This window comes from Somniosus microcephalus, chromosome 1 (genome assembly GCF_052327205.1).
Source record: "Somniosus microcephalus isolate GS21.2 chromosome 1, FLI_Smic_1.0, whole genome shotgun sequence".
NCBI lineage: Eukaryota > Metazoa > Chordata > Chondrichthyes > Squaliformes > Somniosidae > Somniosus > Somniosus microcephalus.
In genome coordinates this window covers 6,042,506-6,186,684 of record NC_140987.1, presented here as the reverse complement: position 1 = coordinate 6,186,684, position 144,179 = coordinate 6,042,506, and the positions used below count along the sequence as shown (strand labels likewise).

Here is a 144,179-nt window from a genome sequence, read left to right as displayed (position 1 = left end):
CCATGATAGGGGAGAGTGTGCATGGGCTGTGGGAGGAGATTAAATGTGTGGGTAGAGTCCATGATAGGGGAGAGTGTACATAGGCTGTGGGAGGAGATTTAATGGGTGGGTAGAGTCCATGATAGGGGAGAGTGTACATGGGCTGTGGGAGGAGATTAAATGGGTGGGTAGAGTCTATGACAGGGGAGAGTGTACATGGGCTGTGGGAGGAGATTAAATGGGTGGGTAGAGTCCATGATAGGGGAGAGTGTACATGGGCTGTGGGAGGAGATTAAATGGGTGTGTAGAGTCCATGATAGGGGAGACTGTACATGGGCTGTGGGAGGAGATTAATTGGGTGGGTAGAGTCCGCGATAGGGGAAGAGTGTACATGGGCTGTGGGAGGAGATTAAATGGGTGGGTAGAGTCCATGATAGGGGAGAGTGTACATGGGCTGTGGGAGGAGATTAAATGGGTGAGTAGAGTCCATGATAGGGGAGAGTGTACATGGGCTGTGGGAGGAGATTAAATGTGTGGGTAGAGTCCATGATAGGGGAGAGTGTACATGGGCTGTGGGAGGAGATTAAATGGGTGGGTAGAGTCCATGATAGGGGAGAGTGTACATGGGCTGTGGGAGGAGATTAAATGGGTGGGTAGAGTCCATGATAGGGGAAAGTGTACATGGGCTGTGGGAGGAGATTCAGTTGGTGGGTAGAGTCCATGATAGGGGAGAGTGCACATGGGCTGTGTGAGATTGAATGGGTGGGTAGATTCCATGATAGGGGAGAGTGTACATGGGCTGTGGGAGGAGATTAAATGGGTGGGTCGAGTCCGTGATAGGGGAGAGTGTACATGGGTGGCGGGAGGAGATTAAATGGGTGGGTAGAGCCCATGATAGGGGACAGTGTACATGGGCTGTGGGAGGTGATTAAATGGGTGGGTAGAGTCCATGATAGGGGAGAGTGTACATGGGCTGTGGGAGGAGATTAAATGGGTGGGTAGAGTCCATGATAGGGGAGAGGGTGCATGGGCTGTGGGAGGAGATTAAATGTGAGGGTAGAGTCCATGATAGGGGAGAGTGTACATAGGCTGTGGGAGGAGATTAAATGGGTGGGTAGAGTCCATGATAGGGGAGAGTGTACATGGGCTGTGGGAGGAGATTAAATGGGTGTGTAGAGTCCATGATAGGGGAGACTGTACATGGGCTGTGGGAGGAGATTAATTGGGTGGGTAGAGTCCGCGATAGGGGAAGAGTGTACATGGGCTGTGGGAGGAGATTAAATGGGTGGGTAGAGTCCATGATAGGGGAGAGTGTACATGGGCTGTGGGAGGATATTAAATGGGTGAGTAGAGTCCATGATAGGGGAGAGTGTACATGGGCTGTGGGAGGAGATTAAATGTGTGGGTAGAGTCCATGATAGGGGAGAGTGTACATGGGCTGTGGGAGGAGATTAAATGGGTGGGTAGAGTCCATGATAGGGGAGAGTGTACATGGGCTGTGGGAGGAGATTAAATGGGTGGGTAGAGTCCATGATAGGGGAAAGTGTACATGGGCTGTGGGAGGAGATTCAATGGGTGGGTAGAGTCCATGATAGGGGAGAGTGCACATGGGCTGTGTGAGATTGAATGGGTGGGTAGATTCCATGATAGGGGAGAGTGTACATGGGCTGTGGGAGGAGATTAAATGGGTGGGTAGAATCCATGATAGGAGAGAGTGTACATGGGCTGTGGAAGGAGATTTAATGGGTGGGTAGAGTCCATGATAGGGGAGAGTATACATGGGCTGTGGTAGGAGATTAAATGGGCGGGTAGAGTCCATGATAGGGGAGAGTGTACATGGGCTGTGGGAGGAGATTAAATGGGTGAGTAGAGTCCATGATAGGGGAGAGTGTACATGGGCTGTGGAAGGAGATTAAATGGTTGGGTAGAGTCCATGATAGGGAGCGTGTACATGGGCTGTGGGAGGAGGTTAAATGGGTGGGTAGAGTCCATGATAGGGGAGAGTGTACATGGGCTGTGGGAGGAGGTTAAATGGGTGGGTAGAGTCCATGATAGGGGAGAGTGTACATGGGCTGTGGGAGGAGATTAAATGGTTGAATAGAGTCCATGATAGGGGAGAGTGTACATCGGCTGTGGGAGGAGATTAAATGGGTGAGTAGAGTCCATGATAGGGGAGAGTGTACATGGGCTGTGGGAGGAGATTAAATGTGTCGGTAGAGTCCATGATAGGGGAGAGTGTACATGGGCTGTGGGAGGAGGTTAAATGGGTGGCTAGAGTCCATGATAGCGGAGAGTGCACATGGGCTGTGGGAGGAGATTAAATGGGTGGGTAGAGTCCATGATAGGGGAGAGTGTACATGGGCTGTGGGAGGAGATTAAATGGGTGGTTAGAGTCCATGATAGGGGAGAGTGTACATGGGCTGTGGGAGGAGATTAAATGGGTGGGTAGAGTCCATGATAGGGGAGAGTGTACATGGGCTGTGGGAGGAGTTTAAATGGGTGGGTGGAGTCCATGATAGGGGAGAGTGTACATGGGCTGTGGGAGGAGATTAAATGTGTGGGTAGAGTCCATGATAGGGGAGAGTGTACATAGGCTGTGGGAGGAGATTAAATGGGTGGGTAGAGTCCATGATAGGGGAGAGTGTACATGGGCTGTGGGAGGAGATTAAATGGGTGGGTAGAGTCCATGATAGGGGAGAGTGTACATGGGCTGTATTTTGGCACCATTCTTTTTGTATACTTTTGTAATTAAAAATTTGCAACATGTTACTATTGGAAAAAATAATAATATAGCAGAGAAAATAGTGTGAGGATGTAATAAATAATGGCCCAGAAATTCCAGAACGGGGCTTGCAGCGCGTGCAAGCCCCGTATTTACACTTACCCCGCGCTACTGCCGATCAACTCCAGGGACGCCTGGAATTGGTGTTTCCAGAAGAAGAATCCCGGGCAGCGTATGACGTCACGCCGCCCAGGAGTGCAGCCAGCGCGAAGCCAGGAGCGTGCAGTGCAAGTGATACACGCCCCTTGAGGTCTCAGTTTCACTGGACACGCCCCCAATGTTTCTGTCAAGCTGCTAACCATTTTTACATGCAAAGCAGCAGTTTAAATAGGTTTTTGGAAGTTTTTTGAAGATTTTGGTAACTTTTATAAACTTTTTAAAATGTTTACATTATTTTGAATAATCTGAAGTAGTTTTAAACAGAATTAAAGCAATTTAAAGACTTTTAGAGCCCTAAAAGAATTTTTTAAATTCCATTTATTTATTTAGCAATGTCGTCGTCATACGTGTCTTCACACTGTTCCCTTTGGGGAACTGTATGAAGTGGTGGAAGGATTTATGGCCATGATTAACGCTCATTCCGTGACCGTAGCCATCTTTGAACCAGGCGTAAGGGCGGTTAGCCCTATGGCGGGACGGTTTTACGGGCTCCCACAAGCTATACAAGGAGGGGGGGCCACCCACACCCACGGACGCAAATATCCCACTGGATGTCAACCCAGAATTTAGAGCCGGAGCTCCGACTCCACTTGCCGGGACTGTCTGGAGCGGGGTTCGAAACCCTACCCTGATCTGGCCCAGCGGCGGGGATCCTACCGCTATGACAAAGGCCCAATCCGATTAGCAACGTGAAATGGCAGCATAGGGCTCCAGTCACGGGGAGGGAAAAGGCGCAGGAAACGTATGGGTGTCACCTTTTGTGTGGAGTGGGCCTTTTGCGTAGCAGTAAGCATCCCCGCCGCTGGGCCAGAAGGGGTAGGGTTTTGAACCCCATTCCAGACAGTCCCGGCAAGTGGAGTCGGAGCTCCAACTTTAAATTCTGGGTGGACATCCAGCGGGATACTTGCGTCCGTGGGTGTTGGTGGCCCCCCCCCCCTCAGATGGGTTGTGGGAGCCCGTAAAACCCTCCCGCCATAGGACTAACCACCCGAATGGCTGGTTCAAAGATGGTTACGGTCACGGAATGAGCGTTAATCACGGCCATAAATCCTTCCACCACTTCATACAGTTCCCCAAAGGGAACAGTGTGAGGATACGTACGATGATGACCTCTTGCACAATGCACCTCCTTGGACCCTCAGTCGCAGATGCGAGGGGGCAAGTCGTGCAATTGTTAAATTTTTCATTTTATTGACATGTAAAATGTTGGCCCAGTAATTCCCTTCCAAATGCGCGAGTACGGTCGGGGTACTTACGCATCTGGCTGGATGAAATGCCGGTTTTCAGCATGCACAGTGCATGTGGGGAAAACCGGCATTTCCTGTCCTCTGAACGAAGGGGTTCAGAGGCAGAACATGTGCGACTGCACAGGCAGCGCGTGCGCAGTATAACTCGCCGCTTTCATTAATGCTTTCAGTGAGGTCAAGTCATTACAACTTACACATGAAAAAAGCATGGGTACAGTTGCTCCAGAGGCTGCGGAGGAAGATATTTCTTATCGTGGAGCTTCTGAAAGTATGTATGTCTGTATATATTCCTTTGCGTGTTATGTATATATTCCTTTACTTATGTGTATGAATGTATTATTTAATTATGACTTTCAGAGAAAGTAACTTATTGGAAAATCATAATTAAAAACATACATTCATACACATTAGTAAAGGAATATAAAACATACATACATATACGTAAAGGAATATATGTGGACATACATACATAACTCATTCTCACATTCCATTCACACAGCCACAATTGCTCCTTCTACCTACCGTTCTGAAAACCCTTTTAAAAAAAAAAAAATTTTGGGCTAGATTTTCAGTATAGACAGTTTTGGGGCGCTAATCTTAGCGCCCGCCCGAAGTTAGCGCCCGCCTCAAAGTAGCGCCCCATTGCCGGAAATTCAGTGGCTTCGCCCTAAGAGAGTGGTGGAGCGCTAAAAGAGGCGTTCCACTCCTACCTTTAGGTGCTAAGCTGGCGGTCCAGAGGGATAGCGCCCAGGCGGGGCGCAGCGCGGGTGCGTTCATTTTTGCACTGACAGCAGACCCCATGGTGCCGACCAGCTGTTAAAGGGGGAAGGGACGAATTCGTCTGCTGCCATGCCCTGCACACTGCAGCCTTGCAAAGAGGCCTCAACACTGCTGCTCAGCCCCAGGGAGTCATGGCAACGCCAGAGAAGGCCCGTCAACGTGCCCTGCGCTTCTCAGAGGGTGATCTGGACATAATGGTCACACCTCTGGAGGTGAGGCGCAAGATCTTGTTTCCAGAGAGTGGGAGGAATCCAACCCACCACGACTACACCAAAGCCTGGAAGCAGATCGCCCAGAGGGTGATGTTCACCGGCGAGGCCCCCAGGATCCACAAACAATGTCGTAAAAAATACAACGATCTGACCAGGATTGTGAAGTTGAGTAGCCTTTCCAGTCTCCTCCTCATTCTTGCATGTACACCTGACATGATGGGCAAAGGGAGCTGAAAGTCCTATTGGCCAGCCCTCAGCCAGCAGCATTGGGACAGTCATGAGCATCAAATGGCCATTCGGCACTCTACACTTTGGCCAAGCTATTCCACCATGGGAGGCAGTGCACACTACATCAGGGCTTCACTCTGTCCAAGCTATTCCACCATGGGAGGCAGTGCAATCTACATCAGGGCTTCACTCTGTCCAAGCTATTCCACCATGGGAGGCAGTGCACTCTACATGAGGGCTTCATTCTGTCCAAGCTATTCCACCATGGGAGGCAGTGAACTCTACATCAGGGCTTCACTCTGTCCAAGCTATTCCACCATGGGAGGCAGTGCAATCTACATCAGGGCTTCACTCTGTCCAAGCTATTCCACCATGGGAGGCAGTGCACACTACATCAGGGCTTCACTGCTCACTTACAGCCCGTTCTTTCTCTTGCAGGCTAAAGTAGCGTTTAATCGCCAGGCCCGTGCCAGGGGTGGCTGCGCCAAGCTGCAGAAGCTCACTCGGCTGGAGGAGCGCGTGTGTGTGCTCATGGGAGCCCGTGTGATTGTCCCCACAGCGTGCGGTGTATCCGACCCTCCACTGCCCAGCAATGGTAAGGACCTCGCCTTTTGGCCCTCTCGCGTCGCACTGGCCCATCCGAGCTACCTCCTTTGCCACTGTCCCACCAATGCGCTGAATCCCACCAGTCCTAACTCCCTCGCTGACGCCGTCTCCTCACTCTGAAGCTAATCTTGTGCATTCCTGCTTTCAGCTGGTGACGACCAGGACCCTGAAGCTGCCAGTGACAGCACCTCCGACCAGGAGGAGGAGGAGGAGCAAGCCGGACCTTCAGGGGAACAGTCACGTCCCGCAGGAGAGGAGGAAATGCTTGACACCTCCTCACTGGACGAGTGCCTGGAGGAACTGTCGCAGGGCAATGCAGCTTCTGGGACCAGTGGCGTCCAGCCACCCAGCAGCCGTGTGCGTGGCCCGCGGTCTTCCCCCCAAAGGGGGGAAGGATCAGAGGGGAGTGCTGCTGCTCGGCACACTCGCCGTCACCAACGCGGCAAGGGTCCCCTAGTTCGGCCCCCTCCTCCCCAGCGGGAGAGTCGCGACTCCAGTCCGGACACCTTCACTTCGGAGGAGGTGCGGAAGCTGGATAAGATGGCCGACGACTCGGACCGGCGCCACACGGAGCTCATGAGCGTTGTGGGGCGCATGCCTGAGGCCATCGAGTCACTGGTGACCAGTGTGCGCGAGTTCGGGGCAGCAACTGCCGCGAGTGGCCGCATGCTGACTGATGCCGTCAAGACCCTGGTGGATGTGATGCGCGCACACACCAGGACCACAGGGGCACTCACTGCTGCCACACGCGCTGTCTCAGGCAGGCATCGCCAGGGCAGCCGCCGCGCTGGACCATCCCAGCAAGCTGCCCCTCGGCTGATTGCTGCGGATCCTGCAGTGCGGGCCAGGCCGAGTGCCACCGTGCCACAGCACCAGCCAGCGCATCCCAGACGCCAGCTGGCCCACATTGCGCCATCCGTCGCCGCCATTCCCCCACTGGGGCGTCAAGGGCAAGCGGCTGCAGCTGATGGTGGCCAGGCTCAGGTGCGCCACTCAGCAGATGGCCCCTCGAGGCCCAAACGCCGTGTAGGCCGCCCCCCAGCGGCATCTGGCGGAGGAGCATCTGAGCCTCAGGCGCCTTCCCCCAGCCTCGCAGCAGCCACTGGGCAGAGCTTGCGAAGGAGCAGCAGGCCGGGCAGGGGAGGCAAAAGGCTGGCCAAGGTCTCGCCCTCACGGGCCACTCAGTGGAGGGTGTGGGCAGCTTTCCTTTAACATGGCGGTGGCCATCTTTATTTTGCCCATGGTTGTGCTTTTGGAGGGCTTATTTTTTGCGTTAGGCCGACGTTGAGGCCCGGTTTGAAGAAAGGTGGAGTGACTCCTCCCCAGTTTGTGGGAGTGAGTCGTTTGTTGGGCTTTTTGTGGGGCCCGTTTATTGTTTTTGGGGATTCATGTGGGAAGGGCTTTTCATTTTTGTGCAATAAAAAATTATCTTTATTCATGCAGTCTCCATGGTTGTTCTTCTTAGTGTTTGTTGGCTTCGCCGGCTGAGGGCTTGCGGAGCGGCTGCATTCATCTTCCCTCATGGCCCCTGGCCATTCCCTGACAGGGAGCTTCGAAGTACCGTGTAATAAGATGGCGTCGTGTGGCCCTTGGCCCTGGTCGCTCCCTCCTGGGAACGTACTCCTGCTCCTCCTCCTCCTCCTCCTCCTCATGCTCCTCCTGCTCCTCCTCCTGAGGTGCTGGTCCAACGTCAGGTGGCAGTGCCTGAGTCCTGCGGATAGCCAGGTTGTGTAGCATGCAGCAAACCACCACAAATTGGGAGACCCGGTCCGGCGAATACTGGAGAGCTCCTCCGGAGCGATCAAGGCAGCGGAACCGCTGCTTGAGGACTCCAATTGTTAGCTCGATGATGTTGCGGGTGGTTTGATGGCTCTCGTTGTAGGGCTCTTCAGCAGCGGTCCTGGGCGCGCGGAGCGGGGTCATGAGCCAGGTGCACAAAGGATAGCCTTTGCCCCCGATGAGCCATCCTCTTGGGGGAGGCTGTGCCTGGAACATGTCATGCACAGTACTCTGCCGCAGGATAAAGGCATCGTGGCTGCTGCCTGGGAAGCTGGCATTGACTGCCATGATGCGCTGCTTGTGGTCACCTACCAGCTGCACATTCAGAGAATGGTAGCCCTTCCTGTTGCGATACTGCTCGCCATGCTGCAGAGGGGCCCGCAAAGCCACATGCGTACAGTCAATGGCGCCCTGCACCAAGGGGAATTCCCCGAGTCTGGCAAATCACAATTCGCGCTGATGCTGGCTCTCGAGGGCCATGGGGAAGGAGATGAATTGGCTTCTCCTTCTGAACAGTGCTTCGGTCATGTGGCGGATGCAGCAAAGCGCGCCATACTGGGAGATGTTTGCTATGTCCCCAGCAGCGTATTGGAAGGAGCCGGTGGCATAGAAGTTCAATGCCACCGTCACCTTCACTTCCACCGACAGAGACGTCCTGCACCTGAGCTTTGGCCGCAGATCTCGGCGAAGCAGGTGGCAGATCTCTGCAATCACCTCCTTTCGGAATCGGAGCCTTCTAACACATCACGCGGCACTCATGTTTAGGTAGGAGCGCTGCTGGCGGTATAGCCTGACTGGGTAAGGCCTACGTGGCCGACGCCTGTAGCCCCCTCTGCCTCTAGCCAGGGCTGCTGCTCTCACAATGCGTCTGCGAGCCCTACAGACATGGCGCTGCAGCTCCGCGTTGGCACCCCATGCAGCCCCCATCAAATCCTGGCAAACAGTCTAATTTCCAAATGGCCACTTGCAGCGCTATGGCCTGAGTCCAAAAATACCTGGCTCTTGCTGCTTGAAACCAGTTAGCTATCCTCCTTGTTGTGTCTCCAGAAATGCGTTGCACAAGACTGTTTTCTGAAAAAAGGCTGGCCTTTATACTGGAGAGGACGTTCCCTTTAATTAGCGCCCCCCGGGGCCCGCGCTGGTTGTGTTGCGTTCCTTTTTCCAAACGCTCCGGCCGCCCGCCGCACAATGGGGCGGTCCGACTGAAGTTTGCAATCGGAGCGGCCAAAGGGCGTTGCACGAGGATGTGACGTCATTTTCTGCGCGCGCATCCGGGCGGGCGCTAAACTTTGCGCCGGCGCTAACGGGCAACTTAATTTGGGGCGGGGCGCAAACTGCGCTGCGCCCGGGCGCTACACGCATAGCGCCCGGAAATCACTTCTCTTAAGGCGCTAACTGCTGGCGCAAGCGACTGAAAATCTAGCCCTTTAACTTTAAAACTTACTTAAAATTTCTTAAAATAACTTCCCTCCCTTTCCCAAACAAAAATATTGCATTTCAGAAGCTCCACGATAAAATGTTTCTTCCTCCGCAGCCAATGAACCACTTTACACTTGCTTTTTTCAAGTGTAAATTCTGAGGACTTACCCTCACGGATTTCATGAATGAAATCTACGAAGTTCACTGCGCAAGCGCTGCCTGTGCAGTCGCACGCGCTCGAGGTCTGGAAATGCCGGCGTTCCCCGCATGCGCTCTTCATGCTGAACGCCGGCATTTCCAACGGCCAGATGCGTGAGTACCCCGAGCGCACTCACGCCTTTGGCCGCGAATTTCTGGCCCAATACTAAATGAGTCAGTTGATGCAATTGGCTGTGGTTATCTGCTTCGCTGCACTGTATACGCAGCAATTTCACAGAACCTGTTTTTAAAATATTTTTGATCTGTTGTAGGGGCAACGACATTTGTCCAGCACGTTTAATGCTGCTGAAAGATTGTGCGAGCGATGAAGCCCATGACCATTTAACAGCAGTGATGAAGAGCTGTTTGCCAGGTAACTGCAAAATCTAAGCAAGGACTGGGAGAAGAGCATTCTTCCCAGCACCCCATCCTGCCATTTACAATCTGTGGGAATGGTATTCACTCCATCAGGAGTCTCTCTTATGGAGAAGTACTTGGAAATAACTATTTCCACTGGCCACTGAGCCGGTCACCAGAGGCCATCAATTTACAATCGTCACCAGAGAACTAAGGAAGAAATTAGGAGAATTTGTTTATTCAGTGGGTTGTTAGGGCATGGAAACATGGAAACATAGGAGCAGGAGTCGGCCATTCGGCCCTTCGAGCCTGCTCCGCCATTCAATATGATCATGGCTGATCCTCTATCTCAATATAGTGCCATATTCCCGCTATGGAATAACCTGACAAGAAACAATGGTGGAAGCAGAATCAATAATAGCTTTTAAAACTGAGGTGGATAATTATTTGAAAAAATAGTATGGGGAAAGGGCAGGAATTGTGACTAACTGGATGTCTCTTTCAGAAATAACAACAGAAAATGCTGCAAAAACTCAGCAGGCCAGGCAACATCCGTAGAGAGAGAAACAGCGTCAACGTTTCAGGTCGAAACTCTTCTACAGAACTGAGAGAAAAGGCAGGAAATGGAACAAAAGGCAGTTTTGGGGCTGGGAAATGGGGGAGGGGATGAAAGAAGAGACATTAAGAGATATTCAAGGTGAGACGAGATGGTAATAGGACAGGTAAAGAAACAGACAATGGCTCTAGATGAAGTGTGAAGTGCGCTGGCAGAGTGAGAGACAGCTGCCGTGTGGGAGAGAGAGAAACAGGGAAAAGGCACAAACCAAAAGTGTGGATAAAAAATATAAAAATATAATGGGGCCGAGGTTATGATCTGAAGTTGTTGAACTCGATATTGAGTCCGGAAGGCTGTAAAGTGCCTAATCGGAAGATGAGGTGCTGTTCCTTGAGTTTACGGTGAGCTTCCGTGGAACAATGCAAGAGGCCGAGGACAGTGAGGTCAGAGTGGGAATGGAGCGGTGAATTAAAGTGACAGGCGACCGGAAGCTCGGGGTCATCCTTACGGACTGAACGGAGGTGTTCCGCAAAGTGGTCACCCAATCTGCGTTTGGTCTCCCCAATGTAGAGGAGACCGCATCGTGAGCAGCGAATACAAATCAAATCAAATCAAATCAACTTTATTGTCATTGTTAGTGCACAAGTGCAGTACAACGAAATGTAGGCTTGCGGCCCCCGAGAGTGTACATTTAGATTAAGACATTTAAACATTCCACATACATTTGGCTTGTAATACATTAACATAAACATAACCATAATAAAGTGCATTGGCAGATGTGCAGGCTTTTGAGTTTATTTGTGGAGTTCAGTAGGATGACAGCCCTGGGAAAGAAGCTGTTCCTAAATCTGGTCGTACGGGTGCGAATGCATCTGTAGCGTCTCCCAGATGGCAGGGGGGGCGAACAGACTGTGGCTGGGGTGGGTAGGGTCTTTGATGATGGACCGTGACCTCCGTAGACAGCGTTTCTGGTATATGTGCTCTATGGTCGGTAGCCGGGTGCCGGTAATGCGTTGGGCAGTTTTGACTACCCGCTGCAGAGCTTTCTGGTCATAGTAGCTACAGCTGCCATACCATACTGTGATACAGTTTGTCAGGATGCTCTCTATTGTGCAGCGGTAAAAGTTAGAGAGGATCAGGGGTGACAGGTTACATCCCTTCAGCCTCCTTAGGAAATATAGGCGCTGCTGGGCCTTCTTCACCAGAGAGGAGGTATTGAGGGACCAGGAGAGGTCTTCCGTGATGTGGACTCCGAGGAACTTAAAGCTGTCCACCCTTTCCACCACAGCCCCATGGATGTGGATTGGGTGTGACTTCCGCCTTTAGACTTCCTGAAGTCCACAATGATTTCTTTGGTTTTCTTGATGTTAAGGGCCAGGTTGTTATCGGTGCACCACTTCACGAGATGCTGGACCTCCTCCCTGTAGGCTGACTCATCGTTGTTGGTGATCTGGCCTACTACCATAGTATCATCCGCAAACTTGATGATGGTGTTGGAACCATGAACAGCCACACAGTCGTGGGTGAAGAGGGAGTAGAGGAGGGGGCTCAGCACACATCCTTGTGGGGCCCCCGTGTTCAGGGTCAGCGGGGGGGAGGTGTGGTTACCTAATTTGACAGACTGGGGTCTGTTTGTTAGGAAGTCCAGGGTCCAGTTGCAGAGGGAAGTGTTCAGGCCAAGAGTTTGGAGTTTGGTGGCCAGCTTGTTGGGGACGATAGTGTTGAATGCTGAGCTGTAGTCTATGAACAGCATTCTGATGTAGGTCTCCTTATCATCTAAGTGATTCAGTGCCGAGTGTAGAGCAGTTGTGATTGCATCCTCCGTTGATCTGTTTGCATGATAGGCAAACTGGTGTTGGTCAAGAGAAGCGGGAACACTGGCTTTGATGTGAGCCAGGACCAGTCTCTCGAAACACTTCATTATGATGGGTGTGAGTGCGACAGGTCGATAGTCGTTCAGGCACGTCACAGCCGTTTGTTTTGGCACAGGAATAATGGTAGTGGTCTTGAAGCATGTAGGGACTACTGCCTGGGCCAATGACAGATTGGAGATGGCGGTGAAGACATCAGCCAGCTGATCAGCACATTCTACAGTATACTAGATTGCAAGAAGTACAAGTAAATCGCTGTTTCACCTGGAAGGGGTGTTTGGGGCCCTGGGCAGTGGGAAGGGGGGAGGTATAAGGGCAGGTGTTGCATCTCCTGTGCTTGCACGGGAAGGTGCCGGGCGAAGGGGAAGGGGTGCCGGGGTGATAGAGGAGTGGACTAGGGTGTCGCGGAGGGAGCGGTCCCTACGGAATGCTGAAAGGGGAGGTGAGGGGAAGATGCATTTGGTGGTGGGATCACGTTTGAGGTGGCGGAAATGGTGGAGGATGATCCATTGAATGTGGAAGCTGGTGGGGTGAAAGGTGAGGACCAGGGGAACCCTATCGTGGTTCCAGGAGGGAGGGGCAGGGGTGAGGGCTGAAGTGCGGGAGATAGAACGGACCCGGTCGAGGGCCGTGTCAACCACGGTAGAAGGGAATCCTCGGTTGAGAGATGGGTAAACCGATCACTTTCTGTGCTGAGAAATGATCTGATCCTGTAAGTAAATACACGGCCCAATCCCCATTCACAGTTGCTTCCCTAAAGAAGGAGTAAATAATCCTTTGTCCATTCAGAATCGCTGTTTTGGGAAAGTATCCACTTGGTTTTCTTACAGGGCTTGACAGGGTAGATGCAGGGAGGATGTTTCCCCTAACTGGGGAGTCTGGAACAAGGGGTCACAGTCTCAGAATAAGGGGTCGGCCATTTAAGACTGAGATGAGGAGAAATTTCTTCACTCAGAGGATTGTGAATCTGTGGAATTCTCTACCCCAGAGGGCTGTGGAGGCTCAGTCGTTGAGTATATTCAAGACAGAGATCGATAGAATTTTGGATATTAAGGGAATCAAGGGATGTTGGGATAGTGGAGGAAAGTGGAGATGAGGTAGAAGATCAGCCATGATCTCATTGAATGGCGGAGCAGGCTCAAGGGGCCGAATGGCCGACTCCTGCTCCTAATTCTTACGATCTTATGTTCTCTCCTTTTAGGAGTTTGATCTGTACAGATTTTAACCTCATCCTGAAGGAAACTGTTGCATTTCCCTAGATAAGCAAGACCACCACTGTTTAGTCCTGGAAGCATTACAGAGGCAGATCCCAAATGTCAGAGGGCTAAATTGCGAGGTCAGGTTAGAAAAACTCGAACCTTTCGGCCTTGAAGGGGCGTCAATAGAAAATACTAACTGGAATACTAAAAGACAAAGGCTCCACTTGTGTAGTTAAGCAACCATGGTCACCAGTGAGGTAAGAGACAGTCTCAAACTAAAAGAAAAGGTTTACACAAACGCAAGGTAAAAGGGACAATCCAGCAGACTGTGGGGAGATAGAAAGAGCAACAAAGGGAGACAAAGAAAGTAAAAAGAGGTGCAAAAATGGAATATAAAAGAAAATGTTCAAGTGATATCAAAGCTAACAGTAAAAGTTTAAAAAATACATTAAGAGAAAGAGAATGGGGAAGAGATATATGAGCCCATTAAAGACAGATTAAGGCAAGACTATAATGGACAATAAGGAAATGGCAGACTTGTTAAATTAGAGTCATAGAGTGAGTTATACAGCACAGAAAGGGGCCCTTCGGCCCATCGTGTCCGTGCCGGCCATCAAGCCCTGTCTATTCTAATCCCATTTTCCAGCACTTGGTCCGTAGCCTTGTATGCTATGGCACTTCAAGTGCTCATCTGAATGCTTCTTGAATGTTGTGAGGGTTCCTGCCTCTACCATCCGTTCAGGCAGTGAGTTCCAGGTTCCAACCACCCTCTGGGTGAAAAAGTTTTTCCTCAAATCCCCACTAAACCTCCTGCCCCTTACCTTGAAACTATGCCCCCTGGCTATTGACCCCTCTAGTAAGGGGAAAAGTTCCTTTCCATCTACCCTATTTATGCCCCTAAAATTAGTATTTTATATCCCTGTTCACAGCCGAGGAAGTGGACAAAATACCAGCTGTAGTGTATGTGCTTTGAAGAAGGAACTATATTCTGCAGCCCTTGTATACTGCAGTACCAGTAGTGACCACCCCTGTATATAAGCCTGTGTAGTAACCTTGTATAGTAGTTCCAGTTTTGTCTCCATTCAGTAAAGACCTGTTATAACCAACTCCTGCAGTCCATGCCTCAATTACACACGGACGTTACACTGGCGACGAACAGATCCGAACTTACCTACAGTTCTGCACCACCTCACGGGGATCCATCCCTGAAGCGAAGTTGTTAGAGGTCGAGGCCAGAAGGAAGAAATCCAAAAAGAAAAAAAAAACAAACAGAAGAAACGGGCGTCGACCGTGGGCAACCGCCTCTGATTCATCGAATTCGAAGATTTGCAGGAGAGGCTGTCGAGAGCTGGGCTTGGTTATCCAGTCTATGGTGTTCCAGCTAATCGGGCTGGTGGCAGGTAGTACACTGATCCTTCCTGGGCTGCGGCGGGCTAGAGCTCGATCGGGTGGCTTTTCAACGGGGCCGAGCAGCGTTGTCGGGAAGAGGAGAGAGAGAGAGAGGGCGGAGCACACAGGGCGCGGCCGGTGCTACGAAGCCGGGCAGCGTACAGACCCGAGAAGAGGGAGGAAAGTGTCCCATAGGGTCTGCTCTGACGACGGGAACAGTAATTAAAATAAAAGAAATTAGAAGCGCAGAAAGCCGCGAGGAGCTGCAGTTTGCCACGGGGACTGCGGAGAGCGGCGTTAGCAGCAGCGCGGGGGGGAGGTGCACGAAGACCATAGGGCATCGCCATCAAGGCATAAAAAAACGCCAGCAACAGCGCTAGCAGCAGCGGAAAAGACAGAAAGCGCGGGAGGCGCCATCTTAATCCAGCGGGGAAGAAGGCAAAGCGCGGGAAGCGCCATTTTCTTCAATCGGGGAAAAAGGCAAAGCGCAGGAGGCGCCATCTTAGATCTCCAAGATGCCGAAGACTGGCAATATCACTGCCTTCGATAATGCAATAGAAGACTGGACCACGTATGTGGAAAGAGTCGAAGTATATTGCAAGGCAAATGAAGTAGCCGATGAGAAAAAGGCATCGGTACGACTAAACTTAATGGGCGCAAGAACGTACGGCCTATTGCGGAACCTGATCACTCCAGTCAAACCGATGGCGAAGAGTTTTAACGAAATTGTTGATATCCTACAGGAACACTTAAATCCTGCACCGCTGCTGATAGCAGAAAGATTTAAATTCCACAAGAGAAATCAGCATAAAGATGAGAGCAACGCTGATTACCTTACGGAACTACGCAAGCTATCAAAGCACTGCCAGTTCAGAGCAGGACTGGCAGATACCCTACGGGACAAATTTGTCTGTGGACTCCTGAGTGAAGGAACCCAGAAGAGGTTACTCTCAGAGAAAGAGCAGACGCTAGATAAGGCTTTCAGCGTGGCAGTATCGTACAAAGCAGCAGCAAGGGGAGCTGCGGAAATACAGCAAAAGCCACAGGAATATGGCACCCATGAAATGACACGGGGATTTGAAAAATGTTATCGCTGCGGCAGAACAACCCATGACCAGAAGGACTGCTGGTCCAAGGACAAAACATGCAGGCAATGCGGAAAGATGGGACACATTGCACGAGTTTGCAGGTCCGGGAAGAAGACTAACGACAAAAAAAAGGCTACTAAGGAACAGTACAGGAAAGTACAAAAGATGACGGACAGTAGTTCCGAAGACCAGAAGAGCGATAGTGAATCCGGGAACAAGAGACTAAGCTGTCTCAAACTACACAACGTAATCGCAAAAGAGGATCACCGAACCATTTGGGTCACCCTCACGATAGCAGGGTCCCAAGTCAAAATGGAATTGGATACAGGATCAGCCCTGACCATCATGAATCGACGAGACTACGAGCGGCTATTCTCACACATACCCTTGAAAGACACATCCATTGTCTTGAAGACGTATACAGGGCAGAAAGTATACCCCAGAGGGAAAATAAGGGTGCCTGTCGAATACAACGGCAACGAAATACAGAAATTGTATCTGTACATACTGCAAGATGGTGGACCACTGTTATTGGGACGTGAATGGATCAGAAAGATAAGTTTAGACTGGCACTCCATTCAGGCACTGACGGTGGCTGGTAAAAAGGATGACGACGTCACACCTGGACGATTGTCAAAAATCTTAGCTAACGCTAAAGAGGTATTTCAACAAGAACTGGGAACTCTTAAAGGCGTAACCGCCTCGATAAAAATAGAAGAGAATGCAATTCCCAAGTTTTTCAAAGCAAGACCGGTACCGTATGCAATTCGCTCAGCCATCGAGGCAGAGCTGGAGAATCTTGAGAATGCAGGCGTGTTATCTAAGGTAGACTGGAGCAAGTGGGCGACACCCATCGTTCCTGTCATGAAGAAAACGTCAAACAATAAGTCTGAGGAGCCAAGGAAAGTTCGCATCTGTGGGGACTTCAAGGTGACTGTGAACCCAGTCCTTCACACAGTACAGTATCCTCTCCCAAGGATAGAAGATATTTTTGCCTCACTATCTGGAGGGAAGCGTTTTACAAAAATTGACCTAGCACAAGCATATTTGCAGATGGAGGTTGAAGAATCCTCTAGGAAATATCTCACGATAAACACTCACAAAGGTCTTTACCAGTATAATCGACTGGTATTCGGAGTAGCATCAGCTCCGGCGATATGGCAAAGAGCGATGGAACAAGTCCTGCAAGGGATTCCGGGGACTCAGTGTTACTTGGAGGACATCCTAGTGACAGGTGAAAATGACAGTGAACACCTTGCCAACCTAGAGCAGGTGCTCACTAGACTAAGAGAACATGGGCTACGAGCCAATCGCCCCAAGTGCGAGTTTTTTAAGAAACAGATATCGTATTGTGGCCACGTGATTGATGAAGAGGGGTTACATAAGTCCCCTGACAAAATTGAAGCAGTAGTTAAGGCTCCAGCGCCTGAAAATGTGTCGCAACTGAGGTCATTCCTCGGATTGATGAATTACTACCGTAAGTTTTTGCCGAATTTGTCCACAATTCTGCACCCACTGAACGCCCTACTACAAATTGGAGTAGCATGGAAATGGAGCGATAAATGTAAGCGGGCTTTTCAGTAGTGTAAAGACCTGATCACTTCAAGAGAAGTATTGGCTCACTACAACCCATCACTACCGATAAGAGTGGCGTGTGATGCGTCTCCCTACGGCATTGGAGCGGTACTGTCACATAAATTCCTTGATGGTTGAGAGAGGCCAATAGCTTTTGCGTCACGCTCGTTAACTTCAGCCGAGCGTAACTACGCCCAGATTGACAGAGAAGCCCTCAGCCTGGTGTGGGGGGTGAAGAAGTTCAATCGCTACCTGCACGGACAGAAATTTATTCTACTAACTGATCATCAACCTCTTGTCTCCATTTTCAACCCTCAGAAGGGCGTCCCGATAATGACAGCACAACGGCTACAGAGGTGGTCCCTTTTCCTAGGGGCACACCAATATGACATCGAGTACAAAGGAACTAAACAGCATGGGAATGCTGATGGATTGTCGCGCCTACCGTTGCCGACGGTGGAAGAAGCACCTGCAGTGGATCCTGTGGAGATATTCCACTCGACCATAGTCGAATGTCTACCTGTGACGAATGCAAACATAGAAAAGGAAACACAAAATGACCCAACACTCTCCAGGGTCTATGATTTAACGGTGAAGGGATGGCCAGCACATGGCGAACCATTGTTGCCAGCATTCTCGCCGAGAAGAGAACAGCTGTCAGTGTGCCGAGGAACCTTGATGTGTGGATCCAGCGTAGTAATTCTGTGGTGTATGTGCCTTTAAGAGCCCCAGGTGTGCTGCAATGCCGGTAATTGCCACTCAGGCTATATAAGCCTGTATGTTGTGTATATCCGTTAGAACCCCCCCCAGACTTTGCTTAGTAAATACCTATGAACCAACTCCTGTCTTCAGTGTCTTTATCAACACACGGACACTACAGTGGCGACGAAGTGGAAATGGACTTACCTGCAATTCGGCAGCACCTCAAGGACATCGATTCCTCGGGCGTCCAGAAGACTCAAGGAAGTGAGAGAAGCTGTGGTTTCACCAGTTGGCCAAGCTGGTGGCAGGTACTGCGCTAATCCTTCCTGGGTGTCAGGCTGGGGCTCCAGCGGCTGGCTCTACAGCTGAGACAGGCAGCGAAATCGGAGGCAAGCAATAACGGACTGGGAGGGAGCACTCGGGAGACGGCTGGCGCGGCAAGCAGGTCAGCGTTCAGACCTCCGGCGGGAACGAGTCTCCAACATTAAATTTAAAAAAAAAAGAGAACGGGAACCGCAGTAAACAGCGTTATCGGCAGCAGCGGCTGGAAAGCATGGGAAGCGCCATATCTTTGCTACAGAAAAGAAAAAAAAAGCGCGGGAAGCGCCATATCTTTTCTGAAATGCCTAAGTCTGGTAATATTGATGCTTTTGATAGCGAAATAGAGGATTGGACCAGATACGCGGAAAGAGTAGAGGTATATTGCACTGCAAATGGAATAGAAGATGAAAAAAAGCTTCAGTACTTCTGAACTTAATGGGCGCAAAGACATACGGGCTGTTACGAAATTTAATCACTCCAGCCAAACCAAAGGACAAGAATTTTAAAGAAATTGTTGATACCCTGCAGGAGCACTTAAACCCAACACTGCTGCTGATAGCGGAACGATTCAAGTTCTTCAAGAGAAATCAACACAAGAATGAAAGTAACGCTGATTACCTAACCGAATTAAGAAAGCTATCAAAGTACTGCCATTTCGGGGCAGGACTATCAGATTATCTCCGAGATAAATTCATTTGCGGTCTCTTAAGTGAAGGAACACAAAAAAGACTGCTTTCTGAAAAAGATTTAACATTGGACAAAGCTTTCAGTATGGCTGTATCATACGAAGCAGCAGCAAAAGGAGCTGCAGAGATACAACAAAAGACACAGGACTTCGGCACCCATGAAATGACACAGGGTTTCGAAAGATGTTATCGCTGTGGCAGATCCACCTATAACCAGAGGGACTGCTGGTTCAAGGACAAAGCATGCAGGCAATGCGGAAAGATTGGACACATTGCACGGGTATGCCGATCTGGACAAAATAAATCCACTGACAGAAAAAAAAAATCAATAAAGAAAAGTACAGGAAGGTACAAATGATGACGGACATTAGCTCCGAAGACCAGAAGAGCGATAGCGACTTCGAAAACAAGAGACTAAGCTGTCTCAAATTACATAATGTACTTGCCAAAGATGATTACCAAACCATTTGGGTTACCCTCACAATAGCAGGGTCCCCAGTTAAAATGGAGCTAGATACAGGATCAGCTCTAACCGTAATAAATCGACGGGATTACGAGAGGCTATTTTCGCATATACCTCTAAAAGACACATCCATTATCTTAAAAACATATACGGGGCAGAAAGTATACCCCAAAGGAAAAATAAGGGTGCCTGTTGTATACAACGGCAAAGAAATACAAAAGTTGTATTTATACATTCTACAAGATGGTGGTCCACCGTTGTTGGGACGTGAATGGATCAGGAAGATACGTTTAGACTGGCACTCCATTCAGGCACTGACGGTGACCAGTAAGGAAAAAAACAATGATGACATCATACCTGAACGATTAAAAGACATCTTGGCCAACGCCAAAGAAGTGTTTCAAGAGAAACTAGGAACCTTGAAAGGCATCACCGCCTCAATAAAATTGGAAGATGCAGCAATTCCCAAATTTTTTAAGGCAAGACCGGTGCCATACGCAATACGTCCAGCAGTCGAGGCAGAGCTGGAGAATTTGGAAAAAGCAGGCGTATTATCCAAAATAGATTGGAGCGAATGGGCAACACCCATCGTTCCAGTCATGAAAAAAGCATTGAATAAAGATAAATCTGAAGAACAGAGAAAAATTCGCATCTGTGGTGACTTCAAGGTGACTGTAAACCCGATCCTTCACACAGTACAGTATCCTCTTCCGAGGATAGAAGATATTTTCGCCTCACTATCCGGAGGGAAACGTTTCACCAAAATTGACTTGGCACAGGCATATCTACAGATGGAGGTTGAGGAGGCCTCTAAAAAGTATCTCACGATAAACACACACAAAGGCCTGTACCAGTACAATCGACTGGTTTTTGGAGTAGCATCAGCTCCAGCTATCTGGCAAAGAGCTATGGAGCAAGTCCTGCAAGGGATTCCAGGGACTCAATGCTACCTAGACGACATCCTTGTAACAGGAGAAAACGACAACGAGCACCTTGCCAATTTGGAGCAGGTGCTCACTAGGCTGAAAGAACGGGGCCTACGAGCAAATCGCCCCAAGTGCGAATTTTTCCAAAATCAGATATCATATTGTGGCCACATAATTAATAATGAAGGGTTGCATAAGTCACCTGAAAAAATTGAAGCGGTTATAAAAGCCCCAGCACCTGAAAATGTTTCACAATTAAGGTTGTTCCTGGGATTAATAAATTACTATCATAAATTTTTACCGAACTTATCAACTCTTCTACACCCTCTTAATGAACTTCTACAAACAGGAGTGATTTGGAAATGGAACGAAGACTGTAAACGTGCCTTCCATAAATGCAAAGACTTAATCACATCCGAAGAAGTTTTGGCTCATTACAACCCATCACTGCCAATCAGACTGGCGTGCGATGCATCCCCTTACGGCATAGGAGCAGTATTATCCCATAAATTCCCTGATGGCTCAGAACGGCCGATAGCTTTTGCGTCACGCTCATTAAACTCAGCTGAGCGTAACTATGCCCAAATCGACAGGGAAGCACTCAGCCTGGTATGGGGAGTGAAGAAATTCAACCATTACCGACACAGACAAAAATTTACCTTGTTGACTGACCATCAACCCCTCATCTCCATATTCAACCCTAAAAAAGGTGTTCCTATTATGACAGCGCAAAGGCTACAGAGGTGGTCCCTTTTTCTAGGGGCACACCAATACAACATAGAGTACAAAGGGTCAAAACAGCGTGGGAATGCTGACGGTTTATCGCGCCTACCATTGCCAACGGTAGAAGAGGCACCTACAGTAGACCCAGTAGAGATGTTCCACTCTACCATAGTGGAATGTCTACCAGTGACAAATTCTGCCATTGAAAGGGAGACGAGAAATGACCCGACTCTCTCACGGGTCTACGATTTAACAGTGAAGGGATGGCCAGCACATGGCGAACCACTGTTGCCAGCATTCTCGCAAAGAAGAGAACAGCTGTCAGTGTGCCGAGGAACCTTGATGTGTGGATCCAGAGTGGTGATTCCACCCAAACTCCAGGATAAAGTGTTAAAGGAGCTTCACGAGGGGCATCTGGGTGGATTGAAAATGAAGAACCTAGCTAGGGCGTTTGTATGGTGGCCAGGTATTGATGGAGACATCGAAGAAATGACCAAGAGCTGCCTAGGATGCCAGAAGGTCCAAAACGCTCCACCACAAGCCCCTCTACATCCATGGGAGTGGCCCTCATCTCCCTGGCAAAGGGTGCACATCGACTTTGCTGGTCCATTTATGGACTCAATGTTCTTAATCGCGGTTGATGCACACTCCAAGTGGCTGGAGGTAATAAAGATGTCCTCCACCACCACGGAAAAAACCATCACAGTATTAAGGACCATATTTGCCAGGAATGGGCTGCCGGAACAGATATGTTCTGATAATGGACCGCAATTTGTGTCCGAAGAATTCAGAAAGTTCTTAAAAAACAATGGGGTTAAGCACTACACGTCTGCCCCATACCATCCCGCCACCAATGGATTGGCTGAAAGGTTTGTCCAGACCTTCAAGAAGGCCATAAAGTCCATGGGTAATGAAGACATAAAACTTCAGCACAAGGTGGATAACTTCTTATTCGCATACAGGAATGCAACAGATATGGTTACCAACCAAACTCCCGCCATGATGTTCTTCAATAGAAACCTAAGATGCCGGCTGGATTTGGTCAAGCCCAACATCAGAAGGGACGTGGAGAACCGGCAGTTTCAAGGCATGAATGAAAGGCCAACTAGAACCTTCCAGATAGGTCAACAAGCTTTGGCCCGGGACTACCGTACCGAGAAATGGCAGCCTGGAACTATCTGCACACGACTAGGACCACTGATGTATACCGTGGACATCGGAGAAAGCATAATAAGGCGCCATGCTGACCAAATCATAAAGTCATTCGAAAAGGGACAACCTACGCCACAACTCTATACATCTAACGATGAAGTAGAGATACCCATATCTGCCTCCGATCCGGTGATACTGGAACCCGATGAACCCGACACTGGCATTCAAGCCGAATCAGCCTTGCCAGAAGAACCTACTACACAACCAGAAACTACTACACCCCCGAGGCGTTATCCGGACCGAGTCAGGAAGCCTCCTGAGAGACTAACTTATAATTAATTAACTACAGCAATGTATATTATTTTGCTTATAACATGTAATCAATAATTACTTAAAATATGATGTACTGGTTAGCTTAAAGGGGAGGAATTGTGGTGTATGTGCCTTTAAGAGCCCCAGGTGTGCTGTAATGCCGGTAATTGCCACTCGGGCTATATAAGCCTGTATATTGTGTATATCCGTTAGAACCCCCCCCAGACTTTGCTCAGTAAATACCTATGAACCAACTCCTGTCTTCAGTGTCTTTATCAACACACGGACACTACAAATTCCACCCAAATTGAAGGATAGAGTGCTCAATGAGCTTCATGAGGGTCATCTGGGAGGGGTAAAAATGAAGAACTTAGCCAGAGCGTTTGTGTGGTGGCCGGGAATCGATAGAGAAATCGAAGAGATGACCAAGAGCTGTACAGGATGTCAGAAGGTCCAAAACGCCCCACCACAAGCCCCTCTACATCCATGGGAGTGGCCCTCATCTCCATGGCAAAGGGTGCACATTGATTTTGCTGGTCCATTTATGGACTCGATGTTTTTAATTGCGGTGGATGCACATTCAAAGTGGCCAGAGGTAATAAAAATGTCCTCAACCACCACGGAAAAAACTATCACAGTCTTATGAACCATATTCGCCAGAAATGGGCTGCCTGAACAGATTTGCTCCGACAATGGACCACAGTTTGTGTCTGAAGAGTTCCGGAGGTTCTTAAAGAACAATGGTGTTAAGCATTACACATCCGCCCCATATCATCCAGCCACCAATGGATTGGCTGAGAGGTTCGTTCAAACATTCAAGAAGGCTATCAAGGCAATGTGTAATGAAGACATACCCCTACAACACAAGGTGGACAACTTCTTGTTTGCCTACCGGAATGCGACACATGCGGTTACCAACCAAACTCCAGCCATGATGTTCTTCAATCGAAGACTAAGATGCCGCTTGGATTTGGTTAAGCCAAACATCAGAAGAGATGTGGAGAACAGGCAGTTTCAGAATATGAATGAAAGGCCAACCAGGAGTTTTAAGATAGGTCAACCAGTTTTGGCCCGGGACTACCGCACAGAGAAATGGCAGCCAGGAACGATCTGCACACGGCAAGGACCTCTAATGTATACCGTGGACGTTGGAGAGAGCATTGTAAGACGCCATGCTGACCAGATTCCAGAGTCACTGGAAAACGTCAAATCCACATCACGATCCGATAGACCTGGTGATGAAACCGAAGTACCAATTGCATGTACCTCAGAATCGGTGATATTGGAAGCAGACGAACCAAACAACGACGTTGATCCCGAATCAACTTTGCCAGAAGAACCTGATACCCCAAAGAGGCATTATCCAGACAGAATCAGGAAGCCTCCTCAAAGACTGAACTTATAATTGCTTAACTTCAGCTAATGTATATAGCCACTGTAATTGTAAATATGTTATTTAATTATTAATCGAATGTTATGTACTGTTTAGCTAAAGGGGGAGGAATTGTAGTGTATGTACCTTGAAGAAGGAACTATATTCTGCAGCCCCTGTATACTGCAGTACCAGTAGTGACCACCCCTGTATATAAGCCTGTGAAGTAACCTTGTATAGTAGTTCCAGTTTTGTCTCCATTCAGTAAACACCTGTTATAACCAACTCCTGCAGTCCGTGTCTCAATTACACACGGACGTTACACCAGCGGCACAAGGGAACCTAAAAATAAGTCAAGGTGGATTTAATTTAAGTAAACAAAAGGTAATGGAGAAAATATTGGAACTTGGGGTTTATGTATAAAAAGTGCTGACGGTGGCAGGACAACTTGTTAAAAATACATCCGGGTTCCATGGCTTTATAAATAGAGGCATGGGGGAAATTCGTGTCCGCCTGTGTCACTGCTGAAAATGGTCGTACAAAGCCCTCCTGGTGGCGTTAATGGAGGCCTCTGACCCGAAGTTCCCGTCCACAGTCGGCATTGCAGCTTCTTACAGCCTCTGGGAGGGGGAGGCGAGGCTGTGGAAATTGCAAGGAATTGTGGGCAATTAAAGGGGCTGTGAGTTAAAGGGGCCATGCATTCAGAACTAATAAATATTACAATGTAGGGTAAAACTGCAGCTTTCAGCCCTTACTACCTTTCAATAAATAATTACCATTGAAAAGCCGTCCCAAATGGGATTCTTCAGCACTTAAAGCTGAATTCCCTTCCGCACCTCAACAAATGGGAAAAGTGCTTCAGCACTAACACAAATGGCCCAGCAAGCCAGGGCAGAGGCAGCCAGGGTCTCACACGCAGCACTCCAGCTTTGTGCAGGGAGGTCAACACTGCAGGAGAGGCCCTCTACCCACAGGGGCCAGGAGGCCCCCCAGAAAGAAGGATGTGGGACCACATCACCGAGGCCGTCACTGCCAGCAGTGTCGCCCCCCCACCACTTGGCTCCAGTGCCCAAAGAAGTTTCATGACCTGAGACCACCGGTCAAGGTCAGTGAATGCATCTTCAAAAGCCATCTCCTACCAACTGCACCACTAACCTCAAACACTGCTCAATGCCAACACCGCCCGCCCCAATCACTCACCTACCAACAATCTGTACCAATCACGAGGCACATCTCCCATTCCCAACCTCACCACACCCCCTTGGAGGAGACGGTGCTGGCCATTCTTGGCAGGGGCATGGCTGAGCCCTTGGCCAGTGGCGGGGCTGAAAGGATACAAGATGCTGATATCCTCATACGTTATCCTCCTTTTCGCAGGCACCTCTTGCTTTCCCGCCCCCCTCTCACCACAACTCCACCCTTGTGCCTTCCTCACCCAAGAAATGCAGCCTGCCCAGCCAGTGGGTGACCAAGAAATGCAGCCTGCCCAGCCAGTGGGTGACCAAGAAATGCAGCCTGCCCAGCCAGTGAGTGACCAAGAAATGCAGCCTGCCCAGCCAGTGGGTGACCAAGAAATGCAGCCTGCCCAGCCAGTGGGTGACCAAGAAATGCAGCCTGCCCAGCCAGTGGGTGACCAAGAAATGCAGCCTGCCCAGCCAGTGGGTGACCAAGAATTGCAGCCTGCCCAGCCAGTGGGTGACCAAGAAATGCAGCCTGCCCAGCCAGTGGGTGACCAAGAAATGCAGCCTGCCCAGCCAGTGGGTGACCAAGAAGAGGGAGAGGAGAGGGAAGAACAAGAAGAAGAAACACCATCACTCGATTTGACACTCCCAGCCACCAGCTCCTCAAGGTCAACCAGCAAGGCCATCTGCAGTGACCCCACTGAAAGTCAGCAGCCTTCCACCAGCCATGCTGCAGCCACTGGGGTAGCACTGCGTGACATCACTAGGATAGGCAAAAACACACACAAGACAGTCGCTAAGGGAATGCATAAGGGTGATGAGTTGATTTCTTGATGTCATATTGGATGGATAGATGTATAAAGTTGGATTGGAAAGTTTGCTTTGTGGTGGCTTTTATTTCAGCTTCATGGCAAAGAGGACGCTGTGATGGTCAGTAACCGAGGGAAGGTAAGGTGTGGGACTAATGTTGAAAGGGGAATTGGGGTTGTGGTCACTGGGACGACAGGCGGATGATTCCATCTCGGCTATCCTGGCCAGAAAGGGGTTGCCTGGGTTTCATCCTTCCTCCTGCTTCCTCCTCTCCTGTGTGTTCCTCTTCCCTCTGCGAGCGGATGCTGTCAATATGAAATGACAGCATAAAATGCTGGAAATACTCAGCAGGTCAGGCAGCATCTTGACGTGAGACGTGAACTCTGTTTCTCTCTCCACGGACCTGCTGAGTATTTGCAGCATTTTCTGATTTCTCAGAGGCCTTCCTTTACCATCCGAGGCCTTGCAAGCATCCAGCAGCACTCCCTACACACTTTTAAAAAACTTTCAACATCTATTGCAGCAAGCCACCACTTCAATAAAATTAAAAAAAAACCAGTCCAAAAGTTTAAATGTAAACTTCCCTGAAAGATGTGTGTGTCCCTTTAAGAGGTGCTGACAGCACCTCTGTCAGTCTGTTTGCACGCTGGGATTCCCTGGCGTGGTTAGGACCCAGCGCTGAACTCAGCACTAGGGTCGAAGTTGGCCGTGGTGACGTTAAGTTGGCGTGACGTCACCAGTCCGCCATTCATTTTTTGCAGGGCGCTAATACTTACCGGCAGCGCTACAGGGAGGTCGAAAATGGAGGACGCAATGGGACCTGCCACCAGCTGGAGAAAGAGCTGTGGCTGCCGCTCTTTCACCATTTTTTGCCGGTAACGGGTGGTGTTAAGCCCCCGAATTTTTAGCCCATTGAGTACAAAAGAAAGAAGTTAGGCTAATCCTTTATAAATCACTGGTTTGACCCCAGCTGGAGTATTGTGTCCAATTCTGGGCTCCACACTTCAAGAAGGATGTTAAGGCCTTGGGGAGGGTGCAGAGGAGATTTACAAGAATGGTTCCAGGGATGAGAGACTTCAGTTACGTGGAGAGACTGGAGAAGCTGGGATTGTTCTCCTTAGAGCAGAGAAGGTTAAGAGGAGATTTGATAGAGGTGTTCAAAATCATGAGGGGTTTTGATAGAGTAAATAAGGCGAAACTCTTTCCAGTGCCAGGAGGGTCGAAACCAGAGGACACAGATTTAAGGTAATTGGCAAAAGAACCAGAGGGGAGATGAGAAGAATTTTTTTTACGCAGCGAGTTGTTGTGATCTGGAATGCGCTGCCTGAAAAGGGCGGTGGGAGCAGATCCAATAGTAACTCTCAAAAGGGAATTGGATAAATACCCTCTCAGGATGTGGGCATCGCCGGCATTGATTGCCCTTTCCTAGGGTCCCTTGACAAGGTGGTTATGGGATTTCTTAATGACCTGCTGCATTGTAGCAGTTCGATGCTCCTGATCGGCTCGCTGGGCCACTTCATGAAACTACCATGAAACTATCAGATTGTCATAACAACCCATCTGGTTCACTAATGTCCTTTAGGGAAGGAAATCTGCCGTCCTTACCCGATCTGGCCGACATGTGACTCCAGACCCACAGCAATGTGGTTGACTCTTAACTGCCCTCTGAAATGGCCCAGCGAGACACTCAGGGCTGGATTTTGTCAATGGGGAGCTTTTGGAGGCGGGACTCCCACTTTTTGGGTTGTAGTCCCGCCTCCATCGACTTGTGGCCAACCCACGCGATTTTCCCTTGATTGACCTTGTTAAGCCCTCCCAGCGGACTCAGCAGGCCAATTAAGGGACACCTGGTTACTGGTGACGTCAGTGATTGACATTTCATCTGTCAAGAGCTTTTGACAGATGAAAAATCAGCGTTTGACAGCTCTGTGAAACCGTCAAACACTGACAATCTGTCTTCTAACTTGAGTCCTTCTACTCAGACTCAGTTAGAGATCTCTCCAGACCAGAAAGCAGAGGCTGCAGCTTTTGAAAGTTCAGCGGCCATTCTGCTTTCTGTGCCGGTGAGCTGAGGGATTCCGAGAACTGAAGGAAGGAAGCCTGCAGGAGAAAGTAAAGGTAAGTAAAACTTATTAAAACACTTTACACTTACCTCACGCACTTACCTCTGCACACATGCACCCATCACTCACCTGCACAACGGCCATATCGACCCCTCCAACCCCTGCAGTCCGACGGTCCGCCTCGCTAACCTGGCGTGGTTCGGAGCCGTCGGGAGGCCCACACTTCTGGGCTAAAAATAGGGATTAGGCAAAAAACTGCCCGTTAACTACCTGTTAACAGGCAGTTAATTGCCACTAATCCCCTTCCCACCTCGGGGAGGCGGCTCCCAGCACAGGTCGGTTACCCGCCTCCTGGGACATTGGCACGGAGGCGGGTTGGGGCGGGATGGGTTCCTGCCCCCCCCGATTCTGCAATTTTTCCACCACTCCCGCCTCCAAACCCGCCTCTTCGGGGCTTGGAAAATTGAACCCTCAGTTGTAACAAACTGCTAGAAAGAAGTATCACGGACTGCTGCGGTTCAAGAAGGTGGCTCACCACCACCTCCTCAAAGGCAACTAGGGATGGGCAGTAAATGCTGGCCTTGCCAACAACGCCCCCATCCCATAAACGAATATAAAAATCAAATACTTGAAGGGGAAAAAGTGCAGGGCTGTGGGGAAAGAGCAGGGGGAGTGGGACTAACTGGAGAGCTCGTTCAAAGAGCCGGCACAGACACGATGGGACGAATGGCCTCCTTCTGGGCTGTGTGACTCTACGAAGGTAGAAGGCCTTTTTTATGATACGTTAATTCCCAGGATGTGGGCATCGCCGGCATTGATTGCCCTTTCCTAGGTTCCCTTTTACAAGGTGGTTGTGGAACTTCTTAATGACCTGCTGCATTGTAGTGGTTCGATGCTCCTGAACGTCTCGCTGGGCCACTTCGGCGGGCAGTTAAGAGTCAACCACATTGGTGTGGGACTGGAGTCACCTATAGGCCCAGACTGGGTAAGGTTCCCTTCCCTAAAGGACATTAGTGAACCAGTTGGGATTGTACGACAATCTGTTAGCTTCACGGTCACTTTTACTGGTACCTGCTATTTTTTTATTTCCAGAAGTTTTTAAAATTGAATTCCAAGTTTCAGTTGTTCATGGTCCATTTGAACTCACATTCTCTGGAGTTCCAGTCCAGTAATCTAACCACTGAGCTGCCTGATAGTTTCAGCCCTAGAGTATTAACGGAAACAGGTGAGGAAATTGTCCGACTCATCATTTTCCAAAGCTCTCGGATTCAGGAATTCTGCCTTTGGATTGGAAACTTGCAAATGTCGCAATTATTTAAGAAGGGAAGGAGGGAGCAACCAAGTAACTACAGAAATAAAAACAGAAAATGCTGGAAACACTCAGCAGGTCAGGCATAGAAACATAGAAATATAGAAGACAGGAGCAGGAGTAGGCCATTCGGCCCCTCGAGCCTGCTCCGCCATTCAATGTGATCATGGCTGATCATCCAAACTCAGTACCCTGTCCCTGCCTTCTCCCCATATCCCTTGATACCTTTAGCTCTAAGAAATATATCTAACTCCTTCTTGAATATATTTAAAGACTTGGCCTCAACCGCCTTCTGTGGTAGAGAATTCCAAAGGTTCACCACTCTCTGGGTGAAGAAATTCTTCCTCATTTCTGTCCTAAATGGCTTACCCCTTATCCTTAGACTGTGACCCCTGGTTCTGGACTCCCCGACCATCGGGAACATCCTTCCTGCATATAGTCAGTCCAGACCTGTCAGAATTTTATAAGTTTCGATGAGATCCCCTCTCATTCTTCTAAACTCCAGCGAGTATAAGCCCAATCGACCCAATCTCTCCTCATACGTCATTCCTGCCATCCCAGGGATCAGCCTTGTGAATCTTCGCTGAACTCCTTCCATGGCAAGAACATCCTTCCTCAGATAAGGTGACCAAAACTGCACACAGTACTCAAGGTGTGGTCTCACCAAGGCCCTGTACAACTGCAGCAGGACATCCTTGTTCCTGTACTCGAACCCTCTTGCTACGAAGGCCAACATACCATTTGCCTTCTTCACCGCCTGCTGCACCTGCATGCTTACCTTCAGCGACTGGTGCACAAGGACACCCAGGTCTCGTTGCACTTCCCCTTCTCCCAATCTATTGCCATTCAGATAATAGTCTGCCTTTCTGTTTTTGACACCAAAGTGGATAACCTCACATTTATCCACGTTATATTGCACCTGCCACGCTTCTGCCCAATCACCCAACCTGTCCAAATCATCCTGGAGTTTCTCGGCATCCTCCTCACAGCACACACGCCCACCCAGCTTTGTGTTGTCTGCAAACTTGGAGATATTACATCTAGTTCCCCGTCTAGATCATTAATGTATATTGTGAATAGCTGGGGTCCTAGCACCGATCCTTGCGGTACCCCACTGGTCACTGCCTGCCACTCGGAAAAAGACCCGTTAATTCCTACTCTCTGCTTTCTGTCCACCAACCAGTTTCAGGTTGACGACCCTTTGTCAGAACTGGAAAAAGTTGGAGATGGGACAGGTTTTAAGCAAGTGTAGGGGCAGGGAGAGGGGGGAGGGGAGGAAAGAACAAAAGGGACGGTCTGTGATAGGATGGAGGGCCGGAGAGATTAAATGACAAAAGGGATGATGGTGCCACTCCCCTTCTAGGAATGCTCATCCTGAAGAAGCCCTGCTCTTCTCTCCGACGGGATTCCCGTTTGTCTCTTTTCCTTGCACCATCATCCCTTTTGTCTCTTAAGGAGAGTCGGGATAAAGGGGACGTTCTCTGATTGGTAGTATGTGGTAAGTGGTGTTCCCTGTCCTGGGACTTGGCTTTTCTCCATGCATATTAATGACCTGGATGAAGGAATAGAGAGTTGTATATCCAAGTCTGCAGACAGCACTCGGGAGGCACAGTCAGTTGTGTAGAAGGGAGAAGGCAGTTGCAAAGGGATATAGACAGACGGCGTGAGTGGGTAAAAGTACGGCAGCTGGAGTTCAATGTGTGCAAACACTCTGGATCCCAGCGAGACAGATTGGAATATTTTCTTCATGGTGGGAGATTAGGAGCAGTGGAGCAGCAAAGGGATTTGGGTATCCGCGTGCACAGGTCACTAAAAGCTAGTGCACGGGTGCAAAAAATGATCAGGAAGGCTAATGGGATGTTGGCCTTTATCTCGAAGGGGGCTGGATTACAAAGGGAGGAAGCGATGGTCCAGTTATACTGAGCCTTGGTCAGACCCCATCTGGACACTGCGTTCAGTTCTGGGCCCCGCCCCTCAGGAAGGATAGATTGGCCTCGGACGGGGAGCAGCGCAGATTCACCAGAATGATACCCGGGCTTAGACAACAACAACAACAACTTGTATTTATATAGCACCTTTAACATAGTAAAACGTCCCAAGGTGCTTCACAGGAGTATTAAAAGACAAAATTTTGACATCGAGCCACATAAGGAGTTATTAGAACAGATGACCAAAAGTTTGGTCAAAGAGGTCGGTTTTAAAGAGCATCTTAAAGGAGGAAAGAGAGGTAGAGAGGCGGAGAGGTTTAGGGAGGGAATTCCAGAGCTTGGGGCCTCGGCAACAGAAGGCACGGCCATCAATGGTGGAGCGATTATAATCAGGGATGCTCAAGAGGGCAGAATTAGAGGATTGCAGATATCTCGGGTGTTGTGGGGCTGGAGGAGATTACAGAGATAGGGAGGGGCGAGGCCATGGAGGGATCAGAAAACAAGGGTTAAATTATGAGGACAGGTTCCATAAACTTGGTTTGAAACCCTTGAGTTTAGAGAGTTGCGAGATGATCTAATCGAGGGTTTAAAATGATAATGGGCTTCGATAGGGTACGTCCAGAGAAACTATTTCTTCTGGTGGGGGAATCTGGAACAAGGGGGCTCAATCTTAACATTAGGGCCAGGCCGTTTTGAAGTGATGTCAGGAAGCACTTCTTCACACAAAGGGTAGCAGAAACCTGGAACTCGCTCCCCCAAAAGGCTGTGGATGCTGGGGGTCAGTTGAAATTTTCAAGACATGGATCGATAGATTCTTGTTAGGTAAGGGGATCAAAGGTGGGTAAATGGAGTTGAGGTGCAGACCGGCCAATGGTCTGATGGAGGATCATCGACCTGAAACGTTAACTCTGTTTCTCTCTCCACAGATGCGGTCTGACCTGCTGAGTGTTTCCAGCATTTTCTGGTTTTATTTCAGATTTCCAGCATCCGCGGGATTTTGCTTTTGTATTTGGCCAATGATCTAATTGAATGACGGACTGGCTGAATGTGCTAAATGGCCTCCTGGTCCTATGTTGCTGATAGAAAAGGTTAATCAGGAACACTATTTTTGGTTAAAATTTGACTGTATGTCACATGGGCATAGGTACAAGCGAGTAAAATGCAAGTTCAGATTACTGTTAAGAAGCACATTATGCAAAGAATATTTAATCCTGGAACAGTCTTCTGGATAGAGCTTGTGATGAAATATGCCATTCATCACTCATCTGTATTCTCTGTGTGATTGTGCCTGTGACTGTGGTTTAGTTTCAGTTTCATTTCCCTTACCTCAGTTCCGTTTCCTCACCTTGTATTGTATTGTATTGTGTGTAGGGCTCCGCCCATACCTGGCCCCTATGTAAGCAGGCTCAGCGTGCCTCACATCCAGTACTGCAGACCTCTGGATGGAAGACACCTCTCCACTGTGTGTTACCTTCTAAGTTAATAAAAGCCTTGTTTTGTTCCGCTAACATTGAGTCTCGGATTTATTGAGGCACATCAATTTTATTAACTTACTTTTCAACACAATGGATCAACTCTTGAAACCCGAACGTTTGGATTTGGACCAGCATGCTTCGGACACATCGGCACGCTTCGGACACTGGTTTATATGTATGGAATTCTTCCTGGACAATTCCGCAGCCGTCACAGGCGCTACGGACGCTGAAAGTATGAAACTCGGAATCCTGTGGAATTGGGTAAGCCACAGGGTTTACCCCCTCATCCAAGACGCCGACACGTACCCGGCCGCCTGCGACATCTTAAAGGCGCATTACCAGCAGCCTGCGAATGAGGTGTATGCTAGGCATCTGCTCGCTACTCGCGCACAGCGGCCTGGGGAATCGCTGGATGAGTTCCTAGTCACCCTGAAAATGCTTGGCAAAGACTGCAAGTGCCAAGATGTAAAAGCTGCAGTGTACACTGACGAGCTTGTTCGCGATGCCTTTATCACAGGCCTCAGCTCCACTTACATCCGGCAGAGACTGCTGGAAAAAACAGGATTGGACTTGAAACAGGCTGTGGACACAGCGCGATCCCTGGATGTGGCCCAGAGAAACTCGGACGCCTACTCTTCAGCCCGCGCCGCCCACGCTGCCACGTGTGCACCAAGGGCGCCGCCATCTTGGAAGGCATCTTCCCCGCCCGGCAGCCCGACACCGTCGGGGCCCCGCTCTCCCCCCAGAAGCCCTACGACAGCCACGACGCGTCAGGGACCCAACTGCTACTTCTGCGGGCAGTCGAAGCACACCAGAAACCTGTGCCCGGCGAAAGGCACCACCTGCTTTAAGTGCGGTAAGAAGGGGCACTTCGGGAAGGTGTGCAGAGGGAACCCCGCCGGAAAACCCGCCACCGCCGCGTGTGCGCCGTGGGAGCGGCCATCTTGGACGCCATCTTGCCCGACCTCGTGGGGTCCGCCATCTTGTGAGCAGACAGCGTGGACGCCATCTTGTCTCGATCAGAGCCCTACAGTGGCATCGGTCACAGTGGACCAGACCAGGCCGCACCCGCTATCCAGATCAATGGTGGACATCGAGGTAAACGGGTGCGGGGTTAAATGTTTAATTGACAGTGGAAGCACGGAGAGTTTTATCCACCCTGAACTAGCACAACAACTCTCCCTAAAGGTGGTCCCTACTCGGGGTACCATCTCTATAGCTGATAAAACCCAGACATCGACCATTATGGGTTACTGCATGGTACAATTGTCCGTTAACGGAACTGTATACAATAATTTTAAAGTACTAATCATGAAGAATCTATGTGCCAGCGTGATCTTGGGCCTGGATTTCCAGTGCCACCACCAAAGCATCACACTCAATTACGGTGGGTCCCAGCCGCCCCTCACTGTGTGCGGTCTGGCTACCCTGAAGGTAAAGCCGCCTTCGCTATTCGCGAACCTCACCCCTAACTGCCGGCCAATAGCGACCAAAAGCAGGAGGTACAGCTGGGAGGACAGACGGTTTATCGCGACCGAGGTAGACAGGCTCCTGAAGGAGCGCATTATTGAACGCAGCAACAGCCCGTGGCGCGCCCAAGTGGTGGTGGTAAGGGGTAGCGAGAAGAAACGGATGGTGATCGACTATAGCCAAACGATCAACAGGTACACCCAACTAGACACCTACCCGCTACCCCGCATATCAGAAATGGTGAACCAAATCGCCCAATACCGGGTGTTCTCCACCATCGACCTCAAGTCAGCGTACCACCAGCTCCCTATCAGACCAGAGGACCGCCCGTACACCGCCTTCGAGGCGAACGGACGCCTCTACCAATTCCTCAGAGTCCCCTTTGGGGTGACGAATGGGGTCTCGGTCTTCCAGAGGGAGATGGACCGCATGGTCGATGACCACCACTTGCAGGCAACCTTCCCCTACCTCGACAACATCACCATCTGCGGTCACAACCAGCAGGATCACAACTCGAACCTCGAGAGGTTCCTGAAAACCGCACAAAAACTCAACCTCACTTACAACGAGGACAAGTGCGTTTACAACACCACGCGCCTCTGCATACTAGGCAGCGTGGTGGAGAATGGGGAAATCGGACCAGACCCCGACCGATTGAGCCCTCTACGGGAGCTGCCCCTGCCCAACACTCCCAAAGCCCTGAAAAGGTGCCTGGGGTTATTCTCGTATTATGCCCAATGGGTCCCCAACTACTCCGATAAAGCCCGCCCCCTCTTGAAAGCATCCTCTTTCCCGCTCTCTGCTGAGGCCCATGCTGCCTTCAAAAGCATTAAGCAGGATATTGAGCGGGCCACGCTACAGGCAGTGGATGAGAACACTCCCTTTCAAGTGGAAAGTGATGCGTCTGACTTTGCCTTGGCGGCCACCCTCAACCAGGCGGGGCGGCCCGTAGCTTTCTTCTCGAGGACCCTCCAAGGGCCCGAGATCAGACACTCCTCCGTGGAAAAGGAGGCCCAAGCCATCGTGGAGGCAGTGCGCCACTGGCGCCACTACCTAGCCGGCAAACGCTTCACCCTACTTACCGACCAGCGGTCGGTAGCGTTTATGTTCAATAATAAACAGAGGGGGAAGATTAAAAATGATAAGATTCTTAGGTGGCGGATCGAGCTCTCCACCTTCGATTATGACATCATTTACCGGCCAGGGGCCCTTAACGAATCCCCCGACGCCCTCTCACGAGGGATGTGTGCCAGCGCCACCGGGGATCGGCTACAGACCCTCCACAACGACCTCTGCCACCCAGGGGTCACGCGGCTGTTCCACTTCATAAAGTCCCGTAACTTACCCTACTCGATTGAGGAAGTTCGGTCTCTGACCAGGAACTGCCGCACTTGCGCTGAGTGCAAGCCTCGGTTCTACCGCCCAGATAGAGCCCACTTAATCAAAGCTACACGGCCCTTTGAGCGGCTCAGCTTAGACTTCAGGGGCCCCCTCCTGTCCGTCGACCGCAATGTTTACTTCCTGAACATTGTGGACGAATACTCCCGTTTCCCATTCGCCTTCCTCTGCCCAGACATGACCAGCGCCACGGTCATTAAATGCCTCAACAGCCTGTTCTGCCTGTTCGGTATGCCGAGCTACATCCATACGGATAGGGGGTCGTCCTTCATGAGTGAAGAGCTACGCCAGTACATGCTGTCCAGGGGGATCTCCACGAGCCGTACCACCAGCTACAACCCCCGGGGTAACGGTCAAGTGGAGCGAGAGAACGGGACAGTATGGAAAGCAGTCACTCTAGCTCTAAGGACCAAGGGCCTCCCTATCTCCCGCTGGCAGGAAGTCCTCTCAGATGTGCTCCATTCGATACGGTCGCTATTGTGTACTGCCACTAATGCCACGCCTCATGAATGAATGTTTGTCTTTCCCCGGAAATCCACCTCAGGCGTATCCATGCCGTCATGGCTCTCCACCCCAGGTCCGGTATTCGTGCGAAGGCATGTGAGGGGCCACAAGACGGACCCTCTCGTGGAGTCAGTGCACCTACTCCACGCCAACCCTCAATACGCGTATGTCCGGCACGCCGACGGAAGGGAGGACACCGTGTCCATAAAAGACGTCGCCCCAGCCGGTAACGACAACAACCACGACAACAGCAGCAACAACGATCACAGCAACTCTTACCCACCCACTACTCTTTCATCACCCCCAGAAGAACATCGACCAACGGTACCCCCACCAACTACCCCTTCAACAACCCTGGCGGCGCCCCCGGCTGAGACCCAGGAGGCCACTGGGGACACCCAGCCGACACCCGCGGCACCACAACAGCCACGTCGGTCACAGAGGACTATCAAACCCCCGAACAGACTAAATCTATAGAAGGGGTGAATGTGATGAAATATGCCATTCATCACTCATCTGTATTCTCTGTGTGATTGTGCCTGTGACTGTGGTTTAGTTTCAGTTTCATTTCCCTTACCTCAGTTCCGTTTCCTCACCTTGTATTGTACTGTGTGTAGGGCCCTATGTAAGCAGGCTCAGCGTGCCTCACATCCAATACTGCAGACCTCTGGATGGAAGACACCTCTCCACTGTGTGTTACCTTCTAAGTTAATAAAAGCCTTGTTTTGTTCCGCTAACACTGAGTCTCGGATTTATTGAGGCACATCAGAGCTAAATGCTGTGAATTGGGGACAACAGGTTCCTGAATGAGGGTGAGCGAGATCAGCTAATGGGCTTCCCTCAGATTTATTTTTCTTGGCGATCTTTGCGATTTTTGGGCTTGCTTTTGTGGACAGGACGAGTGGAAGTTTTAAATCTGTACATGCTTGTTTCTCTGTTCATCTCTTAGATTGCCGTGCCACTTACTACTTCAGTACCAATGCGAGCCTATGCCCCACCACATGTGAAAATTACCAGAACAAGGTGCAGTGCAAGGGGCCAAGACTCTTGGGATGTGTCTGTCCTGACGGTAAGACAAAATATGATTCTATGGAAATATATGGGATAATTTTGCAAGGGCATTTCTGTGGGCTTGGAGCCTCACTCGATGTGAGGGCGAGTTGGCTTTAGAGCTCTAACACTATGGGCTAAATTTTCCAATTTTGCTTTTCCAGCATAATGTCTCACCCGCCGGGAGTGCGTATTGGGGAAATCACACATTTTCCAAGCCCATGATTTTTCAGCCATTAAATATAATCAACAGAAAATCAACAGGTCGTGGGTGTACACCTGTAGTCTCCCAACATGCACTCCCAGCAGGTGAGGCTTCCTGCCTGTAATGCTAAAGTAGCAAATTAATCCTCACAACTGCGATCCTGACCCACGCTTGCTGCTGGTAAAGTCACCACATTAGTCTTTCTGAGACAGATTGGGCTGGAATTTGCCGGGTCCCCTCCAACCCCCGCACGGTGAAGGGGTGGGGGGGGCCCGGGAGAAGCCGGGAAAACCTCCGCAGCATGCTGATTGACAGGCTGGCTTCCAGTACGGGGAACTCGGAGGTCACAGCAACAGATAAGTGCTGGGTCCAGGATGGTGGGGGCTCCGAGCACGGGGTTGGGGTCCGAACCCCAACCCCGGGGTGGGCCAGGCTGCTGGTGGGGGAGCTTGGGGTGGGTGGGGGGGAGTGGGGTGGCAGGAGGAGGCACTCCTGTTTCGCCCGGCCCACAGGCATTGCTCCCTGAGCTTGAGGCCGCCTCGCTGCAGCCACCACGAACCCCGAGCCCCAGGATCCCGGGCCGGATCCTGTAGTAAAACCTGCACAGCGGGTTAAAGTAGAGGCTGCAGGCCGCATTACAATATGTCAATTGCCAACCCGTCTCCTGGCAGCGGGGTGACAGCCCATTCCCCCGGCCCGCCTGAGTGAAAGGTGAAAGTGGGCGATTTGGAGGCGAGTTGGGGTCGGGTTCACATTTTCACTTCCCCCCCCCCGCCCACCTCCAACCCGCCCACTCTTACCTAAGAAAATCCCGGCCATTGTGTTTTGTGCATTTGTGTTGGATTTCTGTGTGTGCGTATATATGTTGGAAATATAAGGGATAATAAGGGGATTGGATAAATACTTGAATGGTGGGGTTTTAATCTATTTAATTCAGCTGGAAGCTGTGAATTGAATATTGGCAGTCTTCACATTCGCTGATCTCCTGTGAGTGAATTTGTAACGTTGTGTCACTTCTTCTCCTTAGGCAGTCCCTCGGGACCGAGGATGACTTGCTTCCACATTAAAAATGAGTTCTCAGGTGACTGATGAGCCCAATGCGGGACCTGCAGTCTCTGTCACAGGTGGGGCAGACGGTGGTTGAAGGGGCGGGTGGGTGGGGTGCTTGGGTTGACGTGCGCTCCTTCCGCTGTTTGCGCTTGGCTTCTGCTTGCTCCCGGCGAAGAGACTCGAGATGTTCGGCACCTTCCCGGATTCTTCTCCGCCACTTTGTGCGGTCTTGGGCCAGGGATTCCCAGGTGTCGGTGGGGATGTTACACTTTTTCAAGGAGGCTTTGAGGGTGTCCTTGAAGCGTTTCCTCTGCCCACCTGGGGCTCTCTTGCTGTGCTGGAGCTCCAAGGAGAGCGCTTGTTTTGGGAGTCTCGTATCGGGCATGCAGACAGTGTGACCCACCCATCGGAGCTGATCGAGCGTGATCAAAGCTTCGATGCTGGGGATGTTGGCCTGAGCGAGAACACTGATGTTGGTGCGCCTATCCTGCCAATGGATTTGCAGGATCTTGTGGAGACAGCATTGGTGGTACCTCTCCAGTGCTTTGAGGTGCCTGGTGTACACGGTCCATGTCTCTTAAGGAATAAAAACTCCATGGGAAAAATGGTCCACCCGTGGCTAACTAGAGCAGTTAAAGATAGTATCAGATTAAAGGAAAAGACTTATAATTTTGCCAAAAAGAGAAGTAAACCTGAGGATTGGGAGGATTTTAGAATTAAGCAAAGAATGACCAAGAAATTGATAAAGAAAGAGAAACTAGAATATGAGAATAAACTAGTAAGAGACATAAAAACAGATTGTAAAAGCTTCTATGTAAAAAAAATTAGCAAAAGTAAACATGGGTCCCTTAGAGGCTGAGACAGGTGAAATTATAATGGGGAATAAGGAAATGGCAGAGACTTTAAACAAATATTTTGTCTCTGCCCTCACAGTAGAATACACAAAAAGCTACCAAAGATAGTGGTGAATCAAGGGGCTAAGACTGAGGAACTTAAGTAATTAATATAAGTAGAGAAAAAGTACTTGAGAAAATAATGGGACTAAAAGGCAACAAATCCCCTGGACCTGACGGCCTACATCCTAGGGCTCTAAAAGAGGTGGCTGCAGAGATAGTGGATGCATTGGTTGTGATCTTCCAGATTTCCCTAGATTCTAGAATGATCCCAGCAGATTGGAAGGTAGCAAATGTAACCCCGCTATTTAAGAAAGGAGGGAGAGAGAAAACAGGGAACTACAGACCAGTTAGACTGACATCAGTAGTAGGGAAAATGCTAGAAACTATTATTAGGAATCTGGTAATAGGGCACTTAGAAATCATAATATGATTAGACAGTCTATATGTATTTATGAAAGGGAAATCTGTTAGAGTGTTTTGAGGTTGTAACTAGCAGGGTAGATAAAGGGGAACCAGTGGCTTGTCCTATGAGGAGAGATTGAGTAGACTAGGCCTATATTCTTTAGAGTTTAGAACAATGAGAGGTGATCTCATTGAAAGATACTAAATTCTTACAGGGCTTGACAGGGTAGATGCAGGGAGGATGTTTCCCCTGGCTGGGGAGTCTAGAACCAGGGGTCACAGTCTCAGAATAAGGGGTTGGCCATCTGCCACCTCATTTGTCACAAGAGTGGAGGGGAGGTGGCACAGTACGGTCTCCATCACTGAGTGAAAAGAAGTAACAGCGTTTTGCAGCTAGTGGAAAGATGCCAAACCATGCTTTAGTGAAAAAAAACAAAAATTAAGGTCTTTCTTGGCAATGCCAACAATGTAACGAGACCTGGGAATCCTTGTGCACCAGTCGCTGAAGGTAAGCATGCAGGTGCAGCAGGCGGTTAAGAAGGCAAATGGTATATGATGGGCCTTCAATAACCACAAAACTAGAAGTTATAGACTTAAACAAGTTGGCTTTTAATCACTAAGATCAGAGCTAACATCTCAACACGCCGACTGGTTCACAGGAATGAGTCATACAGATCCTGGGATCTTTATGTAAGAGAAGTCAGGGGCGGAGCCAAGAGCCAAGACCTGGAACCTCCCAGGTTAGTCGGGAAAGAGGAAGTGAAACTATACACAGTGGGGGAGGGTAATATACATGAGTGCAAAACGAATACAGGATCAAGACGAACAGATTTCATTTCAGTATGTTGGCCTTCGTAGCGAGAGGGTTTGAGTACAGGAACAAGGATGTCTTGCTGCAGTTGTACAGGGCCTTGGTGAGACCGCACCTTGAGTATTGTGTGCAGTTTTGGTCACCTTATCTGAGGAAGGACGTTCTTGCCATGGAGGGAGTGCAGCGAAGATTCACCAGGCTGATACCTGGGATGGCAGGAATGACGTATGAGGAGAGATTGGGTCGATTAGGCTTATACTCGCTAGAGTTTAGAAGAATCAGAGGGGATCTCATTGAAACTTACAAAATTCTAACAGGACTAGACAGACTAGATGCAGGAAGGATGTTCCCGATGGCGGGGGAGTCCAGAACCAGGGGTCACAGTCTAAGGATAAGGGGTAAGCCATTTAGGACTGAGATGAGGAGGAATTTCTTCACCCAGAGAGTGGTGAACCTGTGGAATTCTCTACCACACAAGGCAGTTGAAGCCAATTCATTAAATATATTCAAGAAGGAGTTAGATATTATTTCTTAAAGCTAAAGGGATCAAGGGGTATGGGGAGAAGGCAGGGACAGGGTACTGAATTTAGATGATCAGCCATGATCTCATTGAATGGCGGAGCAGGCTCGAGGGGCCGAATGGCCTACTCCTGCTCCTATCTTCTATGTATCTAGGTTTCTATGGGGGGAAAATTCGGTTGGTTGCGCCACTCATTAGCGCCTAAAGAGGCCGGCAAGTGGGGCGCTAACCAACAAGCACCCGGGCGCAGCGATCCCTGCGCCTCTCCCCATATTGAGCGGACATTTAGCGCCGGCGATAAACCGTAGCGCCCCCTCACCGGCGCACGCAGATCATGACGTCATTTCAGTGTGCAACGCATTTGGGGCGCCCCGGACCGGAAATTCAGTGGCGCCCCCCTCCGTTCCGCCTGGCGCTAATAAGGACAGCTTACCTGGAACGTTTCCCAGTCGCTGTCGAGCTCGGGGGGGGGGCGTTCTTTAAAGGGGACTGGTGTGGAATAAAAGCGGCAGCCATTTTTGGACCACAACTTCTTAGAGAGATACAGAGAATTGCTCAGCTGCACACAGAGAGCCCTTTCTACACTGAACCAGTGCTGGCAGAAGAACTTCAGCCTTCTGACCATCACCTTGCTGCTGGTGAGCATCTCAAATGGCATAACTTTCAGTGCGCACTTAACATGGGGGCTGCATTGGAGGGGAACGTCCTGCTTCTGAATCATCTTGACAGGGCACAGAGACGCAGGGATAGAGGGGCAGGCATGGCCAGACGGAGGACGGCCAACAGACGTCGCCACACGAGACCTTATGCTGCCAGGGTTTTCCGACCGCAATTTTCATACATGAACATGTCGGAGGAGCAGTGTTTCCGAAGGCTGCGCTTTAGTAAGGAGGTGGTGACTGAGCTGTGCCACCTGCTTCAGCCAGATCTGCAGCCTCAGCTAAGATGCAGGACATCTCTGTCGGTGGCTGTGAAGATCACTGTTGCGCTTAACTTCTACGCAAGCGGCTCCTTTCAGGCCACAACTGGGGACATAGCCAACATCTCGCAGCTCGCGGTGCATTGCTGCATCCGTCAAGTGACTAATGCTCTCTTTAAAAGGAGGCGGCAATACATCTCCTTCCCAATGACCCCGGACAAGCAGAGGGAGCGCGCAGAGGGCTTCGCAAGAATAGCGGACTTCCCCATGGTGCAGGGCGCCATTGACTGCACGCATGTGGCTTTGCGGGCGCCTGCAGAGAATGCGGAGGAGTTCCGCAACCGCAAGGGGTTCCATTCCTTGAATGTACAGCTGGTCTGTGACCACCGACAGCTGATCCTCACTGTGAATGCCCAGTTTCCAGGCAGCAGCCACGACGCCTTCATCCTGCGCCAGACTTCAGCTGCAGACCTTTTCGAGGCCCCGGCTCACCCAGGAGGCTGGCTTCTCGGGGACAAGGGCTATCCTCTGTGCCCGTGGCTGATGACCCCGCTCCATTCGCCCAGCACCCTTGCTGAAGAATGCTTCAATGAGAGCCATCAAGCGACCAGGAACATAATTGAGCACACAATCGGCGTGCTGAAGCAACGGTTCCGCTGTCTGGACCATTCCGGAGGAGCCCTTCAGTACTCACCTGAGCGAGTCTCCCACTTCGTGGTTGTGTGTTGCATGCTGCATAACCTGGCAATCCTCAGGACTCAGCCACTGCCACCAGACATTGGAGCACCAGCAGAGGAGGAGGAGGAGGAGGAGGAGGAGGAGGACCAAGATGGGAGGGAGGCACAAACTGGAAGGGCCGTCCGCCAGAGGCTTATCAGAAGTCGCTTCTAGGCCCCTCTCAGGGAATGCTTGCTGCCATTCCAAGAACAGGAATAGAACCGTTCTGATACCCCAAAGCCGGTTAAGGGCAAAATGTATGTAAAGAGCAGACATGGCCATTGTAAATAAAGAAATTTGTTTATTTTACAAAATGCGCTTCCTTCCTGCATGACAAAGCAATGGCAACAAAAAGCAAAACAAACAGACTGCCACATAAGTGACTCGCACACCCGGGAGACTGTCCAAAACATAACTCACATTCAGACCAGCATCCTCGGCCTTGAATTCTACAAATAACAGGTATCAGCAGCACCTTCTACTTTTTCCCCCTCGATGGTGATCTGCTTCGCATGCGAGATTGGCCCCTTCCCTCCCTGCAGCTCCTCCGTAATGGGACCCCAGTGGCTGCAGCAAGGCTGGGGGAGGCCTGCTGACTGTCCAAAAGCACAGATGCCCCTGAGGGACGGCCTGGACGAGCTCTGGGCCTGGAGGGCCCGGCTGCTGACTGCTCCAACTCTGCATGGGTGGAAGCAGTCTGTCCTACAGGTGGTGGCAGCTGCAGTGGAGACGTGCCAGTGGTGGCATCAGGAATGCTGTCATCCTGAGAGCGGACAGCAGCTCCCTGGTCGGCGGACACACTGGCACTCTGGCGGGGCAGCACCGCAGCATGCGCAGCAATCGGCTGGTGCTCAGATAGCTGGCCTGCTGTGGCGCGGCGAGGGCCCCGGGTAATCCTGCCCGATCCAGCGAGGGTGGCAGCACTCAGCACTTGCGTGGCAGGTGCCAGTGCTTCGGTGAAGCCCTGGCCAATCTTTGCCAGTGCTGTCCCGAAGTCCTGCACGCTCCTTGCCTGTGCTGCACCGAAGTCTTGGACACTCCTTGCCTGTGTCTCGATGGATTCAGGCATCCTTGCCACTGCAGCCATGAGCTCAGTGTGTCTCAGCCCAGCCTGGGTGCTCATTTCTGCGAGGGCACGCACCTCTTCTGCGTCCTGTGCAGCAGCACTCGTGGCCCAACTCGCCCTCTGGGGAGACAGCCCCTGAGCTTCCCTACCCCCCTCGCGTTGCTGCAGGCCGCTGGGTCCTGGAGCTGCATTCTCCTCAGAGCATTCCCCCCCGCTCCCCTCCAGGGAAGTAGTCTCCCCAGTCTGCAGATGGCTGGCTCGCCGCCTCCCGAGTCAGTCGCAGTGGCAGCTTGAGGGCCTGGCTCCCGAGCTGATGATGCAGCATCTGAAAGCAGGGAGGTTGAAGAGTGGCTTTAACGAAAGGACAGGGTGGCAGCAAGGGATGCATGAGTGCTGCAATGCTCTGACTTGGGTCCAATGTGAAAAAGCATGCTGGTGGGGGGAACAAGTGAAAGGAGAGAGTTCAAAAAGGTGATGACCTTACCATCGTTGTGCACAATGGGGTCGGCAGCTCCAGAGGCGGCGGGACCACTCATCTGGCTTGCAACGATCTGGTGGACTCGCTCCTCAAGGTCTGTAAGGGTCTGCAGGTGAGGCCGGCCTCCTCCGGTACGAAGCTGCTGCCTGCGGTTCCTCGCCAGCTTGGCCTGCAAGAGAAAGGATGGGGTGTGATGAAACATGCTGCCCTGAGCTGACATCACATGCCTCCCATGGTAGAATAGCCCTTACATTATGCTGCCCTGAGCTGACATCACATGCCTCCCATGGTCAAATAGCCCTTAAATTTGCTGCCCTGACCTGACATCACATGCCTCCCATGGTCAAATAGCCCTTACATCATGCTGCCCTGAGCTGACATCACATGCCTCCCATGGTCAAATAGCCCTTACATCATGCTGCCCTGAGCTGACATCACATGCCTCCCATGGTTGAATAGCCCTTACATTATGCTGCCCTGAGCTGACATCACATGCCCCCCATGGTTGAATAGCCCTTACATTGTGCCCTGAGCTGACATCACATGCCTCCCATGGTTGAATAGCCCTTACATTATGCACTGAGCTGAATGTGCGTGTGTGTTTCCAGAAAGGGCCATGGGTTCTAGATGACAGCTGGCCATTGGGGCTTCGCGCACCCTCTGGCCATAAAGTGAGGTGCAGATGGAGGGATGGAGGTGATTCTGAAAAAGGCACTCACCCTGACGACCCGAGTGAGGTCGTTGAACTTCTTCCTGCATTGCACAGGAGTCCTGGGCACCATGCTGCTGGAGGTGATTCTTTGGGAAACCTCCCTCCAAGCTCTGCGGTATTTGGCCTGATTAGGCCTCCTGCCATTCTCCGGGTACAGCACAGATCGCCGGCGCTCCACCGCGCCAACCAGAGCATCCAATGCCCCCTCGCTGAAGCGCTGCGCTCTCTCCCTGACCCTCTCCATGTCCTTGAAGTTTTGGCTGCCACAGGTAGGTTGCCGCCGATTTTGAGGCCTACAAGGCGCAGAGTGTGGCTGCAGATGAGAATCGATCTGCCGCTTTAAGAGCTGGCCGGCGCCAACGTGTCTGGGTGAAATCGATTATTGACAGCACCTGCGCTGCGCCCGCCCGCGGAGAAATTGCGTTGCGCCGCCGGGTTAGCGCCTTAAGACTACCGTGCAGCGCCTGATTTAGCGCCACAATCACCTTCAGGGGCGCTGCAACCCAATATCGCTCGAGGTGGCGATAATTTACGCCTGGCGCTAAACTTTGCGCACCGCCAATACTAGCGCCCCAAACGGGGCGATACCGAATTTCTCCCCCTATGTTCCTTAAGACAAAGAGTGCCTGAGGCCCAGCTCTGGGATCAGTAGCGCCATCTCTTTCTGGGAGCAATTCTCCCCTGAACTGCACCTGGTGCTATTGGAGGCAATTTGAGTATCGAGGTTTCTGACATTCACTTGGCCGTACCTTCTTCAGGCACAGTCAGGAGCAGACACCAGGAAAGCCAAAGAGGGAGTTCATGGCAAGGCTTTCGGGAGCAGAGAGGGAGCAAAGGATTTTTCAAAGCTATATGTTACGGATGCAAAATGATAAAAAAGAGAGTTTGATGCTTTTGACTGGAACGTGAAACTACCAGACAATTTGTAATTTGTACAAAATTAATGGGGCAGTAATTCCTCCCCAAAGGCGTGAGTACGGAAGGGGTACTCACGCGTCTGGCCGGAGGAAATGCCGGTTTTCAGCAGGCACAGCGCATGCGCTGAAAACCGACATTTCCTCTCCTCTAACCCAAGAGGTGAAGAGGCTAGCGCGTGCGCTGTAGGGGGCAGCGCGTGTGTCTTGGATTTCCTCTGTTTTGGGGGATTTGCGCATGTCTAAAGGCCTCCGGTCTTTATGCTTGTAAAAAGCACACGTAAGTATTTATTTTTACAGGTAAGTGGTGTTTTAGTACAATTTAGAATTTTTTTTCCACAGGTTTATTATTTTAAAGAATCTACAATAAGGTAAGTTTAGTTTTAGACCCTTTTTATTAAAAATTAATTTTTTTCAAAGAAAAAAATTATTGTTTAAATTATTTTTTTAAACTTATTTATACTTAATTTAATGATTGGGATGTTTTTTAAATTTTTATTTAAAGTTTAAATCATGTTTTGGGCCCCCGTAGTTTTCATGAGTTTGACAGTTCTTACTCTCAAACTCATGAATGAACCTTCCCCTCCCCTGATTGGTTGTACAGTGCTCACCTGATCCCAGCCGGCACATCGCACTAACTACGCCGCTGGGTCAGGTTAGCACAGCGCGCCGACATCGGAACCGGGCCTGTGACAGGAAATGCAAGCAGGCCCGGGCTTCAGATGTCAGCGCGCAGGGTGAGTGCAGATCGGGGGCTTGCACGCGCGGCAAGCCCCCGACACCAAGTTCTGGGCCAATGTCTCTTCACTTCTCTTTTGTTCTCTCCCAGCCTGGCCTTCAGTCTTGACAAAGGGTTTGCCCCGAAACGTCGACTCTATTTTCTCTCCACGGGTGTTGCCTGTCCTGCTGAGTTTTTCCAGCACTTTCTGTGGTTATTTGTAATTTGTACTCTTCCCTAACCAAATGTGATGGTTCAGGATTTTTTAAGCATTTTTCACAGAAAGGATTTGAGGGGAAATATTTGGTTGATTAGCGCCTCCCGTTAGCACCTTAAGAGGGCGCTAATGGGGCGCAAAGCAACTAGCGCCCGGGCGCGGCGATGTTTGCGCCGCTCGTGAAATTGACCAGACATTTTATGGCGGCGCTTTACCCTACCGCCACGATCTCCTGCGCCGGCAGATCGTGACATCAGTCGAGCGTGCAACGCCCCGGTAGCGCCCCAGGCCGGATATTGAGTGGCGCCCCCTGCCTTTCCACCTGACGCTAGCAACGACAGGTTGAGGGAGCGTTTTGCAGTCAGGAAGGGACTGGGGGAGCGCTATTTAAAGGCGGCCGCTTCCTGCCTTTTTTTGTTGGTGACATTTTTGCACCATGCATTCTGAGAGAGAGAGAGAGAGACTTCTGGAGAGATTCAACGCTGTGTGAAGGAGTTTTGGGTACTGAGCAGCACTTTGCAGGTTCATTTTGATTTGACCTTCCTTGCATTGATTTAGAAGAGACTGTGGGGGCTGCACTGTTTCGGGGAGTCGTCCTGCACATGCAAAATCGGAGGCATCAGAGACGCAGAGAGAGAGTGGCAATCATGGCCAGAGGGAGGAGGGCCAACAGGCCTCTGCACAGGAGACCTTACTCTCCCAGGGTATTCCGGGAACAATTCTCCTACATTCATTTGTCTGAGGAGCAGTGTTTGCGCAGGCTTCACTTCAGCAAGGAGGTGGTCACTGAGCTCTGCCACCTGCTGCAGCCAGATCTACAGCCTCAACTGAGGACCAGGACGTCTCTGTCGGTGGCAGTGAAGGTGACAGTGGCTCTGAATTTTTATGCCACCAGCTCCTTTCAAGCAGCTACTGGGGACATCGCCAATATCTCCCAGTTCGCGGTCCATTGCTGTATCCGTCAGGTCACAAATGCCCTGTATAAAAGGAGACGCCAGTACATCCCTTTCCCCATGACCGGGGCCAAACAGCATGAACGCGCATGTGGCTTTGCGAGGATAGCGGGCTTCCCCATGGTGCAGGGCACCATTGACTGCACGCATGTAGCATTGCGGGCACCACATGAGAATACAGAGGTTTTCCGAAACTGCAAGGGGGTTCCACTCTTTATGTCCAGTTGGTCTGTGACCACACACAGCTGATACTCGCTGTCAATGCCCGCTATCCTGGCAGCAGCCACGATGCTTTCATCCTGCGCCAGACTGGTGTGCCAGACCTTTTCCAGGCACCGCATCAGCCAAGTGGTTGGCTCCTCGGGGACAAGGGTTATCCACTCTGCACCTGGCTGGTGACACCGCTCCATAACCACAACACCCCTGCTGAGCTGCAGTATAATGAGAGCCATATCACCACCAGGAACATAATTGAGCAGACGATCGGTGTGCTCAAGCAACGGTTCTGCTGTCTGGACCACTCAGGAGGAGCCCTGCTGTACTCTCCTGAGTGAGTCTCCCTCTTCATAGTTGTATGCTACATGCTGCATAACCTGGCAATCCTGAGGACCCAGCCAATGCCACCAGGGATTGGTGCACCACCAGAGGAGGAGGAGGAAGAGGAGGAGGAGGATGAAGCGGATGATCAGCAGCAGCACCAAGGCGGGAGGGAGGCCCACAATGTTGCCACTGCAAGGGCCGTCCGTCAACGGCTGATAAGAAGCCGCTTCTAGGCCCCTACTCAGAAGATGGCTTCTGGCATGGAGAACAATAGCACGGAAAGCAACCTGCAACCCCTACAGCCGACCAAGGCTGCAATGATTCCAAAGGCCAAAAATGTAAATTTTGAATACAACTACTTTTTTATTTTACAAACTCTGTGTGTGTCATTTATTCAGGACAAACAATTAGAAACAAACACAATGGGCTTGATTTTGCCAGCGTTAGCGGGCTGGGGCGTGTCAGGTGGGATTCGTGTCAGGACCCCGACACTGAAGTGTTGAAAAATTGCAATTTTCCCCTAATTGGGCACTTGATTTCCAGCGTGTGGGAACCCCTGGCCCAATGAGACTTTTCATACAGACAGTCGCCTCTGATGACGTCATTAATGCTGCTGGATTTAAGGCCTGCAAGCAGCCTCGCTTCTTCTGGAGACTGGAAACGCTTTGGACATTGTATGAAGGACTTCATTTACCGACCATGTCCACCAGCAAGCAAAAGAGTGCACCTCACTTTGATGAGCCCTCCCTCTAAGCTCTGGTGCAGGGAGCAAGATCTAATAAGGAGGTGCTCTTCCCTTCCTCAGGGAGAAAAAAGCCACCACAACAGATTAAAGCTGTGTGGCTGCAAGTGACCCAGGAGGACAACTCCATATCAATGAGCCGCAGAACCTGGCTGCAGTGCAGGAAGAGGTTTCGTGACCTTCTCCGCACAGGAAAAGTGAGTATGACTTTCCCATCACCCTCACTCTGATTCCCATCGCCTCCTCACCAGCACTCTGCTTTGCCAACCTCTTCCTCCACATCCCACTTGACACTTACACCCCTGCACCCTTACCCATTCCCTCTCTCTCTATGGTCACATTCACTTAACTATTCGACCATGCAGCCCTCACACTCCCTATCACTGTGATGCAACAACAACAACTTACAACACACAGGGAGGGCCCTTTGTCTCCTTCTAAGCATCTATGCTATGGATTCTCTACACTCACTCCTTCATTCTCACTCAAACTCCACTTGTGTCCCTCATTGCAGGAAAAGAGAGCCCACAATAAGAGGGAGAGGGCGAGGAGAGGAGGCGGGCCACCCTCAGTAGCCCAGCTCACCGCCTGGGAGGAGGCGGCCCTGGAAATCGCCGGGATCGAGGAGGATTCCCAAGTGGGGGATGGACAGACGGGCGCATCACAGCAAGCTGGTGACAGAATAGTTTGGCATCTCTCATTGACATTGCATGAGTCACTGATAATGAATCTGATGCTCTAACAGATTGACTTATGATCATCTGCACTATTCAATGTGCATGTAACCTTGACCTCACATTTCTAACTCTTTCCTTTATTCCCCCACAGGACCAGCGACAGCCCCCGTCCCCACTGTCCAGGAGGAAGAGCCTGAGCTTCCAGACTCCTCAGAGGAAACTGCAACCTCTGAGGGAGTTCCGTCAGCAGAATTCAGCGCACCCAGCAGCAGCGCAGACGCTCACACCTCGGTGGGACCTTCGCGAGATATTGTAGTGTTGGCACCTGGTGTATCACAGCTCACAAGTGAGCATCAGCAGATGGTGGAGACAGGGACAGCAGTGGAGAGTCTCATCGGAGGGTGCAGGAATCTGCCAGCTCAGCTCAGCTGCATGTCGACCCTCTGCCTCCGGGTCCATCCAGAAGGACAGCGGTGCTGGAACTCCAGGAACAGGTGCAGGAGTCTCTGGCAGGTTTTGTCTCCAGGGTTGCTGCGAGTGTGGAGCGAATTGGGGAGTCCATCGCGAACATGAGCAGAGCCTTTGTGGAGGCATTGGCGCATGAACGCATCACCGTGGAAAGGATGGAAACCGCCTTGGAAAGGAAGGCAACCTCCGTGGAAAGGATGGCAACCTCCGTGGAAAGGAAGGCAACCTCCATGGAAAGGATGGTTAACTCCGTGGTAAGGCTGGCTACCATATAGGAGAGGATGGCTACGGTAGAGGAGAGGATGGCTACCGTAGAGGAGAGGATGGCTACGGCCATGGAGGAGCTAAGTCGCCAGGGTCGTGAAAACATGGTAATTGTTCAGAATAGATTGACATCTCTTGAGGAGCGATGGTCAGCTATTGAGCAGAGAAACCAGAGCTTCATGGAAGTCCTCTGGAGTACGACTGCCAGTGCAGAAATGGGTCCTCATGGCCCCCCTGAAGTGCAGCAAAGTGCTGTCAAGCCTCTTGCTACTCTGAAGTGGGGATGACCCATGGGAGGGATGTTGGTGGCAGACAACAAGGAAGTGGGGGCTCCTCTCCAGGCGCTCACACGACCATGCCACTGCAGAGCCCTCGGTCAGAGCCCCACCAGAGTCCTCACCCAACTGAGATGGGCGTCTCAACTCCTGCACAGCCGCAGGAGCAGCAGACTGCTGATGAGCCCTCACAGGTTCGCCACCCCAGAGGATGGCCGCCAAAGGCATCGAGAAAGGAGCAGCAAGAAAGTGAGCAAGGGGCCTCCACATCTGCTGAAGCCACAGGGGAAGCACCACGTAGGAGCATGCGTAAGAGGAAGGTAAAGCACAAGTAGTCACAAGGGTAGTCACTCCGGTGCTGTGATGTTTTGTATTTGGACCAGCCATCATTGTCATTGTATTATAAACAGATTTGATGGCAAACTGTTGAAGTTGTGGCCTGTTCATTTCGCAAATGGGTCTTCCACATTGAGGACTTAGAGCAACTTGCAATTGTCAGTATGGTGGTCAGAGTGATAGGAATCCGCAGGTTCTTATCCATTGTGGATGCTCTGGTAAGAAGGTGCGAGACAAAAGTGTTTGATTGTGCAGGCTAAACAAATCTGGCCAAGATGAGTGCGTCCCTTGCATTCTGGGCAGCAACGTTGTCATGCTCTGGCGCCTTCTGGCCTGTGCAGCTTCAGGTGAGTGACTAGCAGCTTGGAGCTCCTGTTGATGCTCCTGCTGTTGGTGCTGCTGTTGTTCAGGGTTCTGCTGCTGCTGCGGCTGGTCTTCGTCCGAATCTGATGTCCAGGAGGAAAGGAATTAAATGGTCGCCATGCTTCTGGTATATGCCTCAGTTGAGGAAGCGCTCAGTCAAGTTGGCGAGAGGGGTTTCCCAAGAGGTCACACTGGAGATGGGTGTCAGGCTCCAAACTTCCACAACAATGAGTAGGCCTGCTAAAAGTTCCCCCAGACCTGAGACAACAAAGTTCTGCTCCCTGCAAATGATCATCGGTGAAAACTCCCTTTGTAATGGTGGAGCTGCAGCTGTTATTAAGCAATCCAATTGTGAGGCCGCCAGGATTCACTGGCATGTTCCAGAGGAGGCGTGTAGGATGGGGGAATGTCTAAAAATCGGAAAGGCCTCTCAAAATGGGATAATAGAGGCAATTAAGTGGTTGTTAAGGGCCTTAAGGGCCTATCCTGCCTCTTGGAGGCGGGATGGAAACGGGGTCAGAAAACACGCATGTGGGAAAATTGCTCGGAGGCGGGATGGAGGTGGGATCGGGCCCACCCGCCATTTTTTGTGATTTTACCACCTCACACGCCTCCAACCCCGCCTCCTCGGGCCTGGCAAAATCGAACCTAACAAATGATGAATTTACAGAACTGGTTCTCACAAGCTGGAGAAAAACGCCAAAACACTAAACAAATGTTATCTGAGGAACCTCGACCTTTACTACAAATATTCCCACCATTTATTTAGACCTCCTACTGTTTGCCCTTCGAGGGTGATTTCCATCCCTTGCGCACTTCCCCCCTTCCCACCCTACTGCTCCTCCATAATGGGACCCCAGTGGCTGCAGCAAGACTGGTGGGAGGCTGGTGATTGTCAGATCCTGAGACTACAGATGCCCTTGAAGGACGGGCTCGACCAGCTCTGGGCCTGGAGGGCCCGGCTGCAGACTGCACCAACTCTGCATGGGCGGCAGCAGTCTGGGCTACAGGCGGTGGCAAGTGCAGTGGAGAAGTGACAGTAGTGGGAGCAGGAATACTGTCATCCTGAGAGAGGACAGCAACTCCCTGCTCGACCGAGACACTGGCACTCCCACGGGGCAGCACTTCAGCATCTGGAGCAATCTACTGGAGCACAGATTGCTGGCCTGCTGCGGCGCGGTGGGAGCCCCGGGGCAATGTGGCCGGACCAGCGACGATGGCAGCAGTCAGTGCTTGCGTTACATGAGAGCAGACTGAGATTGGATCATGGCAGCCAGTGACTGAATTGCAGCACTAAACCGTTGCGTTGCATCGGCCTGTGCTGCAGCGGAGTGCTCCACACTCCTTGCCAGTCCATCAATGCTTTCGGGCACCCTTCCCACTGCACCCATGAGCTCAGTGTGCATGTCCACCGCCTGGGTGTTCATTTCAGCGATGAGCCGCTCCTCCTCTGCATCCAGTGCAGCAGGACTCGCTGGCCCACTCATCCTCCGGGGAGAAGGCCCCCGAGCTTCCCTACCCCCATCGTGTTGCTGCAGCCCGCTGGGTCCCGGAGCTTCACCCTCATCAGACCCTTCCCCCCTGCTCCCCTCCAGGGAAGGCGTGGTCCCAGTGTGGGCATGGGCTTCCTCGGGAGAGGGTGGCACTGAGGCTCCGGCTTCATCTTCCTCCTCGCCTGTGGCTTCACTCCCACTGGCAGCTTGAGGGACAGGCTGCTCAGCTGGTGGTTCACTATCTGAAAGCAGGGAGGTACAAGAGTGGCTTTAGCGTCAGGACAGGGGGGCAGGAAGGGAGCAAGGACTGGAGAGATTTAGTAAGTTGGATTGAAAGTGTAACACGCTGGTGTTGTGAGGGGCAAGTGGAATGAAAGAGGAGAGAAAGCTGATGAACTTACCATTGCTGTACCCAAGGGGGTCGACCTCTCCAGCGGCCACGGGACCTATGACCTGGCTGGCAACGATCCTGTGCACGCTCTGAGGGTCTGTAGCTGAGGCGGCCCTCCACCCGTCCATTGCTGCTGCCGCCTGTTGTGAGATAGCTTGGCCTGCAAAAAAAGGACTGCATCTGAGTAAATGTGCAGCCATGTGCTTGCCTGATGTGCCTCCCATAGTTGAATAGCCCTTAATGTATGCAAGGTGTGGAATGTGCGTGTGTGTTTTATGAGATGGCCGTAGGCCTTGGATGAGTGTTGGGCATTTGGGGTTTTTAAACCCTCTGGGCACAGAGTGAGGTTGAGATGGAGGGATGTAGAGGAATTGAAAAGCAGCCACTCACCCTGACCACCCGAGTGAGGTTGTTGAACTTCTTCCGACATTGGGTGTGGGTCCTGGGCACCAGGTTCCTGGAGGAGACTTGCTGAGCCACCTCCCTCCACACTCTTCTATAATCATGTGGCAATGGCCTCCTGCCAACCTGTGGGTAGAGTACTGACCTTCGGCGCTCCACTGCACCAACCAGAGCCACCAAGGCCCGGTCATTGAAGTGCTGAGCTCGTTCCCTGGGTCTCTCCATTCTTCTTTCCAGCAGAATTCAAGTTGAGGTCTCTCCAGGCCGAGATTCAAGGCTGCAATGAGCAGGGTGTGGCTGGAGAGCAAGATCGACCCTCCCCTTTAAGAACTGGCCGGTGCCAGTGTGTCTGTGTTCCATTGCTGACTGACATCACCTGAGCTTCGCCAGCGCTCTGAGGTAGCGCCTTGCTCCTCGGCGTTAGCGCCTTAAGACAAGTGTGAAGTGCCTGATTTAGCGCTCCAATCACCTCCAGGGGCGATAGAAGCCAAATTTGCAGTCGGAGGCGGTAATTAGCGCCAGGCACTAAACTTTGCGCGCGTCGATAATTGCGCCCCAAATGGGGCGATACCGAATTTCTCCCCTTTGGAATATCTTTTAATTTTTTTTTTAAGTGAAATGTATTTCCATAAGTTTATAAAGAAAGGCACATAGACGAAAAGTGGTTAATAACCAAAATGGAAATTATTTTTCTCAGAGATTAAACAATAAGCAATATGTTAGCTTGTCTGAGTAATTGAGAAACACCCCACATATATTATGTTGAAAATCCTTTGATCCCTGTCTATCAGTGAAGTGGGAGCTAGAAAGAGCGACACAAGTCCAGGCGTTTTGAAAGAGGAAGGCTCTGAGGACATTCAGGTTGTTAACTGGAAAGCTGTGAGGGTTTTCACTGAGGTGACAAGGTTAGAAAACTGGAAGATAGTTCGAAGACATCTTGTTAAAGTCAAAGAAGATGACCCTGTGAATTGAGGAGGCATAGTGTGGTTATTATTTTGTTTCGGTATGTGAAGATAAGTTGTGCTGTTTGAACTAAATGGCGATTACGTTTGGTCACGTAGCGCCTATTTTTCAGGCGCTATGCGGCCTCCGAAGGCCCCAAGATGGCGGGCACGCACTTTCGACCAGAAGTGCCACCGCCTGCCATATCGGGTAAGGATGAACACGAGGCGTCTTCCGCTCGTGCCTGGTGCTGGCGTTAGGCTCTGCAGTAAACAGCCTCTCGCCCGCTTTAGGTCCCTGCTGGTTTGACTGGAGGCAGCCAGCGCGGCCACGATCCGACGCAACAGCCATTATATCTGTCACATTGCCGTCGTTTTTCCCAGTCTGAGTCCCAGGCTCCTGTGCGTATAAAGGCCTCGCCTGCCTGGAGCACGGGTTTTTGGAGGTTGTGGTGTGTCTCCACAGGGTTTCTGGAGGTTGTGGTGTGTCTCCACAGGGTTTCTGGAGGTTGTGGTGTGTCTCCATAGGTTTCTGGAGGTTGTGGTGTGTCTCCACAGGTTTCTGGAGGTTGTGGTGTGTCTCCACAGGTTTCTGGAGGTTGTGGTGTGTCTCCACAGGGTTTTGGAGGTTGTGGTGTGTCTCCACAGGGTTTCTGGAGGTTGTGGTGTGTCTCCACAGGTTTCTGGAGGTTGTGGTGTGTCTCCACAGGTTTCTGGAGGTTGTGGTGTGTCTCCACAGGGTTTCTGGAGGTTGTGGTGTGTCTCCATAGGTTTCTGGAGGTTGTGGTGTGTCTCCACAGGTTTCTGGAGGTTGTGGTGTGTCTCCACAGGTTTCTGGAGGTTGTGGTGTGTCTCCACAGGGTTTTGGAGGTTGTGGTGTGTCTCCACAGGGTTTCTGGAGGTTGTGGTGTGTCTCCACAGGTTTCTGGAGGTTGTGGCGTGTCTCCACAGGTTTCTGGAGGTTGTGGTGTGTCTCCACAGGTTTCTGGAGGTTGTGGTGTATCTCCACAGGTTTCTGGAGGTTGTGGTGTGTCTCCACAGGTTTCTGGAGGTTGTGGTGTGTCTCCACAGGTTTCTGGAGGTTGTGGTGTGTCTCCACAGGGTTTTGGAGGTTGTGGTGTGTCTCCACAGGGTTTTGGAGGTTGTGGTGTGTCTCCACAGTTTTTGGAGGTTGTGGTGTGTCTCCACAGGGTTTTGGAGGTTGTGGTGTGTCTCCACAGTTTTTGGAGGTTGTGGTGTGTCTCCACAGTTTTTTGTCCATTCATTTAAATGGATCGGCATCTGCAGGGAGCATTCCCCGATTTCCCAACAGACCTTTCTGGTAAGCAGGGCTAGACCAGGAGCAAGTCTTTGTAAACTCAGCCTGATAGAGGACAGATCAAACTCAGCCTGAGAGAGGATACATCACTCATGCCGGATGTTGTGACTGAATAACCAGTGTTCCGGACCACAGCAGATTAGCTTGTTGATCAGATTATACTGTCAGGCTGATGTCTTCCATTTATGACTCTTTGTGTTCAGGTCTTGTCTCTTACCATGGGATGTGTATCCTACCTCAGCACTGTCCGTGTTCGTACAATGGAGAAGTGTTTAAAAGTGGACAAAGCGTCAAGATGTTTTGCCTTAAATGGTAAGAATGTCATCCACATAATGCCAATCCTTCTCCAGTCTAAGGAATGGTTCTATTGAATCAGCTGCTTCTGCCACTTCCCTTCCTTCCCCTAGCCCACCGGGCCAAACTTCCTCTAAGGTTCCCCCTGCCCTAGCCCTGAACTCACATCTTTCTCCAGTTTCTCTCCGATCTCCCCTCATCCCCTCTCCGCGCACATCTTGTCCATAAGATCCACTTCCTGCTCCCTCGACCCTATTCCCACCAAACTGCTGACCACCCAACTTCCCTTCCTGGCTCCCATGTTAGCTGACATTGTTAATGGTTCTCCTCAGGTACTGTCCCCCTCTCCCTCAAATCTACCGTCATCACCCCTCTCCTCAAAAAACAAATCTTGACCCCCTCCGTCCTTGCAAGCTACCGCCCCATCTCCAACCTCCATTTCTTCTCCAAAGTCCTTGAACGTGTTGTTACCTCCCAAATCCGTGCATTTTTTTCCCCAGAATTCCATGTTTGAATCCCTCCAATCAGGATTCCGCCCCTGCCACAGCAGCAAAACGGCTCTTATCAAAGTCACAAATGACATCCTTTGTGACTGTGACCGTGGTAGACTATCCCTCCTCGTCCTTCTTGACCTGTCTGCAGCCTTTGAGATGGTTGACCACTCCATCCTCCTCCAACGCCTCTCCACCGTCGTCCAGCTGGGTGGGACTGCACTCGCCTGGTTCCATTCTTATCTATCTAATCGTAGCCAGAGAATCACCTGTAACGGCTTCTCTTCTCGCTCCCACATCGTTACCTCTGGTGTCCCCCAAGGATCTATCCTTGGCCCCTCCTATTTCTCATCTACATGTTGCCCCTTGGTGACATCATCCGAAAACACAGCGTCAGTTTCCACATGTACGCTGACGACACCCAGCTCTACCTCACCACCACTTCTCTCGACCCTGCCACGGTCTCTAAATTGTCAGACTGCTTGTCCAACATCCAGTACTGAATGAGCAGAAATTTCCTCCAACTAAATAATGGGAAGACCGAAGCCACTGTTTTCAGTTCCCGCCACAAACTCCATTCCCTAGCCACCGACTCCATCCCTCTCCCTGGCAACTGGCTGAGGCTGAACCACACTGTTCACAACCTTGATGTCATACTTGACCCCGAGATGAGCTTCCGACCACATATCCACTCCATCACCAAGACCGCCTATTTCCACCTCCGTAACATCGCCCGTCTCCGCCCCTGTCCCAGCTCATCCGCTGCTGAAACCCTCATCCATGCCTTAGTAACCTCTAGACTTGACTATTCCAACACACTCCTGGCTGGCCTCCCACATTCTACTCGCCATAAACTGGAGGTCATCCAAAACTCGGCTGCCCTTGTCCTAACTCGCACCAAGTCCCGTTCACCCATCACCCCTGTGCTCGCTGACCTATAATGGTTCCCGGTTAAGTAACTCCTCGATTTTAAAATTCTTATCCTTGCCCTTCCCTATCTCTGTAATCTCCTTCAACCCCCCCACCCCTCGAGATATCTGCGCTCCTCTAATTCTGCCCTCTTGAGCATCCCTGATTATAATTGCTCAACCATTGGCGGCCGTGCCTTCAGCTGCCGAGGCCCCAAGCTCTGGAATTCCCTCCCTAAACCTCTCCGCCTCTCTCTCCTCCTTTAAGACGCTCCTTAAATCCTACCTCTTTGGCCAGGCTTTTGCTCACCTGTTCTAATAGCTCCTTGTGAGGCTCGGTGTCAAATTCTGTTTGATAATCGCTCCTGTGAAGCACCTTGGGACGTTTTACAATGTTAAAGTAGCTATATAAATACAAGTTGTTGTTGTAATGAACAAAGAGAGGACATGGTCATCCCATCAGCCTCTGCTGGATACAAATCCGGGTACCAGACCTCAGGGCTGTGTACAAACTCTTGAAACACCCCTTCCTCTTCAAATGGACCCGCTTGAGCAGAAGTTGCCTCTAAATGTGTGCAGCAACTTTCCACCGACAGAAAGAAAGAAAGACTTGCATTTCTATAGCGCCTTTCACGACCATCGGATGTCTCAAAGTGCTTTACAGCCAATGAAGTACTTTTTGAAGAGTGGTCACTGTTGTAATGTGGGAAACGAAGCAGCCAAAATACGCACAGCAAGCTCCCACAAACAGCTATGTGATAATGACCAGATAATCTGTTTTAGTGATGTTGATTGAGGGATAAATATTGGCCCCAGGACACCGGCGATAACTCCCCTGCTCTTCTTCGAAATAGTGGCGCGGGATCTTTACATCCAACCGAGAGAGCAGACGGGGACTCGGTTTAACATCTCATCCAAAAGGCGGCACCTCCGACAGTGCGGCTCTCCCTCAGTACTGCCCCTGAGAGAGTGCGGCTCTCCCTCAGTACTGACCCTCCGACAGTGCGGCACTCCCTCAGTACTGCCCCTCCGACAGTGCGGCTCTCCCTCAGTACTGCCCCTCCGACAGTGCGGCTCTCCCTCACTACTGCCCCTCCGACAGTGCGGCTCCCCCTCACTACTGCCCCTCCGACAGTGCGGCTCTCCCTCAGTACTGCCCCTCCGACAGTGCGGCGCTCCCTCAGCACTGCCCCTCCGACAGTGCAGCACTCCCTCAGTACTGCCCCTCCGACAGTGCGGCTCTCCCTCAGTACTGCCCCTCCGACAGTGCGGCGCGCCCTCAGTACTGCCCCTCCGACAGTGCAGCACTCCCTCAGTACTGACCCTCCGACAGTGCGACGCTCCCTCAGTACTGGCCCTCCGACAGTGCAGCACTCCCTCAGTACTGCCCCTCCGACAGTGCAGCTCTCCCTCAGTACTGCCCCTCCGACAGTGCGGCTCTCCCTCAGTACTGCCCCTCCGACAGTGCAGCACTCCCTCAGTACTGCCCCTCCGACAGTGCAGCACTCCCTCAGTACTGCCCCTCCGACAGTGCGGCTCTCCCTCAGTACTGCCCCTCCGACAGTGCGGCGCGCCCTCAGTACTGCCCCTCCGACAGTGCAGCACTCCCTCAGTACTGACCCTCCGACAGTGCGACGCTCCCTCAGTACTGGCCCTCCGACAGTGCAGCACTCCCTCAGTACTGCCCCTCCGACAGTGCAGCTCTCCCTCAGTACTGCCCCTCCGACAGTGTGGCTCTCCCTCAGTACTGCCCCTCCGACAGTGCAGCACTCCCTCAGTACTGCCCCTCCGACAGTGCAGCACTCCCTCAGTACTGCCCCTCCGACAGTGCAGCACTCCCTCAGTACTGCCCCTCCGACAGTGCAGCGCTCCCTCAGTACTGCCCCTCCGACAGTGCAACACTCCCTCAGTACTGCCCCTCCGACAGTGCGGCTCTCCCTCAGTACTGCCCCTCCGACAGTGCAGCACTCCCTCAGTACTGCCCCTCTGACAGTGCGGCTCTCCCTCAGTACTGACCCTCCGACAGTGAAGCACTCCCTCAGTACTGACCCTCCGACAGTGCAGTGCTCCCTCAGTACTGACCCTCCGACAGTGCAGCACTCCCTCAGTACTGACCCTCCGACAGTGCAGCACTCCCTCAGTACTGACCCTCCGACAGTGCAGCGCTCCCTCAGTACTGCCCCTCCGACAGTGCGGCGCTCCCTCAGTACTGCCCCTCTGACAGTGCGGCTCTCCCTCAGTACTGCCCCTCCGACAGTGCGGCTCTCCCTCACGACTGACCCTCCGACAGCGCAGCGCTCCCTCAGTACTGCCCCTCCGACAGTGCGGCGCTCCCTCAGTACTGCCCCTCCGACAGTGCGGCGCTCCCTCAGTACTGCCCCTCCGACAGTGCGGCTCTCCCTCAGTACTGCCCCTCCGACAGTGCGGCGCTCCCTCAGTACTGCCCCTCCGACAGTGCCGCACTCCCTCAGTACTGACCCTCCGACAGTGCGGCGCTCCCTCAGTACTGCCCCTCCGACAGTGCGGCTCTCCCTCAGTACTGCCCCTCCGACAGTGCCGCACTCCCTCAGTACTGACCCTCCGACAGTGTGGCGCTCCCTCAGTACTGCCCCTCCGACAGTGCGGCTCTCCCTCAGTACTGCCCCTCCGACAGTGCGGCTCTCCCTCAGTACTGCCCCTCCGACAGTGCGGCGCTCCCTCAGTACTGCCCCTCCGACAGTGCGGCGCTCCCTCAGTACTGCCCCTCCGACAGTGCAGCACTCCCTCAGTACTGCCTCCCCGACAGTGCAGCGCTCCCTCAGTACTGACCCTCCGACAGTGCGGCTCTCCCTCAGTACAGCCCCTCCGACAGTGCGGCTCTCCCTCAGTACTGCCCCTCCGACAGTGCAGCACTCCCTCAGTGCTGCCCCTCCGACAGTGCAGCGCTCCCTCAGTACTGCCCCTCCGACAGTGCGGCGCTCCCTCAGTACTGCCCCTCCGACAGTGCGGCGCTCCCTCAGTACTGCTCCTCCGACAGTGCGGCTCTCCCTCAGTACTGCCCCTCCGACAGTGCAGCACTCCCTCAGTGCTGCCCCTCCGACAGTGCAGCGCTCCCTCAGTACTGCCCCTCCGACAGTGCGGCGCTCCCTCAGTACTGCCCCTCCGACAGTGCGACGCTCCCTCAGTACTGCCCCTCCGACAGTGCGGCGCTCCCTCAGTACTGCCCCTCCGACAGTGCGGCTCTCCCTCAGTACTGCCCCTCCGACAGTGCAGCGCTCCCTCAGTACTGACCCTCCGACAGTGCAGCGCTCCCTCAGTACTGCCCCTCCGACAGTGCAGCGCTCCCTCAGTACTGCCCCTCCGACAGTGCAGCGCTCCCTCAGTACTGCCTCTCCGACAGTGCAGCGCTCCCTCAGTACTGCCCCTCCGACAGTGCAGCGCTCCCTCAGTACTGACCCTCTGACAGTGCAGCGCTCCCTCAGTACTGCCCCTCCGACAGTGCAGCGCTCCCTCAGTACTGATCCACCGACAGCGCAGCGCTCCCTCAGTACTGCCCCTCCGACAGTGCAGCGCTCCCTCAGTACTGCCTCTCCGACAGTGCAGCACTCCGTATGTTATGAAGATACTTTCAGTAGAACGGGGAGTTCTTTAAACACAAAAGCCGAGCGAGCATTCTACCCCCCGGGACAGAGCCGAGCGAGCATTCTACCCCCAGAGACAGAACTGAGCGAGCATTCTACCCCCAGAGACAGAGCTGAGCGAGCATTCTACCCCCAGAGACAGAGCCGAGCGAGCATTCTACCCCCAGAGACAGAACTGAGCGAGCATTCTACCCCCAGAGACAGAACTGAGCGAGCATTCTACCCCCAGAGACAGAACTGAGCGAGCATTCTACCCCCAGAGACAGAGCTGAGCGAGCATTCTACCCCCCGGGACAGTGGTGTGTCCCTGCCACCGTAGCTGCTGGTTGATGAGCTCCCCATTCCACAAAAGCCGTTTCTTTCAGCCAACTCTTTGCCCGCTCTCACTGCCCGGCGTGCTCTGCCCACACGGGAATTCGGGGGCTGAAAGGCGGCAAGCTGCAGGGGGAAGTGCCAGTGACCCCGACTCGGTGAAAGTTCCCAATCCAGCAGCTTTGCGACAGACCATTGTAAGTTCTAACAGCTGCGGTGACGGCTGTCCAGAGATTGTAATTTGCGAGAGTCCACGGTTTCAGAGGGCCGCTCGTATATTTTACCCTGTGAGTTATTTGGCTCCCTCGCTAAGTGCCCGCTCTTTGCAGGTGCCCATTTTTGGGGAGTGTCAGTTCATACAGGCTTCGCTGTACTAAGATCATAGCCAGGGAGTTCATGGATAGAACCACCGGCAAACACTTGTTTATCTTTTAGTTTCCTTTCTGATGGAGGAAAAACGCCCGAAACAGTAACTTGTCTTTACACTTTGCAACTGCAGCTTGACATAGAAACATAGAAGATAGGAGCAGGAGTAGGCCATTCGGCCCCTCGAGTCTGTTCCACCATTCAATGAGATCATGGCTGATCATCCAAATTCAGTACCCTGTCCCTGCCTTCTCCCCATATCCCTTTGTCATAAATCTCATCATCAAACTACCTATGAAATAACACTGGACAGCCAGCTGGTGGCGCCGTCCAAGGAGTATAAATACTTGGGCGTTGGCCCCAGCTGGCAGGGACATTTTGTAAGACAAGGAACTAGTGAAGTACAACTAGACCTCCATGTTCTGAAACAAGTTGATTAAAGCCTTGCTTTATACTCAAACCAAGTGTGTAGTGAGTTTTATTACGTCACCCTTGATCCCTTTAGCCTTAAGAAATATATCTAACTCCTTCTTGAATATATTTAATGAATTGGCCTCAACTGCCTTCTGTGGTAGAGAATTCCAGAGGTTCACCACTCTCTGGGTGAAGAAATTCCTCCTCATCTCAGCCCTAAATGGCTTACCCCTTATCCTTTGACTGTGACCCCTGGTTCTGGACTCCCCGACCATCAGGAACATCCTCCCTGCATCTAGTCTGTCCAGTCCTGTTAGAATTTTATAAGTTTCAATGAGATCCCCTCTCATTCTTCTAAACTCCAGCGATATAAGCCTATGCTTTGTGTTGCCAGAGGTTGCATAGTCCTTCCTTGGCCTGGTGATCCGATCTGATTTGGAGAAAACTGTGATAGCCCACAATTAAAAATCACGTTTTTTTAAGGCTTTCATTTGTGCATTTGACTGGCCCCTGACGCTGGGTAATGGAGGGGCAGGACGGCAGTTCAAGGAGCTGGACTGCGACTCAGTGCCCTGTGATGTAAGAAAACTACTGGGTGCTTGGTTTGAGTATAAAACAAGGCTTTAATCAACTGTTTCAAAACCATGAGATTTCTAGTTACATCACTAGTTCCTGCTTTCAGAAACATCCTGAGCAAGCTGGGCCCACGCCCGAGTATTTATACTCCTTGGACAGCGCCACCAGCTGGCCGCCCAGTGTTACTTCATGAGTCATGATAAGATTCATGACTCCATGTTCAGGGCGGAGACTAGAGAGGAAACAAAACAGCAAAGTGTTGAAACACCAAGACTGATAGAATATCGATCCAGAGGTTTGACATGAAACAATGCAACATATTGGCTGCCAGAGGCAGACTGGTCATTTATCCTGCTGACGTGACCCTCTCACATTTATTTATGCAGCAATTGCCAAGGTGGACAGATGGACTGCAGTGACTTGGAGTGCCCAGGTAGGACTGATGTCGCCGACAGACTCTGTGATGCACAAAGGACGATGTGATTTAGAGCCTTTGAAAGTAGTGACAGATTGGGAACATCGAGGGAACGCCGTGGTGGATTTTCAGAAGATGTTCGATAGGGTGGCTCCAGAATTCCTCAGGCCGGAGAGTTTGGAAAGGGAGATTACTGCCCGTGTGGAGTCCGGGAAATGGGGCAGACCCAAGTTATACTGGAATTCCAGGCTCTTCAATTTCCCCCTTTTACTTCTGGGGGGTGGGGGTGGTCCTGGGCGGCTCCTCCTCCCACCCCGCCAATGGAATGGGGCCGGGATCTGCTGCTAGCAGCCCAGACCATCTCTGCGCCTTAAGTATCCCGCCGCAGCGCCCCTTCGCCCCATCCCCCGCCACCTGCCGCTGCAGCACCCCTTCGCCCCAGGACATCACCCCTCCCTCACCCCCCATCCCCACCCCCCTCCCCATCCCCATCCCCTATCACCCCACCCCCCATCCCCCCACCCCCATCTTCCATCCCCACACCCCATCCCCCCCAAACCCCCATCCCCACATCCCCCCACCTCATCCCCCCAAACCCCTCCCCCATCCCCCCACCCCCATCCCCATCCCCACATCCCCCATCCACCCTCCCCATCCCCCCTCCCCCATCCCCCCACCCCCATCCCCATCCCCACATCCCCCATCCACCCTCCCCATCCCCCCTCCCCTATCCCCCCACCCCCCCACCCCCAGCTCCCATCCCCACACCTCATCCCCCCAAACCCCCATCCCCCCACCCCCACCCCCCCATCCCCCCACCCCATCTCCCATCCCCACCCCCCATCCCCCCCCACCTCTACCCACCCCCCATCCCCCATTCCCCGCCACTCGCCGCTGCAGAGAGCCGGTGTCCTGGGAATGACTGGAAGTCAGCAGCCAGGAGTCGGGATAGTGTGCGGGAGTCAGTGGGGGTGCTGTGGGGTGAGAATGATGGAGATTGGGAAATGGGAGTTATGGGATGGCGGGTCAGGCGGAGCGAGGATGATTGGGGCTCGAGCGAAGAGGGGGCAATAGAGCGGAGGTGAGCTGTGCGTGGGGCCCATCATTTCCTGCAGAGCCAGGTGTAGGAGCAGCAAGTGGTGACCGGGAGCGGCCCCGCGAGAGGAGCAGCTAGTAACGGGGGGTGAGTGAAATCTGAGGACTTTACTGTGGGTAAACAGTGAAAGATTGTTTCCACGGTGGGCGAGTGGGGAAACAAGCGAGAAAGACCGAGGATTCTCACAGGCAGAAACAATGGGGAAGGGAGAAGGAAGGTTCTTGAACTGAGGCCCGTTAGAGCGCGAGATCTTCACCGCAAGCAGTTACTGAGGTCAAGATTAGAACATCTATTAAAAGGGAATGGGAAAAAATATTTGAAAAGAAGAAATAACAACAGAAAGTGCTGGAAAAACTCAGCAGGCCAGGCAACATCCGTGGAGAGAAATTAGAGTCGACATTTCAGGTCAAACCCTTTTTCAAAACTGGAAAGGATATGAAATAGATCGAAAGGCAGGGCTGGGAGAGAACAAAAGAAGTGAAGAGACATTAAGAGGTATTCAAAACCAGACGAGATGGTGATAGGACTAGTGGAGACAAAAGACGGCTCTAGATTAGGTGTGAAATGCGCTGGCAGAATGGGAGACAGCTGCCATGTGGGAGAGAGAATAAAAAGGAAATGGGGGGGAGGGAGAAACCACAAAGGTGTGGATAAAAAATATAAGTAAAAATGTAATAGGGGCCGAGGTTATGATCTGAAATTGTTGAACTTGATATTGAGTCCGGAGGGCTGCAGAGTGCCTAATCAGAAGATGAGGTGCTGTTCCTCGAGTTTACGTTGAGCTTCTGTGGAACAATGCAAGAGGCCGAGGACAGTGAGGTCCGAGTGGGAATGGAGCGGTGAATTAAAGTGACAGGCGACCGGAAGCTCGGGGTCACCCTTACGGACTGAACGGAGGTGTTCCACAAAGCGGTCACCCAATCTGCGTTTGGTCTCCCCAATGTAGAGGAGACCGCATCGTGAGCAGCGAATACAGTATACTAGATTGCAAGAAGTACAAGTAAATCGCTGTTTCACCTGGAAGGGGTGTTTGGGGCCCTGGACAGTGGGAAGGGGGGAGGTATAGGGGCAGGTGTTACATCTCCTGCGCTTGCACGGGAAGGTGCCGGGCGAAGGGGAAGGGGTGCTGGGGGTGATAGAGGAGCTTGGGGAATGGGATTGCAGGAGAGAGGACCAAGTGGCCTCCTCCTGTACCGCAGTTTCTATCATTCTTTAAAAGCTCACTTTTATTGAGTCCGAGCCCAGGGAGTGGGTTAGAAATATTGGTGCTGGGCTGGGTTTCAGGACAAGTTGCTCTGTGATAAGTGCTCCAAACCCTGCCCTTTGTGCGACCTCTCGGTTTGGTTCAGGTCTGTCTGTGCCGACTGGTTTTGACAAACAAAGTTCACGTACAGATCAGCCCTGGCTGAAGCTCCCGGTTCAGATTTTTCGTCATCACACAGAAGCTGAATCCAAACCAGAGTCCAAGGAGAGAGGGAACAATAAAGTGGCATCGACAGGGGAGCCCGGCCACCACTTGTGCAGTGCAGGTTATAGATTACTACTGGTTAAAGGTGGGATATCAGGGAGTTACAGCTTTACTGCCAGTTTCATATAGATTATCAGTGAGTTATTGTGGTGCTGTTTGTTATGTATTATGTATTACTATTAGTTATCGATGCAATTTCAGTGAGTTATTATTAGTTACTGGTGGAATCAAAGTTTCTTCCACCTCTGACCTCCCCCTGCAAATCACTCCCTTACCTTCAGTTTCCCCTCTTTCCCTCAAGTCCGCGTACACAAGCAATGGCTCCCACTGGCAGAGCTGGGGGAGGGGAGCATACATGTGCCCCCGATCGCTCCCTCGGCCCCTCCCCCGATCGCCCCTTCCTCTCCCGATTGCTCCCTCAGCTCCTGATCACTCCCTCAGCCCCTATCCGGGTCGCCCCCCCTTCCTCCCCCGATCGCCCCCTTCCCCCCCCGATCGCCCCCCTTCCCACCCGATCGCCCCCCATCTCCCCCGATCACCCCCTTCCCCCCCGATCGCCCCCCATCTCCCCCGATCGCCCCCTCCTCCCCCGATAGCCCCCTCCTCCCCTGATCACCCCCTCCTCCCCCGATCACTCCCCTTCCCCCCCGATCGCCCCCCTCCTCCCCCGATCATTCCCCTTCCCCCCCGATCGCCCCCCTCCGCCCCCGATCACTCCCCTTCCCCCCCCGATCGCCCCCTTCCCGCCCGATCGCCCCCTTCCTCCCCGGATCGCCCCCTCCTCCCCCGATCACTCCCCTTCCCCCCCCGATCGCCTCCCTCCTCCCCTGATCGCCCCCTCCTCCCCCGATCACTCCCCTTCCCCTCCAATTGCCCCCTTCCCGTCCGATCGCCCCCATCTCCCCCGATCGCCCCCCTCCTCCCCCGATCCCCCCCTCCTCCCCCGATCGCCCCCTTCCTCCCCCGATCGCCCCCCTCCTCCCCCGATCACTCCCCTTCCCCCCCGATCGCCCCTTCCCGTCCGATCGCCCCCCATCTCCCCCGATCGCCCCCTCCTCCCCCGATCCCCCCATCTCCCCCGATCGCCCCCCTCCTCCCCCGATCACTCCCCTTCCCCCCCTGATCGCCCCCCTCCTCCCCCGATCACTCCCCTTCCCCCCCGATCGCCCCTCTCCTCCCCCGATCACTCCCCTTCCCCCCCCGATCACCCCCTTCCCGCCCGATCGCCCCCTTCCTCCCTGGATCGCCCCCCTCCTCCCCCGATCACTCCCCTTCCCCCCCCGATCGCCCCCCTCCTCCCCCGATCACTCCCCTTCCCCCCCCGATCGCCTCCCTCCTCCCCCGATCGCCCCCCTCCTCCCCCGATCGCCCCCTCCTCCCCCGATCACTCCTCTTCCCCTAATCGCCCCTTCCCGTCCGATCGCCCCCTCCTCCCCCGATCGCCCCCTCCTCCTCCGATCGCCCCCCTCCTCCCCCGATCGCCCCTTCCTCCCCCGATCGCCCCCTTCCCCCCCGCCGATCGCCCCACCCCCCCGATCGCTCTCCTTCCCCCCGATCCCCCACTTCCTCCCCTGATCGCCCCCTTCCTCCCCTGATCGCCCCCTCCTCCCCCGATCGCCCCCTCCTCCCCCAATTGCCCCCCTCCTCCCCCGATCGCCCCCTTCCCCCCCGCCGATTGCCCCCACCCCCCCAATCGCTCTCCTTCCCCCTGATCCCCCCTTCCTCCCCAGATCCCCCCCTTCCTCCCCTGATCGCCCCCTTCCTCCCCAGATCGCCCCCTTCCTCCCCAGATCCCCCCCTTCCTCCCCTCTTGTTATGGGTGGGCCGGACTCCCTACACCAGTAACTCATGGTCCAGCAGCTCAGTCGAGACCCTGTGTATCTGTGGAGGCCGGTACGCTCAGTGAGGGGACACGGAGGGGACCTCACATGGGTAGAGGTAAGCCCCATCGGTGGCTGCGAGGTGAGGGAAGTGACCCGGACCCCCAAAGAAATGTCAGGTAATCCCTAAAAGGCTGTGGATACTGGGGTCAATTGAAGTTTTCCGGATTGAGATGGCGAGGTTTTTATTAGGTAAGGGTACCGGGATAGCGAGTGATATTTCCATCATCTATGTTTTCCACTGGGAAACGATTTTGCGGTTGCAAAAAAACTCTATCGGGTTAAAAAGCTGCTTATTTGAATCATTAAAATTTAGAGATCCCAATGGCTTGGTTGGTAAGTTATGTGACCGCTCCTGAGATTATTACCTCAAACTTGAATGGCCAGTTTGGTGAGGTACCAGAAGATTGCTCTTAGAGATGCAGTTGTATCCAAGTACCAGACATACACGTCAGATGCAGAGCAGAGGGATAAAGTCAGTCATATTTAAAACAATATTATTGGCCCAGATTTAGCAGGAGCAGACCGTCTCACGACGTGCCCGGTTAGTCCGACTTTTTCACTCACCCATCAACTGAAGTTGTTTTGCCCTGTAAGTTGCTGGGAGTGCGAGCTGACACCGCGGTGGGCAAGGGGGCATCTGGGACCCCGGGGAACGACGGGACCAAGAGTCTGTCTCTTCAACCAATCAGATTAAAGGATTGAGAAAGAAACAGCGGAACGACGGAGAAGGAAATCGGGTGAATTGGAGTCAAATCACAGAAAGGGAAATAAAGAGAGGGAAAGAAAGATTGGATTGAGAGAGAGAGAGAGAGAGAGAGAAAGGAGACAGAAAGGAAAAGCACGAAAAAAAAATTTAAATGTAAAATTTTAAAAATCTCTCACGACAATGAGGAATGAGACTCCACAGTTATAATTGTTTGTTTTCTGGCATCGCAAGAACATAAATGTCCTCATTAAAAAGGTGCTTATGCTGTTAAGTAGCAGCCCTGACTTTCTGGCAGTTAATGCACAATTGCAGCAATTTCCTGAAAGTGACGGGGAGGAGGAGGAGGGCGAGTTGCCCTTTTGGCGAGGCTAATGCTGGAGCAAATTGCCCAGTAACTTGTACAACAAGTTGTTGGCTGATTTACTCATTAATAACGCCCAGCGATTCAAACTTGCCCTTATTTTTGCTGCCGAATCTGGGCCGATATCTGCAAGATCCAGAACTGGCTTAGTGGCAGGAGGCAGAGGGTGATGGTCGAAGGTTGTTTTTGTGACTGGAAGCCTGTGGCCAGTGGGGTACCGCAGGGATCGGTGCTGGGTCCTTTGCTGTTTGTAGGGTACATCAATGATTTAGATATGAATGTAGGAGGTATGATCAGTAAGTTCGCAGATGATACGATAATTGGTGGAGTGGTAAATAGTGAGGAGGGAAGCCTCAGGCTACAGGACGATATAGACGGGATGGTTAGATGGGCAGAACAGTGGCAAATGGAATTTAACCCTGAAAAGTGTGAGGTGATGCATTTTGGGAGGACTAACAAGGCAAGGGAATACACAATGAATGGTAGGACCCTAGGAAGGACAGAGGATCAGAGGGACCTTGGTGTGCATGTACATAGATCCCTGAAGGCAGCAGGACAGGTAGATAAGGTGGTTAAAAAGGCATATGGGATACTTGCCTTCATTAGCCGAGGCATAGAATATAAGAACAGGGAGGTTATGGTGGAGCTGTACAAAACGCTGGTTAGGCCACAGCTGGAATACTGTGTGCAGTTCTGGTCGCCACACTATAGGAGGGATGTGATTGCATTGGAGAGGGTGCAGAGGAGATTCACCAGGATGTTACCTGGGCTGGAGCGCTTCAGCTATGAAGAGAGACCAAGTGCTGGAAAATGGCATTAGAATAGACAGGGCTTGATGGCCGGCGCGGACACGATGGGCCGAAGGGCATCTTTCTGTGTTGTATAAATCTATGACTCTATGACTAAGTTAGCAGATGACACGAAGATGCTGAGAGGGGAGATAAAGAAGGCCATAAAAAGATTCCGAGGAGGGTCAATGCCTTGATAGTTAGTTTAAGGGCCCTCAGTTAGGCTTAGAGAGCTTGGGCTTTTTATTTTAGAAAAGCGTAGACTTGTGGCAATATGATTCAGGTCTTTAAAATAATGAAAGGATTCGAGTCAGCCCATGTGGACAGGCTATTCTTGCCTGATAGGTTAGGAAGGACAGGGGCTATAAGTATAAGTTACGTGACCATAGAATGAGGCAGACACTAGGAGGTACTTCTTTTTGTGGAATGTTGCCAACCTCTGCAATGAGTTGCTGGCGGTGCGGTGAGTGCAGATTGTCTGCGAGCATTCAGAAGGAAGCTGGCTGAGTTCCTGAGAGGGGCCAACATCTTTTCAAATAGTAAATGGGTGGGTGGGTGATTGGGGGCTGTCGCTCAGTTACTGCAGTCTGCTACAGCTAGTCTGATTGCCTTCAAGGGTCGGAGAGGAAATGTCCATTTTTTCCCAAAATTGAAGGTTTTCCCAGGAGTTTGTGTTGGGGGAAGGGGGGAATGAGGGTGAGGTGTAGAAGGTACGCCACCCTGGGATGGGAGATGTTCAGTGAACCTATCGTTTTGCACATGTTTATATGTTCGACGTGTAGCCGGACTGAGGGTCAGCTGTCTCCGGGCATGTGGCTGCCATGAGTGGATTTCTCTTGTTGATTTCTGATGTCAAGGTAGTTTGGCCATGTGAAATATAACCAGAAAATGCTGGAAACACTCAGCAGGTCAGGCAGCATCTGTGGAGAGAGAAACAGAGTTAACCTTTCAGGTCGGTGACATTTATCGAGCTGAAACGTTAACTCTGTTTCTCTCTTCTGAGATGCTGCCTGACCTGCTGAGTATTTCCAGCATTTTCTGTTTTTATTTCAGATTCCCAGCATTGTAGGCAGTGTAGGTGGAAGCATAAAATTACAAAGGGATATCGACAGAGTAAGTGAATGGGCAAAACTGTGGCAAATGGATTTCAATGTAGGCAAATGTGAGGTCATCCACTTTGGACCTAAAAAGGATAGAACAGGGGACTTTCTAAATGGTGAAAGGCTAAAAACAGTGGAGGCCCAAAGAGACTTGGGGGTCCAGGTACACAGATCATTAAAATGTCATGAACAGGTACAGAAAATAATCAAAAAGGCCAATGGAATGCTGGCCTTTCTATCTCGAGGACTAGAATCCAAGGGGGTAGAAGTTATGCTGCAGCTGTACAAAACCCTGGTTAGACCACACCTGGAGCACTGGGAGCAGTTCTGGGCACCACACCTTAGGAAGGATATATTGGCCTTGGAGGGAGTGAAGCGCAGGTTTACCAGGGGGCAAGCAACCTTAGATCTGGTCCTGTGCAACGAGACAGGATTAATTAAAAATGTCCCAGTAAAGGATCCCCTTGGAATGAGTGACCATAACATGGTTGAATTCCATATTCAATTAGAGGGTGAGAAGGTTGGATCTCAAACAAGCGTGCTAAGCTTGAATAAAGGAGACTATGAAGGTATGAGAGCGGAATTGAGTAGAGTGGATTGGGAAAATAGATTAAAGGGTAAGACGATACATGATCAGTGGTGTACATTTAAGGAGTTACTTTACAACTTCCAAAAAATATATATTATACTGAGAAGAAAAGGGTGTAAAAGAAAAGACAGCCATCCGTGGCTAAGTAAAGAAATTAAGGATGGTATTCGACTAAAAACAAGGGCATATAAGGTAGCCAAATCTAGTGGGAGGATAGAGGATTGGGAAAACTTTAAAAGACAGCAAAAAATAACAAAAAGATTGATTAAGAAAGGGAAGATAGATTATGAAAGTAAATTAGCAAAAAATATAAAAACAGATAGTAAGAGTTTTTATAGTTATATAAAAAGAAAAAGGGTGGCTAAAGTAAATGTTGGTCCCTTAGAGGATGAGACCGGGAAATTAATGGTGGGAAATATGGAGATGGCAAAAACACTGAATGAATATTTTGTATCAGTCTTTACAGTAGAAGACACTAAGAATATCCCAACACTGGATAAACAGGGGGCTAAAGGGCGGGAGGAGCTAAACATGATCAAAATCACTAAGGAAGTGGTACTCGGTAAAATAATGGGACTCAAGGCGGATAAATCACCTGGACTTGATGGCTTACATCCTAGGGTCTTGAGGGAAGTGGCAGTAGGGATTGTGGGCGCATTGGTAATAATTTTCCAAAACTCCCTGGACTCGGCAAAGGTCCCGGCAGACTGGAAAACTGCTAATGTAACACCCTTATTTAAAAAGGGCAGTAGACAGAAGGCTGGAAACTATAGACCAGTTAGCCTAACATCTGTGGTAGGTAAGATTTTGGAGTCCATTATTAAGGAGACAGTAACAGGACATTTGGATAATCATAATTTAATAGGACAAAGTCAGCATGGTTTTATGAAGGGGAAGTCATGTTTGACAAATTTGCTGGAGTTCTTTGAGGAAGTAACATATAGGGTGGATAAAGGGGAACCAGTGGACGTAGTGTATTTAGACTTCCAAAAGGCATTTGACAAGGTGCCACACAAAAGATTATTGCTTAAGATAAAAAATCACGGGATTGGGGGTAATATTCTGGCATGGATAGAGGATTGGCTATCTAACAGAAGGCAGAGAGTTGGGATAAATGGTTCATTCTCAGACTGGCAATCAGTAACTAGTGGTGTTCTGCAGGGGTCAGTGCTGGGTCCCCAACTCTTTACAATCTATATTAACGATTTGGAGGAGGGGACCGAGTGTAACATATCAAAGTTTACAGATGATACTAAGATGGGAGGGAAAGTAGTGAGTGAGGAGGACATAAAAAACCTGCAAGGGGACATAGACAGGCTAAGTAAGTGGGCAGAGATTTGGCAAATGGAATACAATACTGGAAAGTGTGAGGTTATGCACTTTGGCAGGAAAAATCGTAGAGCAAGTTATTATCTTAATGGCAAGAAACTGGAAAGTACTGAAGTACAAAGGGATCTGGGGGTCCTGGTGCACGAAACTCAAAAGGTTAGTATGCAGGTGCAGCAAGTGATTAAGAAGGCCAATGGAATGTTGGCTTTCATTGCTAAGGGGATAGAATATAAAAATAGGGAGGTATTGCTTCAGTTGTACAAGGTATTGGTGAGACCGCACCTGGAATACTGCATACAGTTTTGGTGTCCATACTTAAGAAAGGACATACTTGCTCTCGAGTCAGTACAAAGAAGGTTCACTCGGTTAATCCCGGGGATGAGGGAATGGACATATGAGGAGAGGTTGAGTAGATTGGGACTCTACTCATTGGAGTTCAGAAGAATGAGAGGCGATCTTATTGAAACATATAAGATTGTGAAGGGGTTGGATCGGGTGGATGCGGGGAGGATGTTCCCAATGATGGGTGAAACTAGAACTAGGGGGCATAGTCTTAGAATAAGGGGCTGCTCTTTCAAAACTGAGATGAGGAGGAACTACTTCACTCAGAGGGTGGTAGGTCCATGGAATATGCTGCCCCAAAAAGCTGTAGAAGCTACATCATTACATAAATTTAAAACAGAAATAGACAGTTTCCTAGAAGTAAAGGGAATTAAGGGTTACGGGGAGCGGGCAGGAATTTGGACATGAGTCTAGGTTCGGATCGGTCATGGCCCTGTGGGTAGCGGAGCGGGCCCAGGGGCCGTGTAGCCTGATCCTGCTCCTATTTTGTGTGTCTAATTCTGTTAGATTCAGGAGATGGTTCTGTGATAGTGCATTGGCGGTTAGGATCAGATCAGCCATGATCTTATTGAATGGTGAGCAGGCTCGAGGGGCCGATTGGCCTACTCCTGCTCCTATTTCTTATGTTCTTATGTAATGATGCCCAGACTTCAAGTGTTAAATTACGAGGAGAGATTACACAGATTAGGGTTGTATTCCCTAGAAATTAGAAGGTTAAGGGGTGATCTGGTCGAAGTTTTCAAGATTTTAAGGGGAACAGATAGGGTAGAGAGAGAAACTATTTCCGCTGGTTGGGGATTCTAGGACTAGGGGGCAGAGTCTAAAAATTAGAGCCAGACCTTTCAGGAGTGAAATTAGGAAACACTTCAGCTTTCTGTTAACCAAAGGTATTGAGGGATATGGGCCAAAGGCGGGTGGATGGAGTTGGATCGCAGATCAGCCATGATCTCATTGAATGGCGGAACAGGCTCGAGGGGCTGAATGGCCTCCTCCTGTTCCTGTGTAACAGGCTTGAGGGGGCTGAATGACCTCCTCCTGTTCCGATGTTCCTATCTGCAGTATTTTCCTTTTGTGTAGTTTGTGCATTGATATAACTTAAAAACAAAAAGTGTTGGGAATATATGGTGGGAGTATGATCCGATAAATGGCCTCTACCCAAAATGTCAGTCTGAATTTTCTCTTCTAGATGATTTCCGTTTTACTTCAGATTATAAACATTTGCAGTTTTCTAACTGCTTCATAAAAGGAGTTAATTTGATATTAGTCACAATGTTTTTGTTGTCCCTCCACCCAGTGATTTGTTCGGTCAGTGGAAGTCAGTACATCTCGACCTTTGACAGGACTCGTTATTATTTCACTGGAGGATGCGTTCATATCTTAGTGACAACTGACATGTTCACGATCTACCTTGGCACAAACACGTGTCAAGAGGTAAGAAGAGTCACTTTGTTAATAATGTCATTCTGCAGGGATAAAGCAATAGAAGAATGTTGTGTTGATCCCTGTTTCATTAGTTGGATCTTTCTCCAGTTTCTCTCCCATCTCCCCTCATCCCCTTTCCGAGCTCATCTTGTCCATGAGACCCACTTCCTGCTTCCCTGATCCTATTCCCACTAAACTGCTGACCACCCAACTTCCCTTCCTGGCTCCCATGTTAGCTGATATTGTTAACGGTTCTCTCTCCTCAGATATTGTCCCCCTCTCCCTCAAATCTGCCGTCATCACCCTTCTCCTCAAAAAAACATCCTTTGGGACTGTGACAAAGATAAACTGTCCCTCCTCATCCTTCTCGACATGTCTGCAGCCTTTGTCATGGGTGACCACACCAACCTCCTCCAACACCTCCACCGTTATCCAGCTGGGTGGGACTGCACTCGCCTTGTTCCACTCTAATCGTAGCAAGAGATCCACTTGCAACGGCTTCTCTTCCCGCTCCCGCATCGTTACCTCTGGTGTCCCCCAAGGATCTATCCTTGGCCCCTCCTATTTCTCATCTACATGTTGCTGCTCGGCGACATCATCCGAAAACACAGCCTCAGTTTCCACATGTACGCTGATGACACCCAGCTCTACCTCACCACCACTTCTCTCGACCCCTCCACTGTCTCTAAATTGTCAGACTGCTTGTCCGACATCCAGTTCTGGATGAGCAGAAATTTCCTCCAATTAAATATTGGGAAGACTGAAGCCATTGTTTTCAGTCCCTGCCACAAACTCCGTTCCCTAGTACGCCCAACAGAGCTCCCCTAATGGCTAAGGGAGTTTATCCAAGGAATAGCAGAGCCAAGGTGTCCAGGCTTGCTAATTGGTCTGTGAAACTTCTTCCCAGCAACAGTCATTGGGGCATATTTTCTTAACTTCCTTTCTACCCCACTGCTCCTGTCCAAGAGTGCCAGTATTTGATGTCCGGGCCATTTACATGGCCCAAGGGCATCTCAGGCACAAGTCTGTCCCTTGTTCGGGCCTAGCGTTGGCAGAATGGGGCGGACATTTGAAATAGACTCAGAAAGAGCAGCCTTGGTTGTCTCCAGGTATCCTTGGGGGAGCGGGTTAGGTGGAGAGAATTAAAATGAGCTTCCTACCTTTGGCCTGCCCCCAGAACCCCTGCAGATCCTCCAGTCAGCAGAGACTGGGAGAAGGCCATAGTGCCATGTTTCACTGGGTATCCCCACATTGGGGCATGCTCCACCCCCTCATGTCATTAGCACGCCTAAGATGGGCCTGTACTTACAGTGAGCACAGGCACAAAGCCACCCAGTGCCTGTCCCCCCACCCCACTGAACGACCCAGGGCAGACCCTTTTACATGACCGTTGCATTTTGGATGGGTGTTCCCTCGGGGCAAAGGTCGGGAAAAGTCATCCCAATATGTTTGAGGGAAGGGAGAAAATTGGCAAGAAATGAGCTCGCCTGTATCACCTCAGGTGTCACTTGTTTGCTCTTCTTCCTCCATCGCACTTGCCTGCATTGCTTCATTATGCGAGCTCAGTGTTGGGCTAATCTAAAATGTTTGAAAAGTAAAGGATATCAGCTGATACTTTGGCCAGTGCTTTTTTCCACTGTTTGCAATATCCTAACCTTGCAAGTCTGCACCTGGCGGAATGCTGGTTCTGGTACCATGTGGTTTGGTCTGGAATGAAAGTATATTGCACCTGGATGTTGTTATTGATTTAAAGTAATTGGTCGGAGGATTAGAGGGGATTTGAGGAGAAATGTTTTCACCCAGAGGGTGGTGGGGGCCTGGAACTCACTGCCTGAAAGGGTGGGAGAGGCAGAAACCCTCATCACATTTAAAAAGTACTTGGATATGCACTTGAAGTGCCGTAACCTACAGGGCTACGGACCTAGAGCCGGGAAGTGGGATTAGGCTGGATCGCTGTTTGTCAGCCGGCGCGGACACGATGGGCCGAATGGCCTCCTTCTGTGCTGTAACTTTCTATGATTCTATGATTGGGAAACCAAGGTGAACGGCCAAAGCCACAGTGGAGGAGGGCGCCGAGGGTGAAAAAAGTAAAAGAAAAAATGGTCAGTCAGGTCCAGTGATTAGGTGTCACCGCGCTGAGCTTTGAAAAGCCTCTGGCTGGGGGAAGGAAAGGTTGGGGGAGGTTTTGAAGTCCTTGGAGAGAATGGCAGGATGGACATGTTGTAATGAGTCATCAGTTGGCACATTGAAAAACAGGAACAGGAGTGTGTAGGGTGGCTTATTGGTAGCTTCTGAAGAACAAGACAAGAAGGTTAAGAAGAGCGCAGAGTCCAGGGAACGCTGTAGATTTCCGGCCACAGATCAGTAGCTGAGTCTGGATAACAAGTTACTGATCTGGTTTTCTGTTTTCCATAGGCTGACGATGGTAACTGTATCGAATATCTCATTCTGACAATCGAGGCTACTGGAATATCGATTAAACTTACCAAAGCTGGCCTTGTCTTTCTTGGACAAAAGGAAATTCAGCTTCCCTATGTCTACGGGTCAGGTAAATCCCACCATTCCGCAGCTCAGGCTGTGTGTCGTTGTGTTTCCTTGTTTGTCTGAACCTATTTATCTGTCTCAGTATTTCTGTATCTGTTTCAATAGCCCCAATTTTAACTCGGAGCGGGAATTGGGCTGTCTGGGGTGGGGGGAGGGGGGCCAGGGGCTGGGGGGGCGTGAGGGGGGGATGAGTGTGGGGGTGGGGGGGATGGGGGTGGGGGGGTGGCAGGACGAGCGACAAAGCCTCCTGACGTCGCTAGCGTGAGGCTCGAGGGATTTTTACCTCCTGAGCCTCACTTGGATAAGACTGACGGACTACCCAACCCGATGGTGCCAAGATTGGGAAAAGGGGAAGTGTCCTTGTGCACCAGTCGCTGAAGGTAAGCATGCAGGTGCAGCAGGCGGTGAAGAAGGCAAATGGTATGTTGGCCTTCGTAGCGAGAGGGTTTGAGTACAGGAACAAGGATGTCTTGCTGCAGTTGTACAGGGCCTTGGTGAGACCACATCTTGAGTATTGTGTGCAGGTTTGGTCGCCTTATCTGAGGAAGGATGTTCTTGCCATGGAGGGAGTGCAGCGAAGATTCACTAGACTGATACCTGGGATGGCAGGAATGACGTATGAGGAGAGATTGGGTCGATTAGGCTTATACTCGCTGGAGTTTAGAAGAATGAGAGGGGATCTCATTGAAACTTATAAAATTCTAACAGGATTAGACAGACTAGATGCAGGAAGGATGTTCCCAATGGCGGGGGAGTCCAGAACCAGGGGTCACAGTCTAAGGATAAGGGGTAAGCCAGTTAGGACAGAGATGAGGAGGAATTTCTTCACCCAGAGAGTGGTGAACCTGTGGAATTCTCTACCACAGAAGGCAGTTGAGGCCAATTCATTAAATATATTCAAGAAGGAGTTAGATATATTTCTTAAGGCTAAAGGGATCAAGGGATATGGGGAGAAAGCAGGGACAGGGTACTGAATTTGGATGATCAGCCATGATCTCATTAAATGGCGGAGCAGGCTCGAGGGGCCGAATGGCCTACTCCTGCTCCTATCTTCTATGTTTCTATGTTTTGGAGCAGGGAGTCTTGGAGATTAATGGCCCGGCTAAAGCTCTGAGCAGGAAAGATGAGGGTGGCGGCTTCACTGACAGTTAATTAAACTGTTTGGCCTGGAAATTTGGGAGATTTGTGAGACCCGTTACCGCCATGAAAAGATGGCGGCCGGCGCTCTTCCGCCAGCTGGTGGCGGCTCCCGCGGCGGCTGCCATTTTCGGCAGGTCGGCCGCACTGCCGGTGTCTGCGATCGGCGAAAGTTATTGAATGAGTTGGAGCGAGACGTCAATGGCGTGCAACGCCGAGCTGACGCCAGCTCATCCATTTTGGAGTTCACCGCTCCCATTGCTGCCCGCACTAAAGCACGCCAGTGCGCGCCGCCGCCAACAGGTGTTTCAGCAGCGTTGATGGCCATGAGGAGTCTGGCAGTACTGGCCAGGGCGGAGGTTAGAACTTCACACGCCTCCGTTGCCGAGGTTCTTCTTTTAAACTTTCATTTTTTGCCCATCAGTGACGGGGCGGGACGGGTGTCCGACGGTGTTTGTTGGCCAGTGAATCAATGGGTGACTCCACTGCAACGATTGAAGATGATCTGTGCTAAGATCTCTTTTATCTCGATGATGATGATAGTGTCACCAGAGCATCACCCCTGACTAATCTGGACTCAACTGCTTAAGATTTTAAAGAATTATAAATTATAATTTATTCAAAATTCCATCATTTGTTTTTATCCATCATGGGAGGTGGGCGTCGCCGGCAAGGCCGACATTTATTGCCGGTATTGTGTCGAGTCTGCGAGACCCACTAAAAGCTGCCACAACGACGACACATTTAAACACTTTCCACTGGGAAACGATTAGTGTTACGGAGACGCAGATTCATTCATTTCATAAACTATTCAAAAATCCACAAACATCAGGTGGCAGCTACTTTTTTTTGGGAGCAAATACGGCAATTGCTGGGGTCGCTCCGTTCTTCCCCCGTCCCCCACACGCTGCGCGGGAGACGGAGGCGACCTTTGGCCTCCTTGTGAGATTAGCGCTGCAGAAAACGCCTTAGACTAAAACATCAACGGCGTGCTGATGTTACTGAGCCAAAATGGCGGCACTGCCTGCGTTCCCTCCTTGTCCTCCGCCGCTACCGGCCGGATTCCAGCGTTCTCCAATTTCTCGGCCTTTGGTCATTACTTGTAACCCTTCATTCAGCAACAGCTTGCATTTAAACACCTCTGTTAACGTCGGTAAACATCCCAAGACCTTTCACAGGAGCGTAATTAGACTAAGACTGACACCGAGCCGAAGCAGCAGATAGCAGCCTAGTGGGGTACCGCAGGGATCGGTCCTAGGACCCCAGCTGTTCACAATATATATTAATGATCTGGACGAGGGAATTGGATGTAATATCTCCAAATTTGCAGACGACACAAAGCTGGGTGGGAGGGTAAGCTGTGAGGAGGATGTCGTGAAACTCCAGTACCATTTGGACAGGTTGGGTGATTGGGCAGAAACATGGCAAATGCACTCTAATGTGGATAAATGTGAGGTTATCCACTTTGGTGGCAAAAACAGGAAGGCAGATTATTATTTGAATGGCAATAGATTGGGAGAAGGGGAAGTGCAAAGAGACCTGGATGTCCTTGTGCACCAGTCGCTGAAAGTAAGCATGCCGGTGCAGCAGGTGGTTAAGAAGGCAAATGGTATGTTGGCCTTCGTAGCAAGAGGGTTCGAGTACAGGAACAAGGATGTCTTGCTACAGTTGTACAGGGCCTTGGTGAGACCGCACCTTGAGTATTGTGTGCAGTTTTGGTCGCCTTACCTGAGGAAGGACGTTCTTGCCATGGAAGGAGTGCAGCAAAGATTCACCAGGCTGATACCTGGGATGGCAGGAATGACGTATGAGGAGAGATTGTGTCGATTGGGCTTATACTCACTGGAGTTTAGAAGATTGAGAGGGGATCTCATCGAAACCTATAAAATTCTGTCAGGTCTGGACAGACTAGATGCAGGAAGGATGTTTATGATGGCCGGGGAGTCCAGATCCAGGGGTCACAGTCTAAGGATAAGGGGTAAGCCATTTAGGACTGAAATGAGGAGGAATTTCTTCACCCAGAGAGTGGTGAACCTGTGGAATTCTCTGCCACAGAGGGCGGTGGAGGTCAGTTCATTAAATATATTCAAAAAAGAGTTGGATATATTTCTTAAGGCTAAAGGGATCAAGGGATATGGGGAGAAAGCAGGGACCGGGTACTGAAATTGGATGATCAGCCATGATCTCATTGAATGGCGGAGCAGGCTCTAAGGGCCGAATGGCCTACTCCTGCTCCTATCTTCTATGTTTCTATGTTTCTATGTGCCTTAAAGCTTGGCCATGGAGGAGGGGTTTAAGGAGGTCTTATTGGATGGCAGCCAGTTAGAGAGGTGGAGAGGTTTAGGGAGGGAATTTCAGAGATCAGGGCCTAGATGGCTGAAGGCATGGCCGCCAATGGTGGGTCAAAGGAAGGCGGGTGGCTGCATAAGAGGCTAAAGTTGGAGGAACGCCGAGTTCTTGGAGGGTTGTGGGGCTGGAGTAGGTTCCAGAGATAGGGAGGGGTGAGGCCATGGAGCGATTTGGACATCAGGATGAGAATTCCAAATTTGAGGTGCTGGTTGACTGGGCGCCAGTGTAGGTCAGCGAGCACAGGGGCGATGTGTCAGCGGGACGGTGCGGGTTAGGACAGAGGCAGCAGCGTTTAGCATGAGCTCAAGTTTATAGAGGGTGGAAGATAGGAGACCGGGCAGGAGTGCGTTAGAATAGTCGAGTCTGGAGGTCACAAAATCACGCAAGATGGGCTGCGGGACGGGTGGAGACAGACAATATTAGGGAGGTGGAAGTAGGTGGTCTTTGTGACAGAGAGGGTATGAGGTCAGAAGCTCAGCTCAGGGTCCAATAGGGCGTCGAGGCTGCAAACAGCCTGGTTCAGCTGGAGATAATGGCCAGGGACGGGGATGGAATCGGTGGCGAGGGAACGGTTGGTGGAACAGGCTCGAGGGGCTGAATGACGTACCCGCGTTTCCATGTTCCTAACTGTCTGTAATCTCAGCTAGCGTGGGGGCCAGGAAGAGGAGTTAGCTGGTCAGCAGTTCAGTGGGAATGGGGTCAGAGAGCAGAAGGTCCTGAGCTCTCTGCTGTTGACATCAAAGGGGGAAGTGATGTAAAAGAAAGAAAGCAAGACTTGCATTTCTATAGCGCCTTTCACGACCACCGGACGTCCCAAAGCGTTTTACAGTCAATGAAGTACTTTTTGAAGTGTAGTCACTGTTGTAATGTGGGAAACGCAGCAGCCAATTTTCGCATAGCAAGATCTCACAAACAGCAGTGTGATAATGACCAGATAATCTGATTTAGTGAGGTTGATCGAGGAATAAATATTGGCCCCAGGATACCGGGGATAACTCCCCCCTGCTCTTCTTCACGTCCACCTGAGAGAATAGACGGGGCCTCGGTTTAACATCTCATCCGAAAGACGAATGAACTGGTCTGCTCGGGCAAGGAGGGCAATGGTGAGCTGGTAAACTCTGCTTTGCGTTGGTGACGGGGATGCGCGGGAGATATTCCCTGTAGCAGCCTGGAATGAGCCGGCGGCAAAGGAGTTAAAGGCTGTGGTGACTTTTATTATGTCCGTGTATAATTGAGACATGGACTGCAGGAGTTGATTATAACAAGTCTTTACTGAATGGAGACAACCTGGAAACTGAAACTACAGAAGCCTGCTAGGGCCTTTTATACAGGGGTGGTCACTGCCGGTACTGCAGTCTGAGACCAGTTATTCCCTTAAAGGTACATACACAACAATTCCTCCCCTTTTAGATAAACAGTACATAACATTCATTTAACAACTAAATAATAACTAATTACAATTACAATTACGGTTGCTAGATACATTGGTTGAAGTTAAGCAATTATAAGTTCAGTCTTTGAGGAGGCTTCCTGATTCTGTCTGGATAACGCCTCTTTGGGATATCAGGTTCTTCTGGCAAGGTGGAGTCAGGATCAATGTCGTTGTTTGGTTCGTCTGCTTCCAATATCACGGATTCTGCGGTAGATGCAATTGGTACTTCGGTTTCATCGCCAGGTGTATCAGATCGTGGTGTGGAGTTGACGTTTTCCAGTGACTCTAGAATCTGGTCAGCATGGCGTCTTACAATGCTCTCTCCAACATCCACGGTATACATTAGAGGTCCTTGCCGTGTACAGATCGTTCCTGGCTGCCATTTCTCTGTGCGGTAGTCCCGGGCCAAAACTGGTTGATCTATCTTAAAACTCCTGGTCGGCCTTTCATTCATATTCTGAAACTGCCTGTTCTCCACATCTCTTCTGACGTTTGGCTTAACCAAATCCAAGCGGCATCGTAGTCTTCGATTGAAGAACATCATGGCTGGAGTTTGGTTGGTAACCGCATGTGTCGCATTCCGGTAGGCAAACAAGAAGTTATCCACCTTGTGTTGTCGGGGTATATCTTCATTACACATTGCCTTGATAGCCTTCTTGAATGTTTGAACAAACCTCTCGGCCAATCCATTAGTGGCTGGATGATATGGGGCGGATGTGTAATGCTTAACACCATTGTTCTTTAAGAACCTCCGGAACTCTTCAGACACAAACTGTGGTCCATTGTCAGAGCAAATCTGTTCAGGCAGCCCATTCCTGGCGAATATGGTTCGTAAGACTGATAGTTTTTTCTGTGGTGGTTGAGGACATTTTTATTACCTCTGGCCACTTTGTGCATCCACCACAATTAAAAACATCGAGTCCATAAAGGGACCAGCAAAATCAATGTGTACCCTTTGCCATGGAGATGAGGGCCACTTCCCATGGATGTAGAGGGGCTTGTGGCGGGGCGTTTTGGACCTTCTGGCGTACTGTACAGCTCTTGGTCATCTCTTTGATTTCTCTATCGATTCCCGGCCACCACACAAACGCTCTGGCTAAGTTCTTCATTTTTACCCCTCCCAGATGACCCTCATGAAGCTCATTGAGCACTCTATCCTTCAATTTGGGTGGAATTACTACTCTGGATCCACACATCAAGGTTCCTCTGCTCACTGACAGCTGTTCTCTTCTCGGCGAGAATGCTGGCAGCAGTGGTTCGCCATGTGCTGGCCATCCCTTCACCGTTAAATCATAGACCCAGGAGAGTGTCGGGTCATTTCGTGTTTCCTTTTCGATGTTTGCATTCGTCACAGGGGGACATTCGACTATAATCGAGTGGAATAACTCCACTGGATCCACTGCCAGTTCTTCTTCCACCGTCGGCAACGGTAGGCGCGACAATCCATCAGCATTCCCATGCTGTTTAGTTCCTTTGTACTCGATGTCATATTGGTGTGCCCCTAGGAAAAGGGACCACCTCTGTAGCCGTTGTGCCGTCATTATTGGTACGCCCTTCTGAGGGTTGAAAATGGAGACGAGAGGTTAATGATCAGTTAGTAGAGTAAATTTCTGACCGTGCAGGTAGTGATTGAACTTCTTCACCCCCCACATAGGCTGAGGGCCTCTCTGTCAATCTGGGTGTAGTTACGCTCGGCTGAAGTTAACGAGCGTGACGCAAAAGCTATCAGCCTCTCTGAACCATCAAGGAATTTACGTGACAGTACTGCCCCAATGCCGTAGGGAGACGCATCACACGCCAGTCTTATCGGTAGTGATGGGTTGTAGTGAGCCAATACTTCTCTTGAAGTGATTCGGTCTTTACTCTTCTGAAAGGCCCGCTTACATTCATCGCTCCATTTCCATGCTACTCCCGTTCGTAGTAGGGCGTTCAGTGGATGCAGAATTGTGGACAAATTCGGTAAAAACTTATGGTAGTAATTCACCAATCCGAGGAATGACCTCAGTTGCGACACATTTTCAGGCGCTGGAGCCTTAACTACCGCTTCAATTTTGTCAGGGGACTTATGCAACCCCTCTTCATCAATCACGTGGCCACAATACGATATCTGTTTCTTAAAAAACTCGCACTTGGGGCGGTTGGCTCGCAGCCCATGTTCCCGTAGTCTAGTGAGCACCTGTTCTAGGTTGTTAAGGTGTTCACTGTCATCTTCACCTGTCACAAGGATGTCGTCCAAGTAACACTGAGTCCCCGGAATCCCTTGCAGGACTTGTTCCATCGCTCTTTGCCATATCGCCGGAGCTGATGCTACTCCGAATACCAGTCGATTATACTGGTAAAGACCTTTGTGAGTGTTTATCGTGAGATACTTCCTAAAGGATTCTTCAACCTCCATCTGCAAATATGCTTGTGCTAGGTCAGTTTTTGTAAAACGCTTCCCTCCAGATAGTGAGGCGAAGATATCTTCTATCCTTGGAAGAGGATATTGTACTGTGTGAAGGACTGGGTTCACCGTCACCTTGAAGTCCCCACAGATGCGAACCTTCCTTGGCTCCTCAGACTTATTGTTTAACGTTTTCTTCATGACAGGAACGATGGGTGTTGCCCACTCGCTCCATTCTACCTTAGATAACACGCCTGCATTCTTCAGATTCTCCAGCTCTGCCTCGACGGCTGGGCGAATTGCATATGGTACCTTTTCTGCCCTCGCAGCACGTTCCTATGCAGAGCTAGACAGATAGCTAACAACTTGATATCTTCCCATAAAAATCACAAGGCTTGACTTTTCTTGTAGAGCTTTACTGAAAGATTCTTATTGTAAAACTGAAATACAACACAGAAATGGAAGCACACATTAGTATACAAGCGCATAACTGATATGCATACACAAATTTAGGTACGCCTGAGCAACACAGTACATTTGGCATGTAAATTACCAAACACGTGGAAACACAGCTTACTGTGAATATACATTTAGCAAACTGGAAGGCATTCTCTTTAAATTAGTCCCGTACATAGTGCATCAAAATACAGCTACTAGTTAACCAGCTAGACAGAGAGCGAGCACTTCACGGCTAGCTGTGTAAGTTTACTTACAGAGAAAAGTTACAAACTAAACATTTTCTGCAACATACAGTGTACACTAATAAACTATAACATTCTCAAGTACTTACAGACAATTAATATCCAAGACTCAGGCATGGGAACAATACAACTTCCCAGAGCATGTGCCGCTGTAGGTCTGTAGTTTACTTTACTGCACTTACTGTGCTTTACAGCACTTTACTGCACTTTTACTGCAGTTGCTAGGTACCAAATAGCCACTAGATGGCAGCACACAATGGGAATCGACCCAACTTACTCAAACCCCTGAATTAACTGGAAAACTAACATAAATTGCTACCGAGAGACAGCACACTCCCCGCTTGGTACAATTCCCTTGTACCACTACAGATACAAAATAAACCTAAAGAAAACGTCCTTTGGCTGCAAACATACTCAGAATCCGTTCTCTAGGTTTCTTCAGAAAGGAGGACTACAATCTCTGAGACTGGCCTCAGAAACACTTTGACAGTACCCTCCTTGACAATCTTCACCTCCACCTTGCGGACCCTCTTGTCCCTGCTCGGCAGAGTTTTGACAACCAGTCTCACTGGCCATTCATTTCTGTGTGCTTGGCTGTCTTTCAGCAAGACAACATCTCTCACTTTGACATTTGGCTTGTCTTCTGTCCATTTCCTACGGCTCTGTAGGGTGGACAAATACTCTCCTCTCCATCTCTTCCAAAAAGTGTCTGCAAGACACTGGACTCGCTTCCACTGCTTCCCGTGCAGCTCAGCCATGTCAAAGTTTCCAGAGGGGGCTGAAACAGCACTCATCTTTTGAGTCAGGAGCATCGCTGGGGTGAGGACTGCAGGCATGTCTGGGTCGGTGGACACCGGCACCAGGGTTCTCCTGAGCGAGCAGAGGCGCTTCATAGCTTGTTCCCTGTTACTCGGAAGACGGCGTCTAGGAGAGTGAAATGGTAAGGGTGCCACCCAGCTGTGTCCATCGTCCTGGTAAACCTCCTCATCCATGATGGTTAGGAAAGCTTTGTCGTCCATGGATAGTGCTGGCTTGTCATCATCCTTGGACCTTTCAAACACTGAGCATCCTAGGCTGTCTGTGCTCACAGTGGGGCCTGCCTCTTCCTCACAGGCAGAGGAGGTTGACCTATGATGCTGCATCATGTCATCGTAGTCTTCCTTTACCTGGATCCTGTTTGGGCATGGGCTGAGACAGGATGTGCGACCGTTGTGCAACACGTTTGCTTTATAGACGCTGACATCAGCTGGTTTGTGGACTGTTCCCAGGCAAACTCCACCCACGAGGACCCATCCCAGGTCAAGCCGCTGCGCATAAGGAGCATTGTGGGGCCCGTTGATTTGCTCACGCACCTTGTGCACCCTTAAGATGTCTCTTCCCAAGAGCAGGAGGATTGGAGCGTCCGGGTCCACAGCTGGAATCTTGTTGGCAACTGACTGTAGGTGGGGCTGATGGCGTGCGACCTCTAGGGAGGGAATTTCCGTCCTATCATCTGGCATCATGTCACACTCAATTAAGGTGGGGAGGGGAAGCTGTAGTTTCCCATCCATGGACTCGATCATGAAGTTGCCAACTCTCCTACCCGTAGTCTCTGTTGTCCCTGAACAGGTTTTTAGCATGTACGGAGCTGCGCTGGCCTTGACTTCAAAGAGATTGAAGAATTCTGTCTTCGCTAGAGACTTGTTACTTTGCTCATCAAGCACTGCGTACATCTTGATTGCCTTCTCCTTTCTCCCTGCAGGATATGCTTTAACCAAACAGATTTTGGAGCATGAGCGTGGGCTGCTTGCATTTCCACAAACCTCTGTACACTTGGAGGTGACTGAAGAAGATGTGCTTTCGCTTTGCTCCCCGCTATCCTCTTTGTCAACCGCAGCACTCTCGGTGGTTGAAGGAGGAGGACCTGGATGCAGGGCTGCGATGCGTTTTTCACTGTTGCACTCGAAGCACTTGATTGTCGCCTTGCAGTCTTTTGCCATGTGCATAGTCGACCCACAACACCTGAAGCAGATGCGATTCTCTTTCAGGTATGATTTGCGCTCATCAATAGGCTTGTCTCTAAAGCTTCGACACTTTTTGAGTGGGTGGGGCTTCTTGTGTATTGGACACTGGCGATCTGGGTCATCCACTTTATTCCCAGCAGAACTGGATTGGTTGGCTGAGGGTTCGGCTGGAACGTCTGTTTTGTGCACGCTCACAGAGGCTTTATTGCTGTACTTTGTGGGTTTCTCTGTTCTCGAAGGAGCGTAACTGCTGGAGGTGGGGAAGTGATAATGTAGATAGAGAGGGATGGGTGGAGGTGCAAGGTAAGTTGGTGTGAGTAAGGATGTGCAGGAGTAGGGTGGGGAAGGCATAGTGATGGGGATGTGATGAGAGGCACAGCAGGATGAGGTTGTGTGTGGCTTGGCAGTAACGCTTCGTGATCTACTGAGATCATTGAAAGGTTTGCGCCACTGCAGCCTGGTCCTCCTGACCACATCCCTGCTTGTGTCCTCCTCTACAATGTGCAACCAGGCTGCGTTGGTCTCCTGGGGAGGTCTCTTCTGCCCGTTGGAAGTGAAGAGAACCTCCCTGTGTGCTGTGACTCCCTCCGAGGGAGGCATGGGAGAGCCAGGGTGCAGCCGTGCACCTCTGTGCAGTGCTCGTCAGTGTTTGCAGCACCTCAATGCTGTAGAACACTGACAGCAGAACTGTCAAAATCAAATTGGACATGGCCCCTTTAAGGAAACCGGCTGATGTCATCAGATCCGCTTCCTTCAATTGGCCGGGAAACATGCTGGGCGGGCTTAACAAGCCCAATCAGCATAAAATCATTTCACAGAGCGGGATGGAGCCAGCAGTGGGGTCGCACCCCGCCACCAACCCCAGCCACACCGGACCCACCTCGGTAGGTGAAATCACAGCCAACAGCTCAAAGTCTGGATAAGTTCCTGAATGGATATCATTGAGACATGTACGTATAATTAGTACATCTGTGGCTGGTTCCTGTTGAAGAAAGGGGGGGTTAACACGTGAATGTCTTTTGTGTTTATGGTTGTTGTTGTCACGTTGAGCAATGTCCCTGACATCAGTAGTAGGGAAAATGCTGGAATCTATTATTCAGGACGTGGTAACAGGGCACTTAGAAAATAATAATAGGATTGGGCAGAGTCAACACGGATTTATGAAAGGGAAATCATGTTTGACAAATCTGTTTTTTGAGGTTGTAACTAGCAGAATGGATAAGGGGGGCCCAGTGGATGTGGTGTATTTGGTTTTTCAGAAGACATTCGATAAGGTGCCACAGAAGAAGTTATTAAACAAAATTAGGGCTCATGGGATTGGGGGTAATATACTAGCATGGATTGAGGATTGGTTAACGGACAGAAAACAGAGAGTCGGAATAAACGGGTTATTTTCGGGTTGGCAGGCTGTGACTAGTGAGGTTCCACAAGGATCAGAGCTTGGGCCTCGGCTATTCACAATCTACATCAATGATTTGGATGAGGGGACCGAGTGTAATGTATCCAAGTTTGCTGATAATACAAAGTTAGTTGGGACAGTAAGCTGTGAGGAGGACGTGAGGAGTCTGCAAAGGGATATAGACAGACTAAGCGAGTGGGCAATAAGGTGGCAGATGGAGTATAATGTGGGGAAATAGAAAAACAGAATCTTTTTAAATGGTGAGAAGCTATTAAATGTTGGTGTTCAGAGAGATTTCGGCCCTCGTCCAGGAAACCCAGAGAGGGTGAAACTGGGTCTCGCCCCGATTGGGGTGCTAACTTTTGACATTTTGAAAATTTAGCGCCAGGCGCTAAGGATTCTGAACTTCTACTAAATTGGGTGTTAGTGCCCCAGGAAGGAAGTGGGCACTAAATCAGGCGCTAATGACCTCAGTGGGCCACTGCAGGGGATCGACCGGCAGAGCGCTCATGAATTTCAGGGGCAATGCATTCAGCAATGATCCTTCACACTGGTTCCTTCCAGCTCTTAAAGGGGAGGTTGCATCATTGTGCAGATGCTCATTTTCAGCATTGCTGGCTTCGAGGTGACCTGCAAGCGAGTGAATCCCCTGCTGGCTCTGGCTGTTCCCACTCCCAGGGAGAGAGCTCGTCGGTTCACAGACATGGAATTGGAGGCATTAGTGGCTGGAGTGGAGCGAAGGAGGGCGGTGCTGTTCCCGGCCACTGGGAGGAGGCCATCGCCTCAGGTGTTCAGGGCAATGTGGAGGGAAGTGGCCCAGGAGGTCTCGGCCAGTAGTGTGGTGGAACACAGCCTGACACAGGGCCGCAAGAAATTCACCGACCCCAGTCAGGTGGTCAGGGTGAGTACATGTTTCAACAGCTCCAGCATCTGAACCTCAGTCTGTGCACACTGCACAAAGAACCACACCGCCACCACTCACCCACCAAACATCTTCACCTCCTCAAACTCACATCCACATCTCACGCCTTGCCCACAATCACAGCTATTCAATGACAGCAGGCATATCTCCCAGACACACAGCTGGACTCTGACTCAAACATATTTGTTTTTCTTGCAGGCCGAAATGGCCCACAATAGGAGGGAGCAGCAGAGAACAGGCGGGGGTGATGCGCGGCTCCAGCAGTTCTCAGACCTGGAGGAGCGAGTGCCGCGACTCATTGGGCAGCAGATGGTGGGCGCCGTGGCCGTCGGTGACATCGACCCCATTCGGGGCAAAAACGGTATCTTCAGCCCCTCTCCTTCTCCCATCCCACTTCCCCCTCACACCACAAACCTCTCTCACTTTCCACCTCCTGATACTGTCTGCATTCCTTGCTCCATTCTTGCCCCCCCGCCCTCACCTTAACGCGAGTCTTGGGCCTTTATGCTTTCAGATAATCAGCAACCAGCTGACCAGCCTGTCCCTGAGCCCCCCACTGAGAGTGAGGCAGGAGGAGAGGAGGAGGAGCAAAGCACCGCGTCACTGAATCTCTCACCCGCGGGCACCGCCTCAGATACTGGCACTACGCGATCTTTAGAGGCACGTTTAATAGAGGAGTCTGCACTGGGTGCTGCCCCGGGGAGTGGCAGTGTGTCAGTGGAGCAGGAACCTGCTGTCCTCTCTCAGGATGACAGCATTCCTGATCCCACAACTGCCACTCCACCATTGAACTTGTCGCTGCCGGTCATCCAGCCAACCCAGACTGCTGCCGCCCATCCTGAGCTGGTGCAGTCTACGGCCGGGCCTTCCAGGCCCAGAGCTGGTCGAGGGCGTCCTGCAAGGCCATCTGAAGTCTCCCGCACGGACACTCAGCAGCCTCCCACCAGCCCTGCTGCAGCCACTGGGGAGACACCACGTGGGAGCAGTAGATTAGGAAAGGGAACAGTAAAGAGGGGAGGCAAGGGTTTGCACAAGGGTGATTAGTCAATATTGTTGTTGTATATATGTGGTTAATGGTTTTTGACAATATTATTACTGGATTGTTGCAGATTTGGTGCTGTGTCTCATTTCAGTTCTGGGGTGTGGTTTGGAATCACAAAGTGATGGAATGATGGTGACGTGCTCATCAACCGGAACAAGGACTCGAAGTCACTGGAAACCAAGTCTGATGAGGCGTCACGGACCGACCTTGCAGAACGCCGATTGAGTGGCTGCCTCCTCCGTCACTGCTGTTTGTCCTCCTGTTCCTCCTCCTCTGCCTCCTCCTCCTCCTCGTCCTCCTCCTGAGGTGGTGGTTATACCTAGGACACTGCCCTAGGTAATGGCTGCGCCCTCATAATGGCCAAGTTGTGCAGCATTCAGCAGACGATGACGAAATGGGACAACCGCTCAGCCGAGTACTGAAGGGCTCCTCCCGAGGGGTCAAGGCAGCGGGACCATTGCTTGAGCACTCTGATGGTCTGCTCGATGATGATTCTGGTGGCAGCATGGCTCTCATTATATGGCTGGGCAGGAGTGCTGGGGTTGAGGAGGGGAGTCATGAGCCAGGTGGAGAGCGGATAGCCCTTGTTTCCGAGCAGCCAGCCGTGAGCTTAATGTGGTGGCTGGAACAGATCTGGCACACCCATCTGGTGCAGGATGAAGGCATCGTGGCTGCTGCCAGGATAGCGGGCATTGACATTGAGGTTTCGCTGTCTGTGGTCGCACACCAACTGCACATTAAGTGAGTGGTAGCCTTTGCGGTTACAGAAGATCTCAGGATTGTTATGCGGTGCCCGCAAAGCGCCGTGGGGGCAGTCAATGGCGCCCTGCACCATGGGGAAGCCCGCTATCCTGGCAAAGCCACATGCACGCTCACGCTGCTTCTCTCTGGTGATGGGGAAGGAAATGTAGTCCCTTCTCCTTCTGTAGAGAGCCTCAGTGACCTCCCGGATGGAGCAATGGACGGCAAACTGGGAGATGTTGGAGATGTCGCCTGTCGCACAATGGAATGATCTGCTGGTGTAGAAATTGAGTCCGATGGTGACCTTGACTGTCACTGAGAGAGTCGTGGTGGTCCTGATCTCAGGCTCGAGGTCTGGCTGCAGGAGGTGGCAGAGCTCTGTGACCACATCCGTGCTGAAGCGGAGCCTTCTAACACACTGGTCCTCAGTGAGATTAATGTAGGAGAACTGGTGTCGGAATATCCTGGGTGGGTAAGGCCTCCTGTTGAGAGCCCTGTTGGCCCTCCTATCTCTGGCCACATTTTGCACTCTTTCTCTGAGCCTAAGTTGCCTCCGACGTTGACTCTGGAGGTTGAGGTCCAGTGCCAGTACAGCCCCCAGGAAAGGATCCAAATATTGCACTTTCAAATCTCCCCTCAATGAAACTGAAGAATCTTTATGTGCCAGAACACGCGTTAAAATGCAAAATGTTCAAATCAGTCGAAAGGCCTCTTTGCCAATGAGCAACTAACAACGCAGCATTGTTGGCCGATGAAAACTACACGAGAAGTGCACGCCTTTAAATAGCGCCGCCTCCTCCCGGGGACACCCGACCGAAGGGAGCCTCCTCCCGGGGACACCCGACCGAAGGCCGCCTCCTCCTGGGGACACCCGACCGAAGGGAGCCTCCTCCCAGGACACCCGACCGAAGGGAGCCTCCTCCCGGGGACACCCGACCGAAGGCCGCCTCCTCCCGGGGAAACCCGACCGAAGGGAGCCTCCTCCCGGGGACACCCGACCGAAGGCCGCCTCCTCCCGGGGACACCCGACCGAAGGGAGCCTCCTCTAGGGGACACCCGACCGAAGGGAGCCTCCTCCCGGGGACACCCGACCGAAGGGAGCCTCCTCCCGGGGACACCCGACCGAAGGCCGCCTCCTCCCGGGGAAACCCGACCGAAGGGAGCCTCCTCCCGGGGACACCCGACCGAAGGCCGCCTCCTCCCGGGGACACCCGACCGAAGGGAGCCTCCTCTAGGGGACACCCGACCGAAGGGAGCCTCCTCCCGGGGACACCCGACCGAAGGGAGCCTCCTCCCGGGGAAACCCGACCGAAGGCCGCCTCCTCCCGGGGACACCCGACCGAAGGGAGCCTCCTCCCGGGGACACCCGACCGAAGGGAGCCTCCTCCCGGGGACACCCGACCGAAGGCCGCCTCCTCCCGGGGAAACCCGACCGAAGGGAGCCTCCTCCCGGGGACACCCGACCGAAGGCCGCCTCCTCCCGGGGACACCCGACCGAAGGGAGCCTCCTCTAGGGGACACCCGACCGAAGGGAGCCTCCTCCCGGGGACACCCGACCGAAGGGAGCCTCCTCCCGGGGAAACCCGACCGAAGGCCGCCTCCTCCTGGGGACACCCGACCGAAGGGAGCCTCCTCCCGGGGACACCCGACCGAAGGGAGCCTCCTCCCGGGGACACCCGACCGAAGGGAGCCTCCTCCCGGGGACACCCGACCGAAGGGAGCCTCCTCCCGGGGACACCCGACCGAAGGGAGCCTCCTCCCGGGGACACCCGACCGAAGGGAGCCTCCTCCCGGGGACACCCGACCGAAGGGAGCCTCCTCCCGGGGACACCCGACCGAAGGGAGCCTCCTCCCAGGAACACCCGACCGAAGGGAGCCTCCTCCCGGGAACACCCGACCGAAGGGAGCCTCCTCCCGGGGACACCCGACCGAAGGGAGCCTCCTCCCGGGGACACCCGACCGAAGGGAGCCTCCTCCCGGGGAAACCCGACCGAAGGGATCCTCCTCCCGGGGACACCCGACCGAAGGGAGCCTCCTCCCGGGGACACCCGACCGAAGGGAGCCTCCTCCCGGGGACACCCGACCGAAGGGAGCCTCCTCCCGGGGAAACCCGACCGAAGGGAGCCTCCTCCCGGGGACACCCGACCGAAGGGAGCCTGCTCCCTGGGACACCCGACCGAAGGGAGCCTCCTCCTGGGGACACCCGACCGAAGGGAGCCTCCTCCCGGGGACACCCGACCGAAGGGAGCCTCCTCCAGGGACACCCGACCGAAGGGAGCCTCCTCCAGGGACACCCGACCGAAGGGAGCCTCCTCCCGGGGACACCCGACCGAAGGGAGCCTCCTCCTGGGGAAACCCGACTGAAGGGAGCCTCCTCCCGGGGAAACCCGACCGAAGGGAGCCTCCTCCTGGGGACACCCGACCGAAGGGAGCCTCCTCCCGGGGACACCCGACCGAAGGGAGCCTCCTCCCGGGGAAACCCGACCGAAGGCCGCCTCCTCCCGGGGACACCCGACCGAAGGGAGCCTCCTCCCGGGGAAACCCGACCGAAGGGAGCCTCCTCCCGGGGAAACCCGACCGAAGGCCGCCTCCTCCCGGGGACACCCGACCGAAGGGAGCCTCCTCCCGGGGAAACCCGACAGAAGGGAGCCTCCTCCCGGGGAAACCCGACCGAAGGGAGCCTCCTCCCGGGGACACCCGACCGAAGGGAGCATCCTCCCGGGGACACCCGACCGAAGGGAGCCTCCTCCTGGGGACACCCGACCGAAGGGAGCCTCCTCCCGGGGACACCCGACCGAAGGCCGCCTCCTCCTGGGGACACCCGACCGAAGGGAGCCTCCTCCCGGGGACACCCGACCGAAGGGAACCTCCTCCCGGGACACCCGACCAAAGGGAGCCTCCTCCCGGGGACACCCGACCGAAGGGAGCCTCCTCCCGGGGACACCCGACCGAAGGCCGCCTCCTCCCGGGGACACCCGACCGAAGGGAGCCTCCTCCCGGGGACACCCGACCGAAGGGAGCCTCCTCCCGGGGACACCCGACCGAAGGGAGCCTCCTCCCGGGGACACCCGACCGAAGGGAGCCTCCTCCCGGGGACACCCAACCGAAGGGAGCCTCCTCCCGGGGAAACCCGACCGAAGGGAGCCTCCTCCCGGGAGCACCCGACCGAAGGGAGCCTCCTCCCGGGGAAACCCGACCGAAGGGAGCCTCCTCCCGGGGACACCCGACCGAAGGGAGCCTCCTCCCGGGAACACCCGACCGAAGGGAGCCTCCTCCCGGGGACACCCGACCGAAGGGAGCCTCCTCCCGGGGACACCCGACCGACGGGAGCCTCCTCCCGGGGAAACCCGACCGAAGGGAGCCTCCTCCCGGGGACACCCGACCGAAGGGAGCCTCCTCCCGGGGACACCCGACCGAAGGGAGCCTCCTCCCGGGGACACCCGACCGAAGGGAGCCTCCTCCCGGGGACACCCGACCGAAGGGAGCCTCCTCCCGGGGACACCCGACCGAAGGGAGCCTCCTCCCGGGAACACCCGACCGAAGGGAGACTCCTCCCGGGGACACCCGACCGAAGGGAGCCTCCTCCCGGGGACACCCGACCGAAGGGAGCCTCCTCCCGGGAACACCCAACCGAAGGGAGACTCCTCCCGGGGACACCCGACCGAAGGGAGCCTCCTCCTGGGGACACCCGACCGAAGGGAGCCTCCTCCTGGGGACACCCGACCGAAGGGAGCCTCCTCCCGGGGACACCCGACCGAAGGGAGCCTCCTCTACCTGTCGTTGCTAACAGCAGGCGCACAAACAGCGGGCGAGAGGGAATTTCTCATCCGAGGTGTGCGCAGGGCAATGACGTCACGATCTCTGGGTGCGGGAGATCGGGGTGCAACGTCTTACCGCCGACGCAAAACCCATGCCGAATTTAGTGGGAGGCGTTGATATCACCGCATCCGGTCACAAACCCAGAGGTGCTAACGGGAGGGGCAAAGGAGCCCAATTTCTAGCCCACAGAAAGTGAACATGCAGGTACAGCAAACAATAAGGAAGGTAAATGGCATGTTGGCCTTTATTGCAAGGGGGTTGGAGTGTAAGAGTGAGGAAGTCTTGCTCCAATTGTACAGGGCCTTGGTGAGACCACACCTGGAGTACTGTGCACAGTTTTGGTCTCCTTATCTAAGGAAGGAGATACTTGCCTTGGAGGCGGTGCAACGAAGGTTCACTTGACTGATTCCTGGGATGAGAGGGTTTTCCTGTGAGGAGAGATTGTGTAGAATGGGCCGATACTCTCTGGAGTTTAGAAGAATGAGAGGTGATCTCATTGAAACATACAAGATTCTGAGGGGGATTGACAGGGTAGATGCTGAGAGGTTGTTTCCCCTGGCTGGAGAGTCTAGAACTAGGGGGCAAAGGGGGAGAAATTTGGTTGGTTAGCGCCTGGGAGGGGGGGCGCTAATGAGCCACTAAGGAGTTAGCGACCAGGCACGGCGAATTCAGCAACACCCGCGAGTCTCGGCGCCGGTTTTAGCGCTGGTGCTGACTCTTACTGCCTGGGCCTCTCGCGCCTCGCAGACCATGACATCATAGAGTGCGCCGCGCCCTGTTCTCACCCCCGATGTGAAATTGCCTCCTGCCCCCTGCTGTATCGCCGGCCGTGAACAACGGCAGGAAGAGGAGGCGGTGTCACCTGGGCCGGCCGCTTGGGGAGCACAAATTAAAGGGAAGGGTTTTCAGGTCAGCCAACCTTTATTATTTGCACCAGTCTGGTGCCTGCTCACAGTTTTTGATGTTTCATTACAACAGAAGATGGTTGTGGTGGTTGAAGGTCAATCATCACAGCCCCAGGACATCGCTGCAGGAGTTCCTCAGGGCAGTGTCCAAGGCCCAACCATCTTCAGCTGCTTCATCAATGACCTTCCCTCCAACATAAGGTCAGAAATTGGGATGTTCGCTGATGACTGCAGTGTTCAGTGTCATTCACAACTCCTCAGATAATGAAGCAGTCCATGCCCGCATGCAGCAAGACCTGGACGACATTCAGGCTTGGCTGATAAGCGGCAGGTAACATTCGCGCCACAGAAGTGCCAGGCAATGACTATCTCCAAAAAGCAAGAGTCTAACCACCTCCCCTTGGCATTCAAAGGCATTACCATCACCGAATCCCCCACCATCAACATCTTGGGGGTCACCATTGACCAGAAACTTAACTGAACCAGTCACATAAATACTGTGGCAACAAGAGCAGGTCAGAGGCTGGGTATTCTGCGGCGAGTATCTCACCTCCTGACTCCCCAAAGCCTTTCCACCATCTACAAGGCACAAGTCAGGAGTGTGATGGAATACTCTCCACTTGCCTGGATGAGTGCAGCTCCAACAACACACAAGAAGCTCGACACCATCCAGGACAAAGCAGCCCGCTTGATTGGCACCCCATCCACCACCTTAAACATTCACTCCCTCCACCACCGGCGTACTGTGTCTGCAGTGTGTACCATCTACAAGATGCACTGCAGCAACTCGCCAAGGCTTCTTCGACAGCACCTCCCAAACCCGCGACCTCTTCCACCTAGAAGGACAAGGGCAGCAGGCGCATGGGAACACCACCACCTCCAAGTTCTCCTCCAAGTCACACACCATCCTGACTTGGAAGTATATCGCCGATCCTTCATTGTCGCTAGGTCAAAATCCTGGAACTCCCTCCCTAACAGCACTGTGAGAGTACCCTCACCACACGGACTGCAACGGTTCAAGAAGGCAGCTCACCACCACCTTCTCAAGGGTAATTAGGGATGGGCAATAAATGCTGGTGCCCACATCCCAGGAACGAATAAAAACATTTTTTTTAATTTGCTGCGAGATGTCGGAGCCCTCCGCTTTGTGAGAGTGTTTGGGGCTGTAATGGCAGTCGCACAGCTCGCCTGGCAATGCAGACCTGACAACAAGTGGGTTGTGAAGCATCACTGGCCCTTCCCTTTAAGCGAGGGAAGCAGCCTCCGATGCCGTTAGCGATGCGCTCCAAATTGTTCAGCGCTCTGCCGCTACCGTCCCTCTCTCGGACTTTAGCGCCCCAGGAGAAGTGGTTAGCGATTGATTTAGCGCGTCACTTCCCTCGTGGAGCGCTAAAGTTGAATTTCCCAGCAGGGGAGAATCATTAGCGCCTGGCGCTACTTTTTCTACTTTTCAAAGGTTAGCGCCCCGAATTTCTAGCCCATAGTCTTAGGATAAGGGGTTGCCCTTTTAAGATTGAGATGAGGAGGAATTTCTTCACTCAGAGGGTTGTGAATGTTGTAAGAAAACTACCAGGCACTTGGTCTGAGTATTAAACAAGGCTTTAATCAACTGTTTTACAACATGGAGATCGAGTTGTGTCCTTCACTAGTTCCTGTTAAAGAATGTCCTGAGCAAGCTGGGCCCGTGCCTGAGTATTTATACTCTCCCTGGACAGCGCCACCAGCAGGCCGCCCAGTATCATTTCATAAGTCTTTCCACATGAATGTCAAGATTCATGTCAGTGAATCTTTGGAATTCTCTACCCCAGAGGGCTGTGGATGCTGAGTCTTTGAGTATATTCAAGGTTGAGATCGAGAGAGTTTTGGACTCTCGGGGAATCAGGGGATATGGAGATCAGGCGGGAAAGTGGAGTTGAGGTCGAAGATCAGCCATGATCTTATTGAATGGCGGAGCAGGCTCGAGGGGTTGTATGGCCGACTCCTGCTCCTAATTCTTATGTTCTTATGATCTCAGGTAGTGTATGTTACGTCCGTGAATAATTGAGACACGGACAGCAGGAGTGAACAAAGTAAGTCTTTACTGGTGGAAGTCAATAGTGAAACTAAAAACACAGAGGCTCAATAGCGCCTTTTATACAGGGGTGGTCACTGCCAGTACTGCAGTCTGAGACCAGTTATTCTCTTAAAGGTACATACACAACAATTCCTCCCCTTTTAGATAAACAGTACATAACATTCATTTAACAATTAAATGATAACTAGTTACAATCACAATTACTGTTGCTAGATACATTGGTTAAGTTTAAGCAATTATAAGTTCAGTCTTTGAGGAGGCTTCCTGATTCTGTCTGGATAACGCCTCTTTGGGGTATCAGGTTCTTCTGACAATGTTGAGTCGGGATCAATGTCGTTGTGTGGTTCATCTGCTTCCAATATTACCGGTTCTGCGGTAGCTGCAATTGGAACGTCGATTTCATTACCAGGTGTATCAGATCGTGGTGTGGAGTTGACATTTTCCAGTGACTCTAGAATCTGGTCAGCATGACGTCTTACAATGCTCTCCCCAACGTCCACGGTATACATGAGAGGTCCTTGTCGTGTACAAATCGTTCCTGGCTGCCATTTCTCAGTGCGGTAGTCCCGGGCCAAAACTGGTTGACCTATTTTAAAACTCCTGGTCGGCCTTTCATTCATATTCTGAAACTGCCTGTTCTCCACATCTCTTCGGACGTTTGGCTTAACCAAATCCAAGCGGCATCGTAGTCTTCGATTGAAGAACATCATGGCTGGAGTTTGGTTGGTAACCGCATGTGTCGCATTCCGGTAGGCAAACAAGAAGTTGTCCACCTTGTGTTGTAGGGGTATATCTTCATTACACATTGCCTTGATAGCCTTCTTGAATGTTTGGACAAACCTCTCGGCCAATCCATTAGTGGCTGGATGATATGGGGCAGATGTGTAATGCTTAACACCATTATTCTTTAAGAACCTCCGGAACTCTTCAGACACAAACTGTGGTCCATTGTCAGAGCAAATCTGTTCAGGCAGCCCATTCCTGGCGAATATGGTTCGTAAAACTGTGATAGTTTTTTCCGTGGTGGTTGAGGACATTTTTATTACCTCTGGCCACTTTGAATGTGCATCCACCGCAATTAAAAACATCGAGTCCATGAAGGGACCAGCAAAATCAATGTGCACCCTTTGCCATGGAGATGAGGGCCACTCCCATGGATGCAGAGGAGCTTGTGGTGGGGCGTTTTGGACCTTCTGGCATCCTGCACAGCTCTTGGTCATTTCTTCGATTTCTCTATCGATTCCCGGCCACCACACAAACGCTCTGGCTAAGCTCTTCATTTTTACCCCACCCAGATGACCCTCATGAAGCTCATTGAGCACTCTATCCGTCAACTTAGGTGGAATTACTACTCTGGATCCACACATCAAGGTTCCTCTGCACACTGACAGCTGTTCTCTTCTCGGCGAGAATGCTGGCAGCAGTGGTTTGCCATGTGCTGGCCATCCCTTCACCGTTAAACCATAGACCCGTGATAGTGTCGGGTCATTCCGTGTTTCCTTTTCTATGTTTGCATTCGTCACAGGGAGACATTCGACTATGGTCGAGTGGAATAACTCCAATGGATCCACTGCAAGGTCTTCTTCTTCCACCGTCGGCAACGGTAGACGTGACAATCCATCAGCATTTCCATGCTGTTTAGTTCCTTTGTACTCGATGTCATATTGGTGTGCCCCTAGGAAAAGGGACCATCTCTGCAGCCGTTGTGCTGTCATTATCGGTGCGCCCTTCTGAGGGTTGAAAATGGAGACAAGAGGTTGATGATCGGTTAGTAGAGTAAATTTTTGACCGTGCAGGTAGTGATTGAACTTCTTCACCCCCCACACTAGGCTGAGGGCCTCTCTGTCAATCTGGGCGTAGTTACGCTCGGCAGAAGTTAACGAGTGTGACGCAAAAGCTATCGGCCTCTCTAAACCATCAAGGAATTTATGTAACAGTACCGCCCCAATGCCGTAGGGAGACGCATCACACGCCAGCCTGATTGGCAGTGCTGGGTTGTAGTGAGCCAATACTTCCTTTGAAGTGATTAAGTCCTTACTCTTCTGAAAAGCACGCTTACAATCATCATTCCATTTCCATGCTACCCCCGTTCGTAGCAGGGCGTTCAGTGGGTGCAGAATTGTCGACAAATTCGGCAAAAACTTATGATAGTACTTCACCAATCCGAGGAATGACCTCAGTTGCGACACATTTTCAGGCGCTGGGGCCTTAACAACCGCTTCAATTTTGTCAGGGGACTTATGTAACCCCTCTTCATCAATCACGTGGCCACAATACAATATCTGTTTCTTAAAAAATTCGCACTTGGGGCGGTAGGGTCGCAGCCCATGTTCCCGTAGTCTAGTGAGCACCTGTTCTAGGTTGTTAAGGTGTTCACTGTCATCTTCACCTGTTACAAGGATGTCGTCCATGTTAAGTATGTGTATTGTATTGAACAATTAACACAAAGACTTAAACGTATAACTCAAACAGGTCTTTACTGGTTGGAGGTAGGGACTATACATAGGTCTTTACTTCATGCCCACAGGCGGGAACTGAGGGGGATCAGTACCCACAGTACTATTTATACCCCTATGGCCAGGAGTGGTACTGCGTATCACTACGCCCAACAAGTAGTGCAGTCCTGTCCATAGGTTCAAAGTAGCACACATATTACATACACAACATTCCTCCCTTCCTAGCTTTACAGTCATCTCCCCATTTAACATAACATAATAACATATATACATATATAACTTCAGGTTTACATAACAGAATAACATAGATACATAGATAACTTCATGTCAAAACAGATCACAGATTCAGTCTCTGCGGAAAACAGTTCACAGATTCAATCTCTGTGGTGTAGTCGGTTCACGTTGCTGGAGTGACTCATTCAATAGTCCTTCCATGGATTTAACAGTTTGAACTTCCGAACTGAATTGGCTCCGTTCGGAGGGACCACGTGTGTGATCTGGTAGAGGTGATAATGGTTCAGATGGGTCATCTTCTGTTTTTACTTTTCCTTTTCTGCTTCTTGGAGACTCTCTGGGCTCCATTGTCAGCTGCCACAGCTGCCAGCTGCATGCGCAGTTCCTCCTTCTCTTCCTCCTGTTTCCGTCGTAGAGCCAGCTTCTCCCGATGTTCCGTAGACTTTTGGTGCTCCTCCATGATTTCTGCACTTTGGGAGTCGAAGTTACAAGCTGGGCAGGACAGGACATCGTAATATTCGGTGTCGTCCTGAGCTAGACCAGTGAGAGGGTCGTCTATTTCCTCCATACCCAGCTGGACGTTAGCCAGCTCTTGTTCCAAATCCAGACATCTTTCCTGAAGAGACTTCTTCATGTGTACCTCTGCATCCAGCTTTTTCTGGGCTTTCAGCAAGTCGTTTACTAGTGACCTCATTTGTGATTTTAATACTTCAACTTCCTTTGGAGATTGATTGATCGGACTATGCAATCCCTCTACCGGAGCAGCTGTTTCAGCGGTCTGTTGTTCTACGTTGACGTGAGTCAGCGTACTTTTGGCATCCAAGGGCTGCTCTGTTGCAGTCATCTCAGTCTGTGTTGCCACCTCAGCTCTTCCAATAACCTTTGAGAGCTCCGAACCCCTTTCGTTTGAATATTGAAGTTCATGTTCAAGTTTTTCCCATTTCAGAGTCCTGTCCTTCAGCATATGCAGGAGTTGGCTGACCGTTAACTCCTCTGACATCAGACGTTTTGTGTGCTCCTGCTCCATTTTCTCCATCAGCTGCTTCTGTTGTCTTTCCAGATTCTCCAACTCTATATCAAAGAACTCTTTCGTTGCATTCAACTCTTGCTCAAAACGGCGAAGCATTTGTTCTAATTGCTGTTGTAGTTTGAAATGGAGTTGAGTTCGAGCCCGGTGTCCCTCAGAAATGGGCACATCAGTAGACTTGCCAGACTCAGAATCCACAGTTAAACTATGTTGTTGTTGCTCAGTGGAATTCTGTGCTGAAACTTTGTCTTTTGCACCTGAGTTGGGCTTACCATCATCCGTTCCAGAGTCTGGGCCGACTATCTTCACCGAGTTCTCACTCGTTATTGTTTGTAGGAAATGCCAGTCCATATTCATTTTCCTAATCCACTCCCGTCCTAGTAGTGGAGGACCTCCTTCAGATATCACATATAAGTCCATTATTTGACTGTCTTCGCCCTTGTGGACCACTGCAACCTCTATTTTCCCGATGGGGTACACTCTTTGCCCCGTGTATGTTTTCAATATAATCCCCGTATCCTGTAGGGGAATATGTTGGAATAACTTTCCGTAATCTTTCTTATTTATGACCGTCAATGCCGATCCAGTGTCCAATTCCAGTTTTACTTGGACTCCTTCTATCTGAAGAGTGACCCAAATTGTCTGGAGGTCTGCACCCTTACCAGCGTTGAGTACTCTTAAGCTAGCCAGTTCATTACAGCTTAAGCTAGCCAGTTCATTACTGCTAGCGTCTGAATCGGACTCCTGTTCGGTCACCTTGTGTACCTTTGCGTATTTTCCTTGCGGTGACTTCTTGTTGCTGGTCTTCTTCCCTGACCTGCATACTCTAGCTATATGTCCAAGCCTACCACAAGTTCTACATTCTTGGTTTTTAAACCAACACTGGTTCTGATCATGCGTTGTCTTTCCACAACGATAACATTTGCCAGAACTCACACCCAATTTGTGTGCACTGAGCTCCGGTGACCGTAGCTGCATTACTGCCGTGCCTCTCGCTGTGGCTTCGTGTGCTGCTGCCATAGTGACCGCCTTCTCAAGCGTCAGCTCATTCTCCTCGAGCAGTCGCTTTTGTGTATCCTGTTTAAATAAACCACACACAAATTTGTCTCGAAGTGCCTCTGTCAGTCCCGTTCCAAACTGGCAATATTTCGCTAATTTACGCAATTCCAGCAAATAATCAGCATTGCTTTCATGCTGTAGCTGCCTTCTGTCGTAAAATTTAAATCGTTCCGCTAGCATCAGCGGCGTGGGGTTTAGATGATCTTTCAGGACAGTAACAATCTCATCGAACGTCTTATCCGCCGGTTCATCTGGTGATAACAGGTGTTTCAATTGCCCGTATGTCTTCGCACCCATTAAATTTAATACTGTTAGTGCTTTATCAGCCTCACGAATTTTATTGGCCTTACAATAATTTTTAACTCGTTCAACATATATGGCCCAATCTTCGATGTCACTATCAAAGTTGCTAATATTTCCGTGTTTAGGCATTGTAGTACTTTATCAGATTTGCAATTTCTCAGATTTTTTTTTTTTACTGTTATCCAAGATGGCGGCTTCCCGCTCTTGCCGTCGTCCTCTGCCCACAAAATGGCGGTTTTCCCGCTTCTGCCTTCTTCCCCAGCGGTTTTCCCGTGAAAAATGGCGGCTTTCCCGCGCTTCTCGCTCTCCCCGCCCACTTCAATGGCGGTTTTCCCACGCTTCTCGTCGCTGACTTTCAGCCCGACTGCGGCTCTTATCTCCTGTGCGATCGCTGGTGCGCCGCCCGCCCGAAACGGTTCTCAGCCCTTATCACCGGTGCGATCGCTGGCCCGCTAAGCGCCTCCCGCTTGAAGCGGCTCCCGGCCTCTGGCTCACCCGCTCGGCGGCTCTTGCTCGCTCCCTCCCGGGCTCTGGCTTACCCGCTCGCGCCCTCCCGGGCTCTGGCTTACCCACGAGGTTATGGAGGCTTCAGGGTCCTAATGCCTGTCGCTTCCAGTCGCTGGAAGCTGTCAGGATTTCTGCTGCCCTTCAGTTTTCAGTGGGGTGTTGAGGATTGGAACCTCTCTTCAACGTCCTGTCTTTGGATGAAGCCGCTGTGGAATAACTGCCGCAGGGTTCGAACCGACTCGTCGCCAGTGTTAAGTATGTGTATTGTATTGAACAATTAACACAAAGACTTAAATGTATAACTCAAACAGGTCTTTACTGGTTGGAGGTAGGGACTATACATAGGTCTTTACTTCATGCCCACAGGCGGGAACTGAGGGGGATCAGTACCCACAGTACTATTTATACCCCTATGGCCAGGAGTGGTACTGCGTATCACTACGCCCAACAAGTAGTGCAGTCCTGTCCATAGGTTCAAAGTAGCACACATATTACATACACAACAGTCCAAGTAACACTGAGTCCCCGGAATCCCTTGCAGGACTTGTTCCATCGCTCTTTGCCATATCGCCGGAGCCGATGCTACTCCGAATACCAATCGATGATACTGGTAAAGATCTTTGTGGGTGTTTATCGTGAGATACTTCCTCGAGGACTCCTCAACCTCCATCTGCAAATATGCTTGTGCTAGGTCAATTTTTGTAAAACGCTTCCCTCCAGACAGTGAGGCGAATATGTCTTCTATCCTTGGAAGAAGATATTGTACTGTGTGAAGGACCGGGTTCACCGTCACCTTGAAATCCCCACAGATGCGAATCTTCCTTGCCTCCCCGGACTTATTGCTTAACGTTTTCTTCATGACAGGAACGATGGGTGTCGCCCACTCGCTCCAGTCGACCTTAGACAACACGCCCGCCTTCTCCAGATTCTCCAGCTCTGCCTCGACGGCTGGGCGAATTGCATATGGTGCCGGTCTTGCTTTGAAAAACTTGGGAACTGCATTCTCTTCTATTTTTATCGAGGCGGTTATGCCTTTAAGCGTGCCCAGTTCTTGTTGAAATACCTCTTTGGCGTTAGCTAAGATTGTTGACAATCGTCCAGGAGTGACGTCTTCATCTTTTTTACCGTCCACCGTCATTGCATGAATGGAGTGCCAATCTAAGTTTATCTTCCTGATCCATTCCCGTCCCAATAACGGTGGTCCTCTTTTGCGATTACATTGTGAAGTTTGAGACAGCTTAGTCTCCTGTTCCCGGATTCACTATCGCTCATCTGGTCTTCGGAACTACTGTCCGTCATCTTTTGTACTTTCTTGTACGGTTCCTTAGTAGCCTTTTTGTTGTCGCTGGTCTTCTTCCCAGGCCTGCAAACTCGTGCAATGTGTCCCATCTTCCTGCATTGCCTGCATATTTTGTCTTTGGACCAGCAGTCCTTCTGGTCATGGTTAGTTCTGCCGCAGCGATAACATTTTGCAAATCCCCGTGTCATTTCGTGGGTGCCGTATTCCTGTGGTTTTTGTTGAATTTCTGCAGCTCCCCTGGCTGCTGCTTCATACGATACTGCCACGCTGAAAGCCTTATCTAGCGTCAGCTCTTTCTCTGAGAGTAACTTCTTCTGTGTTCCTTCACTCAGGAGTCCACAGACAAATTTGTCCCGTAGGGTATCTGCCAGTCCTGTTCCGAACTGGCAGTGCTTTGATAGCTTGTGTAGTTCCGTAAGATACTCAGCATTGCTCTCATCTTTGTGCTGAGTTCTCCTGTGGAATTTAAATCTTTCTGCTATCAACAGCGGTGCAGGGTTTAAGTGTTCCTGTAGGACAGCAACAATTTCGTTAAAACTCTTCGCCTTCGGTTTGGCTGGAGTAATCAGGTCCCGCAATAGGCCGTACATTCTAGCGCCCATTAAGTTTAGCAATATCGATGCCTTTTTCCCCTCCGCTATTTCGTTTGCCTTGAAATATACCTCGACTCTTTCCACATACGTGGTCCAGTCCTCTATTGTATTATCAAAAGCAGTGATACAGCCAGTCTTCGGCATCTTGCAAATCTAAAATGGTGCCTCCCGCGCTTTGCCGCCTTCCCCGCTGTTGTTAGCACTGCTTTCCACGGTTTCTTGCGCGTTTAATATTGATTTCTTTTTCTTTTATTATTTTCCCGTCGTGGAGCGGACCCTCTGGGACACTTCCCTCCCTCTTCTTAGGTCCGAACGCTGCCCGGCTCCAAAGCACCGGCCGCGCCCTGTGTGCTCCACCCTCTCTCTCTCTCTTTGCTTCCCGACTCGCTGCCCGGCCCCGTTGAAAAGCCACCCGATCGAGCTTGAGCCCGCCGCAGCCCAGGAAGGATCAGTGCACTACCTGCCACCAGCCCGATTAGCTGGGAAACCACAGACCGAGGAACCAAGCCTGGCTCTGGACAGTCTCTCCTGCAAGTTTCCAATCCGACGATTTGGAGGGCGGTTGCCCACGGTCGACGCCCGTTTCTCGAGTTTCTTTGGATTTTATTATTATTTTTTTTTCTTTCTTCTTGCTTTGACCTTCAATAACGTCGTCTGAGGTGCTGCCGAGTTGCAGGTAAGTTCGTTTCTTACTCGTCGCCAGTGTTACGTCCGTGAATAATTGAGACACGGACAGCAGGAGTGAACAAAGTAAGTCTTTACTGGTGGAAGTCAATCGTGAAACTAAAAACACAGAGGCTCAATAGCGCCTTTTATACAGGGGTGGTCACTGCCGGTACTGCAGTCTGAGACCAGTTATTCTCTTAAAGGTACATACACAACAGTGTAAACCCTCGTTCCCACAGGTGGCAAGTTGATAATCTACTCCAATAAATCTGCGAGCCCCCAAAAATCAAATACAGACCAACTGCCCCCCGCCGCTGAAATGTTAACCTGTTTATGATGTTGACTATCTGGAGTGATTAGAATTGCTAGTAATATGAAACATAATTTATAGTGACTGGAAGTGGAACTTTTTTAGAAAAAAATTTAAGAACTTTTAGAAACAGGAAAAGGCCACTCGGCCTGAGAAGTAGCTTTTCTCCAAATCGCTCAGTCCCTTCTCCCTCCAAAAAATATTCTGATTGACTCTTGAGCCCACTGCAGGGTTCTTCCTTGATCACTCAATTAGATGTAACAATTCCACCTTACTCCCCTTCTTACTCCTAACTTCTTAATTTTCTTTGCTCAGCCCCTTCCTTGAGTGTTCGCCTGACATCCTCGATGTTCCTGGAGATACTGAGTGTGATTGGTGTTCATATCCAGTATGATTTCAATGGAGGCAGACTGTACGTAATCGTCCAGCCAAATCTAATGGGAGAAACTCTGGGGCTCTGTGGAACATATAACAGGAATCACCTGGATGATTTCATGTAAGTAAATATTTTCCTGCCCTCTGGATTTATTTTCAGTAATACCGACATCTTTTGGTGTTTGTTCAGATGGTATTTTAGTAACGCAGGGGGTAATTTTAACCCCCAAAACAGGTGGGTTTGGGTCGGGTGGGAAGTGAAAATGTAAAAAAATTTCAAATGTGAATCCAAGCCGCCTCGAACCCACCTACTTCTGGTTTTCACGGAGGCGGGACGAGGGGCGGTTGACCAGACGAGGGGCGGTTGACCAATCAACTGATCGCTAATCGCCCCCACAATCATTGATCCCCCCCCAACCACGCTCTACCCACTGCCCCCCGCAATCTCTCTGACTCCCCACCCCCACGATCTCCCCCGACTTCCCCCCGCGATCACTGACCTCTCCAACCATGCTCTTCCCAACCCCCGCCCCACGATCTCTCGCCCCCCACCCCCACGATCTCTCGCCCCCCGCCCCCGTGATCTCCCGCCCCCGCCCCCACGACCTCTCCCTCCCCCATAATCTCTCACCCCCACCCCACGATCTCTCGCCCCCCACCCCCGTGATCTCTCGCCCCCGCCCCCGCCCCCACGACCTCTCCCTCCCCCATAATCTCTCACCCCCACTCCACGATCTCTCGCCCCCTCCCCCACGATCTCTCGCCCCCGCCCCTGCCCCCACGATCTCTCGCCCCACCCCACAATCTCTCGCCCCTCCCCACGATCTCTCGCCCCCATCCCCACGATCTCTCGCCCCTCCCCATGATCTCTCGCCCCCGCCCACACGATCTCTCGCCCCTCCCCACGATCTCTCGTCCCTCCCCACGATCTCTCGGCCCCACGATCTCTCGCCCCTCCGCACGATCTCTCGCCCCCCACCCCACGATCTCTCACCCCTCCCCACGATCTCTCACCCCTCCCCACGATCTCTCACCCCTCCCCAGGATCTCTCGTTCCTGCCCCCACGATCTCTCCCCCCCACCCCCACAATCTCTTGCCTCCCACCCCACGATCTCTCGCCCCCCTCCCCCACAATCACTCGCCCCCACCCCCCACAATCACTCGCCCCCACCCCCCATGATCTCTCTCCCCCCACCCCCACGAACTCTCGCCCCCACCCCCACGATCTCTCGCCCCCACCCCCACGATCTCTCGCCCCCACCCCCACGATCTCTCGCCCCCACCCCCACGATCTCTCGCCCCCACCCCCACGATCTCTCGCCCCCACCCCCACGATCTCTCGCCCCCACCCCCACGATCTCTCGCCCCCCTCCCCCACGATCACTCGCGCCCACCCACTAACTTACCTGCTCCTCGGCTGTGGCCATGTGGTTCAGTCTTCCCAGCCCCAAGCTGGCTGTTGGGTGTGGAACCAGTTCAAACTCCAGACCATTGGGAGGAAACCATACTGCCATAAATCCTTTCCCCCGCCCCGCTCCAAAACCCTGCCCCCGTAAATAGGGGCCAGAGAAAGAACATTCGGCTTTTCAGCCCCTCGAGCCTGCACCAACACTGAGATCAGGAATCTATTGTACCAGACAGGATTGAATAGTTAACCTTTATCCAGGTTGTACTGTCAAGAGTTGATGATGTCAGAGAAACATTGTAAAGCTTTTTAAAAAAATCTTTAACTTTTTTTAAGTGACAGAAACACTTGTTCATATTATGGGGTGGATTTCACAGCAACCAGAACAACGAGGTTGCAATGGGGTTAAGGTGCAGATCAGCCATGATCTAAATGAATGGTGGAACAGGCTCGAGCGGCTGAATGGCCTCCTATATCTATGTTCCTAAGCACATCCAGTTTGCTTTTTAGTCTTCATTCAAAACTTTGTTTACTGGCCAGTGCAATTTTCCAGTGCCTGACCAGCCGGGGACCAGAAAGCTCGAGCGCCTCCAGTGGAGGTGTTGTTGTTGTTGCTGTGCTGCACCTGGCGGTTCGGTTCCGTTCAATAACCAGTTCTGATGCTGAGGCAGCAGCTCCACCTTCTTTACACTAATATACTACTGGCAGATATTAGCAGCAGGATAATACAGTAAACGAGCTGTACCACAAAAAGGTCCCAATTTGAAGCGTTTCTGCTCCTCCTGGCCCCACAGAAAGTGTAAAACTTCCCTTTATGGGGCGTCTTCAGCTGTACCGCCAGCAAAGCTGGTTGGTCAGTGGTGTAATGATCAATAACATGTCATTCTATAGTGGACACTAGGTGGAGCCGTAGAGCTGCGTAGAGCTGTATATAGCTGTATGTATAAGACTACACTACCCAGCTGTATGTATATTAAGACTACATTACCCATGAGGCACTAGTCTACCCACAAGGCAGCAGTCAAGATGGATGCCTCTACAGATACTGTACCTAGTCCACATGTGCTCAATAAAGTGTCTAGCAAAAGCTAGCTGTGTTCATAATAAGAATGTCTATTTATTAATGAACATAAGAAGTGGCAATTGGGATCCTGTATACATTGGACCCCTTTGAAAATGGCGGTGGCCCGAATGTCGGCGTTAATGGGGCGGCAAGTCTACCGAGCCCAGTTTGAAGCCGTTATCACCCTGTTAATGCCGAGTTAAAGTCGGCCGGCCCCCACGCCTGGCGCTGGGTGTGAAGGGGATCGGGCTTGGGTTTGATGTTCCACATCTGAAGACTATTCTGTTGGGTGAAATCCCGAAGACTGAGTAAACTTACACAACCATACTCTGCAAAAAGTGACCGCCTTTGGGAAAGGAGAGAACTAAGAAATGCAGCATTGAGTTTAATGTCCGAGTCGAAGAGGACAGAGCGCCCTTTAATTCAGCGACTGAGTGTGCCTTCACTTATTATACAGGTCCCCGAATTACCTGATCAATTCTGTCCCGAACAACTTTGTGAACTCCTGGAAAGCAAGTGCACAGTGTGTGGATTCACCTTTGTTGCCAGTGCAGGACCCGTGTGAGATCAACCATCAAAAAGGTAAAAAATTAGCTCAAGTGTTTCAGGGAGACCACTCGGCATCTCTCAAAGCTGACATGAGCACAGAAGCACAAATGTTGCATCAAAATATTTAACATTTCAGAATATATGGGTGGCATGCTACGCTGGGGTCTAATGTGCTGTACACAACATGGCCGAGCGCATATCTGCACCGTCTTCTCACTACACGTGAATTCTTACTTTCAGCCACGCATTGAGCAGAAAGCAGTTAACTCCAATACAGGGATGCTACATCAGATGGACAGTTACTGCCAGACTTACTGTTCGGCAGTGGGCCTTTGGCGTAGCGGTAGCATCCCCGCCACTGGGCCAGAAGGCGTAGGGTTTCGAACCCCGCTCCAGACAGTCCCGGCAAGTGGAGTCGGAGCTCCGGCTTTAAATTCTGGGTTGACATCCAGCGGGATACTTGCGTCCGTGGGTGTGGGTGGCCCCCCCCTCGTATGGGTTGTGGGAGCCCGTAAAACCCTCCCGCCATAGGACTAACCACCCTAATGGCTGGTACGAAGATGGTTACGGTCACGGAAGGAGCGTTAAACGCGGCCAGAAATCCTTCCACCACTTCATACAGTTCCCCAAAGGGAACAGTGTGAAGACACGTACGACGACGACTGTTCGGCACTTTAAAATAATGAAAGGTTTTGATAGAGTGGACAGAGAGAGAGTGTTTCCACTTGTGGGGAAGAGCATAACTAGAGGCCATCAATATAAGATAGTCACCAGGAAATCCAATAGGGAATTCAGGAGAAACTTCTTTACCCAGAGAGTGGTGAGAATGTGGAACTCGCTACCACAGGGAGTGGTTGAAGCGAACAGCATAGATACATTTAAGGGGAGGCTGGACAAGCACAAGAGGGAGAAGGGAATCGAGGGTTACGCTGATAGAGTTAGATGAGGAAAGATGGGAGGAGGTGCGAGTGGAGTATAAACACCGGCACGGACTGGTTGGGCCGAATAGCCTGTTTCTGGGCCGTGTATCCGATGTAATCCTGTGTAATCCACTTGCCAGCCAACATATATAGAGGAGCAATGATGGCATTGCAGATGCAAATTCACCGACGTTCCAATCCAGGAATGGTATCTGGGGGGAGAGAGACATGAAATAAAGTAAAAACTAAAAATAATCCTTGCCGTTTTAAGCAGGAGTAAAGTAACAATAACAATGAGACAGAATATTAACATCAAAGTTTCAAATGATTCCTGACAGAAAGCAGTGATTGAAAAGCTGACATGAGCACAGAAGCACAAATGTTGTATCAAAATATTTAAAATGTCAGAATATATGGGTGGCATGCTCATAAGACTTCTCCAGGATAGATATGCAGTTTGGTCCCTTGTGACAGCAAGCCTCGGATCAGCTGCTTGACTTGTTCCGCACTCTGAAGTCTGTCTACAGCTGAGCTCAGTGCTTGCTTGGTCATTGAACCACACTTGGGTCATTTATTTTCTTTATCGCAGAGTCCTACGCGAGAGAGAAATGCAGCATCATCAAAGGGCCCGTGTTTAAGAGTTGCCATTTCATCAGCCCGGAACCGTTTTATGATCAGTGCAGGCGCGATGTTTGCAGCTGTGCAGACTCGGAATCCTGCCTGTGCCTGGCTCTCGCCAACTATGCCCACACTTGTCTCCTGTATGATGTCTTAATTGACTTCCGAGCCACGGTCCACGAGTGCGGTGAGTACCTTCTCTGACTGTTAGTGACATTGCTGATGATGATCTGAGTGTGAAAGAGCCAACAAATAACGATCTACAGGAAACTTTGGTTTATCCGGAGGTTAACTGTCCGGAATGCTCGAGCCACCGGCAAAAATCAGGAGCCGTTTCGTTAGTTTTTTTTTCTTTTCGTTGCTTTTTTTTCACCAGTCAGGCTCTGCAAGGTCTCGCTGAAGCTGTTGCTAAGCTACAGAGACGCTTGCAAGGTACGGCCGACTGTTTAGAAGCTGTTGCTAAGCAACAGGGTTTGTTGCCAGATACGGAACTCAAAATCTCCGTATGTTTCAACATTAGCGCTGGTTTGTCCGGCAGTTTTGATGGGACGGCAACAGCTCGGTCCCGTCGGTGTCGGATAGCACAAAGTTTCCTGTACTTTGTTTCCATCTAAGTTCCCTTTCGACAGCAACTGTGGCATGGGTTTGTTTAAGTTAAAATAATTAAACGACTCGTTTTAAGATTTACTGATTTGTCTTTATTCGGTGTTATTTTAGTGTGGATTATTCCAACCTGGGTGGCATTTTATTCTCTTGATAATTATTTAAGTAACATGGTTGACTTTTAGCTGCCCCCTGGGATGGTCTAGGCTAGCCGCTTCGGTCTCGGGCTGGGCAATAAATGCTAGCGTTGTTAGTGATGCCCACAGCCCGAGAATGATTAATAAATAAAAAAAATTCTTGCTTGTTTTTCTACAACCAACTAGCAAACCATCCTGAGATTCCTCCCGAGCTGGGTGAAGTGTTAGAAACAAGTCACCAGCTACTTCGCGGCTTGCTAGGTAACTCCACTAACCAATGTACCACTAACCAATACACCACTAACCAATACACCACTAACTAATGCACCACTAACCAATGCACCACTAACCCATACACCACTAACCAATACACCACTAACCAATGCACCACTAACCAATGCACCACTAACCAATACACCACTAACCAATGCACCACTAACCAATGCACCACTAACCAATACACCACTAACCAATGCACCACTAACCAATGCACCACTAACCAATACACCACTAACCAATGCACCACTAACCAATACACCACTAACCAATGCACCACTAACCAATACACCACTAACCAATACACCACTAACCAATGCACCACTAACCAATACACCACTAACCAATGTACCACTAACCAATACACCACTAACCAATACACCACTAACTAATGCACCACTAACCAATGCACCACTAACCAATACACCACTAACCAACACACCACTAACCAATGCACCACTAACCAATGCACCACTAACCAATACACCACTAACCAATGCACCACTAACCAATGCACCACTAACCAATACACCACTAACCAATGCACCACTAACCAATGCACCACTAACCAATACACCACTAACCAATGCACCACTAACCAATACACCACTAACCAATGCACCACTAACCAATACACCACTAACCAATACACCACTAACCAATGCACCACTAACCAATACACCACTAACCAATGCACCACTAACCAATACACCACTAACCAATACACCACTAACCAATACACCACTAACCAATGCACCACTAACCAATACACCACTAACCAATGCACCACTACCCAATACACCACTAACCAATACACCATTAACCAATACACCACTAACCAATGCACCACTAACTAATGCACCACTAACCAATGCACCACTAACCAATGCACCACTAACTAATGCACCACTAACCAATGCACCACTAACCAATGCACCACTAACTAATGCACCACTAACCAATGCACCACTAACCAATGCACCACTAACCAATGCACCACTAACTAATGCACCACTAACCAATGCACCACTAACCAATGCACCACTAACCAATGCACCACTAACCAATACACCACTAACCAATGCACCACTAACCAATGCACCACTAACCAATACACCACTAACCAATGCACCACTAACCAATGCACCACTAACCAATACACCACTAACCAATGCACCACTAACCAATGCACCACTAACCAATGCACCACTAACCAATGCACCACGAACGAATGCACCACTAACCAATACACCACTAACCAATGCACCACTAACCAATGCACCACTAACCAATGCACCAGTAACCAATGCACCACTAACAAATGCACCACTAACCAATGCACCACTAACTAAGCCTTAATGACCAGCAGGTTGCAGCATTGATTCCTACTCTGTGCTGGGTTGGCTGATTTCAGCTGGAGCACCAGTTGCGATGTTACATTTGGTCTCAGTCTCCTTGAACGAAGGAGAGGTCCTGTTCATAGAATCATAGAATGGTTACAGCACAGAAGGAGGCCATTCGGCCCGTCGAGCCCGTGCCGGCTCTCTGCAAGAGCACTTCAGCTAGTCCCACTCCCCCGTCCTTTCCCCGTAGCCCTGCAAATTTTTTTCCTTCAGGTACTTATCCAACTCCCTTTTGAAAGCCATGATTGAATCTGCCTCCACCACCCTTTCAGGCAGTGCATTCCAGATCCTAACCACTCACTGCGTAAAAAAGTTTTTCCTCACGTCGCCTTTGGTTCTTCTGCCAATCACCTTGAATCTGTGTCCTCTGGTTCTCGACCCTTCCGCCAATGGGAACAGTTTCTCTCTATCTACTCTGTCCAGACCCCTCATGATTTTGAACACCTCTATCAAATCTCCTCTCAACCTTCTCTGCTCCAAGGAGAACAATCCCAGCATCTCCAGTCTGTCCATGTAACTGAAGTCCCTCATTCCTAGAACCATTCTTGTAAATCTTTCCTGCACCCTCTCTAAGGCCTTCACATCCTTCCTAAAGTGCGGTGCCCAGAATTGGACACAAGACTCCCGTTGAGGTCGGACCAGTGTTTTATAAAGGTATCTGCTCCTGCTCACTATCCAGAAGCCCCTGGATGTGTGTGAATGTTGGGTGAGTATAGGAGTAGTGATGCCTGTTATAATATATATTATCCAATAGCCTGCTAGCACTCACCATTTAGGCTCAAACATGAATAATAGGCACTTGACTGAGTACTGATGTGTTGCCAGTGACCATGGAACTGTATCCCAACAGGTATCTGTGCCATGGCCTCAGATATGACTATGTTCACTAGTGTCACTGTGAAGACAGTGGCCTAGAAATTGGGTTTTGGCGCAGCGACGGCTTTAGCGCCGGAAGTTAGTGCCGGAGCTAAGTCGCGCTGGGCGGGCCAAAAATTCACTACTTCTGCGCCCAAACGGCTGCCGGCGCTGCTGAAAGCTGTTAGCACCTGAAAACTGGAGCTATGCGCTGAATTTCAGCGCTATTCCGGCGCTGCGGCGCCCGCTGCGGTGCGGCAGGTTCGGGAAGTGCAGGCCTGCTCCTTCCCTTAAGGAGGAGCTGCCTGCACCCGGCCGCGGCCCGCGATAATCTTTTTAAAAATGAGCCCGGCACCTCGGACAAGTGCCGGGCTTGCTTCTGTTCCGGGGGGGGGGGGGGGGGGGAAGTCCGGGGAGGGAGCTGCGGCCAGGCGGGCGGCGGGAAAGCGGCCGGCCGCCGCGGGGCCTTTAATGCGCCGGCGCAACGTTCTGTAAGGCACCTCTGCCAGAACGTTGCTTGCGGCTGCCACGGGCGAGGCGGCCGCAACTCAATTTCCGAGTTCGGGCGGGTTACCATGGCAACCGGGACGCTGCGCACACCGATGACGTCATCGGTGCCGGCGCAGCGCTACCGGCCTAACGCCGATTTAGGGCCCCTGTCAATTTCAAAACTGGCCATAACTTCGCCGCTAGGCCCTCTAGCGCCTCAAAAGCGGCGCTAAGGCCAGTGAATTTCTAGGCCAGAGTACTCTTGCCACTTTAGTTCCAAGTAAATGTTCTATTAGAGAAAAGCGTCTGAAAATGGCATAAGAACATAAGAAATCGGAGCAGGAGTCGGCCATTCGGCCCTTCGAGCCTGCTCCGCCATTCAATAAGATCATGGCTGATCTTCTACCTTAACTCCACCTTCCCGCCCGATCCCCATATCTCTTGATTTCCTTATTTATCGATCTCTGTCCTGGGGTAGAGAATTCCAAAAATTCACCACCCTCTGAGTGAAGACATTTCTCCTCATCTCAATCATAAATGGCCGACCCCTTATTCTGAGACTGTGACCCCTGGTTCTAGACTCCCCAGCCAGGGAAAACATCCTCCCTGCATCTACCCTGTCAAGCCCTGTAAGAATTTTGTATGTTTCAATGAGATCACCTCTCATTCTTCTAAACTCTAGAGAATATAGGCCCAGTCTACTCAATCTGTCCTCATAGGACAATCCCCCCATCCCAGGAACCAGTCTGGTGAACCTTCGTTGCACTCCCTCTATGGCAAATATATCCTTCCTTAGGTAAGGAGACCAAAACTGTCCACAATACTCCAGGTGTGGTCTCACCAGGGCCCTATATAATTGCAGTAAGATGTCTTTACTCTTATACTCAAATCCTCTTGTAATAAAGGCCAACATACCATTTGCTTTTCCAATTGCTTGCTGTACCTGCCTGTTAACTTTCAGTGATTCGTGTACAAGGACACCCAGGTCCCTCTGAACACCAACATTTCCCAATCTCACCATTTAAAAAATACTCTGCTTTTCTATTTTTCCTACCAAAGTGGATAACTTCACATTTCTCCCCATTATATTCCATTTGCCATGTTCTTGCCCACTCACTGAGCCTGTCTATATCCCCTTGAAGCCTCTTTGCATCCTCCTCACAACTTACATTCCCACCCAGCTTTGTATCATCAGCAAACTGGGATATATTACACTCGGTCCACTCAACCAAGACATATCATTGGAGCGAGGAAGCGATTTCAACTGTTTGATAATCTTGACTTATTTTAACAGGGTTTAATGGGATGTCACTTTATAGATATACTGCATGTGTTGCTGTCAATGTTTGATCTTTTTAGTCTACTTCACTAAAAAGCATTCCGATGGCACGCACCTTCTTTGTTCTCCTATTTTCTCCCTTTGCTGGTCCATCCTGAGCCAATCAGCTTCACCAGGAAGTATGCGGGATCAGTCCGGTGCCTATTCCCCCTTTCCTTCTTTCCTGGAGAGACGTCTGGCCGTCACTCAGTGCGTCTCTTGGATTTGTAGCTAAAAACATAAATTTATCAGAACTCAATCTGTGTCCCACCTCACCGTCGTGTCAGCGATTCAAAGCACATCAGTGACATGCTGCCCTTTGTCATTATTTAAAGTTCCCTTGCCACTTTTTGAAAGCTCAGTAATATTCACACTGATGTAAGAAAACTACTAGGCACTTGGTCTAAGCGTTAAACAAAGCTTTAATCAACTGTTTTACAACATGGAGGTCTAGTTGTGTCCTTCACTAGTTCCTGTTAAGAATGTCCTGCGCAAGCTGGGCCCAGGCCCGAGTATTTATACTCTCCCTGGACAGCGCCACTCGTAGGCCGCTCAGTATTATTTCATAAGTCTTTCTTTCATGAATGACTGATTCATGTCACACACCTTGATGGGTTTTTTGGTCAGCCAGGTGCCTGATATACACAGAAGCTCTTTCGCAAAATTAACAGTCTCCAAACTAAAATCCAAAGGAATTCACAATGGTGCAGTTTCAGTTTTGCTCAGTATGAACAACAGTCTGTCCCCATAGGGACAGACCCCACTTACTGGCCAAAGTGCATAAAAAGAGTATGAATCCATAAGTTTGTATAAGACTCGTGCTTGAGTTTTAACTTGGTGAGACTGCACAACTTACCAGCATCCACCATTTATAAATTCCCAAAGCTTGCCCAGCCAGGACCACACCTCCTGTCAGAAAGAAACATAATAACATAGAAACATAGAAGATAGGAGCAGGAGTAGGCCATTCGGCCCCTCGAGCCTGCTCCGCCATTCAATGAGATCATGGCTGATCATCCAAATTCAGTACTCTGTCCCTGCTTTCTCCCCATACCCCTTGATCCCTTTAGCCTTAAGAAATATACCCAACTCCTTCTTGAATATATTTAATGAATTGGCCTCCACTGCCTTCTGTGGTAGAGAATTCCACAGGTTCACCACTCTCTGGGTGAAGAAATTCCTCCTCATTTCTGTCCTAAATGGCCTACCTTATCCTTAGACTGTGACCCCTAGTTTTGGACACCCCGGCCATCGGGAACATCCTTCCTGCATCGAGTCTGTCCAGTCCTGTCAGAATTTTATAAGTTTCAATAAGATCCCCTCTCATTCTTCTAAACTCCAGCGAGTACAAGTCCAATCGTCCCAATCTCTCCCAAACTCTGGCTACAGGTCTAGCTCTCCAGGTCCCATTAGTGGGTCAGGCTGGCTGGCTGATTATTAACAGTGCTCTGAAACTGGCTTGATTGGGTTACTGAGTCACCCGTGAAAGGTTGGCGTGGTTCCAGCCGTCTGGTGCCAGATGTACCATCTTGGAGATAACTGGGACACAAAGAGAACTTGTACCTTCATTTGAAGTGGATAACTGGGACAGGAGGTAATGTACGGCAGGAGGACTCTCACCCTAAACGACCCAGACTGCCGTTGATTATGGCCACAGTGTACTTTCTGATCCAGGATGTTCCGAACTCATCGAAAAAGAAGCCATGTTCACAAGAGTCTATTGTGTCAGAGAGCAGCAAAGTTGGAAAGAGATGGGGAGATGATAAGGTAAGTCAGGAAATAGCCAGCCTGAGAATTTAAAAGCCTGCATTCCGTAGGAAGAGGGGAAGAGTGAGAATTCTGAGCTCCTCGGAAAGAATGGGTTGGAGTCAGAGTTGGTGAAATAAATCATGATTTCAGCACATTGAGGAAGGAGAAAAGAGGAAATTGGCAGTAGGGGTAGATCCCAATATTGCTTGACTAATGAAATGTTTTCAGCCCCATTTACATGAACAGGACTCAGAAAAATTGTCGATCTTGTGACTAATTCCTCTTTCCTTTCTTTTGCATCTGTCACACAGCAATGAATTGCACTGGTAACATGGTGCATACTTTAACCAACGATACTTGTAAAAGAAACTGTTACTACCTCAGTACAGGGAGTAGCTGCCTCTACCTTCCATCATCAGGCTACATGGAAGGATGCTACTGTCCCGAGGACATGTACTTTGATCCGCACGCTCAAAACTGTGTCGCCAACATGTGAGAAAACTTTCATACCGTCAGAGACCATCAAAGCCTCAGGAAATTCAGAGTTTGGTGCCTTGTTCCCTAGTGATTTTTTTTCTTGACTTGTGAATTCTGTGCTTGTCAAAGTAAGGGATGTCAGTGCTGAGGAAGGGAAAACTTATCACGTTGAACGTTTATTGTTAGCTTTAAGGCTCTCGATCATGTACAACAAATGTTAGATAGGGAGTAAATCTCCCCGTGCATTGTCCCATCAAACACAGTCGGGTAGAGTCACCTCCAACCTTGCTGGCCTCTAAATAGCACCTTTCACCACCTCAGGACGTCCCAAAGCGCTTTATAGCCAAAGAAGTACTTTTGAAGTGGAGTCACTGTTGTAATGTAGGAAACGCGGCAGCCAATTTGCACACAGCAAGCTCCCACAAACAGCAATGTGATAATGACCAGATCATCTGTTTTAATGATGGTGTTGGAGGGGTAAATGTTGGCCCCAGGACACCGGGGAGAACTCCCCTGCTCTTGGCAGTTACATAGTCCAGGCCAGGATTGAGGCCTGGATCCTCAAAGAAATACGTCTTATTTTTTTTTTAATCTTAAAGTGGCTCATTAACGAGAGGGTAACTGGGGAAATCTATACCTTACTTGGGAACAGGAGGAGGACATTCAGCCCCTCGAGCTGGTTCTGCCATTCAATTAGATCACGGCTGATCTGTACCTCACACCATTGACCCACCTTTGCTCCATATCCCTCAATACCCTTCCCCAATAACTATCGATACATCTCAGTCTTGAAAATTTCAATTTACCCAGAATCCAAAGCCTTTTCAGAGAGCGAGTTCCAGATTTCCACGAGCGTTTGTGTGGAAAACGTGCCTCCTGATTTCACTCCTAAATGGCCTCGCTCTAATTTTACAATGATGTCCTCTTGCAGTGAATTCCCTCATCAGAAGGAATGGTTGCTCTGTATCTACCCTGTCGAATCCCTTTATCTTTGATTCTATGACCACTCTCTTTCTTTTAATATATTGATAAAAATGTTTGCTGTTTGCTTTGACACCCCATGTAAGTTTTATTGTCTTATTCCATTCTTGCCCCTCTGCTCACTTTCTTTGTATCTCTTGGCTGTTTTTTTAGCTCTTCCAGTCCGCTGGATTTTCACTTTTCCTTGCAGTTGTGTGAGCCTCTTCTTTTAGCTCGATCCTGTCTCTTACCCCATTTATGGGCCATGGTTGCTTAACTATGAGGAAGTAACATATAGGGTGGATAAAGGGGAACCAGTGGACGTAGTGTATTTAGACTTCCAAAAGGCATTTGACAAGGTGCCACACCAAAGATTATTGCTTAAGATAAAAAATCACGGGATTGGGGTAATATTCTGGCATGGATAGAGGATTGGCTATCTAACAGAAGGCAGAGAGTTGGGATAAATGGTTCATTCTCAGACTGGCAATCAGTAACTAGTGGTGTTCCGCAGGGGTCACTGCTGGGTCCCCAACTCTTTACAATCTATATTAACGATTTGGAGGAGGGGACCGAGTGTAACATATCAAAGTTTGCAGATGATACTAAGATGGGAGGGAAAGTAGTGAGTGAGGAGGACATAAAAAACCTGCAAGGGGACATAGACAGGCTAAGTAAGTGGGCAGAGATTTGGCAGATGGAATACAATACTGGAAAGTGTGAGGTTATGCACTTTGGCAGGAAAAATCGTAGAGCAAGTTATTATCTTAATGGCAAGAAACTGGAAAGTACTGAAGTACAAAGGGATCTGGGGGTCCTGGTGCACGAAACTCAAAAGGTTAGTACGCAGGTGCAGCAAGTGATTAAGAAGGCCAATGGAATGTTGGCTTTCATTGCTAGGGGGATAGAATATAAAAATAGGGAGGTATTGCTTCAGTTGTACAAGGTATTGGTGAGACCGCACCTGGAATACTGCGTACAGTTTTGGTGTCCATACTTAAGAAAGGACATACTTGCTCTCGAGTCAGTACAAAGAAGGTTCACTCGGTTAATCCCGGGGATGAGGGGATGGACATATGAGGAGAGGTTGAGCAGATTGGGACTCTACTCATTGGAGTTCAGAAGAATGAGAGGCGATCTAATTGAAACATATAAGATTGTGAAGGGGTTGGATCGGGTGGATGCAGGGAGGATGTTCCCGATGATGGGTGAAACTAGAACTAGGGGGCATAGTCTTAAAATAAGGGGCTGCTCTTTCAAAACTGAGATGAGGAGGAACTACTTCACTCAGAGGGTGGTAGGTCCATGGAATATGCTGCCCCAAAAAGCTGTAGAAGCTACATCATTACATAAATTTAAAACAGAAATAGACAGTTTCCTAGAAGTAAAGGGAATTAAGGGTTACGGGGAGCGGGCAGGAATTTGGACATGAGTCTAGGTTCGGATTGGTCATGGCCCTGTGGTTAGCGGAGCGGGCCCAGGGGCCGTGTAGCCTGATCCTGCTCCTATTTCGTGTGTCTAATTCTGTTAGATTCAGGAGATGGTTCTGTGATAGTAGATTGGCGGTTAGGATCAGATCAGCCATGATCTTATTGAATGGCGGAGCAGGCTCGAGGGGCCGATTGGCCTACTCCTGCTCTTATTTCTTATGTTCTTATGTAACTACACAAGTACAGCCTTTGCCTTTTAGGGGTACGTACTTCTGTCCAGAGGGAGGGTCCCAGCACCACCCTCACCGGAACATAAGAACACAAGAAATAGGAGCAGGAGTCGGCCATTCGGCCCCTCGAGCCTGCTCCGCCATTCGGCCCCTCGAGCCTGCTCCGCCATTCAATAAGATCATGGCTGATCTGATCTTGGCCTCAACTCCACTTTCCCGCTCTTTCCCCATAACCCTCGACTCCCCTGTAGCTCAAATATCTGTCAATCTCTGCCTTAAATATATTCAGTGACTCCGCCTCCACAGCTCCCTGGGGCAGAGCATTCCAGAAATTCTACCAAAGAACGTGCGATTTGTTTTTGACCTGTCCAACATGACAGAAATCCTAGGTGTGCCCCATGTTGCACAGATAAAAAAACATAGAAACATAGAAGATAGGAGCAGGAGTAGGCCATTCGGCCCCTCGAGCCTGCTCCGCCATTCAATGAGATCATGGCTGATCATCCAAATTCAGTACCCTGTCCCTGCCTTCTCCCCATATCCCTTGATCCCTTTAGCCTCAAGAAATATATCCAACTCTTTCTTGAATATATTTAATGAACTGGCCTCCACCGCCCTCTGTGGTCGAGAATTCCACAGGTTCACCACTCTCTGGGTGAAGAAGTTCCTCCTCATTTCAGTCCTAAATGGCTTACCCCTTATCCTTAGACTATGACCCCTGGTTCTGGACTCCCCGGCCATCGGGAACATCCTTTCTGCATCTAGTCTGTCCAGTCCTGTCAGAATTTTATAAGTTTTGATGAGATCCCCTCTCATTCTTCTAAACTCCAGCGAGTATAAGCCCAATCGACCCAATCTCTCCTCATACGTCATTCCTGCCATCCCAGGTATCAGCCTGGTGAATCTTCGCTGCACTCCCTCCATGGCAAGAACGTCCTTCCTCAGGTAAGGTGAGTACGACGGACCTCCCACCAGCGCTTCTTCAAAGAACACACCCAACTTTCAAGGAAGTTTAGATTTTTGCTTTTGTACAGTTCCTGTACAGTTTGTTGGAGTAGTGGTTGGTGTAAGACATTTAAAAAGTTGTTTAAGTGTGCAGGGAGTGCTGCTGGACTTTTGCAAGGCTTTGACTCTTAAAGGAAGTCCTCTGAGAAGACCACTTGCTCCCAGTCCTGAGGGCTCTAGTTGCTGTCCCCCTTAGGCTGCAGCATGACATGGAGATGGAGCAGAGGCAGCACCGGGGACAAGCTGCTCGCAGAGGGAGGAGGAGGAGGAAGCGGAAGGAAGGAGGCAATCCAGACAGTCCCCTTCTGGCTGGGACATCCGGGATGGAATCATCTGCCTGTGGTACCAGTGACCACAACCCCTTTCAACATTAGTCCCACACCTTACCTTCCCTCTGTTACTGACCATCACAACGTCCTCTTGGCCACTATACTGAAATAAAAGTCACCACAAAGCAAACTTTCCAATCCAACTATTTGCATCCAATAGTGCATCAAAAAATCAACTAATCACCCTTGTGCATTCCCTTACTACTGAGTATCTTGCATGTGCCTTTATCTGACCTGGTGCTCTTATGCAGTGCTACCCCAATGGCTGCAACATGGTGGAAGGCTACTGACTTTCAGCGGGGGTCACTGTAGATGGCCTTGCTGGTCGACCTCGAGGAGCTGGTGGCTGGAAGTGTCAAAACAAGTGATGGTGTTTGTTCTTCTTCTTCTTCACTCTCCTCCCCCTCATCTTGATCAACCACTGGCTAGGTGGGCTGGATTTCTTGGGGGTGTGAAATGAGGAAGACACAAGGGTAGGGTTGTGGTGAGGGGAGGGTGGGAAAGCAAGAGATGCATGCTTACACCATGTGCAGTTTATAAATCAGAAGATATTGTGGGATGAGGGAGAAGTGGGAGATGAGAAGGAGGATAACATATGAGGATACCAGCATTTTATATTCTTTCAGCCCCACCGCTGGCCAAGGGCTCAGTCATGCCCCTGCCAAGAATGGCCAGCACCGTCTCCTCCACGGGGGTGAGGTGAAGCTAGGAATGGGAGATGTGCCTCGAGTTTGGTAGAGATTATTGGTAGGTGAGTGATGGGGTGGGGGATCGTGCATTGAGCAGTGTGTGAGGCTAGTGGTGAAGTTGGTAGGAGATGGCTTTTGGAAGAGGCATTCACTGACCTTGATCACGCATCTCAGGTCATGAAACTTCTTTGGGCACTGGAGCCAGGTCCTGTGGGTGACACTGCTGGCAGTGACCACTCACCGATCTGGTCCCACATCCTTCTTTCTGTTGGGCCTCCTGGGTGCCCTCGCCCTGGCCTGTTGAGCCATTTGGGTTCGTGTTGAAGCATTTTTACCATTTTTCATCAGCAGAGCAGCTCACCTTTAAGAGGTGCAGACAGCCTTTAAGAGGAGCAGGCTAGCTTTAAGTAAAGCTTTAAGTAAAGCCAGCCTCTCTCGAACAACGTGTACTTTGGCCCCCTGCTGAACGCCCAGTGTGTCAGCAGCGTGTTCAGTGCTGGGCTGTGCGCTACAATCATTATAATTAGCAGGCAGTACGAAGTTGACGTGCTTCCTATGCTCTTTGCATATCCCGCTCCTGTTTTTTCCACGTTATCCAATTTCAAGGCCGTGCTGTTTATCCAGCTGCCGAATTTTGTGCCCTATATAACTGCAAGTTCTGTCTTTCCCCCATCTTATATTTTCCTTCTTACAATTTTGAAACTTTCCTTTTCTTTCTTGTTTCTTTAAGTCTGGAGTGCCCGTGCTACTTGAATGGGCTGGTGTACAAACCAGGAGACAAGACCCCTGCGCCTTCACCGATGAAATTCAAAGACTGGTGAGTGTTTGTAGTAAATGAAGCATTTAACCTGTTAGCGTTTTCTCTCTCTGCACATGTGCGCTGTCGCTCCTGAGGAATATTGAAAAATAATGAGACGTTTCTGGAATACTTTCACTGTAGAAAGGCCTTGAATCGAGCTCCTGCACGCTTTGTAATCATGATGGTCTCCTGAATTGTATAACCTTACCAGAAACTTCTAACAGCTTTAACATTTTGGTAGATTTTAGGTAATGACTTAAAGTTGTGCTTTCATTTCTATTTGATAATTCATTTTAATTTAAAGTTTAAATAGGTTGTTTGGTTTCTGAGTGATATTTTTGCCACTTTAGTTGCCACCAGTTAATACAGTTCTCTCCCAACAGCTTCACTTGTGCAGGCAACTAGACAACGATTTACATATAGAGACCATACGCCTGGGGGCGGGGAACTGGATTCTGATACTGTTATGGCAGCGGTTGGAGTTCGGGGCAGAACTGGATCTGCTAGGGTTCCTGGGAGGGAGCGGGCACTTAATCTGCCAACCCCCTGTGCCCCAGCAGCAGCCTGGGATGTGTCTGGGGGGGTTCCAAGCTACCTTGGCACAAAGATGCGCCCCAATGGGTCAGGTGGGATCTTCGTCTGCTGAGATCAACCATACGTCCTCATCGAGACATAAATTGGATCTGACGTTCAAAAGGCCAGAAGGACAAAATATCTAAGTGGGCAGAATAATGCTCTGGAAATATAATGCAGACAGATGTAAAGTACTGTACATTGGAAGGAAAAGTGTCCCTACTCCCTGCTCCGATTGCTTATGTTCTTAAAATTAATAAAACACTGAGTTATACAACCACAACAGTGCGATACAAGTCAGGCATGATCAAATTGCATAATGCTTTGGTCAGACCATAACTTCCGCACTGTTCCCATGATGGTTTAGGCGATGAACATCAGGGTATTGAGCAAGCGATGATGAAGCGATGATGAAGGAACAGTGCTCATGTACCTGTCCAAGTCAGGAACTTGAAGTTAATGGTGTTCCCGTTATCTAGCTGTTCGTATCCTTCTTAGTGTTAGTTGTGGGGCTGAGAGTTGCTGCAGTGCATCCTGTAAATAGGACCTCTTGCAGTCACGGTGCATTGGTGATGGAAGGGGTGAAATTGAGCCTTGTGGCTGGGGCACTGGTCTAGCAGACGCCTTTGCCCAGGATGGTGTTGAGCTTCTTCAGTGTTATTGCAGCCCCAGCCATCCAGGCAAGTGGTAATTATTTTATTACATTCCTGACTTAAGCTTGTAAATATTTGAGAGGCATTGAAGGGGCAGGAAGTGAACCATTCATCACAAAGTACCCAGATTCCCACCTGCTCCTGTAGTTACGATGTTGATATGGCTGGTCAAGTTAAGTTCCTCATCAATGTTGATCTCCCAGTGCGTTGGTGGTGGGGTCGGGTGGTGGGGTCGGGGGCCGGAGTTGGGTGCCGGGGTCGGGTGGTGGGGTCGGGGGTCGGGTGGTGGGGTCGGGTGGTGGGTTCGGGGGTCGGGTGCCGGGGTCGGGTGGTGGGGTCGGGTGGTGGGGTCAGGTGTTGGGGTCGGGTGGTGGAGTCGGGGGTGGGGTTGGGGGTTGGGGGCCAACGTCGGGTGGTGGGGTCGGGGGTCGGGGTTGGGAGCCGGGGTCGGGTGGTGGGGTCGGGTGGTGGGGTCGGGGGCAGGGTTCGGGGGTCGGGTGTTGGGGTCGGGTGGTGGGGTCAGGGGCCGGGAGCCGGGGTCGGGTGGTGGGGTCGAGGGTCGGGTCGGGTGGTGGGGTCAGGGGCCGGGAGCCGGGGTCGGGTGGTGGGGTCGGGGGCCGGGGTCGGGTGGTGGGGTTGGGGGTCGGGGGTCGGAGGTCGGGGTCGGGTGGTGGGGTCGGGGGTCGGGTTGGGTGGTGGGGTCGGGGGCCGGGGTCGGGTGGTGGGGTTGGGGGTCAGGGGCCGGGAGCCGGGGTCGGGTGGTGGGGTCGGGGGTCGGGTCGGGTGGTGGGGTCAGGGGCCGGGAGCCGGGGTCGGGTGGTGGGGTCGGGGGCCGGGATCGGGAGCTGGGGTCGGGTGTTGGGGTCGGGGGTCGGGGTCGGGTGGTGGGGTTGGGGGTCGGGTGCCGGGGTCGGGTGGTGGGGTCGGGGGCCGGGATCGGGAGCTGGGGTCGGGTGTTGGGGTCGGGGGTCGGGGTCGGGTGGTGGGGTTGGGGGTCGGGTGCCGGGGCCGAGTGCCAGGGTTCGGTGCTGTGGAAGGGCAAGGTGAGGTGGTTTGACCTTTTCCTGTTTAAGTGCTGATGTTTCACCAGTCACTTAAAATTTAATAAGATGAGCAACAATATAGAGAAAATGATATTAATTGATATTAATTTCTTTGTGAAATGCAGTGTCTACAGTGGAGCTGAGGTCAAGCGTTCGGATTTTCCAGTTTATCCGAAAGGTATGAACATATTAAACCTCTCATCGTGCACTGTAGAATCAATTTGCACTGAAGTACAATGCTCATCTACCACAACACAGTGTGTGTTTTTCTGTATCTTGCAGGCACAGCTCACACCATTAATCCTGCGTGTACTCTTTCTAATATTAAAGGATTCAAATCAATATTCTCCTACAAAGAAAAATACATTTTCGTCACCGAGTGGTTTATCCGGTCAGTGCTGCTGGAGTCACTCGTTCTGTATTCTGTCCACATGAACCACCTGGATTCCAGAATACCATTACACTACACAACACAGCAGAAGCCACCTACTGTGGCTAAGAACCACACAGAGATACTTGCTTGTTCGTAACTTAGTGGGTCATCAGCACAGAACCTAGGGCTGTAGAGAGGGCTTTAAACTAACTAGTGGGGGGGGAGGTTCCTAGAGAGCAAATAATAAAAATGACAACAGAGAAGGTCATAGACTTAGGTAGCAGTGGGGAAATTAAAAACCAGGGCGTGTCAGGAAGGGGCAGAAGGTATGGAGTAAAAGGTAAAGTAATAAAAAGGACAAAAGCAGGAACTAAGTGTCACAAAACACCTTTGAAAGTTCTCCATCTGAATGCATGTAGCATTCGTAACAAAATAGACGAGTTAATGGCACAAATAACTACATATGGGTATGATCTTGTGGCCATTACAGAAACATGGCTGCAGGGTGACAATGCCTGGGAATTAAACATACCAGGTTATTTAACGATCAGGAAGGACAGGCAGGAAGGAAGGGGAGGTGGGGTGGCTATGTTAGTAAAGGAAGGAATCACTTTAATACAGAGAAATGATATTGGGTCAGAAGATCAGGATAATGAAACAGTTTGGGTGGAGGTAAGGAATAATAAGGGGAAAAAAACACTAGTGGGCGTAGTCTATAGGCCTCCGAATAGTGGCAACTCTGTTGGACGGAGTATCAATCAGGAAATAGTTGAGGCTTGTAATAAGGGAACATCTATAATTATGGGGGATTTTAACTATCATATTAATTGGACAAATCAAATTGGGCAGGGCTGCCTTGAGGATGAGTTCATTGAGTGTATTAGGGATGGGTTTCTTGAGCGGTATGTAACTGAACCGACCAGGGGGCAAGCAACCTTAGATCTGGTCCTGTGTAACGAGACAAGATTAATTAAAAATGTCCTAGTAAAGGATCCCCTTGGAATGAGTGACCATAACATGGTTGAATTCCATATTCAATTAGAGGGTGAGAAGGTTGGATCTCAAACAAGCGTGCTAAGCTTGAATAAAGGAGACTATGAAGGTATGAAAGCGGAATTGAGTAGAGTGGATTGGGAAAATAGATTAAATGGTAAGACGATACATGATCAGTGGTGTACATTTAAGGAGTTATTTTACAACTTCCAAAAAAAATATATTCCACTGAGAAGAAAAGGGTGTAAAAGAAAAGACAGCCATCCGTGGCTGAGTAAAGAAATTAAGGATAGTATTTGACTAAAAACAAGGGCATATAAGGTAGCCAAATCTAGTGAGTGGGAGGATAGAGGATTGGGAAAACTTTAAAAGACAGCAAAAAATAACAAAAAGATTGATTAAGAAAGGGAAGATAGATTATGAAAGTAAATTAGCAAAAAATATAAAAACAGATAGTAAGAGTTTTTATAGTTATATAAAAAGAAAAAGGGTGGCTAAAGTAAATGTTGGTCCCTTAGAGGATGAGACCGGGAAATTGATGGTGGGAAATATGAAGATGGCAAAAACACTGAATGAATATTTTATATCAGTCTTTACAGTAGAAGATACTAAGAATATCCCAACGCTGGACAAACAGGGGGCTATAGGGGGGGAGGAGCTAAACATGATCAAAATCACTAAGGAAGTGGTACTCGGTAAAATAATGGGACTCAAGGCGAATAAATCACCTGGACTTGATGGCTTACATCCTAGGGTCTTGAGGGAAGTGGCGGTAGGGATTGTGGATGCATTGGTAATAATTTTCCAAAACTCTCTGGACTCGGCAATGGTCCCGGCAGACTGGAAAACTGCTAATGTAACACCCTTATTTAAAAAGGGCAGTAGACAGAAGGCTGGAAACTATAGACCGGTTAGCCTAACATCTGCGGTAGGTAAAATTTTGGAGTCCATTATTAAGGAGACAGTAACAGGACATTTGGATAATCATAATTTAATAGGACAAAGTCAGCATGGTTTTATGAAGGGGAAGTCATGTTTGACAAATTTGCTGGAGTTCTTTGAGGAAGTAACATATAGGGCGGATAAAGGGGAACCAGTGGACGTAGTGTATTTAGACTTCCAAAAGGCATTTGACAAGGTGCCACACCAAAGATTATTGCTTAAGATAAAAAATCACGGGATTTGGGGGTAATATTCTGGCATGGATAGAGGATTGGCTATCTAACAGAAGGCAGAGAGTTGGGATAAATGGTTCATTCTCAGACTGGCAATCAGTAACGAGTGGTGTTCCACAGGGGTCACTACTGGGTCCCCAACTCTTTACAATCTATATTAACGATTTGGAGGAGGGGACCGAGTGTAACATATCAAAGTTTGCAGATGATACTAAGATGGGAGGGAAAGTAGTGAGTGAGGAGGACATAAAAAACCTGCAAGGGGACATAGACAGGCTAAGTAAGTGGGCAGAGATTTGGCAGATGGAATACAATACTGGAAAGTGTGAGGTTATGCACTTTGGCAGGAAAAATCATAGAGCAAGTTATTATCTTAATGGCAAGAAACTGGGAAGTACTGAAGTACAAAGGGATCTGGGGGTCCTGGTGCACGAAACTCAAAAGGTCAGTATGCAGGTGCAGCAAGTGATTAAGAAGGCCAATGGAATGTTGGCTTTCATTGCTAGGGGGATAGAATATAAAAATAGGGAGGTATTGCTTCAGTTGTACAAGGTATTGGTGAGACCGCACCTGGAATACTGCGTACAGTTTTGGTGTCCATACTTAAGAAAGGACATACTTGCTCTCGAGTCAGTACAAAGAAGGTTCACTCAGTTAATCCCGGGGATGAGGGGATGGACATATGAGGAGAGGTCGAGCAGATTGGGACTCTACTCATTGGAGTTCAGAAGAATGAGAGGCGATCTTATTGAAACATATAAGATTGTGAAGGGGTTGGATCGGGTGGATGCGGGGAGGATGTTCCCAATGATGGGTGAAACTAGAACTAGGGGGCATAGTCTTTGAATAAGGGGCTGCTCTTTCAAAACTGAGATGAGGAGGAACTACTTCACTCAGAGGGTGGTAGGTCCATGGAATATGCTGCCCCAAAAAGCTGTAGAAGCTACATCATTACATAAATTTAAAACAGAAATAGACAGTTTCCTAGAAGTAAAGGGAATTAAGGGTTACGGGGAGCAGGCAGGAATTTGGACATGAGTCTAGGTCCGGATCGGTCATGGCCCTGTGGGTAGCGGAGCGGGCCCAGGGGCCGTGTAGCCTGACCCTGCTCCTATTTCGTGTGTCTAATTCTGTTAGATTCAGGAGATGGTTCTGTGATAGTGGATTGGCAGTTAGGATCAGATCAGCCATGATCTTATTGAATGGCGGAGCAGGCTCGAGGGGCCGATTGGCCTACTCCTGCTCCTATTTCTTATGTTCTTATGTTCTAACCGGTCTGAGCAGGGAGAAGGTCGAACCTCCATTGGCTCAGGGTGGTCTGAAGTTGCAGTAGGGCACCACAGAGGTCGGAGGTTGGTGTCGCATAGCTTTGTGCCATTTTTATTTGTAACCCTGCCATAAGAAAGGAAGTCTTGTGTGGCAGCTGGTTGAGGCGTCCCTCACTATCCGCCACGACACCATCAGAATTCTTTCTTGAAGAAATTATGGAGCAAAGAGCTCAATGTTATTTAAAGCTTAGGGAAGCGCCCTTGGGCCAACCATCTTCAGGGACTTCATCAATGACCTTCCCTCCATCATAAAGTCGGGTATAGGACAATTCCACGGGGTTCAGCTCCATTCATAACTCCTCTGATAATGAAACAATCCACACCAGTCTACAGCAGTACTTGCACAACATCCAGGCAATTCAAAGCTAGGTGGGAAAGTAAGGTGTGAGGAGGCCGCAAAGAGGCTTCAAGGGGATATAGACAGGTTAAGTGAGTGGGCAAGAACATGGCAGATGGAATATAACGTGGAGAAATGTGAAGTTATTCACTTTGATAGGAAAAATAGAAAAGCAGAGTATTTTTTAAATGGTGAGAGATTGGGAAATGTTGCTATTCAGAGGGACCTGGATGTCCTTGTACACGAATTACAGGAACATAGGAACAGGAGTAGCCCATTGAGCCCCATCGAACCTGTTCCGCCATTCAATGAGATCATGGCTGATCTTCTACCTCAAATCCACTTTCTCTGGAGTTGAGGTAGAAGAATGGCCGACTCCTGCGCCTGATTCTTACGTTCTTACGTTCTGATGTTAATACCAGCACCTGCAAGTTCCCCTCAAAGTCACACACCATCTTGACTTGGATAAAGATTACTGTTCCTTGGTCAATATCCTGGAATTCCCTACCTAACACCATCGTACACTATACCATAACCACAATAACCGCCGAGGTTAAAGGGGAAGGGCCATCATCACCTTCTGGAACAACAAGGGATGAGCAATAAATCTGCCCCTGCCAGCATTGTCCACGACCCAAAAACAAATCAAAAGAAACCTATTGCCAATATGTGAGCTCTTTGTTTGAATATGTTTATAATTGGGCCGGATTTTGGGGCTCACAGCAGTCACCGTTATTAACGTGTAATTTGGACAGCAACTTCCAGCAGCCTCACGGGTGCAGTTAAATGTGTAAATCAGGAGGTTGTGGCCCGAGGTGCTCTGCTCCTCCAGAAGATGTTTCCCCTCGTGGGGAAATCTAGAACGCGGGGGCACAGTTTTAGAATAAAGGGTCGCCCTTTTAGAACTGAGATGAGGAGGAATTTCTTCTCTCAGAGGGTTGTAAATCTGTGGAATTCTCTGCCCCAGAGAGCCGTGGAGGCTGGGTCATTAAATACATTTAAGGTGGAGATAGACAGATTTTTGCAAGATAAGGGAGTGAAGGGTTATGGGGAGCGGGCGGGGAAGTGGCTTTGAGCCCCAAGATCAGCCATGATCTTATTGAATGGTGGAGAAGGCTCGAGGGGCCAAGTGGCCTATTCCTGCTCCTATTTCTTATTTCTTATGTATCTTGCTGAGAGACTCACCCCGTCAAATGCATTAAACGCCGCAAAGTTGGCGTACTTACCTGATATATACCTACTAAACTCGCCAGGAAATGTTAGTGCTCATCCATTCCAGTGGAAATACCCTTTCAATGGTGTGACGAGGCTTAATTACTGACGATCAACCTCTCCGACTAACTTTAACAAATGTGAAGTCTCATTCTGTCAGATTTTAATTGTGGTGGGAGATTTCAAAAAATAAATAAATTGAGATTTCAAAAAAATATTTAAAACTTTTTTTTCAGTTTTATCTCTCTCCCGTAATCCATCTTTCTTTCCCTCTCTCTGGCAGGACTTTTCCCCTAAAATAAAGGGTGGATTTGGAGCATGGGGGCAGTTAAATTGTTAAAAGTGGGATTCCCGACCTGATCCCGCCTCCAACCCGCCCACTTCCGGTTTTCCCAGAGGCTGAGCGGCGGTGGGGGGCGGCAGGCAGCCAACCCGCTCCCAGGGGGAAGAACATCAATTTAAATATTGGAATGAGGCTGGAAGCCTCTATTTTCCCCTCCATTTTGAATTTAACTGCCTGGGGACGGATTTCACCCAAGTTGTGAAACCCGGCAGTTAAACCATGGCGGGGACTGCTGCATCCAGGAGGTAAGTAGGAGGCGGGACTACAACTTTTGGGGTTGTAGTCCCGCCTCCATCGAGTTGTGGCCAACCCACGCGATTTTCTCTTGATTGACCTTGTTGAGCCCGCCCAGCGAGCTCAGCAGGCCAATTAAGGGCCACCCAGCAACAGGTGATGTCACAGATTGACATTTCATCTGTCAAGAGCTTTTGACAGATGAAATATCAGCGTTTGACAGCTCTTTGAAGCTGTCAAACACTGACAATCTGTACTCCAAGTTAATTCCTTCCTCTCAGGCTGATTTAGAGATCTCTCCAGAACAGACAGCTGAGGCTGCAACTTTTGACAGCTCACGGCCATTCTGCTTTCTGTGCCGGTGAGATGAGGGACTCCCGAGACCTGAAGGAAGGAAGGCTGTAAAGGTAAGTAAAACTTCTTTAAACACTTTACACACACCAAACACACTTACCTCTGCACTCATGCACCCATCACTCACCTGAACACCGGACATCTCGAGCCCTCCAAGCCCTTCAGCCCGACGGCCCGCCTCGCTAACTTGGTGTGGTTTGGAGCCGTCGGGAATCCCACACTTCAGGAATAAAAATAGGGATTAGGCTAAAAGCTGCCTGTTAACTACCTGTTAGCAGGCAGTTAATTGGCACTAATCCCCTTCCCACCTCGGGGAGGCGGGTCCCAGTGCGGGTCGGGTATCCGGCTCCTGGGAAACGGGCATGGAGGCGGGTTGGGGGCGAGATGGGTTCGTGCCCCCCGATTTCACGATTTTAACCCCCCACACGCCTCCAATCCCGCCTCCACGGCCCAATGAAAATCCTGCCCATAGTCTCCTTTGTATGAGTAAGATATGTGCCCACTGATTGTATGTCGCGGCCTTTTCCCATCTAACCGTGTTATTCCTCTCTGAGTTGGTCAGAGTATGTGCTGCTCTCTCTGCTATCGTAATCGTAGTACCAATACTGGAGGGAGGCTTCCACTGTGGACTGACAGATTCCTCCGAAGGTGGTGGATGGTGGAGAGAACAACAGCACTCTCTGATGGTGAAACACCAGGGTCAGGAGTGCCTCTAACGGTTGCTGCAGAGTTCGGTACCGGAAATAATGTGGCCACGGCTTATAGCAAGAAAAACAACTTGCATTTATATAGCAAGAAAGAAAAACAGAAAGACGTCCACTTATACAGCACCTTTCACCATCTCAGTACATCACAATCAGTCAAGTGATTTTGAAGTGTAGTCACTGTTGTAATGTGGGAAACGTGGCAGCCAATTTGCGCACAGCAAGCTCCCACAAACAGCAATGAGACAATGACCAGATAATCTGTTTTTCGTGATTTTGATTGAGGGATAAATATTGGCCAGGACACTGGGGTGAACCCCGCTACTCTTCTTCGAAATAGTGGCCGTGGGATCTTTTACGCCCACCTGACAGAGCAGACGGGGCCTCGGTTTAATGTCTCATCTGAAAGACTGCACCTTCGACAGTGCAGCGCTCTCTCAGTACTGCCCCTCCGACAGTGCAACACTCCCTCAGTACTGCCCCTCCGACAGTGCGGCGCTCCCTCAGTACTGACCGTCCGACAGTGCAGCGCTCCCTCAGTACTGCCCCGCCAACAGTGCAGCGCTCCCTCAGTACTGCCCCTCCGACAGTGCAGCACTCCCTCAGTAATGCTCCGCCAACAGTGCAGCGCTCCCTCAGTACTGACCCTCCGACAGTGCAAATCTTCCTCAGTCCTGCCCCTCCAACAGTGCAGCACTCCCTCAGTACTGCTCCTCCGACAGTGCAGCGCTCCCTCAGTACTGCCCCTCCAACAGTGCAGCGCTGCCTCAGTACTGCCCCTCTGACAGTGCAGCACTCCCTCAGTACTGCCCCTCCGATAGTGCGGCTCTTCCTCAGCACTGCCCCTCTGACAGTGCAGCGCTCCCTCAGTACTGCCACTCCAACAGTGCAGCGCTCCCTCAGTACTGCCCCTCTGACAGTGCAGCGCTCCCTCAGTACTGCCCCTCCAACAGTGCGGCGCTCCCTCAGTGCTGCCCCTCCGACAGTGCGGCGCTCCCTCAGTGCTGCCCCTCCGACAGTGCAGCACTCCCTCAGTACTGCCCCTCCGACAGTGCAGCACTCCCTCAGTGCTGCCCCTCCGACAGTGCAGCACTCCCTCAGTACTGCACTAGGAGTGTCGGCCTGGATTTTGTCTCAGTGCCTTTAGCACAGATAAACATCCTGAGGCACTACGCAAATGTGTCAAGTGAAAGGATGGATACCAAACCAAAGGAGATATTAGGTGGTTCTTGGTCAAAGAAGTGGGTTTTAAGAAGATTCTTAAAGCAGCAGAGTGAGGTGGAGAAGTTTACAGCAGAATTTCAAAGTGTGGAGCCTCGGTCGCTGAAGGCATGGCCTCTGGGGAGGGATTGCGAGGTGTTAGAGGTAGAGCTGGTGTCATCAGCATAGATCCTCTGGCGACAATGAGGTAGCAAAGTGGGGAACAAGTAATGGCCGTCCCACTAAACTGGACAATGGAGAGGCTTTGCAGGGGGATGGCATGGTCACCTGTGTCAAAGGCTGTAAAGAGGCCAAACAGAATGAGGAGGGAAATTGAATCACAGTCATAATCACAGAAAATGTAATTTGTGGCTTTGGTTTGGAGCATTTTGGTTCTCTGGGAGGGGTGAATACCTAATTGGAAAGTATCAACTCGGGAGAAATGGGCACAGATTTAGGAGGTGACAACACAAGAAAAGGGAGCTTAATGAGGTATAATGGCGAAGAGAAAAAGTTAGAACTGGACAATATAGAAAGGACGTTGTGCTCGACAAACATGATAGACTTCTGCGAGAAGGTGGCAGATATGATAGATGAGGAAAGTGCAGTGGAGGCCGTGTACATGGACTTCCAGAAAACCTGTGACTGATTACCACTCAGGAGATTGCTGGTGAAGATTAAGGGTATGGAATGGGGGAGGTAAAAAATTGATTTAAAAGCTTTTTAAAAGGGAGGAAAGCGAGAGCAGGAGAGTAAGGACAGTCTCTCGGTGTGGGTGGATGTGGAGGGCAGCATCTCACAGAGTTGTGTTCCAGGACTGCTTTTGTTCACTGCGGGGATATTGATAATAAGGTGGTGGAATGGGCAAAAAAGTGGCAGATGGAACTCAATGTGAGTAAGTGTGAGGTGATTAATTTTGCACAGAGCATGATCTTAAGAATAGCAGTGAGATGACTAACCGGTTGATCTGTTTTTGGTACCTTTGGCTGAGGGAGGACACTGAGAGAACTTTCTGCTCTTTAGAATGTGCCATTGGAACAGGTAGACAGAGCTTTGGATAGAAACATAGAAATATAGAAGGTAGGAGCAGGAGTAGGCCATTCGGCCCCTCGAGCCTGCTCCGCCATTCAATGAGATCACGGCTGATCATCCAAATTCAGTACCCTGTCCCTGCTTTCTCCCCATACCCCTTGATCCCTTTAGCCTTAAGAAATATATCTAACTCCTTCTTGAATATATTTAATGAATTGACCTCCACTGCCTTCTGTGGTAGAGAATTCCACAGGTTCACCACTCTCTGGGTGAAGAAATTCCTCCTCATCTCTGTCCTAAATGGCTTACCCCTTATCCTTAGATTATGACCCCTGGTTCTGGACTCCCCCGCCACCGGGAACATCCTTCCTGCATCTAGTCTGTCCAGTCCTGTTAGAATTTTATAAGTTTCAATGAGATCCCCTCTCATTCTTCTAAACTCCAGCGAGTACAAGCCCAATCGACCCAATCTCTCCTCATACGTCATTCCTGCCATCCCAGGTATCAGCCTGGTGAATCTTTGCTGCACTCCTTCCATGGCAAGAACATCCTTCCTCAGATAAGGCGACCAAAACTGCACACAATACTCAAGGTGCGGTCTCACCAAGGCCCTGTACAACTGCAGCAAGACATCCTTGTTCCTGTACTCGAATCCTCTCGCTACGAAGGCCAACATACCATTTGCCTTCTTAACCGGTGGATGGAGCTGTGGATAGAGTAATAATTCTGTGTAGATCACTATCTAAGACACAGTGGGAGAACAATAATGAACAATATGATGGTGCCCATAGCTGAGTCTTAGTTTTTAACATTAAATTTGACAAATACTTATTTCTGGATTTTGCAATAATGTACATTTATGGCTTGTGCATTTTTAATATTTTTCAGAGGAGTGCACCAAAGACGAAGTGTACACAAACTGCACGAATAATGAAGTGGGGAGGAGATGTGAGCCAAGCTGTGAGGCCCTGTCCTCCAAACACTACCTGTGCTCTTTCGCCTGTGAGGAAGGCTGCATGTGCAAGCCCAAGTATGTGATCACAATTCCAGCCAAATGAACAAAAAAAATAATTATTTTTAATTTTATGTTTGCCATTAAATATTTTACGATTATCAAAGCAAAGCTTGTCCATCAAGGGGAACTAAGGAAGACCTTAGAGAGGGTGCAATAGAGATTTACTGGAATGATTCCAGGGATGAGGGACTTCAGTTACATGGATAGACTGGAGAATCTGGGATTGTTCTCCTTAGAGCAGAGAAGATTGAGAGGAGATTTAATAGAGGTGTTCAAAATCACAAAGGGTTTTGATCGAGTAAATTACGGAGAATCTGTTTCCAGTGGCAGGAGGGTCGGGACACAGATTGAAGGTGATTGCCAGAAGAACCAGAGGGGAGATGAGGAAGCATTTTTTACGCAGCGAGTTGTTGTGATCTGGAACGCGCTGCCTGAAAGGGCGGTGGAAGCAGATTCAATAGCAACTTTCAAAAGGGAACTGGATAAATACTTAAAGGGAAACATATTTGCAGGGCTCTGGGGAAAGAGCAGGGGAGTGGGACTTACTGGAGAGCTCGTTCAAAGAGCCGGGACAGGCATGATGGGCCGAATGGCCTCCGTCTGTGCTGCATCATTCTATGATTCTATGGAAAATTAAACATGATCTTACTTTTTATTTCAGTGTCAATGCTACGCACTCCTGAGTTAGATACAGCATGAGCCAGCCTTCATTTGCTGTTCATACTTCTTAATCCATCATGCTCTTCTACCAAGTATTCACCCTGCTAATCCAAAGTTTCAAGTCCATTCCTTTATCTATCACACGGTTCCCGGGCGAGCATCACCCTGACAGTTTCGCTCCAGGGGCCTTACTTACTCTCCCTTAAAAGAGCAGGCACCAAAAATTTCAAATCAAAAAGTCCAAAATCCTTCACAGCTAATAAGATCGTTAGTCCTATACAGCAGGAGGTTTTTAGGGGATCTGTTTCAGACAGGGATTTTTTTTTTATTCGTTCCTGGGATGTGGGCGTCACTGGCAAGGTTAGCATTTATTGCCCATCTCTAGTTGCCCTTGAGAAGGTGGTGGAGAACTGCCTTCTTGAACCGCTGCAGTCCGTGTGGTGAAGGTGCTCCCACAGTGCTGTTAGGGAGGGAGTTCCAGGATTTTGACCCAGCGACGATGAAGGAACGGCCGATATACTTCTAAGTCAGGATGGTGTGTGACTTGGAGGGGAACTTGGAGGCGGTGGTGTTCCTATGCGCCTGCTGCCCTTGTCCTTCTAGGTGGAAGAGGTCGCAGGTTTGGGAGGTGCTGCCGAAGAAGCCTTGGCGAGTTGCTGCAGTCCATCTTGTAGATGGTCCACACTGCAGCCACGGTACGCCGGTGGTGTAGGGAATGAATGTTTAAGGTGGTAAATGGGGTGCCAATCAAACAGGCTGCTTTGTCCTGGATGGTGTCGAGCTTCTTGAGTGTTGTTGGAGCTGCACTCATCCAGGCAAGTGGAGAGTATTCCATCACACTCCTGACTTGTGCCTTGTAGATGGTGGAAAGGCTTTGGGGAGTCAGGAGGTGAGACACTCGCTGCAGAATACCCAGCCTCTGACCTGCTCTTGTTGCCACAGTATTTATGTGGCTGGTCCAGTTGAGTTTCTGGTCAATGGTGACCCCCAGGATGTTGATAGTGGGGGATTCGGCAATGGTAATGCCATTGAATGTCATGGGGAGGTAGTTAGACTCTTGCTTGTTGGAGATAGTCATTGCCTGGCACTTCTGTGGCACGAATGTTACCTGCCACTTATCAGCCCAAGCTTGAACGTCGTCCAGGTCTTGTTGCATGTGGGCATTATCTGAGGAGTTGTGAATGGCACTGAACACTGTGCAGTCATCTGCGAACATCCCTATTTCTGACCTTATGTTGGAGGGAAGGTCATTGATGAAGCAGCTGAAGATGGTTGGGCCTAGGACACTGCCCTGAGGAACTCCTGCAGTGAAGTCCTGGGGCTGTGATGATTGACCTTCAGTCACCACAACCATCTTCCTTTGTGCTAGGTATGACTCCAGCCAGTGGAGCGTTTTTCCCCGATTCCCATTGACTTCAGTTTTACTAGGGCTCCTTGATGCCACACTCGGTCAAATGCTGCCTTGATATCAAGGGCTGTCACTCTCATCTCACCTCTGGAATTCAGCTCCTTTGTCCATGTTTGGGCCAAGGCTGTAATGAGGTCAGGAGCCGAGTGGTCTTGGCGGAACCCAAACTGGGCCTCAGTGAGCAGGTTCTTGGTGAGTAAGTGCTGCTTGATAGCACTGTCGATGACACCTTCCATCACTTTGCTGATGATTGAGAGTAGACTGATGGGGCGGTAATTGGCCCTGTTGGATTTGTCCTGCTTTTTGTGGACAGGACATACCTGGGCAGTTTTCCACATTGTTGGATAGATGCCAGTGTTGTAGCTGTACTGGAACAGCTTGGCTAGAGGCGCAGCTAGTTCTGGAGCACAAGTCTTCAGCACGATAGCCGGGATGTTGTCGGGGCCCATAGCCTTTGCAGTATCCAGTGCGCTCAACCGTTTCTTGATATCACATGGAGTGAATTGAATTGGCTGAAGACTGGCTTCTGTGATGGTGGGGACCTCGGGAGTAGGCCGATATGGATCGTCCACTTGGCATTTCTGGCTGAAGATGGTTGCAAACACTTCAGCCTTGTCTTTTGTACTCATGTGCTGGACTCCACCATCATTGAGGGTGGGGATATTCATGGAGCCTCCTCCTCCTGTTAGTTGTTTAATGGTCCACCACCATTCACGACTGGATGTGGCAGGACTGCAGAGCTTTGATCTGATCCGTTGATTGTGGGATCGCTTAGCCCTGTCTATAGCATGCTGGTTCCGCTTTTTAGCATGCATGTAGTCCTGTGTTGCAGCTTCCCCAGGCTGGCACCTCATTTTAAGGTACGCCTGGTGCTGCTCCCGGCATGCTCTTCTACACTCCTCATTGAACCAGGGTTGGTCCCCTGGCTTGATGGTAATGGTAGAGTGAGGGATATGCCGGGCCATGAGGCTACAGATTGTGTTGGAATACAATTCTGCTGCTGCTGATGGCCCACAACACCTCATGGATGCCCAGTTTTGAGCTGCTAGATCTGTTCTGAATCTATCCCATTTAGCACGGTGGTAGTGCCACACAACATGATGGAGGATGTCCTCAGTATGAAGACGGGACTTCGTCTCCACAATGACTGTGCGGTGGTCACTGCTCCCAAAACTGTCTGGATGCCTATTTCGGAACATAGGAACAGGAGGAGGCCATTCAGCCCCTCGAGCCTGTTCCGCCATTCAATGAGATCGCGGCTGATCTCTGACCTAACTCCATATACCCGCCTTTGGCCCATATCCCTTAATACCTTTGGTTAACAAAAAGCTATCAATCTCAGATTTAAAATTAACAATTGACCCAGCATCAATTGCCATTTGTAGAAGAGAGTTCCAAACTTCTACCACCCTTTGTGTGTAGAAGTGTTTCCTAATTTCATTCCTGAAAGGTCTGGCTCTAATTTTTAGACTATGCCCCCTAGTCCTAGAATCCCTTTGCCTACACCAATATGGTGGACGCACAGTTCTGGCTCGGAATGAGCGTATATTTTCTGCCCATCATATTGCATACTTAGGCACCTGTTTAACATCCAAAAGGTGGTCGCACGCCATCCAATTACTAGGCCCATATTCTCTGAAAGTGCAATTGCAGGCAGATAATGCACTAAGAAGCCCAAACAATATTTTGGGGTTTTATGAATGGGGCATAGGGTACAAAAGTATTAGTCAATTTATCCAAAAGATTGATTGAGCCACAGTTAGAGGACTGTCTGCAGTTTTTATCACACTATTATAGAAAGGCCATTAAATCCATGGAAAGCGTAGTGTAGATTACTCAGGTGATGCCAGGGATGGAACACTATCATTAGGAGGAGAGACGAGATACGGGGACTATTCCCACTGGAATTAAGAAGGCTAAGAAAAGATTTAATAGAGGTTTTTCTGGCTGAAAATTCAGTAGGGTTAGCGCCCATTTTGCGGCGCTAGAGGGCCTAGCGCCGCAATGATAGCCGTTTCTGAAATTCACTTCAGCGCTGCCATCGGCGTTAGCCGGTTGCGCTGCGCCGGCACCGATGACGTCATCGGTGTGTGCAGCGTCCCGGTTGCCGTGGCAACGCGCCCGAACGCCGAAATTCAGTTGCGGCCGCCTCGCCCGTGGCAGCCGCAACTAAGACTCTGGCAACCGAGTCTTACACAAGTTAGCGCCGGCGCATTAAGGTCGCGCGGCGGCCGGCCGCTTTCCCGCCGGCCGCCTGCCCGCACCTCCCTCCCCGGACTCCTCCACCCCCCCCCCCCGCGGAACAGATGCGTCTGGCCTGCAAGCCCGGCACTTGTCCGAGGTGCCGGGCTCATTTTTGAAAAAATCAAACGGCCAGCGATCGGGTGAAGGCAGCGCCTCCTTAATGGGAGGAGGAGGCCTGCACTTCCCCAGCCTGCCGCACCGCATCGGGTGCCGCAGCGCCGGATTAGCGCCGCAATGCGGCACTCAGCGCCCATTGGGAGGCACTCACGCCCGCCAGTAGCGCCGGCAGCCGTCTGGGCGCGGCACTACTGAATTTTTGGCGCGCGCAAGGGAATTAGCGCTGGCGCTAAATTTCCGGCGCTGAAGCCCTGCCGCGGCGTCAACTCAATTTCTAGGCCGAAGTGTTTTAACGGAGTGAATATGAAAGACTATTCCCTCTGGTTGGAGGTGTCAGTGAGGAGGGGTCACCAGGAGAGTGAGGAGAGAGATTGGGTGAAATTTCTTCACACAGGTTCGTTGGAGTGTGGAATACATTCCAACAGGGAATGGTTTGGGGCCATGATCAATACATTTTCTAAGGGAAAATTCAATAAATATTTGAAATCGAGTAAGTTATAGGAAGAGAGCAGGACAGTGAGATGTTGACCTGGCAAAGAGCCAGTGCCAGCACGGTGAGCTGAATGACTTTCTGTGCTGGAAACTTTTGTGGTCCTAATCTTTGTGAATTGTCCAACGTTGTTTTTTTTTTCACAGCTTAGTGCGAAGCCCAGAAGGTCAATGTATCGACAAGACCGAGTGTCCATGTATATATGGGGGCCTGTTATACTTCCCGAGAGAGACCATTCTGCGTGACTGCAATGTATGGTGAGTTCTGAAATGAGGCAGAATCCATTTTTTACTTATATTAAATCCAGTAAGTTCTTCTCCATGATTTATCTGTAATTCCCTTGTATCACTGATATTTTGTTCTCTTCCTTCACTGTGAAAACATATATAAAGGATTGGCCAGGAGTCTCCAGGATTGGTCAGGAGTCTCCAGGAGTTTCCAACAGTCTCCAGGATTGGCCAGGAGTCTCCAGGATTGGCCAGGAGTCTCCAGGAGTTTCCAACAGTCTCCAGGATTGTCCAGGAGTCTCCAGGATTGTCCAGGAGTCTCCAGAAATTTCCAGCAGTCTCCAGGATTGGCCAGGAGTCTCCAGGATTGTCCAGGAGTCTGCAGGATTGGCCAGGAGTCACCGGGATTGGCCAGGAGTCACCAGGATTGGCCAGGAGTCACCAGGATTGTCCAAGAGTCTCCAGGAGTTTCCAGCAGTCTCCAGGAGTTTCCAGCAGTCTCCAGGATTGGCCAGCATCTCCAGGATTGGCCAGGAGTCTCCAGGATTGGCCAGGAGTGTCCAGCAGTCTCCAGGATTGGCCAGGAGTCTCCAGAATTGGCCAGGAGTCTCCAGGATTGCTCAGGAGCTTCCAGGATTGGCCAGGAGTCTCCAGGATTGGCCAGCAATCTCCAGGATTGCCCAGGAGTTTCCAGCAGTCTCCAGGATTGTCCAGGAGTCTCCAGGATTGCCCAGGAGTCTCCAGGATTGCCCAGGAGTTTCCAGCAGTCTCCAGGATTGTCCAGCAGTCTCCAAGATTGTCCAGCAGTCTCCAGGATTGTCCAGGAGTCTCCAGGATTGGCCAGGAGTGTCCAGCAGTCTCCAGGATTGGCCAGGAGTCTCCAGAATTGGCCAGGAGTCTCCAGGATTGCCCAGGAGTTTCCAGGATTGGCCAGGAGTCTCCAGGATTGGCCAGCAATCTCCGGGATTGCCCAGGAGTTTCCAGCAGTCTCCAGGATTGTCCAGGAGTCTCCAGGATTGTCCAGGAGTCTCCAGGATTGCCCAGGAGTTTCCAGCAGTCTCCAGGATTGTCCAGCAGTCTCCAAGATTGTCCAGCAGTCTCCAGGATTGTCCAGGGGTCTCCAGGATTGTCCAGGAGTCTCCAGGATTGCCCAGGGGTTTCCAGCAGTCTCCAGGATTGTCCTGCAGTCTCCAGGATTGTCCAGCAGTCTCCAGGATTGTCCAGGAGTCTCCAGGATTGTCCTGGAGTCTCCAGGATTGCCCAGGAGTTTCCAGCAGTCTCCAGGATTGCCCAGGATTGTCCAGGAGTCTCCGGAATTGCCCAGGATTGTCCTGGAGTCTCCAGGATTGTCCAGGAGTTTCCAGCAGTCTCCAGGATTGCCCAGGAGTTTCCAACAGTCTCCAGGATTGCCCAGGATTGCCCAGGAGTTTCCAGCAGTCTCCAGGATTGCCCAGGATTGCCCAGGAGTTTCCAGCAGTCTCCAGGATTGCCCAGGATTGCCCAGGAGTTTCCAGCAGTCTCCAGGATTGCCCAGGATTGTCCAGGATTGCCCAGGAGTTTCCAGCAGTCTCCAGGATTGTCCAGCAGTCTCCAGGATTGCCCAGGATTGTCCAGGAGTTTCCAGCAGTCTCCGGGATTGCCCAGGATTGTCCAGGAGTCTCCAGGATTGCCCAGGATTGTCCAGGAGTCTCCAGGATTGTCCAGCAGTCTCCAGCAGTCTCCAGGATTGCCCAGGATTGTCCAGCAGTCTCCGGAATTGCCCAGGATTGTCCTGGAGTCTCCAGGATTGCCCAGGATTGTCCAGGAGTCTCCAGGATTGTCCAGGAGTCTCCAGCAGTCTCCAGGATTGCCCAGGAGTATCCAGCAGTCTCCAGGATTGCCCAGGATTGTCCAGCAGCCTCCAGGATTGCCCAGGATTGTCCAGGAGTCTCCAGGATTGTCCAGGATTGTCCAGGATTGCCCAGGATTGTCCATGAGTCTCCAGGATTCTCCAGGAGTCTCTAGGATTGCCCAGGAGTTTCCAGCAGTCTCCAGGAGTTTCCAGCAGTCTCCAGGATTGGCCAGCAGTCTCCAGGATTGTCCAGGAGTCTCCAGGATTGGCCAGGAGTGTCCAGCAGTCTCCAGGATTGGCCAGGAGTCTCCAGAATTGGCCAGGAAGTCTCCAGGATTGCCCAGGAGCTTCCAGGATTGGCCAGGAGTCTCCAGGATTGGCCAGCAATCTCCAGGATTGCCCAGGAGTTTCCAGCAGTCTCCAGGATTGTCCAGGAGTCTCCAGGATTGCCCAGGAGTCTCCAGGATTGCCCAGGAGTTTCCAGCAGTCTCCAGGATTGTCCAGCAGTCT

General features: G+C 50.7%; 1 protein-coding gene across 1 annotated transcript; it reads left to right on the top strand.

Moving 5' to 3' along the window:
• The first annotated feature begins 74,375 nt into the window (after positions 1–74,375).
• Positions 74,376–118,718, top strand: LOC147123906 (von Willebrand factor-like). Its single transcript, XM_085995846.1, has 6 exons — positions 74,376–74,546; positions 76,953–77,085; positions 106,759–106,939; positions 109,745–109,869; positions 111,346–111,561; positions 118,516–118,718. Exons 1-6 carry the CDS (start codon positions 74,385–74,387, stop codon positions 118,698–118,700), a joined length of 1,002 nt encoding a protein of 333 aa, XP_085851972.1. The 5' UTR covers positions 74,376–74,384; the 3' UTR covers positions 118,701–118,718.
• The last annotated feature ends 25,461 nt before the right edge of the window (positions 118,719–144,179 follow it).

Coding starts and splice junctions, on each gene's coding strand:
- LOC147123906 (XM_085995846.1), top strand. CDS start 74,385: ATGTTTTTGTTGTCCCTCCACCCAGTGATTTGTTCGGTCAGTGGAAGT. Junction 74,547..76,952: donor GCACAAACACGTGTCAAGAG/GTAAGAAGAGTC, acceptor TGTTTTCCATAG/GCTGACGATGGTAACTGTAT. Junction 109,870..111,345: donor TGAGATCAACCATCAAAAAG/GTAAAAAATTAG, acceptor TCTTTATCGCAG/AGTCCTACGCGAGAGAGAAA.